General features: G+C 38.5%; 18 protein-coding genes, 1 non-coding gene and 1 pseudogene across 22 annotated transcripts; 11 read left to right on the top strand and 9 right to left on the bottom strand.

Moving 5' to 3' along the window:
* Positions 1–1,356: 1,356 nt before the first annotated feature.
* LOC137944937 (repetitive proline-rich cell wall protein 2-like) lies at positions 1,357–2,963 on the top strand. The gene is made up of 2 exons (XM_068790753.1): positions 1,357–1,581; positions 1,693–2,963. Exons 1-2 carry the CDS (start codon positions 1,407–1,409, stop codon positions 2,709–2,711), a joined length of 1,194 nt encoding a protein of 397 aa, XP_068646854.1. The 5' UTR covers positions 1,357–1,406; the 3' UTR covers positions 2,712–2,963.
* A 3,783-nt stretch (positions 2,964–6,746) lies between these two features.
* LOC137944936 (tubulin beta-6 chain) lies at positions 6,747–10,270 on the top strand. Its single transcript, XM_068790751.1, has 3 exons — positions 6,747–7,253; positions 8,971–9,240; positions 9,446–10,270. The coding sequence occupies exons 1-3, from the start codon at positions 6,854–6,856 to the stop codon at positions 10,126–10,128; spliced, it is 1,353 nt and encodes a 450-aa protein (XP_068646852.1). The 5' UTR covers positions 6,747–6,853; the 3' UTR covers positions 10,129–10,270.
* A 98-nt stretch (positions 10,271–10,368) lies between these two features.
* LOC137944935 (coniferyl alcohol acyltransferase) lies at positions 10,369–12,097 on the bottom strand. Its single transcript, XM_068790750.1, has one exon. It carries the CDS (start codon positions 11,974–11,976, stop codon positions 10,588–10,590), a length of 1,389 nt encoding a protein of 462 aa, XP_068646851.1. The 5' UTR covers positions 11,977–12,097; the 3' UTR covers positions 10,369–10,587.
* A 670-nt stretch (positions 12,098–12,767) lies between these two features.
* LOC137944076 (uncharacterized) lies at positions 12,768–21,331 on the bottom strand. Of its 2 annotated transcripts, XM_068789589.1 has the most exons (13): positions 21,147–21,331; positions 20,153–20,240; positions 19,870–20,059; positions 19,456–19,546; positions 18,963–18,998; positions 18,779–18,877; positions 15,658–15,785; positions 15,509–15,557; positions 14,530–14,619; positions 14,407–14,460; positions 13,960–14,025; positions 13,257–13,354; positions 12,768–13,178 (listed from the first exon to the last, which is right to left on the bottom strand). In XM_068789589.1, exons 1-13 carry the CDS (start codon positions 21,222–21,224, stop codon positions 13,109–13,111), a joined length of 1,137 nt encoding a protein of 378 aa, XP_068645690.1. In that variant the 5' UTR covers positions 21,225–21,331; the 3' UTR covers positions 12,768–13,108. The 2 variants fall into 2 exon arrangements, with proteins under 2 accessions (XP_068645690.1, XP_068645691.1); XM_068789590.1 differs by lacking the exon at positions 12,768–13,178 and having other exon boundaries at positions 13,266–13,354; positions 14,407–14,449.
* Positions 21,332–22,760: 1,429 nt separating this feature from the next.
* LOC137943831 (putative E3 ubiquitin-protein ligase LIN-1) lies at positions 22,761–29,432 on the bottom strand. Its single transcript, XM_068789264.1, has 16 exons — positions 28,403–29,432; positions 28,256–28,307; positions 27,721–28,086; positions 27,520–27,605; positions 26,073–27,359; positions 25,533–25,677; positions 25,177–25,434; positions 24,776–25,085; positions 24,575–24,699; positions 24,378–24,497; positions 24,141–24,272; positions 23,827–23,949; positions 23,626–23,736; positions 23,315–23,458; positions 22,971–23,222; positions 22,761–22,871 (listed from the first exon to the last, which is right to left on the bottom strand). The coding sequence occupies exons 1-16, from the start codon at positions 29,335–29,337 to the stop codon at positions 22,854–22,856; spliced, it is 4,464 nt and encodes a 1,487-aa protein (XP_068645365.1). The 5' UTR covers positions 29,338–29,432; the 3' UTR covers positions 22,761–22,853.
* Positions 29,433–35,352: 5,920 nt separating this feature from the next.
* On the top strand, positions 35,353–42,514 carry LOC137944931 (ARF guanine-nucleotide exchange factor GNOM-like). Of its 3 annotated transcripts, XM_068790747.1 has the most exons (5): positions 35,353–35,458; positions 35,546–35,768; positions 37,741–38,182; positions 38,282–38,589; positions 38,671–42,514. In XM_068790747.1, the coding sequence occupies exons 3-5, from the start codon at positions 37,855–37,857 to the stop codon at positions 42,229–42,231; spliced, it is 4,197 nt and encodes a 1,398-aa protein (XP_068646848.1). In that variant the 5' UTR covers positions 35,353–35,458; positions 35,546–35,768; positions 37,741–37,854; the 3' UTR covers positions 42,232–42,514. The 3 variants fall into 3 exon arrangements, with proteins under 3 accessions (XP_068646848.1, XP_068646847.1, XP_068646846.1); XM_068790746.1 differs by having other exon boundaries at positions 35,546–35,756; positions 37,741–38,589; XM_068790745.1 differs by having other exon boundaries at positions 37,741–38,589.
* Positions 42,515–43,570: 1,056 nt separating this feature from the next.
* Positions 43,571–44,359, top strand: LOC137944934 (peptidyl-prolyl cis-trans isomerase). The gene has a single exon (XM_068790749.1). The coding sequence runs from the start codon at positions 43,629–43,631 to the stop codon at positions 44,145–44,147; it is 519 nt and encodes a 172-aa protein (XP_068646850.1). The 5' UTR covers positions 43,571–43,628; the 3' UTR covers positions 44,148–44,359.
* Positions 44,360–45,228: 869 nt separating this feature from the next.
* LOC137944932 (probable magnesium transporter NIPA6) lies at positions 45,229–51,091 on the top strand. The gene is made up of 9 exons (XM_068790748.1): positions 45,229–45,571; positions 46,293–46,349; positions 46,441–46,531; positions 46,613–46,773; positions 46,979–47,106; positions 47,190–47,327; positions 49,580–49,672; positions 49,786–49,903; positions 50,623–51,091. Exons 1-9 carry the CDS (start codon positions 45,424–45,426, stop codon positions 50,715–50,717), a joined length of 1,029 nt encoding a protein of 342 aa, XP_068646849.1. The 5' UTR covers positions 45,229–45,423; the 3' UTR covers positions 50,718–51,091.
* A 486-nt stretch (positions 51,092–51,577) lies between these two features.
* LOC137944041 (eukaryotic translation initiation factor 4B3-like) lies at positions 51,578–54,391 on the top strand. The gene is made up of 2 exons (XM_068789534.1): positions 51,578–52,720; positions 54,076–54,391. The coding sequence occupies exons 1-2, from the start codon at positions 51,651–51,653 to the stop codon at positions 54,122–54,124; spliced, it is 1,119 nt and encodes a 372-aa protein (XP_068645635.1). The 5' UTR covers positions 51,578–51,650; the 3' UTR covers positions 54,125–54,391.
* A 4,069-nt stretch (positions 54,392–58,460) lies between these two features.
* Positions 58,461–65,272, top strand: LOC137944929 (protein PSK SIMULATOR 1-like). The gene is made up of 12 exons (XM_068790743.1): positions 58,461–59,033; positions 61,433–61,758; positions 61,967–62,059; positions 62,169–62,259; positions 62,680–62,773; positions 63,032–63,129; positions 63,422–63,491; positions 63,652–63,761; positions 63,982–64,098; positions 64,210–64,286; positions 64,505–64,549; positions 64,652–65,272. Exons 1-12 carry the CDS (start codon positions 58,833–58,835, stop codon positions 65,151–65,153), a joined length of 1,824 nt encoding a protein of 607 aa, XP_068646844.1. The 5' UTR covers positions 58,461–58,832; the 3' UTR covers positions 65,154–65,272.
* Positions 65,273–66,469: 1,197 nt separating this feature from the next.
* LOC137944930 (probable amidase At4g34880) lies at positions 66,470–68,622 on the top strand. The gene is made up of 5 exons (XM_068790744.1): positions 66,470–66,970; positions 67,087–67,301; positions 67,430–67,666; positions 67,756–67,954; positions 68,051–68,622. The coding sequence occupies exons 1-5, from the start codon at positions 66,788–66,790 to the stop codon at positions 68,414–68,416; spliced, it is 1,200 nt and encodes a 399-aa protein (XP_068646845.1). The 5' UTR covers positions 66,470–66,787; the 3' UTR covers positions 68,417–68,622.
* A 5,007-nt stretch (positions 68,623–73,629) lies between these two features.
* Positions 73,630–75,797, top strand: LOC137944258 (probable amidase At4g34880). Its single transcript, XM_068789886.1, has 5 exons — positions 73,630–74,136; positions 74,255–74,469; positions 74,598–74,834; positions 74,923–75,121; positions 75,218–75,797. Exons 1-5 carry the CDS (start codon positions 73,630–73,632, stop codon positions 75,581–75,583), a joined length of 1,524 nt encoding a protein of 507 aa, XP_068645987.1. The 3' UTR covers positions 75,584–75,797.
* A 5,649-nt stretch (positions 75,798–81,446) lies between these two features.
* On the top strand, positions 81,447–81,980 carry LOC137943830 (dirigent protein 4-like). Its single transcript, XM_068789263.1, has one exon. The coding sequence runs from the start codon at positions 81,447–81,449 to the stop codon at positions 81,978–81,980; it is 534 nt and encodes a 177-aa protein (XP_068645364.1).
* Positions 81,981–83,540: 1,560 nt separating this feature from the next.
* Positions 83,541–84,261, top strand: LOC137945049 (dirigent protein 23-like). The gene has a single exon (XM_068790924.1). It carries the CDS (start codon positions 83,548–83,550, stop codon positions 84,124–84,126), a length of 579 nt encoding a protein of 192 aa, XP_068647025.1. The 5' UTR covers positions 83,541–83,547; the 3' UTR covers positions 84,127–84,261.
* Positions 84,262–84,768: 507 nt separating this feature from the next.
* LOC137945070 (small nucleolar RNA Z279/snoR105/snoR108) lies at positions 84,769–84,871 on the bottom strand. Its single transcript, XR_011110890.1, has one exon. It is a non-coding gene; the product is annotated as a small nucleolar RNA Z279/snoR105/snoR108 (small nucleolar RNA).
* A 211-nt stretch (positions 84,872–85,082) lies between these two features.
* On the bottom strand, positions 85,083–89,366 carry LOC137944928 (translocase of chloroplast 101, chloroplastic-like). The gene is made up of 2 exons (XM_068790742.1): positions 89,302–89,366; positions 85,083–89,076 (listed from the first exon to the last, which is right to left on the bottom strand). The coding sequence occupies exon 2, from the start codon at positions 89,034–89,036 to the stop codon at positions 85,311–85,313; it is 3,726 nt and encodes a 1,241-aa protein (XP_068646843.1). The 5' UTR covers positions 89,037–89,076; positions 89,302–89,366; the 3' UTR covers positions 85,083–85,310.
* A 1,554-nt stretch (positions 89,367–90,920) lies between these two features.
* LOC137944032 (DNA-(apurinic or apyrimidinic site) endonuclease 2-like) lies at positions 90,921–98,224 on the bottom strand. The gene is made up of 10 exons (XM_068789522.1): positions 97,741–98,224; positions 97,205–97,316; positions 96,397–96,630; positions 95,561–95,646; positions 95,282–95,397; positions 94,574–94,654; positions 92,542–92,739; positions 92,308–92,459; positions 91,530–92,224; positions 90,921–91,232 (listed from the first exon to the last, which is right to left on the bottom strand). The coding sequence occupies exons 1-10, from the start codon at positions 97,846–97,848 to the stop codon at positions 91,158–91,160; spliced, it is 1,857 nt and encodes a 618-aa protein (XP_068645623.1). The 5' UTR covers positions 97,849–98,224; the 3' UTR covers positions 90,921–91,157.
* Positions 98,225–101,341: 3,117 nt separating this feature from the next.
* Positions 101,342–102,639, bottom strand: LOC137944108 (uncharacterized). The gene has a single exon (XM_068789640.1). It carries the CDS (start codon positions 102,498–102,500, stop codon positions 101,544–101,546), a length of 957 nt encoding a protein of 318 aa, XP_068645741.1. The 5' UTR covers positions 102,501–102,639; the 3' UTR covers positions 101,342–101,543.
* An 843-nt stretch (positions 102,640–103,482) lies between these two features.
* LOC137943829 (DNA-(apurinic or apyrimidinic site) endonuclease 2-like) lies at positions 103,483–110,877 on the bottom strand (annotated as a pseudogene).
* A 2,864-nt stretch (positions 110,878–113,741) lies between these two features.
* On the bottom strand, positions 113,742–116,587 carry LOC137944626 (pentatricopeptide repeat-containing protein At2g21090). Its single transcript, XM_068790326.1, has 2 exons — positions 116,499–116,587; positions 113,742–116,421 (listed from the first exon to the last, which is right to left on the bottom strand). The coding sequence occupies exon 2, from the start codon at positions 116,008–116,010 to the stop codon at positions 114,196–114,198; it is 1,815 nt and encodes a 604-aa protein (XP_068646427.1). The 5' UTR covers positions 116,011–116,421; positions 116,499–116,587; the 3' UTR covers positions 113,742–114,195.
* Between the last annotated feature and the right edge of the window lie 807 nt (positions 116,588–117,394).

Here is a 117,394-nt window from a genome sequence, read left to right as displayed (position 1 = left end):
TGATTTTCATTGAACAAGTATCGTAGCTTAATCTACAATCGAGTTTACAATGCTTTAGAGTTACAATTTGAGACGATCTCAAATTCCATGGGTTCTTATTTTTATCTCTATCATTAACTTTTCTATTCATAAATGGATGACACAAATGGTATTAATTGTGTCCTTGCTTTAAAAGTGACGTTTGACCTAGCTCAGCTCTCTTTGTTAAAATCGAATTATTTTAGGCATGAACTGACATATTTATTTTCAAGGCCTCTCTGTTTCAACAAATCTTACAGAAGAATTTAAAGAAGATTGGAACAGTTTGAGAGCTGTGACAACTGGGATAGTAATGGACAGTTAATGGGTGTCTCTTGAAATGGTATTTGAGACACTCACAACTGAACTGCTAGTAAGCGCGAATGAGAAGAGAATATTTTCTGTTTTTGTTCTAAGAACTTCCGATTTCAAGTTAAGCAATCGTTGTTTCAGGATTAATGTGAAAAATTCACCGAGACGATGACGAATTCTTATTCGATCATCTTTTTCTTTTTTAGAGGAGCAAAAGGAAACCCTAGTTCGCAAGCTTGCCACCCTGGTTTCTCAACATACTTTTTTGAGAATTGTATGAAGTGGTGTGCGTCATCTTAAATGAAACCAAATACATAATTGGACGTGAATGAACTCATCCATGGTGGAGACTGGTTCGAATTGACCGGGTCGAGAGGGATTTCTTAGACGACATCGTTATCTTCTTCCGCTATAAATAAGCTTCAACTGTCACAACCTTGACATAACAGCTCTCCTCCTTCATGTGACTTTAGCTCTGCTGTGTAAATTTACAGAACATCATCTTCATTTTAATTCCGAACTCCCGTTCGCACTTGTACTTCAATCCTCTCTCCCATTCATGCTCTGTGAACTGGTAAATGAAGGAAGAGTTGATAAGAATCTTGTGCATACGTATGGTGGTCAGTGCAGAGTCCGGTAACGGAAAGCCCCACAAAATCGGAATTCTACAAATAATTACATGAATGTGGACAAACGTCAAATCCCAAAGGGTCTTGCGTGGCTGTCGATTTAATGGGAGAGGCTTACTGGGCGAAAATCAGGAACCAATCTGTGATGTGAGGAAGCAGCGAGTTAAGAGTTGGGAGAAGAGTGGTTGGGTGAAGAGTGCGGAAAAGGTTCGTTGTGCAGTTGAATGCTGACGAGCATTGAATGAAGAAAATGGCTATTGATCGGAAAAATCGGTGGCGCTGTCCGCCCAGTATTCATTGTCGGGCCCCACTTGCGCTAAAGCCAGTGTCGGCGTCTGGGAGCTGGTAACCCTTTATATGAGGCTTCTTCTTCCCTCAGCAGACAGAAATTGTGAGCTTCTTCTTTCTGGCATTCCTTCTCTGCAGCTTGTTTAATTGCTGCCTGCCATGAGGGCTCTTCCGGTACAGGGAGGGATCCTCTTTGCCGTCTGGCTGCTGCTGTTGCTGGGATGTTGCAGTGCCAACGCTGTCTCCAAGAACGAAAATGTTGCATTTGCAGTGGGCAGTGGAGAGTGCTCGCTGTGTGTTCGCAAGAACATTCAGAAAATCAATGCTGTTAACGGTATGGGACGTTTTCTCTTTCTCGTTTCTTCCAGTTCTGCAATCTGTTTATGTGGAACAATGTCAAACAGTTGAATGCCATGCTTATGTTTCCTTTCTGTGCCATGAACAGGTCTACAGGTTTCGATAGGTTGCAAGGGAGCAGACGGCAAGCTGGAGATCAGAGGCTCCTCTGAACTCGACAAGGACGGGAAATTCAACGTACAGCTTCCAAACGATCTCCTCGACGAAAAGGGAGAACTCAAACATGACTGCTACGCACAACTTCACAGTGCGTCAAAAGATCTCTGTCCCACAAAGAACGGTCCGGAGGCCTCCAAGCTAGTTCTCAAATCGAAGGAGAACGGGAAACACATCTTCAGCACCGCCGGAAAACTCGATTTCTCGCCTGAGTTGTGCGCTTCCGCCTCCTTCTTGCCCAAGTTTAAATTCAACTTCAAGTGCCCCCCATTTAAGAAGCTCCCTTTCCCTCCCATTTTCAAGAAGCCTCTCCCTCCTCCTCTGCCAATCTACGAGCCACCTCCTTTTCAGGTCTACAAGAAGCCACCATTGTATAAGCCCCCGGTATACAAACCGCCGGTGTTCAAGAAGCCACCAGTGTATAAGCCGCCTGTATACGAACCGCCGGTGTTCAAGAAGCCACCTGTTTACAAACCTCCCGTTATCAAGAAGCCACCGGTTTACAAGCCTCCCGTGATCACGAAGCCACCGGTTTACAAGCCTCCCGTGATAACGAAGCCACCGGTTTACAAGCCTCCAGTGATCGAGAAGCCACCAGTTTACAAGCCTCCCGTGATAACGAAGCCACCGGTTTACAAGCCTCCCGTGATCGAGAAGCCACCAGTTTACAAGCCTCCCGTGATCGAGAAGCCACCAGTTTACAAGCCTCCCGTGATCGAGAAGCCACCAGTTTACAAGCCTCCCGTGATCACGAAGCCACCGGTTTACAAGCCTCCCGTGATCAAGAACCCACCGATTTACAAGCCACCAGTGTACAAGCCTCCGGTGTTCAAGTTCCCGCCGAAGAAGCCTTGCCCCCCATTGTTTAAGAAGCATTTCCCAAAGCTGAAGTTTCCACCTTTCTCCCCACTGCCACCGCACCCATGGGTTCCACCGATCAAGGTCCCCTAAACTGTAAGCAAGGATGAGACCGTTGCGGGTGACGGTGTTTTAGTTTTCTGAATTACGTGCAGTTTCCATTACTATTAAGTGAACGTAGGCCGGGCATTGCAGGGAGAGGTAGCAGCAGGGTGTCCCGGCGGTAGAAAAGGTGGTGTTTAATATTTGTGTTAATATTTGTAAGAATATGGGTGGTTAATGAGATGTATTAGGGAGTGATTATTGTAATAAGCGACAAGTAATGCAATTGCTTCCTTTCTCCAACTCATAGTGTTATAAGAGGTTTGTGTTAAGACTCGGAATCGGGTCCCAACTCAGATCAGCTCACCCCATCAGTCTTTTCTCTAAGCCATATTGTTATAAGGGTCTGTCTTAAGAGTCCGAATCGGCCCTGACTCAGGTCAAATTACCTGAGTTGTGAAGAATGAAGAGAAAAACATTGGGACTATGTGAGCTTTCCATCCCTTTCTATAGAGGGCACCCTACCCTATATAGCTCTTGTGATATGGGTTACCCTTTGCCATGATAAGGCAGATTTTTTTTGTTAAATAGGTTCCTTATATAGATCTTTGGCTAAAGATTTTCTATTAAAAAGTAACTATATATTATATTCTCATGAATGCAATTAATAAATAGTTGTCACAGACAAAACTTGTGTAAATGGTTAGTCCATGAAGTGCTAGTTGTAAAAGGATAGTCCCACATACATTAGTGAGTATAAAGATCTTGTATTTATTAGTTGAAAAAAAAGTTTCCTAAGTGGTTAGTCATTTTAGGATAAGGCCTTCGACCCAAATTTAACATGGTATTAAAGCAAGGTTCTCATATGTGGGCATCCATCCAAAATTATCCACGTGCCACCACGTGAGGGGCCTCTACCCAAATTATCTACGTGCCTACACGTGAGGGGGAGTGTTAAAAGGATAGTCCCACATACATTAGTGAGTATAAAGATCTTGTATTTATTAGTTAGAAAAAAAAGGTTTCCTAAATGGCTAGTCATTTTGGGATAGGGCCTTCGACCCAGTTTAACAGTTAGAAATTTGTTCATAGTTAGATGGCTATTAATTTCTCAAAAATTCATGGAAAGACGTACCTCTCTAGAATCTCTAGAAAACGATTTGAATTTTCAGCTATAAATTGCCAGGAAAAAATAGTAAGATTTTTCTAGGCTCACCTTTTTTGGTAACTTGAGCATTTAACATTATTGAGTTGATCCTTTTTGGAGACTTGCTAGGCAAAACTTTGGTTTCCTACCATCTCTTGTCTCTCACCAAGTCCCTCTTCTTCTCCTAGATGTCCATCTTTCCCTAAACCCATAATTTTGCCTCTCCTAACCCATATTCTAGTGGCTAGGTACCATGCACTTATTTTTTCAATTGGAGATGGGGTACACAAGAGGAGAGAGAGAGAGACCACCTCTCTTATGATTCTAGTGGAAACAAACAATTGAAACATAGGAGGATGGGGTAGTGAACCTCTCTTCTCTCTCCTTTTTGTTTTTTTCTCCCCACCCCTCCTGTGTGCCAATATAATTATACTTTGTGCACCCCTCTCCTTACCCCTCCTGTGTGCCAATATAATTAAGTACATAAACAAGTAATGGAACACATCTGGACTATTTTAATTTACTTACTCATTTGTATATGCATTATTTGATTCCATAGAATTGATCTCTTTGAGAGTTAATCATTAGGAGGTGTGTCTCCTTACATAGGACATATGAACACTTAATTGGATAAGTTTCTACCACCTTTTGGATTTACTTCCTTTGATTTTAGGAATTGACCTGACTTTTGTACATGATATATACATTTGGAGGAAAAAATGATCACAAAAATTTCTTATTTGATGCATCTACCAACTCTGGAGAATTTGTATCTACTACAGGTTTGGAAGGCTTTTATTCTAAGAAAAACTCATTCACAAGGGTAAAATAATAATCCTAAAAAGAATCAATATAGAAAAAAAAATCAATAAACCTAAAAAATTATTCATTATACTCAAAATTATGAAAAATTTATAAATAAATATTTTGAAATCGTTTTATAAAAATTATTTTTAAAAAAATATTTTTGAAATCCTATGTGGGTCTATGGATCCCACATGTTGGGTATCATATTTGAGATCAAATTAATTTGTTGAAAGACACCTCACTAAGTTAGAGTTTGCTAGGGAAGATTGTTTAAGACCAATTACTTTCCAAGAAATACTAGAAATTTGTTCTTACTTATAAGATAGCCAAGAAGAAATGGTCCCAATAAAAAGGACAATAAATGTCCTTTTTTTTACCTTAATTTGGGCTTACCAGTTCCATAACTTGAGCATGTAACATTAGTGAGTCGATTATCTTCTCCATTCTTAGCAAGTCAAATTTTTTGCTCTCCCTGTCATGATCGTTTTATTTCCCCTTTTCTCCCACCATGTTCCTTGATCTTTTGAAAAAACAATAAAAATAAAAATATACAAAAAATAAAAATAAAAAACAACATCACCCTTCCCCCTTTCATCGGACACAACGACTAAGGGGAGGGAACCTAGTCCTTTCCTTACTAGCCTAAGCAAAACATCCAAATGTGTTTTGACCACCAAGCTAGAAAATGTGAACATGAGACAGCAACAAGTTCCCTTGACACATTTTTATGGTCAAAGATAGTGACATTGATAAGGGACATGAACATAGTCTTTATTTCAAGAAACATAGGATTTATTTTTTTTATTTTTTTATTTTGTTGTGATTATCACACTAAGTGATTGATAGTGCCCTTTGTCATGAAATGTAGTCTATTTTCATAGATTTATATGGAGTATTAATGTTCCTCATTTTCCTGTAAAGAATTATTAGGGTAATTTGAATGAATGACAAGATAACCCTTCTTATAGCTAGCTATTTTTACAAAAATGTTACAATTTATACTATAAAGAATGGTTATCCAATTATGTTAAGATCTTTGTCTAGGGTTTCAATTTACAAATAAAACCCCCAAAATAAAATTTAAATTCTTCAGCTAAATATTAAAATAATTATTTTTATACCTATATTTGTTAGATATTTTAAGAATAATAAAAAAAAGTATTCATGTTTTAAAATGACAAACAAAAGCTGGAGGTGCATATTTCAAAACCTTAGTTCGAACCTATTCTGGATATTGGGTTTACTCCGTCCTAATTCAATAGGTCAAATGACAAAAGCGTCTTCCTCGCCTTGCCCGCTCATTTAATAATCTTATTCATCCCCTCGTCCTGTCCCATATTATTTTTTTACAAATAAAATTATTTAAAATATAAAAATAAACTTAAAATTATTTATAAAATAATATAATTTATTTTTAAATATATTTTTATAATTAATATTTAGTTATTTATTAATTGAAATGGATATGAAGGCTATGAGTAAATATATTAAAAGTCTGCATAAAAGCCATAGATAAATTCATCCCTAATCGAAATCTGCTCCCCTTGAGGTAATTTTTTGGACTGCTGCCATCACTACTCTCCTGACAATAATAACCACATATACGCGTGCCTTGAAACCGGTTTCCTTCCCATTTTCGAACCTCGACCATAGCTACTGAACCGGCTAGTCCGATATGACGAACCGTGTCGCCTTGATTAGCCGCGGGCCCTTGGCCACCCTGGGAGCCACCCATCCCACGCCGAGCGGTTACAAAACTAATAAAGGATTTAGGATCCCCTGACGCATCAGCCAGTTCACCCTCGCATGTGCTGATCGAATACTTGCTTCCGGGCCCACATCTCACATGGCCTGTAGGTCGTTGATTTCGCCCATCGTACACAGCCAGCTGTTTTCTATCTGTGTTTTTTATCCTCCCATTTTAATCCAGCGGTAACGGGGACCGGGGGCGCGATTGACAAGATCGAGACCGTCGATGCTCATCGTCAGTGGTTTTTAACGATCGTTACGCGAAACCGCCGTTAGAGAGGTAAAAAAGTGGGACCCACGGACGTGGCTGTTTAGAGTTCCCGCTTTTCTCTCCCCCTTTAAAATATCACGCACCTCTCTCTCTATTATTGTCCGATCTCCGTCCACGTCCCCTATAAACGCTCTGTTTCTGCCCTGACAGAGAAGACGAGGCGGAGGGGGAGGAAGGGAAAAGAAACCGAAACCGAAACCCTAGAAATCTAGATCGAAAATGCGAGAGATCCTTCATGTTCAGGGAGGGCAGTGCGGCAACCAGATTGGGGCCAAGTTCTGGGAGGTGATCTGCGACGAGCACGGCATCGAGCCGACCGGGAAGCACAAGGGGGATTCCGCATCGGATCTGCAACTCGAGCGGATTAATGTGTACTACAATGAGGCCTCCGGGGGGAGGTACGTCCCCAGGGCGGTGCTCATGGATCTGGAGCCCGGGACGATGGACAGCATTCGGACTGGACCGTTCGGCCAGATCTTCCGTCCCGATAATTTCGTCTTTGGACAGTCTGGAGCCGGGAATAACTGGGCCAAGGGGCATTATACTGAAGGAGCGGAGTTGATCGACTCGGTTCTTGATGTTGTTAGAAAGGAGGCGGAGAATTGCGATTGCCTGCAAGGTATATGAATATCGCCATCTATATGTTTCTTTCACGCTTCGTTTGGGTCCTTTCATTGAGTCGTTTTTCATTTGGTTTTTGGATCTTAGACTCGATTTGAGGGGGCTTATGTGATCTTTGTGTTGAATTTATTTAGTGTGTTCTTCTGCGGTTGTATTGTATAGATTGATTGATGTGTTTTGCCTAAATATTTGTTTCACTTTATCATCGTTTTGCACTGTATTTGGATCTGTGGATTGAAATGATCTTCTGACATGTCATTTCAACTACGGTGCTGGATCTGTTTCTCATGCGATGATGTATATAACGAGTTCGTTGTATCCAAAGTTTCGGTTTATGAATTTTACTTTGTGATCTGTGTAGGGCTGTCATATGTGCCGTGGTTACAAGTTTTATTGGTCTCTATTCATCTCTTTACTGTTCAAATTATAGAGGTGTTGTTGTCATCATCTGGTAGATGTGCTCTTTTTCTTCATCTTAATTTACTCTTTTTGATGAAGCGTTTTAGATTCGGATCTGCCCGTAGAAACTCTTTTATGATTAGAAACATTACTCGAGCATGTGACCTGCAAGATTTTTGTGCCATACGTCGTTGTAACAATCGACATAGCATCCCATCGCTTATACGATCAATATAACCTGACAAATGACGCGGTGCTTAATTTTTACTTCTCCATATTAGAACTATGCAGTCTTGTAAAGTTTGATGAGCAGTTTTAGATCTATATCTGAGTGTTTCCATGATTCAGTCAAACACTGACAATTCTTGCATGTAGTTGAGTGACGTTCGTTTCATATTTGTTGGACGCTCTAATACAACTTTGTTTTTGTTTTGCTTTTTTAGCATTTTGGATACTGTCAACTGTCCATATTACATCACTATTACCGCATTTACTTCTTTGCCGGGCTATCTTTGTGTGTGATGTGAATAAAGTTTCTGGGCCTTGCCTCCGTAGTTTTGCTATACAGGATGGCTTCTCTAATGTGTATGATATACACTGTTTTTCCCATCACTTATTTAACGAATGTCAAGGTTGTTACATTGTTTTCCTCTACATAGGATCACTGGACGTGGTTCTCTGATTTATCTACTTGTATCTTGCAATGTTACAGTTACCATGGTACTGGCCTTTTACAACGTTTGGCATGTTGGTTTTAGTATCTTTCTATTTTTGTTATTTCTTCACGGAACCATTTTTTATAAATGTTGCAAGCTCCAAAAGCAATTATTGCATTTTTTTCTCTTGTTATAAAATTTATGGCGTGTGATGGAATTAGTTTATGGAATGCTGGATTCTCTGTAATATTATTGGAAGGTGATCCCAAAACTTCAAGGTTATCCGTTAGCTCTTCAACCCGACGGAATGTATTTGATGTCCTATGTGAAGTTCTTATGTCCTCGGTTAATGCCACAAGTAGAACTAAAAAATCCTTAAGCCTCTTGTGGAATATGGTTGTTGCTCAGCTCCAATATTCCATCGTCTCTAAAGTAACCAATTATTCTACAAAAAACGGAGTGTTCATTTGTTTATCACCAAATAATACTTTCCTGTACAGCTTCTTGGCCGAGCGAGATTGATTTTTTTGTTACCAACTTTGGTGTTTTCCGCACAAATTTTGGTACTGTTTAATTTGTCTTGCTGACAAAGGAGGGCAGGGCATTGCAGCCATACTAAACTGTTTATTAATGGTGGCTAATACTGCTCTGTTTCTTCAGGTTTTCAGGTATGCCATTCACTTGGAGGAGGGACAGGATCTGGGATGGGAACTCTTCTGATATCGAAGATCAGGGAGGAGTACCCTGACAGGATGATGCTAACTTTCTCAGTTTTCCCCTCCCCCAAGGTCTCTGACACTGTTGTGGAGCCCTACAACGCCACCCTCTCTGTGCACCAGCTGGTGGAGAATGCTGACGAATGTATGGTTCTCGACAATGAAGCCCTCTATGATATCTGCTTCAGAACCCTGAAGCTCAGCAACCCAAGCTGTAAGTTTTTGTGAAGGAATGAACAAACAAAATGATAGCATAAACTGTTCTGCTTATCTGAGGGTTTTTAGTTTTTTGCCTAATTTGCATATTTTGTCCTTTTCGCCAATATTCATGGGTGAACATGAACATCTTTCTGAACCTTTCTTTAGTGCAGAAAGAACAATCAGAGCTAAAGATTAACTGCACAATTGCCTTTTTGCAGTCGGGGACCTGAACCACCTGATATCAGCAACCATGAGCGGTGTCACGTGCTGCCTTCGCTTCCCAGGCCAGTTGAACTCTGACCTCCGGAAGCTTGCTGTGAACCTCATCCCCTTCCCTCGCCTCCACTTCTTCATGGTGGGCTTCGCCCCTCTCACCTCTCGTGGTTCCCAGAATTACATCTCCCTCACAGTCCCAGAGCTCACCCAACAGATGTGGGATGCCAAGAACATGATGTGCGCTGCTGATCCACGCCATGGGCGATACCTCACCGCCTCCGCCATGTTCCGAGGCAAAATGAGCACCAAAGAGGTGGACGAACAGATGATCAATGTGCAGAACAAGAACTCATCCTACTTTGTGGAGTGGATCCCTAACAATGTGAAATCAAGCGTGTGCGACATTCCTCCCATGGGCCTGAAGATGGCTTCGACCTTCATAGGTAACTCAACTTCGATACAGGAGATGTTCCGCAGGGTAAGCGAGCAGTTCACTGCCATGTTCCGTCGCAAGGCTTTCTTGCATTGGTATACCGGGGAGGGAATGGATGAGATGGAGTTTACCGAGGCGGAGAGCAATATGAACGACTTGGTGTCCGAGTATCAGCAATACCAGGACGCTACTGTAGAGGAAGACGAGGAGGGTGAGTATGAGGAAGGAGTCGAGGACAACTACGACAGCTGAAGTAGTTTCCAGACAAACCATGCTACATGATGGTAATCTTTAGGAAATATGCCGAAATTATTTGATTTCGCCTTTTCGAATGCTTTTACTTTCCTGTATCTGTATACTTTTGCATTTTTATCCCGAAATATGTTTGTCGTTACCTTTTGTTGTCGCTGTTGTTGTTAATTCTCGCGTCATTCCATCAAATAGTGAATAAATTAATTACTCGTTCGTTTGGTCCTGTATAAAAAAAAAAAAACACTTGAAACCTATCTCTACTCGTAGTTCATACTTGGTTCTGCTCGCTTGCTATATTAACCTGGAAGGGAGCTCGCTGTGGCCTCTCGCGGAAAGTGGGAGGGAAAGCCCCTCTGTTTATTTTGGATAGATAGCCATCCCTGTAGATATACCGACGCTACTCATAATCCAACAAGACAGGTAAGTCCAACCACTACAAATAATCTTTCATCAATGGAATCAGACCGATAATCCTAAGTGAGCCGCCGTCACCGGCCGGAAAATCCTCTCCGGATCCGACTCCAAAGCCGCCGCTAGCTCCGGCCACAAGATCGCAAACACCACCCACGACCCGTCGCCTCTCCCGCTCGGCTGCGGATTGACGTACGCGGCGCCGAGCCTGGGTATCAACGAGTAGCACGTCCCCACCACAGGCGTGCCATACCCGAAATCCACCTCCGCCACCGCCGCTCGCTGCCCCGACGACACCATGATCGCCGGCCCGCCACGGCCCAGCAGGATCTTCGCCAGCACCAGCCCGGGCCTCTTGCACTCGATCCAGTCGATCAGGTCGTTGAAGTGGTCCTTGTTGGTCACTTCGTCGATGGCTCTGTGAACCATCTCCCCCACATCGGAGAGAGAAGCTGCCTGCAAGACTTGTATTTCTGCTTCTCCCAGAGCCATGGAGACGACGTTTCCCACGTAGTTGGATAAGTCGTTGGAGTGGGTAGAGAGCCTCGTTCGACCGTCGGTTAACCAACCCATCTTGCACTGACCGTCTGATTTTCCTCCCGCTGCGGCAGCCGTGGCGAGGGCTTTCCAGAGGTAGGCGGAGAAGGATTCCACCTTGGTCCTTCTCCTGCCGCCGGTGCTGCTGCTGCTGCTGCAGAGCTCCTGCAATCGCTGGACGTCGGAGCCTTGGATGTAATAGAGTCGCTTGAGGGTGATGTCGTTGTGTGGCAATTTGATGATCTCCTCCAGGCTGCAGGACGTCAGCATCCTGTCAATCTCCGGGCCGTAACTCGGCGGCGACCGGGGCTTGAACGCCTCTGCCCGCCGGTGGTCCGGCACCACTGACACGTACCCTTTTCTCGCCATCTCCGACCAGGCAACGAGAAAGAGGGTGAACCCGTGGGCGTCCGCAGTTGCGTGGTCGAAGCTGAGGCCGACAGAGAAGCCGCCGCAAGGGTAACCAGTGACTTGGATGCTCAAGGGAGAAGACTCCGGGACGGGAACCAGATTCTTCTGGAGAGATTCACTGAGGTCGTGGAAATTGAGGGCGGATAAGGGGATATTCGCTTGTGCTTCTGTGAACTCGACGCCCTCGTTATTGCAGATAATCTCTGGCTCGTCTGGTCTGGGACCGGGGACGAGCCTGCCGGCGAAAGGGTAGTAATGGCGAAGGACTTTAGCGAGGGAGGTCTGGAGGGTGGCGACTATGGAAGGGAAGTCGCAGGAATCGGGTTTGCTGTAGGCGTAGTAGACACTGACCGGAAAACGACCGGAGAGAAGATCGAAGTTTGAGAGGGTGACGACTTTGGGTTCCGCCGGTGGATCCACGGCTTTGACAATTGTTTTTCCGACGACCTTGACCTGCAAATCCGTGGCCTCTCGGTCCGAGCTCACCATGTCTGCAACGAAAGTGAAGAGGAATACTGCAAAAATTTGATCGAACAGTAGGAGTGGACGAAGATTGGGTTAGCTGTGCTCAGAACGTAGCCAGCTTAAGTAGGAAAGAGCAGATATTTAACTTGCGTAACAAATTTAGTTATTAACGTCTGATCTAGTGGACGTAGGAAACAACAAGTTTTATGATAAATAAATGAAAATGTAAATTTTCATCAAATATGACTAAAACTGCTTTTTTACGACTTTGGGTTCCGTTATTTATTTTAAAATGAACAAGTAGAATGGTAGAACAAAAAATTGGGTTAAGTTCAAACCGATTTACCCCTCAAGAGAGACTCAATGCAAACCTAAATCTAGAAAAAAATCCCAAAAACCCATTGGTCCTGCTACCCAATCTTTTATTTGCTTCAATTAAGAAATTACTTATTTTTTTATATTTTTATATTGTTTCTGTTTTTTAATGCGAATTAGATGTTGAACCAGTAGTTTAAAGAAGATTAAAAGAATACAAGGTTACATGTCAACAATTGTTAAACTCGATTCTGGTTATTTGTTAGGAAGAGTTCTTTCTAGGCTTTGATGGGGACAACAGGACTAAGCTGGCCACCATAGATAACAAATTAAGTAGTGATGAAACAAGAAGATGCCTTTCAAGTAATACATCCGAGTGAGACAAAGAAAGAAAAGATTCGGTGTGCAACCTCATTCGACCGAAAGAACAATTAAGTAATGCCCTTGATAGAGCTCAGATATTCCCACTTTGAGGTACTGACTCCTCTTGAAAAATAATTGATTGATCAGGTAAAAAATAACCCTATAAGGTAAGACTGATTTACTTGTATTATTAATGGGTCAATGAAGGCACCCTACAACGATTCAGCAACCCAGGAACTGCTCCAGATTTCCATTTGCTACTGTGTCCTCAAAGATGTACTGTGGCTCGAAATAATACCAGAAAAAATGGATTCACGAGCCACTAATTATCTAACCGAAACTAACATTCATATACAAAATTCAACAAAAACTTATGAATAACAAATACAAATACAAAAACTACATAGGGGTAGGAGGAGGCGCTCTATGAACCAAAAACAAGTTTACACCTTGAAACAACTTCCACTTTTCCATCACACTACTGTTGCTGAAGTATGGCATCATTGCAATATTTCTTGAAGTTTAAACACTCTTCCACCATGAAATCACTGAAAATATATTTGCAGACGACAACATCAGTTTCATGGAAGGAGGGGAGGGAGGGAAATACTGTAGGGGGAACTCACCGAATACGTTCAACCATCGTCGGTGCATCCCATCTTGGACTCCATGGATATTCAGTCAAAGGGGGTGACATGAGCGGTGTCAACTGAGCATTGAAATGCTACCAAAAGGAGGAAAAGAAACTGGAGATGAAAAGCCCATACCGAACACTTTATATAGCAGGTTGGTTGAGAATATTAGCATTCCTCAGCATGAGGGCTGATCCAATACGAAAAACCATTTGGTACAAAACAGTTATCTCATGATCGGACGGCTGAGATAGCCGTTTCACCAAATGACTTTTCGTATTGGATCAGCCGTGTCCTCAGCATTATTCAAATAACCAAACTGATAATCAACAAGACAAAGAAATTTCATTCCACCCATATAAATTAAGGGAAATTCAATTCATACATGTACACAACATCGACATAATTAAAAGGCCTGGTTCAGGATCACCAATTGCAAAGGCCTGATGCAAGAAAAACTATAAATTAAATATAAACAATTGCATGCCTTCATCAAAGCCATCCATTCAATGGCCTAATCTAAGACTCCCCTACTGCAAATGTTTTAAATCTATATTAGGGTCCTACAGTAAGGGAGATCCAGATCATCTACTACATTCACAACAACCATACCCCTAACCCTGCAATATCAATGGTACTACTGTGTATATAAACATGAACATAAAACTAGACGTGAAGGTCAAACAGTTTTTATTACCTGCGAACTCTGCAGCATCAAAACTGGTTGTTGTTTAGGAAACTGAGCAGGCAGAAAAAAATGCACCTAAAAAGAAAAAATCATAGTTTGGCTCAACTCTATCTGAAATACAAAAAATATAAATCACCACGAACAAGAAGTACTATACTAAATAACATGTTATTATCGTTATGAACATCATCACTATCAATGTCCCAAAAGAAATTATCTTTTTAAATTGAAAATAATAATATACCATAATTGCCATCACAATTATTATCATCTTTTGTGTGATGAGCCATCATATGTTCCATGCAAAATGGTATATCGAAGCATAAAATAACAAGGAGAAAAAAGCTACAACCAAACAGAGAAAAATTCCATGTAGAGAGTAAATTTTGCTAAACAACGTGTCCAAAATATGAAGAATTGTGATAATGTTCAAACTGAAGGATATTTTTATCATACCAGGAATGTAAAGACTCCAGAAATAGCAAGAACCGTGGCTGTCCTGCAGAAAATCTAAGGGATAACGAGTTAGGAAACAAACAGTTTCACAGAGAGAGTGATAGTGAGAGAGAGAGAGTATACAGGATCAGCCTCTATTGGTCTCCCAAAATGTGGGGCTAAAGCCTCAATAAAGCGTCGTCTGGCACCAAGTGATGCAACAGCTTCCAGTATCTTCAAAAAAGACATCCATGTGTAAATTAAAGTAATGACTCCAAAGCTCTTTTGGTTATTAAGTGGCTGAGTTTGAATTCATAATCTTCCAATAGTCAACATTTGGCATATCAACAAGAGGGAGGAACAGAAGTTACTAGAAAAAAGTCTACTACTAGGCAATGGCCATCACTATTCCCAATTTTAATCTGGACATGTGCATCTACTGAAGACATAATATTTCTTTTCTTTAAATAAGAAAATAAGCCTAGAAAAGGGGCACCATGATTTGACTGTGACCTTGCAAAGTGTATGTTCCTAATCTTTAAGATTTTTAAGATTTATGTCAATTAAGCATATGATTTCCAGCTTTACCGCTAACTCCACCGAATCCACCTAAATGCTAGAACTAAAAAAATAAATAACATTTAGAAGTAACACAATGAGCAAGAATCTAAAAGAGAGAACTTTAAGATGTACAGTTGTGCACCAATGAGAAGGAGACTGGTTCCATTGATCAAAAGACTGATGGGACATAGAGGAAGACCGAAACGTTAAGTGATGAAGAAAGACTTGAAGAAGGACAATCTTACAATCAACCTTGCAAATGATAGAGCAGAATAGGGGAAGATATACGTGGCCAATCTCAAAACTGTGAAGATAAGACTTTGATGATTATGAGTTTGGCCTTTAGCTCGATGGCACATTTAGGGGTTTCTAGTATGAGGTCTTGGGTTCAAGTCTCACCAGGGTTTTAAGGGGTGTGGGTGCGTATGTATTCAACATTAAAAAGAGAAAGAGAGAGAGAGAGAGAGACTATGATGATTGTAACAATAATAACCAATTTCAAAGGGGAAGCCAGGAGAATCATTGGAAGAAATATAAAGCTTATCCGGAACATAAAACTAACCTTTGCCCCAAGATGATCTTCTAGAGTAGGAAGATATTCGGCCAAGCACCTTGAGAGAGCAAGAAGAATAGTAAAATGCTTATCTACAATATCATATAATTTCTGTATTTACATATAAAACTATCATGGAAAGATTAAGAGAAGCTTACATGCCATCCATCCATGGAGGAAGTTTGACATCATCAACTGAAAATAATGCCTTCAATTCAGATGATGCAACTAATTTCACACGTGGAGCAGCAGGAGTCGAATATTTTCTACTGACAGGAAATATAATCTGCACGCATATGAGAGTTGAGGGAGTAATAGAGACATCATGTCAAATAGCTATCTCTTTCCCCAAGTTCTACAAATCCAAGTATCAAGATATTAATTTAGGACTTTGTAAAACATTTTCGAAATATTAGTACCTAATCCAAACCCAGAGCAATGCTATAGGTCATTGACTGCTTTAGGAAGGCCAACCTAGCAAACAAGCATAGAAATGATGCGGCAGAAAGGAGGACGATGCATATGATGGATCTCACGTAGTTGAGACAAGGGGCGTGATGTGATAATGGACAAGTTAAAGGAAACTGTGGGGCCAAAAAATAAATAATCAAACCAACTCCACAGGGCCTTGATGTTGTAAGAGTCATTTCTGCTTGGGCCACAGCTAGCTGTGCCACAAATGCAAAAAAGCTCCATCTCCCCAAACTGGAACTGCTGCATAGCAACTGAACTCTACTCATATATTAGCAAGCCCAGACACATAAAGTAGTCAATATCAAGACAGTTAAATATTCAGGTTTGGGGTCTAGCATGTTCAAGTCTACTTTATATATTCAGATTTTGGGTCTAGCATGTTCAAGTCTACATCTAATTACTGACTGAATGTCAATTTGGGGTTTGTCTACACAACTTCAGCAAACAAATGCATAGAAAATCCCATCAACAACCCCACCTTATAGAGAGCCATTCAAGCATCGCAGTAGCAACTACATCCGATAGGGGGCTATCACCTATAAGGTCAGCATTAGGATGATCTCTTACTCTTAGAACGGTTGATATGTCTACATCAGACATTTTAGGCACTAAGAAGGATCAGTTTGAAACAATTCTTTGGATGGATCTCTATTTTGGGCTAATGTTTCAAATAAATCTCAGGCCATCCGAAGCTAATGTTGTTTCAATCATCAAAGATTTGCACTAAAAAAAAAAATGACCACAAAAAGGTAACAAATAGACATTGAGCAAATGATGGGGACATCCCTCAACCGGCACCGATTACATGAGTTTATACTCGAAGACATCGGACTACGACAAGACCCACTATGTTGTGGTTGGATGTGAAGCGTTTAGGACAGATTAATTGTTTCCTTATTTATCTATATTTTGCATTGTCCTTAGAAGTAATTATTTTATTTTTGTAGGGGTATTTTTACTATCAGATGTATTTTGGTCATTTTGAAATGTTCTAGGGTTTTCGGTAGCTATTTAAACCTGTTATGCATGTAATTGAGCATTATTGATTGAATTAAAACTTTTCCTTCTCTCGCTGGTTTCTCTGCTTTTTTCTTTCTTCCTTTCTTCTTCTTCTCCTTCTTCTATTTCCTCTAATTCCCCTTCGCTGTAACTGCCCGATGGTCATCTCACGACAGCAACCATAACCAATAAATCTGATCCCCCCCTCCAAACAAAAAAAACTAAATTTGAAACCTTGATTTCAAGGTTGACTCCACTTTCACCTAATCCAGTTACCTCAGCAAGACTTGCCTTCTCATGCACTGGATTTACTGATAGGTATTGAAGTGTTCTAAACTTTGATAAGGAGATGAACATGCATAAAAACTTAATTCACTCTCAGAAGCTTTTTTTTCCCCATGGTAAAGAGGTTTATGGAAAGCCGTTATGGCAGAAATTTTCCTGGTAACGGACTGAACAGAGACAAATTAAAAGTTCAGGAAAGGGTTCAGAAAAAAAAGTTACAGGAAAACAGAGGAAAATGAGAAAAGAATGAATCAAGGAAAAAGAAGGGATAATTTTCATATTTAAAAGCTGGGCTAAAAATTTGAATTTAAAAGCCAAATTATATGCAAACCTACCCATAATTTGCAACTTACCTCTAACTGGAGAAAGCTGTGGAAAGTGGTCACTGCCACAGTACCTTGGTTTCTTTGGAAGGAAAATAACAACAGGATATTTAACAGAAGACCCAGCTCAACCAGTAGCTCCAATGAAAGAACTTTACAGAACTCAGCTATAGGCAAACACATACAGAGGCCTGCCTCCCCTGCCCCTATCAATTATGAGAAAATACAGAAGCTGGTAGCAACTTTTTCAATTCAGTCTCAACCTCAATTCACTGCTTAAATCCCTCCTCTCCCTGGATTTCTTAAACTCAACTTAGATGGTAGCTCGATGAGGAACCCTGAGCCTGTTAGCTGGGGGTGTGATTAGTAGAAGCCAAGAAGGTGTGATATTGCTAAGATTCTCAGGCTCTATTGGCAAATGTGACTCTGCTGAATCCGGAATAAGGGCTTCATTGCAAGCTGTTAAATTGTATGGAAAAAAAATTCAGCTCCAGTAATAATAAAAGGAGATTCAACAATTGTCATCAGCTGGATGAGAGGGAGCTTCCCCCACACCCCAGAGATTTCTTTATATTTTAAAGGGAATTAAGGCTCTTTGTACTACCCTTAAGAGTAAATTGGCGGCGCACTAAGCACTAAGGACTGCTAATTATGTAACAGATATTCTGGCTAAGGGTGTTGTTTATCACCATTCTTTGGTGGTTGAAAACTCCTTCCCTATTGTCCCATGAGGGTTGAATATTTTCTTCCCCTCCCTATATAATTGCTTTTTCAACCAATAAAAGCGAAACAGCATTTCAAAAAAACATTATATGCAAAGCAAGAAGGATGAGAGAGAGAGAGAGGAAAGAAAAACTTTTCTGGGGCCATAATATTAAATTTCACAGATCACTAGCCCTACAACTGTTCTGTGTTTGCAATGCCCTTTAAAGTTGAAAGTAACAAACGGATGACCAAAATGTCCTAAATATATTACTCCTAAATGTCCATAATATGAAACCAGGAGTATAGCAATGTAAAATAAGAAGGAAGAGAAAAGGACCACCCTGCCCATGCAAGATCGACAGGTGAAGCAATCATCATATCTAACCCACTAATCTTGAAAATCCTTATAAAGTTCTTGAATATTTGATTCTCAAACACCCAAATAGTGCTAGGCTCACATTCTCTGAAAATCAAGGAGAAACAAGAAAGAAACCTGTAAGTTGATCTTCTGCTGTCTTCTCCAGGGGCAAGCATGTACCAGCTTATTCAAGTTCATGTCAAGTACAGGTACAGAAAATTTCACCTCCTCTTGCTATATGAGTGAAAACAAGCATTAGTTGTAATGACGAGAAGACAGAGGAAGCCATGGATAACTCTTGAATGCAGCAAGCACTAACCTTTTCAGGCCCTGAAAGTAAGCAGACTTCAAGACCCTGGCCAATACCATCAGGAGTTAATGCAAATATCATTACACAAATTGTTGAGCCATTAAAACTAATATCATGTAAATAAATCTGAACCATTTTAGACCAGTGACATGTGAAACTTAACTAAGAAATTCGGTATCAAACAATCATTCCACTTATCAAGTGTGCTTTTCAAATGTGACACAAACATAATAGGGATGGCAATTGTTGTGCCAAGATTAGCAACAACAAAATGTCATGACAGCATAAGACCGTAGAACAAGCAAAAGAAAATAAAAAGATGACCTTAGAAATTTTAATTTCTTTCCATAAGCATGCTTATAAATGGTATTAATTTCAAATTAGTGAACAGTATACCTCCCTAGAGAGAACAGTGTTAAATGGTATTAATTTCCATTACTGAACTATACCTCCCTAGAGAGAACAGTATTAAATGGTATTAATTTCCATTACTGAACTATACCTCCCTAGAGAGAACAGTATTAATTTCAAATTTCAATCTTGCATCATCAAATTCTTCTACACGCTTCCGCTGGTAAGCCATGTACAAGTCCCTGAGAAAGTGAAAACAAACATAACATAATTAAATCTCCTATAAAGCATAACTTTAACAAACGGTCACAGGTAAGCCACTTGTAATGCTTTGCAACTAGGTAGGTGATAAATATCCTTTTTACTATGTACTAGAATTTCCAAGACAGGCGACTTAGAGATAGAAAACTTAATCCTTGTAGGATCTAGTTATTCCTAGCAAACAAACTGCTCTGGCCACTCTACATTTCATGTTCTCCTCAACAACCATAAATAGCTTTTTGTCAAATGTAGATGTGATGTAAACATTACTATAAAATCATTCTAAGCTAATATCCAAATCAACCTTAGTTCATGGATCAGAGACATGAGCTTTGTAGGGTCCTTGCAATTCCAAGCAAACAAACTACTTTTGCTTGTTTTGTTTCCACCTTCTCCATGATCAATCATGAAAATTGGGTGAAAGTCATCATCCTCAGGTGCAAATATGATGTCCGGAGCTGCCAGAGGGTATTGTGCGTTGTATATTACATCCCCTGTGAAGAAAGAAACAGCCACCAAAAAATAAATATAAAGTTGGAAAAAATACAAAGCTGGACAATCTGAATATGTTAAAGATGCTCACTAACATTTGACATAATCCAAGCAGAATGGAATAAGCAAAGTAAAACGATCTGAATAAAGAGAATTCTGGCAGCCAGACCATATCTGATCAACCTGCACATTTACAAAAAGGGAACATGGTTACAATGAGCAGAAAAATCATCGAGATGCATGAGCAATTCATGCCAACAAGGATGCATGAGCAACACATAGCAACAAAATTTGTTGGACGCAGTATTTAAGAAAGTGAAAAAAGATGAAAGACACTAAAACCCTAAAGGATAGAACTGCCAAATGACCTGGTTCCTGGGCATGCTGATTTCATTTCTGAGGGGTAATGATCTGGTGATAGAGTCCAAAGTGGGCAATGGAGGTAAGAGTTACTTGACTGGCTGAAACTTTAAACCTCATAGTGGCTTGAAATTCTTAGTGGTTATTGACTTTCTTAAAAAATTTAACAGCAAAAATTATCTGATGGGGATAAGGGTGGTGTGGATGAATCGGCAGACAGTTCAACAGAGCATGCCTCCATTAATATCACTTTTTTTTACGGAGCACCAAACGTTAACATTATTTTTCATATTGTCAGACTTCACTTACAAGCTCGATACCGTACGAAAACCTCCACAGAGTATCACATGAAACCAATGCTTTACACTCCCGTTCACTCAACATTATCAAAATTGTTTTTTCCTCTTCCCACACAGCCCCTGGAGTACCCCAAAGGTTGCCAATTGTGCCTTAAGGGCGAATTAAAGCCGAATAGAAACGGTTACAATCACCTCAAACCAATCAATTTTGCTGCAGACAGTGACTATGAGACCATAAACTAGCACAACGAAGCATGAAATCATCAAAATTGCGAACCAAGTGAAACAAATCCTACTTCCACTATTTCTCATTTTCATTTTCTTCGACATGCAAGCAGAGATCGCCATCGCTTATCGACCGAGATCGCGATCCCAGAGATACGACAGCCGAGATGAAAGCAAAAAATAAAAATAAAATAACTAAACGTACTTTTATGGAAAGAGGCGAATGCGCGATGAGGTATTCGAGCTGAGCGGCTATTAGAGGTGGCAAGTTGTCGATAGACATTGCCGACGGGAGAGAAGCCGCTCCCCCCTTATCTCTCAGCGTTGCTTTACCCTGCTATTGCCTCGAATGAACTCCTGATTACTCAAGACGCCGTGTCGTGTCGGCGACTCGCCTCCCGGCTGCAGGCCAGCTTTTCTTTCCATCAAAACATCAACTTGCAAAGGACGCTCACTGAAATTTTTTCACTTGTGGGGACTTTGATACAAATTGAATTAACAAAGTGATCCTTTTAGAAATACTTCATTTGCCATACCCTTTTCATCATATAAAAATTATATGGGGATCAAATTTTTCCCCCACATTGTTAGTGACTTCTTGTTTGAGCCACAAACCTTAATCCCAGGACACTAGGTTAGAAATTATATTCAGGGGTATTTTGGTTATTTTATTATTTTAATGGTTAATTATCTTTATGTAATTTCGTTTTGTATGTTAAATTATATCAGTGGCTAAATTTTTATGTATAAGGGTATTTTTATAATTTGTAACTCAAAACACCTATTTAGTTGGGAATTCGTGCAAAAGTTCCGGACAAAGACTTTCAGGCTCTTCAAAAGTTTCTTATTCTCCTTTCTCCATTTTCTCTCAATTTTCTCTTCTTCTTTTACCCAAATCTGAATTTTTACAGTTTTGTATCGTCGGGTTCTTTTTGTTGTTCTCTAGATTGTGGCTTTGCTCTTTTGTTGCTGTTTTTAGGTTTTGTTGGTTTTAGTTGGCTTTGCATTTGTACTTCTAAGAACATCTCTCTTGATGTATTTTCACATAACTTGAAAAATATGAAGTCAAGTTGATTTTTTCTTTTAATTCTTCGAGTCTTTTCCAAATTATTCATGCTTGGGATTATTTTTATGTAATAACTATATTGAATTTAGTGGCTTGGATGTTTATTGAATGTTAGTTATTTGACTTGTTATGTTCTCATCATAATCCATTAATGAATTTGATTTTTCACTTTCATTCTTACTAAAGTAGATTTAACTGACATTTCATCACCCATTTTTCTCTTAAATTTGTATATATACATATATATATATATATTTGTGTGTGTGTGTGTGTGCGTGTGTGTGTTTGTGTTATTTATTTTGTTATTAAAAATCAATAATAAATAAAAATATATGAAATTAATTTTTAAATAATTTGATTTAATTTAATGATTAAGTAAAAAATTAGAAAGAGGGATTTATGCTAATGCAAATTTTTTTTCTTTTCAGATGGTCCTACAAATGTTTGCTACAGCTTAACTCCCTTAATTTTCAAATCCTACCAAACAACCTGGCTGGCTTTTGCGCTTATCATGGACATTGCTGGGTTATTTTCAGGGTTGCCCTGTGAATCTGTTTATTACTGAAGGTGCAGAAAAACCAAGAGCTAGAACCCCTTTTGTGTCAATTTATGTGCAGCAGCTAGATTTAGCAGAATGCCAAAGAAATATGAACTTCGAATAAACAGCCACATTAGCTTCGGAAAATTGACTGCCAAGGGGCTGACGCAAAACTGACTAGATAATGGATCCTTTTCAGTTACTTTTAACTCATTTACAATTAAAAATACAGCAAGATGACAGATGTTCAAGATTCTACAATGTAGGAAGAAGCATGATACAACATCTTCTCTATTATACAAGTTTCGTCAATCAAGTGCCCAACCCTGCAACCAATTTTTCATAATGCTCAGTTAAGATCATAGTCCTAGGGGCTCTTCAACGTTAACTACAAGGAAATTATTGAAATTGTTTAGGTCGTGTACCTGGATTTTGCCATCAGTCGTGCCTGCAAAAAGCATTTCACTGTCTGAATCAGAAACCAAGGATGTAATCTTACTATGCCCTCCTCCATTAACTTTAATTGAGGCAACTCTGGTGAGTCTTTCTCTTAACCAGACCTCAATGATTCCGCACTTGGTTCCAGTAAAGACAAAATCATTGTTCACTGCCAAACTGTAGATGTCAAACCCGGTGGAAAATGAGCCCTTTGTGGCTTTTGTTGACAGCGAGAAGACCTGCAATGGAAATATTTTTAGACTATTTCAGAAGGCCGTTTCAAGAGGCAAACTAGAAGTTTAAACTAAGAAATCAGAGCCAAATGTTATACCTTTCCAGCTACCCCATCAACAGAGGAACCCCCTGCAAAAAGAAGGCCATCATGAATACTAAGGGCATGTATTGACTGTTTCACCAACAACTTCCTTGTGCCAGAGTAGAATGTACTAGTGCAACATTTATTCAAATCCACTTCCTGCACACGTATCCAGTCAGTGTTAACAACAGAATGGCCAGATCCATTTCATGAGTATCAGATTCCTTGATCATCAAATACAATGTAGCCAAATCGTTTTGTTGGCTTTCATAGATAGTAGGGTAAATCATGTAAATGCATGGGATATTTAATCTTGACTACATTACCTGGATGCTGTAACCAGTGGATCCACAGTACAGCATTTTTTCTGTCATAGCAACAGCTTTAACAGTTTTGCTAAAGTTTATATGCAGCGGAGCTCCATCCCAGTTTAATAACTGAACCATAATAACAGTTGGGTAAGATGATTTTGGGGTTTTCAAAATAATCTTTCTTCCTCTTGTCAAACAGGTAGCAGGAAAACTTACTTTAGCGCCAGTTCCTTGAGAAGCAAAACATGCTGTGGTAGCATTAGCTGCTACGGTATGTATTGCCTCTTTCATGTCATGAACCTGGAGAAGACGGATTTCTTCTGGTTCGATGGACCAAACCTAGACAAATAAGGACAGTGTATTACTGCATCACTTTGAACAAAAGGGAACCCATGTAATTATTCATATAGCTGAACGTATGTTGAACTTGTGGAAAACTCAAGAGTGAATCAAGAGTATTGCAATTTCTTTGAGGGAGAGAAATTAGAACATTAATAAACAAAATATAGAGAAGGATGTAAATAAATTACCCGAATTGTTTTGTCGAGTGATCCACTATACAGCTTGTCACCTGAAGATGAAATAGTCAAGCAAGTAACTGCCTTTGTGTGCCCACGAACTTCTTGAATCAACCTTAAAGCCCTCCTTCCAGTGTCCCACATCTAAATATTAAACACAAACTGTTTTAGCCATAATACATTGATCAGGTCTGAGCTTCTCTAGTGAACTGGTTCAAATGATTTAGAGAGAGAGAGAGAGAGAGAGACCTTGATATGCCCATCAGAATGACTACTGAAGATCCGGCCTTTGAGATGAATCAAGGACAGGACCTCTCCATTCTCACTTGAATCTATCTCAACTTCTTCTGTACAGGACCAGAGCTCTGCCTGAAACACAGAGGGACTTTAGAATAGGTCAAACATCTAATTAAATGTTACTGATAATTCAGTACGCTTCAACTCACTGCATTGACTGATGGCAGGTTCACTAGAGCTCTCATAATGTCTTGAGCCACTGTTGAACACCTTTTAAGCTTTCTCAAGGACTTGCAGATGATTTTTGCATAGATTCCTAGCTCCTTTAGTGCCTCTGAAATTTTGTAAAGTAATGAACTCTTCATGTAGGTAATATAATAACTATGGGAAGCATAATGGAACTCAGTTACCTGAGTCATTAATAAAGCTTTTAATGGCAAGGGTTGCTAGAACCTTCTCCTCCAAGTTATGGGATGACTGGAGAACATTCAAAAACTGGTCAAGTAAGCACTGGCGAGCAATATCAATTACACCAGTATCAGGGAGCTCAGTAAGAGTGTGTGTGAGCCATGTAGCAACCACAAGACAGGATTTTGCCATCTCCAAGGAATTCCCCTTTAGGCATTCTTCTAATGCTTTGAAGATGGATCCATTTTCATGGTTTCCAAGGACAAATGCTACTCGTTTCTCCCAAGCGCTTGCAGCTTTCTCTTCTTCTCCCTAAGAAGAAATTTTGAAAATAAAACAATAATAATCTCAGACAATAACGATGCTAGTAACCACAAAACTTGAAGCATTGGGAAGTACAAACCATTGACTGTAAGGAATCATCATCCATTTTCCGTATCCTATCTGCTTTCATCAAACTATTATAGTTTTGATCAAGGCCAGCTGCTTTGAGTAACCAGGCTTCAGTAAGAGACTTTCCTGAGGCAGTCAGTCTTCCAGGGAGAGATAGAAGTGCATCCACAGCTATTGTCTGGGCAATGGGAAACTCTTTCCTGCAAAGGACTTCAATTAGGGCTTCTACAGCTTCCTCTCGGTAAATGCTCATTTTCCGTGGTTCAACCTGTGAATTATAAAATGAAATCTGCCATTAGTTTGGAGTAGAAGTAGCCAAAAACACATCCAGCTCTGTTAGAATGTTTTCAAATAACAAGAACAGACCAGAAGATCGAGCTGGAGAAGAAGATTGGCCACAACAGGTTGCTGCTCTATCGGGGCCATGTGCAGATAGACCAGAAAGCTATGCATGGTACTAAATGCTCCTTCATCTCTAATTATCTGCAAAACTTTATTGCGGAATGTCCTCCTATAGAAATAATAAGACACGGTTAGAGAGAGGGAGAGACGAGTGAGAGAAGAGTGCCGAGGTAAAGTCTAGTTTCACAATTAAATTTCTCTTCATTAAAGTTTACAAAAGGCCAGGGAAGGCGGGAAATGTAAAGACCTAGGGATTGATGACAGTGACTCAGCAAAACAATTGGCGGATCTATAGGATTTTGATTATTTGCCATTTTCTCTTATCCAAGAAATGAATTAAATTATCCAATTAGTTTCTACACCAACATTGGGTTTCTTTGGGGTCAAAACCTCTCTAAGCTCTATCTCATAGTATTGAATGACGATGTCTCCATTTTGGAAAGAACTTGCAACATTTGATATTTGAAAAACAAGATATGCTAAACAAATGCATAAATAGCGTACCTGTTCAAGAGAACAAGCTCAGTGATGAAGTCAATACACAGACGCTTAGCACTGTCATCTCCAGCATGAAACAATTCAAGAACTGGAGACAGATCAGCTCTGCTTGCAATCAAAGTTCTGCAATTCCTTTCTGCGCGCATGCAGTTCACAAGGGCAGACACAGCAGATAGCGTCCCCTGAGTCCGATCCAGGCATTTGATTAATGGGGGGATGCCATTTGCAGAGACAACGGCCAGAGCATTTATCAGTTTACTACTTTCATCACCTCCAGATAGAATCTGTTCAAGAATGGTCACTGCAGCATCTTTTGCATCGATCACCATCTGGAATTCATCTAATTCTTCATTTTTGTTTGCAATAACTTGAAGAAGGGAGGGAATAAGTTCCAGGGAGCAGAGCTGAGAGAAATCTGGCCTTAGCTGGTAAATGAGAACAGAAGCCTCATCCAGACCATTTTTCAAGAGAGCAGCAAGGCAATCAAAATCAGAATCTACAGTTGTAAGAGTTTCACCGACAGCCCCATCTTGGTATATAAGCTCAGATAGAATGTAGATTGATACTCTGAGAACCTCTCTGTTAACTGAAGCTGATAGTATTTCTACAAAACCATTCACTACAGTAGGTTTGGCCAGATAAGCATGAACTCCTGGATCAGCCTTTGCTTCTCTCCATATTCTAGCTATTGTTAGAACAGCTGCTTCACATTCCTGTAAATCCTCAGAAGTGCAGAGGCATGAAGTGTAAGGTTTTAACTCATTTATAACAGATTCCAGAGCAGCTTGAGATATCACACTAGTTGGAGATGTCGAGAGTGCTGCTCTCATAAATCTTTTGCTACTTCTGCTTTTAGCAGTATCCAATTTAGTTTGTACGCGACAAACATCAAGAGCCTTTGAAGGGGTTAGCTCAAAAAGTAATTCTCTTGAAGAGACTGGACTTAGGGAAGCTTTAGGTGTTTCTGAGTAAGAGAACTCCTGGACAAGATCAGGATACTGCTCTTTCCATGCGGTAACCAGTCGCTTCAAGACATAGTTTGTTTTTGGTAGAGTAGTTGCAGAGAGATCTTGACGTGTAATGGGACATGTTGTGTTTCCTCTTTTCAACCATTCTTGAATTGCTTTTCTCTCATAAGTTTGACCGGTTTCCAGTGTAACTGGATCACAAAAGAGCTGACTGGTAATTGGACAGACAAAGTCTTTGGGTGGTCTTGTTCGTGGAGTAACCTTTTCAGATGAAGGGAGAGAAATGTTGCTATTGCTTGCTTCATCATCACTTTCACTAAGAAAGCTGCATCCAGAGAAACAGCATTTCAATGTCAAAGACATGAACCCTGAAATTCTCTAACCAGGAAAAAAAAAAAAAGGCCTGACATCATCTAAGGACAGGCAGGCTAGCAGTCATATGAAATTAATAAGAATTTTAAAAATTGAAACTCATTGAGTATCACCTATTCTCAGGCACTTTGGTCTTTATCTTTTCTAAACTCATGCTTTTCATGTACCTGGCACTTCGTCCATAACTTCGGTTGACTTCCTGAGTTGAGGAAGAAAATGAAAATGATAAATCAATGAAATCCCATATTGAAAATTGAGAAGATATTATAATCAAAACAATTTTTTTTAGTTTGAAGACAAGAAAATGGACTCACTAATACTTCACCGTCTGAATTGGCAAGGGCAATGCTTGCATCGGTACAGAAACGTGGTGATGCAGGCAAAGATGTAGGAAGTGAATAATCTGTCATGCGACTAGACAAGAGGCGCAAGATCTTTTCTGGCTTCTTTGTAGGGCCTGCAACTTTTGGAGATGAAACCTTTGGAGAAGGTGTTCTAGGGGAATCCACAGGAGAGAAGACAGCCGGAGAGTAACATCTGTCATTATTTTGGGAAGGAACCATCCTTAACCCACGTCCACTATCTTCCTGTGATCTCATGTTACTTTGAGTAATTTGTTGGCAATTTTTAACCTCAGACTCAGAATCAGGATCATCTTCATTTTGTTCATCCATGATCCCCTGAAAAAAAAAACCATAAAAATAAACACTGCACTTTGACTCTAAGAGCCCAATTATATGGAGAACAGTATAACAGAAACTTCAAGAGTAACAAAAACAATTTCAGATATTCCCGGTTGCTTAAAAAAACTTTTTTTTTTTTTTGGAAATTTGGCTTTACATTTGATACCTGATCTGCAAGTGCTTCAAGTTTTGATGGAGAGTCTGAGGTAGCAATCAATCTGATTATCAAGAGATCAAAAGTTCATATTGCATCCAGTTTCATTAAGTTGGGTAATTAGGTTTTCAAAACAAATGCAAGATTTAATGAACAAACCTGCAGTTTCTTGTTTCACTTTCTACTTCTCTCACAACCAAAGAAAACCCAGCACTCTTAGGCAAGATGGGACCAAACTTGACATAATTTGGAATAGACCGGCTGACTTCATGCAAAGGTGTCATAGGTGGCTCTGCGATGGGCAACATTGGCATCCCTTTTTTGCTAACTGTTGAATCGAAGTTCATGCAATCTTTGTAATACTTTGCATAGAGCCTTGTATTCTCCTCTAATGATTCCCCATAAAGAGTCTCCAGTTTTTGAAGCTTTGCTGCTTGATCAGGCCTCATGGAAAATATCAAAGACTCATTAAAACACTGATCAAAATCGGTTGTAAAAGATAAATCGGAAGAATCAGGAATGACTTCCATTACAATCTTCTGCCTTTCCTGTGTGTACCACCCAACTATAGAGCTCATGTGAGGGAGGAATAGATCTTGCCACAGCTCAGGTGCGAAGTCTATACGTGAGAACATAGGATCAACTATGTACATTTCAAGAATGTGCAAAACAGAATTCTTCACATTGTTCCGAAGCTTCCAAAGGTATGCAAGATTGAGGTGGGCCCAAGCGGAGAGGTAGAAATTTGGTACTCCAGCTGTTTTATGGCGGGAATTCAACATGGCGCAGACCTGCAACATCTTCTCTGCATAATCCAGTCTCGCAAGCTTAGTCTCCATGTTAGATGTGCTGATTGCTTCTTCGAGAGCATCGATTCCCCAATCCAGATTCGCCAAAACTGCCTGATCTGCATATTGAACTACTGAATTTCTATCTGTCCCCTCTTCAGCTGCCAACCTCTCGGCACATTGTTCTTTGTGTTGGATCCTGACGTCCTTGTTGATTAGACGATCTTGAATGAAACTTCCTATTGTTGAAATGAGGAATTTATCCATGTCCTTTCCATCCATTGCCATCCTGTATTTCCTAGCCATCTAGCAGGAACTACGGAACCTGGACTTTTTGTCAATTGGGTTTCACCGATATGGCATTCGCATGAGAGAGATCATCTTGCCATCGAAGTTTTCCAGCTGCCTCTTCGCTTAAGCAAACATAATACTTCGACGATAAATACTTCAACTATGAACTGCAAGCACATCAACTAAACTTATCAAAGATCAAGTAGCAGTAATCCAAACTCTTGAGTACAGAGCTCTGAATTAAATAGTTGCGAAGTAATATATAAAAGATGTTGACCGAATTCGATATTTGAACAGCTAAAGCAAAACCATAAGTCAGCAGAGAAGAACGATAATAAAAACAACTTGACGACAACGAGCAGCTGAAATTTTCATACCGAAAACTCTGGCATCTCCCTCGTTAAAAAACGCAAAGCGCACTGTCTGAAGTCGCCCATAAAATCTACGGAAAACCTCACATTAACTTCAACAAAACTACACTGAAAATTGTAAAATTGCCTCTCGCGCTACAACAGAAAAACTCATCAAATAACAGTCACAAAAAACAAGAAAATCCAGGCAAAGATCTCCTAAGCAAACAGTTGAAGCTAAAAAGTCAAGAGCAATCGTGCAAAAGCACAAGTCACCAGAAGAAACCAGACAATAGAAGACTCATCAATCATCAACTTCACAAACCATACTCTCCAACATCAGAAAAACGAAACATATCAAAACATCTCCAATTTTTAATTAAAAAAAAAAAAAAGCATCAGAACTAAACCAAAGGAAAAAATTCAGCTCACATTAAACAGGCTGAAATCTCCGCAACACGACAATCAAAAACTCCACGGCAGCGGATCGACGAAGAAAACTCGTCGAAAAAGCTTCCGCAGCAGCTCAAGACCACTCTGAAGCGACGTAACAAACTTTTCCTCTGCAAGAAATTAGAAGACCAAATCTTCCTCGATCTTCGTAAACCGTGACGTGATTCAAGTAAAATCGAGTTAGCTTCTTCTTTTCTTTTTTTATATTTCGTTTCGTACGCTTTCGCGGGTGAAGAGAAATGTGCCGCCGGCGTTTGAAGGGAGATAGCCGGCCGGCTTGGGCACGCGTTTACTAAACAATTGAATTAAAATAAATTAATCAACTGATGATTAATTAAATAATTTAGATTACACAAAAAATAATGATTAATTAACTAAGTTCATAGCTGACATTTTGGTTTAGCTTGGACTTGACCTTAACGATGGGGGAGAAGATAAACAAGGTGAGACCAGTTCATGTCTTATTGTCCTGTACCCTAGTAAGAGGTCCGGTCCCCTTGGACCCATATGGTCCTATAATACTCTTTTATGTGATTCAATAAGACCAGTTCTATAACATTGTGTATTGGATTTTGACGTATTAGGAATTTATAGTGGCCGGGTTTTAACAAATAGGTCAAAAATCCGATACATATTCGTGATACACTTACCCATAATTCGAAAAACTTGTGTACTCTATTAATGGTACACTCGAAGTCTCTCACTTAATATAGTTTTTATTCCAAAATACGTTGCTTAGTTGATCAAATCGCAATTATTAGCCCTCCCACCCTGCAAATTCCCCTCTGTCGTAAATAGTTGACCAGAAATTGAATAATGAACAACTGAGTGATTGGTATGAAATATTTTAGGCTGAAAAGGACGGAGTTGATAACAAAGCTTAATGTCTCATCTTTGTTGCTTATTTGTTTGGAGTGGTTGAAGCATCTAGGAGCATTATGTTTTAGACTCTTTCTATCTAGATTGAAGAAATCTTCTAATTTTGAGAGGATTGATGTAAAAGCTTTAGAAAACTAATTCACAGGAATCTCCATGAGTATCTCCCAAACACCTTAAGTTTGTTTTTTTCTCTGTCGTTTAAATTATATTAATATGGGGCCGACCTCTCAAAGGGCAATAAGGCAGGGTGGGGTTTGTTTCATATAATGAAAGTGTCAAACACTTTGTTATTAAATATTAACTCTTACTCGATATTGAGAAAAGTACAAGACAACACCACTGTGTACAACAATAAAACCATCTACATTTTTTTACATTAACTCTACAAAGCCTTAAACATGAAGTCAAACATTAAAAATGAATTACAAACTGTCCAAATTTTACCAAACATCAAGATGTCTTTTAGCCTTCAAAACACTAACACCCTTCTACACCATGGTTGTTTATAATCTATATAAACTCACTTTGGCACAAAATTCTCGACAGGCCAAAACAAGGTTATTAAGAATCGAACTAAAACCCTTAAACACGAAGTCAAACATTAGAAATTAATTATAAATTGTCCAAATTTTACCAAGCATCAAGATGTCTTTTAGCCTTCAAAACACTAACACCCTTCTACACTGTGGTTGTTGTAATTTATAAAAGCTCAGTTTGACACAAAATTCTCGACAGGCCAAAACAAGGTTATTAAGAATCGGTCTAAACGCCTTAAGCACGAAGTCAAACATTAGAAATGAATTACAAATTGTCCAAATTTTACCAAGCATCAAGATGTCTTTTAGCCTTCAAAACACTAACACCCTTCTACACTATGGTTGTTGTAATTTAGAAAAGCTCACTTTGACACAAAATTCTCGACATGCCAAAACAAGGTTATTAAGAATCGGTCTAAAAGTCTTAAACACGAAGTCAAACATTAAAAATGAATTACAAACTGTCCAAATTTTACCAAGCATCAAGATGTCTTTTAGCCTTCAAAACACTGACACCCTTCTACACCATGGTTGTTGTAATTTATATAAGCTCACTTTGACACAAAATTCTCGACATGCCAAAACAAGGTTATTAAGAATCGGTCTAAAACCCTTAAACACGAAGTCAAACATTAGAAATGAATTACAAACTATCTAAATTTTACCAAGCATCACCATGTCTTTTAGCCTTCAAAACATTGACACCCTTCAACACCATGGTTGTTGTAATTTATATAAGTGTAATTTATATAAGCTCACTTTGACACAAAATTCTCGACATGCCAAAACAAGGTTAATAAGAATCGATCTAAAGGATTCGTGAGATTTAGATACATTTATTTTATTAAGGAACAAGATACCAATGCCTATGCAAATTCAAATAGTCGCAAACCAAATTTCAAGACACTCTATCATGGTATAAAAGAAAAAGAAATTATACCATTGTAATACATGCCTCTTCATGTAGTTTGTCTCTTCCTCACCTGCTTCAACCTCTCCATTGTGTCAAAGTGTTCACCTCATACTAGATTTAGTTGGTCCAAATAAGGAGAAGAAGAATAAAAAATGAAAGAGGAAATATAAGAGGAAAGAGGAGGTAATAGTAACAAAAAAGAAGAGGGAAGAGGAAAATGAAGGAGAAATACAAAAAAAATACATGTAGAAGAGAAAAAATAAAGTAAAGTAATTTTTTTTTAAAAAAAATCGAGGATAATTAGAAGACAAAAGGGTGGCCAAATGACCTCACTTGATCCTATTAATGTGAATAAACCGCTTGAGAAGTCTTTTTTTTAGCCTTTAAAAAATCGGTTGAGATCCTATCAAAATTTAAAAACAAAGAGCTTGGACAAAGTAGAAAATTTAATGGACTCAAGAAATTAAAATACTAAGTTTCAATAAGATCCATAAATTAGTAGTTAACATTAGTTGAGTTTTAAAAAAATTGTCAGTAACTTCCAATTTTTAAGTGTTTTGATTTATATTAATAGATACTATGCGAGACATACACAAGTTCAATGTTCTCGAACTAAAGAAAAATTGCAAATAGAAATTTTTTTTTGCTTGAATATAATTTTATGGTGTTTGCATAGGTTCAGGAGATGGATAAATATCGCGCCAATTTCTCTTGTCTTATAAACAATGTAGGTCAGGTTAGTACCCTTGGCTAATAATGTGCACCCCTTGAAAAACTATAAATATTTATCCTAATTATAGGTTTTAAGAAATTTTTAATTTGAGATCGTATCAGTTCCCTACTAGGAATTTGTTTATAAAATTTATTTATTTTTATAATAGTTATCACTTATAATTATAGTTTTCAAATAAATGATAGACCAAAAAGGTCTTCAATATCATATAGACGATCTCAATTTGGATGTGGGATAGTATATGGGTTGTGAGACGATCTCCATTAGACCTCTTACTATGCAAAGACTAGGTTTGAATCAATCTTTCACAAACAACTCAAGCAGCCCTAGTTTCCCTAGGCCAAACCATGTCTTGATTTGGGCAATCGGTTACTTGGTCAAGTGAAACCGTGTTAGCCAAATAAAAATTCAAATTTTGAGAATCCTTATATGGGGCAAAAATACAAATGCATGTAGACCTAAAAAATACTTATTAAGAATTAGATCAATTGACTTACAAATATATAAATTATAAACTTTATATTAAATCAATGTTATGAATCCAACTCAATTATTAACTCAGAAAGGTGATTGATTTTGTTAGAGAAAGAGAGAGAGAAAAATAACATGTGGGTACAAATTGTGTCAGGATTGGGTTTTTGAAAACCCAAAATCAATCCCAAAACTCAAACTCGAAAAAAACTATCCATGTAACCCCAATTTTAATCCGATTAGTGACATGACAACCCCATCCTTATACCTTTGATACCATTATCTCCTTATACCTTTGATACCATTATCGCTCTAGCCCATGCTACAATCAACCATTCATTTTATTTTATAATTTAAAAAAATCATATTATACAAATAAATAATAATACAAATATTCTAAAAATTAAAGAAGTTATCTCTTCTATTATATATATATAGTTATTTATAAAAGGATACGTAACTGAATTTGATTGGGTTATGGTTATAGTCGGGTCGGGTCAGATCGAGACAAGTTGGCTCGGGTTGAGTAAAACCCCTCCCTTCCCCTAACCGGAACTGCATGGTTTTTTTTTACTCAACCTCCTTTTAAACCCATGGGGTAAAACTTAAAATTTGTCATTGGGTTTTCAAGTTAGGTTAGGTTGATTTTCCCACGAAATCCAACCCAATGCCCAATCCTACCTCCAAATTTTTTTTCCCTCTAGGTGGGAAGGGGGGGCTCTGCCTTGTTCTGCCCCTATAGTTAGGTGGAGTGGCCCCCACATGCAAAGCAAAAAGTTCCATTTGTTGGATCCATTTCTCTCAAGAAAAACAAGCAAATAGAATATTTATTATTAAAATTCTAATTTTTTATGATAAATAAAAGGGTCAATTTAATGTGTCTAATTTGTATAGACAATCAACAAGTGTCATCTCAAATGTTATTACCTGGTTTGTTTAGCATTGTAAAATGAGTAATTTAAAAGCATGTACATAGATTGTGCTCTTTGTCCCTCATACCCACTTTATTAGTTAATCATATATTTATAATTCATTAACATAATTTTTCATGGGTACGCTTCTTAGTAAATAGACAAAAGGATTCAAGAATTTGAAGTCTTATGTTATGTAACTCAACTAACACCCTTTATGGTGAAAAATCGGAAATAAAAGATGGAGGTGGGGGTCTCTCCTTATAAGGGGGAGGGGATGGCCTAATACTTCCTTCTTTCTCCTCTCCTCCCCCCAATTCCCGTTACTAAAAGATGGCAACCAAAGAGAAACTTCTCCTTTGACCGTTCTATTTGTTTGTGGAGCACTTAGGAAGGACGGTTTGTGTTGTTTTTCTTTGTTGTGGGGTGGGGGAGAGAATTTTTAATTTATTTTTTAAATATTAATTAATTACCATTAACACTAATCTACATCATTTATTTATTAGATTTATCATAAATTATATTTAAAAATAGACATCTAGATTATCGTAATTACAAGTACAATATCTAATAAAACGTATTTAAAATTATTTAAAATAATAAATTCGTATAAAATAATGTAGGCTTAAATGGCAAGAGGACCTTTTCATCAAATCTTAATAAGAGGTAGTTTCGATGAATTGTTGAATGTATAAGCTTCTTTTTAGAATTTGTGCCATTTGTGAGGTCTCATTTGACAATTTTCCCAATGGAAAGACCCTCCCCCTGTCTCTCCCTCCTTTTTCGAGCAGCAGCCCTCACCCCCGTCTCCTCCTCCTTCACTGAATTCCTGCAAAATCAACTCCCAGCCTGAATTGACTCCATCTGCTGCTGCGTCCTGCATTGTGAAGGTGAAATCCATAGAAATTATGAAGTTTAGTTGTTCCTGTTGGTTCTTTCTTGGTAACACTTCTTCTCATAGTTTGTTTGTTCTGCAGATCGGATCTGAATCCAAGTCCACAACGGTCTCGGATCCCTTGTATTTGCTTTTATTTCCAACATAGGGTTATTTTATGGCTAAATGTTCTCTCCAATCTCACAATACTCAACCACTTGTAAACTCTCGGAGCCGGTCAATATCTACTGCTTAATGAGGGGTTTCATGTTTTCGAATTATGTTTGACCATGTTGGATGCACTTCAGACGAAGGTACTATTAGAGGTATTGAGCTTACTTTTTGTTTTTTGTGTTCTGTACTTTTTGTCCCTTTTTCAGTGTGGCAGAATGTGGCACATTTTGCTTGGATCACTTGCTCCTTTTGCGTCACAAATGTTTATTCCACAGAGAGAAACATCAAGCTCTTCTTTTTTGCATTTTCAACATCAAGGAACAAGCTTATGTAGGCCGGGGCGAATGCTCTGGGTCGCAAAATTTAGTTAAGATGAGAGCAATTAGTTGTTTAGTGTTTGATCTTCAAATGCGAATGAGTGCATTGGATTTACTATGAGTCTGTTTTCATTGTTGACGATTTTATGTCATTATTTCTGGGAGGTATTGTTATTCCTTTTCTTCGTCATAAGTATATCGGAAACAGTTTTTTTAGATGCCATTTTAGATGGTATTTGTCACCTCAGTGAGTAAATTACTTATACTTCATTAGAATGACTATTGTGGGAGGACCAAATTTCATTACATAATAATGGGTTCATCTTTAGACTCCGGATTGTTACTGTGATTCGGCCCGACAAATGATTCTTATGGAGTTTGTCCTATTTGCCGTTAGTTAGTATGCTAGTGGTCAAACTTGCAGGTTGCGGACAGTGGTCGTACCACACTCTTAAGTTTATTTGCCACATTTTTTTTGGACGACTTAAAGATACAGTAGGTCTGTAAGTGAAAGTTAGATCTCCATTCAGAAGTTTGTGTATGGAAGAAAGTTTGCCCTCAGATACTGGGTTTTTATCAAATTGTTGTGGTTTAGTTAGAATTCCTGTTTGTATTGAACCCTGTGTCGGTAGCCGTGATCTTTGTATAATGAAGATCAATTGTGGAAGGTCTCCAACACACTGATTGAAATGTTAACTGTAAATTGATTTTTTTCATTTTCAAAAAAAATCTGTAAATTATTTTTTAAACTCCCTTACCTTTTGCTGCAATGGCAATCACCTTTTTTTTGTTTATTATGGACAAACAGTTCTCAACATTGACTTATAAGAAGTTGTGCTTAATGAATGTTTGAATTGCATTTTTTTATGACTATGCGAAGAGAGGATTGAATACATAAGATGGAGAAAATAACACAGATATCATTGTGCTCATGTGTTCCAAAATCTTTATACTGCTTGCTAGATGTTTTACTGAAGGAAGTTCTGTTGAAAAAGTTAAGGTGGGGCAAACCGAAGCAGTGAACACCATGAAGTGAGTCTTGGTGTAAATTGTGTCATATCTTTGTGCTGGTTGGGATAACTGGGAGTACTGTGCATATTCTGAGAGTTAACTGGAGGAAATGACTTTTTCATTTTGGACAATTACACACAAATAACATTTCGAAGATCAGGTTGCTCGGATGACCACAATCATCTATTTTTATGTTTCAAATTATTTTAATTTTTTTTTTTGTAACACAGAGAATGTGAAGCCATTATTTCACCTGACCCGTTGAAGAAAAGAAAAACAGTTTTACCAAGTTATTGTTGTTTACATAGAACAAAACTACTTCATTCTAGTAAAAAATGTACCCTTTGTACGGGAGTATGCAGTTAAGTACTTGTCTTGCATTTCTTGTCCTTTATCTGTTATTTCACTTTGTCTGCCCATGTCAGCTTGGTACATTGGCCATTTTGTAGAAAGCTCTGCATTTAATCATTTAGCTACCAGTTTCCATTATTGGTGGAGTAGTACCATTCTAGTATAAAAGTAATGAATTTGGGCTTCTTTTTTATGGATAAATTCTCATATTATTGGTTTGCTCTTCACTTATGATGAAACTCCTAGCTTCTAATCTTTGTCTTGTTGCATTGTCCATGAAAATTCTGAATTAATTTTAGTTGTTTATATAGAAATCTATTCATTTTGAACAATTTAATTTGAATTCTAGTGGCAGTTTTATTCTAAATAATTTCTCTAGTGTGGTTTCCACTTTGATGAGTTTAAGTGCCATTTCATTGATTGTGACATGTGGTTTCTTCTACAGGCTGGTGGTGTAGCTTGACTTTCCTTTCTCTCTTTGCAAGTCCTGCAAATAAGATTTGGATTTTACTGATTTGAACTGCTCTGAAGGACTTGGTACCAAGGGAAGGATAAAAGTATGGGGCGGTTAAAACTACAGTCTGGAATTAAGGCAATTGAGGAAGAGCCTTCGGACTCTGAGTCTGTTTCTAACAGTGCTGCTCTATCATGTATGATAAACTCTGAAATTGGTGCAGTCTTGGCAGTCATGAGGAGAAATGTGAGATGGGGAGGTCGTTATATGGCTGGTGATGACCAACTAGAGCATTCTCTGATCCAAAATTTGAAGTCTCTTCGACGGCAAGTCTTCTCATGGCAACACCAATGGCATACGATCAGTCCAATTATATATCTCCAGCCATTTTTGGATGTGATACGATCCGATGAAACTGGAGCCCCTATCACTGGTGTTGCATTATCGTCTCTCCATAAGATTTTAAGTATTGACATCCTTGATCTGAATACTGTAAATGTCGTTGATGCAATGCATTTGGTGGTTGACGCAGTGACTAGTTGCCGTTTTGAGGTGACAGACCCTGCTTCAGAGGAGGTGGTACTGATGAAGATATTGCAAGTTCTTCAGGCATGCATGAAAAGTAAGGCATCAATTGTGTTGAATAATCAGCATGTATGCACTATTGTAAATACATGCTTCCGCATAGTTCATCAGGCAGGCACTAAGGGTGAGCTGTTGCAGAGGATAGCTCGCCATACAATGCATGAGCTTGTTAGGTGTATATTTTCACATTTAACAGACATTGATGAAACGAAACATGCAGCAACCAATGGTAGCACACCTCCTTTGAAACAAGAGGTAAATTCTTATTGCAACTTTTTTTTTTTTGGGCTTTCTCTCTATCTGATATATGATGAAACCCCCAAATTTCATGTGCAGGGGGGTTTGCAAGTAGAGAATGGCAATGTCATCTCTGACTACAATGGCCCATCCATTGGTGTGTTTGGCTCAAATAATTCAGCATCAAATGTGGGAGATGAAGCTGCATCAGGGCTAGCTAGCAGCAAGGAGTTATCAAACGACCACCTTGCAACTGAACCATATGGTATCCCTTGCATGGTGGAGATATTTCATTTTTTGTGTTCTCTCTTAAACATTGTTGAGCAGATTGAGATGGGACCGAGGTCCAACCCTATTGCATTTGATGAAGACGTTCCACTTTTTGCCTTGGGCTTGATTAATTCAGCTATTGAGTTGGGGGGCCCATCTATACGTCGACACCCAAAGCTACTGTCTTTGATACAGGATGAATTATTCCGGAATCTGATGCAATTTGGTCTCTCAATGAGCCCACTTATCCTTTCAATGGTTTGCAGCATTGTTCTCAACTTGTACCACCATCTGCGTACAGAGCTGAAAATGCAGCTTGAGGCTTTCTTTTCTTGTGTGATTCTGAGGCTTGCACAAAGCAGATATGGGGCTTCTTACCAGCAGCAAGAGGTTGTTATGGAGGCTCTTGTAGATTTTTGCAGGCAGATGCAGTTCATGCCAGAGATGTATGCTAATTTGGACTGTGACATAACATGTAGTAATGTTTTTGAAGATCTGGCAAATTTGCTTTCCAGGAGTGCTTTTCCTGTCAACAGTCCACTTTCTGCAATGCATGTCCTTGCCTTGGATGGTTTGATTGCAGTTATTCAAGGAATGGCTGAAAGAATTGGCAGCGGGTCTCCTGCTCAAGAGCATAACCGTATGGATCTTGAAGAGTATTCTCCTTTCTGGACTGTTAAGTGTGATAACTACTCTGATTCAAATCATTGGGTTGGATTTGTGCGTCGAAGGAAGTACATCAAAGGTAGGTTGGCAATAGGTGCTGACCACTTTAACAGAGATCCAAAGAAGGGGTTGGAGTTTCTTCAAGGGAACCATCTTTTGCCTGATAAACTTGATCCTCAAAGTGTGGCTTGCTTTTTCAGATATACTGCTGGGTTAGATAAAAATTTAGTGGGTGATTTCTTGGGGAACCACGATGAGTTTTGTGTACAAGTGCTTCATGAATTTGCTGGAACTTTTGATTTTCAGGACATGAATTTAGATACTGCACTGAGGCTTTTTTTAGAAACATTTAGGCTCCCTGGGGAGTCTCAAAAAATTCAAAGGGTACTTGAGGCATTCTCTGAGAGATATTATGAGCAGTCCCCGCAGATTTTGGCTAACAAAGATGCTGCGCTCCTGTTGTCATACTCACTTATAATGCTTAACACAGATCAACACAATGTACAGGTTAAGAAGAAGATGACTGAAGAAGATTTCATCCGTAACAATCGGCGTATCAATGGTGGAAGTGACCTTCCGCGTGAATTTCTCTCTGAGCTCTACCATTCAATATGCAAGAATGAGATACGAACAATCCCTGAACAGGGTGCTGGATTTGCTGAAATGACCCCAAGCCGCTGGATTGATCTTATGCGCAAATCCAAGAACACTTCACCATTCATTCTATGTGATGGCGGTGCACACCTTGACCACGACATGTTTGCTATTATGTCTGGCCCCACTATTGCTGCTATATCTGTTGTGTTTGATCATGCAGAGCAACAAGATGTCTTAAACACTTGTGTCGAGGGTTTCTTGGCCATGGCTAAGATCTCGGCATGTCACCATCTCGAAGGAGTCTTGGATGATTTGGTCGTGTCTCTCTGTAAGTTCACAACCTTATTGAATCCTTCTTCTGTTGAGGAGCCTGTTCTTGCATTCGGAGATGATGCGAAAGCTAGGATGGCTACAGTAACTGTCTTCACCATAGCGAACAGGTATGGAGACTATATTCGAACAGCATGGAGAAACATCCTGGATTGCATCTTGAGACTCCACAAGCTTGGGCTTCTTCCAGCGCGTGTTGCTAGTGATGCAGCTGATGATTCAGACCTCTCATCAGACCCTGCCCATGGGAAACCAGTCATGGGTACCTCTTTATCTGCCTCTCATATTCCAACCATGGGTACTCCTCGAAGATCATCTGGGTTAATGGGAAGATTCAGTCAGCTATTATCTCTAGACACAGAGGAACCGAGATCACAACCAACTGAACAGCAATTAGCAGCCCACCAACGAACTCTTCAGACAATACAGAAATGCCACATTGATAGTATATTTACTGAGAGCAAATTTCTTCAGGAAGATTCATTATTGCATCTTGCAAAAGCTCTAATATGGGTAGCTGGTCGACCTCAAAAGGGAAACAATTCTCCGGAGGATGAAGATACTGCTGTTTTCTGCTTGGAATTGCTTATTGCTATCACATTGAACAACCGAGACAGGATTGTTCTTCTTTGGCAAGGGGTATATGAACATATAGCCAGTATAGTCCAGTCGACTGTGATGCCTTGTGCCTTAGTGGAGAAAGCTGTTTTTGGACTCCTCCGCATCTGTCAGAGGTTGCTGCCATATAAGGAGAATCTAGCTGATGAGCTCTTAAGGTCACTTCAACTAATACTGAAGCTTGATGCTAGGGTTGCTGATGCTTACTGTGAGCACATTACCCAAGAAGTCTTGAGACTTGTTAAAGCAAATGCTACACATATTAGGTCTCAGATGGGGTGGCGGACCATAACATCCCTGCTCTCCATCACAGCGCGCCACCCGGAAGCTTCTGAAGCAGGATTTGAGGCTCTGCTATTTATTATGTCTGATGGGGCTCACCTCACTCCATCCAATTATGTACTCTGTGTGGATGCTTCAAGGCAGTTTGCCGAATCCAGGGTCGGGTTGGCTGATAGATCCATGCGTTCTTTAGACATAATGGCAGAGTCTGCTGCAAGCCTTGTGAAATGGAGTCGTGAAATTAAGGAGGCTGGAGAGGATGGCTCAAAGTTCTCTCAAGAAATAGGTGAGATGTGGCTTAGGTTGGTCCAAGGGCTCAGAAAAGTGTGCTTGGATCAGAGAGAGGAAGTCAGGAATCATGCAGTTTCTTCTTTGCAGAGGTGCTTAACAGGAGTGGATGGTATCTGCATAACACAAGGGTTGTGGTTGCAGTGCTTTGACCAAGTTATGTTTACAATGCTTGATGACTTGCTCGAGATTGCACAGGGCCATTCCCCCAAGGACTATAGGAACATGGAGGGCACTCTTGTGCTTGCCATGAAGTTACAGTCCAAAGTGTTCTTACAGTTACTGAATGATCTCTTTCAGGCAACTAGCTTCTGCAAATTGTGGCTTGGGGTTCTTGCCCGCATGGAGAAATATTTGAAGGCCAAGGTGAGAGGGAAAAAGAGTGAGAAGCTTCAGGAGCTAGTGCCGGAACTCCTCAAGAATACTGTGCTTGTGATGAAAACTAGTGGAATTCTTGTACAGAGAAGTGCCCTTGGAGGGGATAGTTTGTGGGAACTAACATGGTACCATGTAAAAAACATAGCACCGTCTTTGCAATCTGAGGTCTTTCCGGAAGAAGAACATAGTGAAGTAGGGAATGGTGGAGAGGTGGCACAGGGTGGGTCCTGAAGATGCGTCAGATAATTAGGGTTGTGAATTCTGTTTCGTGAGTTTTCTGCCTGTATACGGGTATATCGTTTTCAAGTCTATGTTCGTTTATGTGGTATCCTCCATTTTGAGGTCATGTGACCCAACATCACATATGCACAATTTGTAGGTTTACATGTAGAACTGGAAGGTTAGAATGGGGTCACATACTTCAACGAACACAGGCTAGAGCTCTCCAGAGGTATTTTATGTGGAAATGGCCATTTATCCTAAAGGTAATAGGCCTGCCCTCTACTTTGTGTTTTTTCTGGTGTTTTCCTTCTTTTTAATTAGGTGTATAAAGAAATAGGCTGGTGATTTGCTGTTAAAAAAAAAAAAAAAAAAAAAAAAGGCTGGTAATTAATACTGTCCTGATGATCTTTGGTCTCCACAAATGGCTCACTGACCTGTGAGGTCATATCTGATTCAAATTTTCTTTGAGGAAAACCTCATATCTGGAGATCCATCAATCCCCCCCTTCCCCACTCTGTCATTTCTGTTTCATTTCCTCCTTAAACCTTGATTTTTCAGGAAGAGCCTATTTTGATTGAAGTTAATCCACTGCTCCAATAGGTTATTTGACGTTTTAACAAGAACTACATTGAGGTTCTAGATCTGCACCTGAAGTATCTCTTTTCATTCTGGGAAATAGTGGCACACAATCAACTGCAACTGCTGGCTTGATATTCCCCATCCATTTCGTACCAGTCAATGCAGGAACTGGAAGGGCACGAATGGCCCCATCAGACTCGTTTTGATTCACACAAAGCGCCGCAAGCAATGAATCAAACATGTTATGGCACTGGCCAAGTCGTCGAAAGCGTTGATATTTCCATCACGGTCGCACCTTTTGTGTTCACTGGAAATATCAGCAGGAAAACTAGAAAAATAAATCCGATTTTTCTCACAAAAAGGAGCAAAATAAAAAATATTTTAATATTTTTATTGAATTTTATTTTTGAGAATTCTGACAATCAGAATAAAGAAAATATAAAACAAGTATTAAAAAATAATCACAATAAAGATTCTTCGTGCATAGGACACCTCGCATGCGAGATGTCCCTTTCGTTTACTCACTCGCGCTTGATAGGCGTGGCTCCGTGGTACTCCCTCACGCATGCGTCAAATCAAATCCCTTTTAACCCGCTTTACCGCTCTCAGATCTAACCGCAGTTAACTCTTCTCAGTTTTTGTCCTCATCTACGCGCATCCCGACAAACTTCGGATTCCGCCACGTTTTTCTCCACGAACGGTCCAGATGGTCCCGTCCAATATATTCCTCAGCGGCGACATTATAAATATTGTCGACGGACGAAAGCAAACCCTATCGTTTACACAGTAGGGGGTTCACTGTCTGATAATAGCATTCGCCGTCAACAATGCCGAACCCTAGGGTTTTCTTCGACATGTCGGTCGGCGGTGCTCCGGCCGGCCGGATCGTGATGGAGCTGTTCGCCGACACGACCCCCCGCACGGCGGAGAACTTCCGAGCCCTCTGTACCGGCGAGAAAGGCGTCGGTCAGAGCGGGAAGCCGCTGCACTACAAGGGATCCAAGTTCCACCGCGTGATTCCGGAATTCATGTGCCAGGGCGGAGATTTTACCGCCGGAAACGGTACCGGCGGGGAGTCTATCTACGGTGCCAAGTTCGCCGACGAAAACTTCATCAAGACGCATACCGGACCGGGCATCCTCTCCATGGCCAACTCCGGGCGAAACACCAACGGGTCGCAGTTCTTCATCTGCACTGCCGAGACGCCGTGGCTGGACGGGATGCACGTCGTGTTCGGGCAGGTCGTTGAGGGAATGGACGTTGTGAAGGCGATCGAGAAGGTCGGATCGTCGTCTGGAAGGACCGCGAAGGAGGTGGCTATCGCTGATTGCGGTCAAATCTCTTAAGCGAGTGACGCTTCTTGTTAGGATTTTACTGTTCCCCCCCTTCCTGTTGCTAGTTTCTGTGTGGGTGTGAGGTTGTCTGGTGATTATGGGCTTATGATCCCATCAACTTGGGTTACGATCTTGATGGAAACGTACCTTTTGTTATGGCTGTGGCATCTTTCCCGGTATATAAAAAACTTTTTATAGCCAAGCGTTTTATCTGGGCTTAGTAACTCCTCTTCTCTGATCTCCCTACACATAAATCTCCTGCTCCAAGATCGAAGTTTGATCTGCAATTTTGAATTTGTCAATTTCAATGATTTGATAATTGCAACTCCTTTAGAAATCTTTTTGATCTTTAATATTATTAAATAAAAATAAAAATAAATTCTACTTTAAGTTGGAAAAATAAAATCGTAAAGAAAAATAAATAAAATAAGATACAATCTGGCCTTACTAAATTCCGACACATGGCCGTATCGGATTCGGCTCCTTTAGCCTCCAGAATCCAACACGTTCACGACACGACTGTCACGCCACTTCATTGGCCCCTCGGCGTTTCTGTCGCCTGCGGCATGCCTCGTCATTCCAGCAGTTACTTTTTCGCTAAAAGGGCCCACGTTTTCCGAAAGTTTCTTTACTGCCATTGCCCCCGTCTTCTCCCCCCATCTTGAGTTTACCCGGCCCGGTCGGGTCCGGGGGAACCAAAACCCTGGATATAGTAAATCGGTGGTCTATGTTGGAGTATGAGTTGATCAATATTTTAGGTGGTATCTTTACTTAGAAAAAAATTATTGGGAATCCTATTCTAACTTTATTCCTCTAAATTTAAATTGCTCACACCGAAGTGAAATCTTATGATCGGGTCGGGTCAAGGACGGGTTTCAATTCGAATCGGTTCACGGCCCCTTCATATCTACGAGCGAGGCATTTCCGTAATCTGAAATGTAATTGGAAGGGTATCCCTGGGAAGTTAGCCGTGGCGTGGCTGCATGGGACAACGGATTTTCCGGCGGCTCATCTTAATCCAGTGTTTTCAGACGAGCAATTTTGGCGATACGCGTTTTCGCGGCAGTAGTTAAGGGGTATTGTTGTCGTTGAAATTCTTAAAAGGCAATCAAAGGGATCTCTTCTGGTTCCGCAAAGCGACGCGATCGGTCTCTCTGTGTCGGTCGTGTCGTTCGAATTCCTTGGCGGGAACTCCATCGGCGGCAGTTTCAGATTGCAATTTTCGGGGAGTTCTGGTCGGGTCTAAGCTTTCTCCTTCCGTGGAAGGAGGGAGAGAGATTTTGATTTCATGGGGTTGGGCATGATGGGGAAAGCGGCTCTTTCGGATAATACGAGGGGTCTTATTCTTGCCATCCTTTCTAGTGCCTTTGTCGGGGCCAGCTTCATTCTGAAGAAGAAGGGGCTCAAACGTGCTGCCGCTTCGGGTTTGCGCGCTGGTAAGAAAATTTTCGTCGTCATCTCTTAGGGTTTTCCTTTAATTTTTGATCCACGTATGGATATGGGTTGTCGTTCGTTTGAGCGGACTGCTCTTGTTGAATTTACATGATGTTTTTTTTTTCGTCAACAACTCTCCTTTGAGCACGTCTCGTCCGTTCTGACGGTGTATAGAGATTAATTCTTTGAGTGGCCTTTACAAAGTATGCTGCCTGGAGAGCATTTGGTTGAGGAACGGAGTTCAGAATGTTCATGAGCGTAAATGCTTTGAAGAGCTTCTTCTTCTGGTTTAAAGCTAAAACAAAAACCCTCTCCAAGATCCGGATATTTTGGAAATTGCTACATTGACTGGCATACGTAAAGAAATCACTTCTCCATAAAGCTTTAGATATTTGGCATCTAAACGTGGACCTTATTGGTCAAATAACAAGACGATAATGCTTGGTGCCTAATTATTGTCCTATCTACTGTTTTCTTATTTCGTTCCCACTTTGAACTTAACATTGGTTTATGTTCTTTTATGTTTAAGGCATTCCTTTGTGTTGAAACTACTGGGAGCTTGTCTTTATTCTTAAATGATATATGGACCTCATTAGTTGTCCGTTCTAAACTTACCATTCCTTTTCTTCACTTTATTCTCTCCCTGTTTGCCATTCATTTCTTTGCGTATGAAAGTTGAAGGTCCCTCACTAACCGCTTTCTTTTGATTTTCTGTTACCATAGGAGTTGGTGGGCACACATACCTTTTAGAGCCACTATGGTGGGCAGGAATGGTGACAAGTAAGCAAATATTCTGGGTATCTTTTAAAGTTTTATGTAAGTGGTAATCAGATCTTTCATTGATTTTGCTTATGGAGTTCCTTGACAACAGTGATTCTTGGAGAGGTTGCAAACTTTGTTGCCTACGTATTTGCTCCAGCCATCCTGGTAACTCCGCTTGGTGCCTTGAGTATTATTGTCAGGTTAAGACTGTCACTTTCTTGCTCATTAAAATATAGATGGGTTGGTGACTTCTAGACTAACTTTGGTGATGAATCTAGCAGCGCTGTTTTGGCACATTTTATGCTGAAAGAGAGACTGCAAATGATGGGTGTTTTGGGATGTATCTCCTGCATAGTGGGTTCAGTGGTGATTGTCATCCATGCACCTGAGGAGCACACACCAAATTCTGTGGAAGAAATTTGGATCTTAGCGATTCAACCTGGTAATTAGTAGAATCGAGTGGGTTCGCTTTTGGCAGTTGCTCCTTTGGTTCAACTCTTATGGGTGTCTTTTATGGCTTTGGTTTTTAATGCAACTGTACTCAATTCGTCATGCTATGCTTGTGATATATTATCTATGCATATTATTCATGTGTATTTTAATCTGACATGACGATTTTTCTCAATTACATATTCTTCTCTTGGCAGCATTTTTAATTTATGCGGCAGCAGCCCTATCAATTGTGCTAGCTCTTGTTCTCCACTTTGAGCCCCGTTATGGGCAGACAAATGTATTGGTGTACTTGGGAATCTGTTCCTTAGTGGGCTCCCTTACGGTAAGTTGTGTGCAAGTATTTAATGAGGTTTATCACTTATCATTTGATCTTTATGTTTAGAATTCTGTGGTGCTTTTGTGTAGGTGATTAGTATAAAAGCAATTGGAATTGCTATCAAGCTTACAATAGAAGGAATAAATCAGATAGCTTATCCTCAGACATGGTTTTTTGCCACAATTGCTGTTTGCTGTGTCATCACACAATTGAATTACTTGAACAAGGTCAGTAGTGATGTATCTATTTCATAAGAGCTGATATATAGTGGTTTAAATTCTAAAGAAACTCTAATTTTCTATTGGCAACTATCTTCTCTATTAGTTGAGCTAGAAATTTTGTGCTCTCCTGGAGTAGCTTCACAAGTTCATAAGAGTGGATTAATTATGATTCGTGAGGGATTCATAATGTATGCTGTTTACCACAATATTCACAGAATGACTCATTTTGGAAGTGCAGGGTCTGTGATCATCTAGAATTATTTATAGTGGTCCTAGTGCTGTCTGAGTATCTTGCCATAAAAGTACGTTTCAGATATTTCTTCTAAATGTAAATCTGTCCAAGATAATTTTTTTAGGACTAAAGATGATTTGGGTTTGTTGGAGGATAAACAAATTTACTAATCTATAATGTACACTTGCTCCATGCCTCAGGTTTCTTGTCTAAGAGTGAGAGTTGTTGTGTGACAGAATTTTCTTGTACGGGGTTGGGCTTGAAAAGATCCTATGTTATTAGTTGGATAGAGGCTTCTTAACTTTGGCCAGTTGTTTTACGAGGAATCAGCCGAACTTCTATAACATAATTTTTTCCTCAGAAAGTCAAAAGAAAAGGTTCCACTTCAAAGGCCACTAGCAAGCAAAAGCTTTGAGAAATGCTTGTTGCGATTTAGAGGGACCATGTTACAGATTTAGGTCTTTGCCATGCAAGAAACTTGTGTTGTTTTGTTTTCTAATATCCATGTGCAGAGCATTCTAGGGGAATCAATTAATGGATCCTTGTCTATTTATGTATTAAAATAAAGGTGCCGCACAAATATGAACTTTTCTTTCTTCACTCTCCTTCAAAATTAGTATTTTGGAGACAATAATGTATTGTTCAAACTCTTGAAAGGACTTCATAATTAGTCCATAATTCCATTTATATGAAGACAAATGTCACAGAGTGATGCACATCCTACTCCAAACTGTTGTCGTCCTTGGCAAGGATTGTCACCAGCTGGCACTTGATTTGCAGAAGCCAGTATAACACTTGAGAATTCCATCCCAAACCACTGAAGTGGAAGAAAAAGGAATGAGAGGAGCATAATGTGCTCTAAGACTACTCTCTCTACAACTTGAACCTAATGAGTGGCTTGCAATGTTCTCAGGCTTATACTCAAATGAATCCCCTCTGAATGACTTCTCTACGGACTCCTTTTGACTTTATATATCTACAAAGACACATTGCACAATGGACATGGCCCATTTTCAAAGGTGACACCCCTATATGAACATGCCACTTAGTTGAGAGAGCTTCCTTATCTCGAGAGACACTCCTTCCATAGGTTGGTTCTTGGGGTGCTTTTGAGGTTGCATGCCAGCTACCAGGCCTCCACGCCCGGGCCTCCATATTTGGAGGTCAAAACTTTATCATTCTCCAGTCTCAATTTTACAAGTTATTTATATATATATTTTCTTTCTAAATGTTGATTACACACGCACTGACCTCCCTCATGCCTCTGTGAGACTTAAACTCAGGAGCTCACACTAGAAATCCCCCATGTAACCATTGAGAAAAAGGCCCAAGTGACTTTATGGTCTATTCTATGTAAAAAATATTGAAATAGCTGAATCACTTGGGAACCTTTTACCTTGCCGTGACAATTAATTTTCTGAGACTATCAAAATACTTATAAATACCAAGATTAAGTAGCAAACAAGTGGTTTCGTTCATGTCTACTTTGAATTTTGTTGTGCAGAAATTTGTACTCTAAAGCATTCCAGGGCATTAGATTTGGTTGATAATGTGGACCGTTTGATCTCGTTCTCTATCTTCTGTTATGGTATTCTTAAGGAAAAGCAAGTAATCAGATGTTCTTAATCTCTTAATATGTGCTTCCAGTCATTATATGAACTTCTGCTCATCATCTTTTTTTGACAACTATTTGTAGACAATGTGATTAGTTATTATATTTGTCAGTTCATTTATAGTTTGATGTTGAATTTCATGAATTTGAAGTCTGATGAGATTAGCAATCTCGATCACCATTTGTATGTATCAATGAAGATGAGCTAGGATTGTTTTTTTCTTCAAATATGAGGATGAACTGACACGGCAGTGTTCTTGCATCTATCACTTAGCAAATTTCAGGATGATGTACCTGTTGATGGAAATGACAACCCACAAAGAAACATGTGCTGTTTGACATTCTATCATCTATATTTTGAAGTTGTTCCAAAACTTACGTAGTTTCAGCTGCTTGTGATATTTTGTGCTTCAGGCATTGGATACGTTCAACACCGCAATTGTTTCTCCAATTTACTATGTAATGTTTACTACTCTAACAATAGTTGCCAGTGCGATAATGTTTAAGGTAAGGTTTTCTTTATTCTGTCAACATGGAGTGTTCTTTTGAGTAGAGTGCTGATTTTTTAGATTCTTTTTCTTTGGAGCTGTGGGCTTGATTTGCTTTCTATGCTGGGTCAGGATTGGTCTGGTCAAAATGTGAGTAGTATAGCTTCGGAGCTGTGTGGATTTATTACTGTTCTTTCTGGAACTATCATATTACATTCCACCAGAGATCAGGAAACAACTCCTGCACCAGGTAAACTCCAACCATACTGGTAGAGGTTACTTTTCCTTATCATAGACATGTCATGCAATGTAGACGGATATGAATTCTACTCGTGTGGAACTTATTTTTACTGAGAGACTCTTAAATCTTTAGAATCAGTTAATGCTAGGCACCTTCCTATTGCCTTTTTCATTGTCATTTATTGGATTCATTGTCATTTATTGGAGGATTATGATGTGTTGGATTTGAATCACCATCCGGGTATTATTGCTTGAATGGTTTGCATATATAGATGACCTAAACTTTTCTGATGGTAAGTATGAACCCATGCCATTGAATGGGCATCCTGTGTTTGATCCTCAGGTGCAAAGGGAACTTCATCTTGATGTTCCCAGCCTAAGCGACCAGCTACATTGAAGATAGCAAATTTAAACTTTGAACTGACATATTATGAATAGTCCAACATTGATTTAAGATCAAATGGATTTTGTGCTTATTACTTGAAAGATGTCTCCTAATTGAGTTAACAATTTAACTGGTTACACTTGTTCATAGAATCTGTATTCTCTTACCTGCTTTTAGTCTGTATTGGAATCTTCCTTTGCTTCACTAATGCAGAGCCTGTGAAGTTATCATCATATTTTATAACATGTTTGTCATTTTCAGTCCCTTGGAGACTTTAGCAATTTCTATTTATACCATTAAGTGCACTTATTGAAACTAATGATTTGTCTAATTTACTGTTGCAGCATCCTTGTCCTGGTACTTGTGCAGTGGAGAATCATTGAAGAATTTCGAGGACGATCACTTTATGGCCCTGCAGAGTTCAGATTATTTTGAATAGCATTTCCTTCTGTTAAGAGATGCACGAATGATGTTCAGTGGTTCTCTGTGGCTTCAAGAAGGGAAGCACCTCTAAAACTGTTACGTCCCCAACTGGATTCCCATCTGAAGCCATGATCTTACTGAACTATAGCCCTGGAACTGGAAAACAACAATGAAGATTCTGGAATGGTGCTTGTCCTGTACATTCATCTCTGTACATTCTTGATTCCTATTAGTTAAGACATGCATCCAGTGTTCTTGCGGTTTTTCAATTTATTTATATACAGAGGAGAGGAGGTTTCTTTATTCTTTAAACGTCTATGACTATGTAAATTGCCATTGACAATTTATATACAGAGGAGAGGAGGTTTCTGAGAAAATATCAATCACTGTAATTGCCATTGACAATTTTAACACATTATAAGTTTCTTAATGGTTAGACTTTGTTGATGGCTTTTGACCTTCCATGGGATTGATTCAATTGTTCCATGTACCAAACTTGACCCTGAGATTGGTTCACTTGATGTATTTTAAAAATTATATATAATTTTAAAATGGAATTTTTTTTTTATCCCCAATTTTCTAATTCTAAATTTCCCTTCAAGGGGGGAGGGGGGGGGGGGGTTCTCGTAATTTTGGAAGCACGTCGGCATTTTTAAATCTGACTTTGAGTCGTCGCTCTTTGACGGGCAATCTGACGTGGCAAGCACCCCGCCTTGCCTTTTTCCTCGAACAAACTTCACTCTGACGGACTTTCCTTGATTCGACTCTCTAATCTTATTCTGTTTCGGGAATCCCTCTTTCAGTAATTAACGTGTCATGCGAGGGCAATTGTTGATTCGTTGCTGTTTTCGACTATAAATTCGCTGGCGCGAGTTTTTCTCCTATCTCTCGTTCTCGAGTCGGAGGCAGTTTCGATTCCAGGAGACAGAGAGAAGAGCGAGGGAGAAGAATGGCGACTGGTTCGGCGTGGGCAAAACCCGGGGCGTGGGCTCTGGATTCGGAGCAGCAGGAAGATGAGGAGGTGAGGAACGACGGAGTTGATGAGACCCCCCAGGAGCCGCTCGCGGATTTTCCGTCGCTTGCCGTCGCCGCCACCACCAAGACCTCGAAGAAGAAGAAGGCGCAACCGGTGTCACTGGCGGAGTTCACCACCGGCAAGCAGGTTACCCACGGCGCCTACAAATCGCAGGCGCAGTCCCGTTCCGTGGGGCTCACCCCGGACGAGATCCTCAGCTTGCCGACGGGCCCTCGCGAGCGGTCTGCGGAGGAGCTGGACCGGTCTCGGCTCGGGGGAGGGTTTAGGTCGTATGGCAGTGGGCCGAGGGATTCCGATCGGAGGGGGGGTTATAGCGGGAGCGATGAGTCCGGTACCACGAAATGGGGGTCGGCTAGGGTTTCTGACGAGCCAAGGCGGAGGGAAGGGTATGTGAGGGAGTCTGGCCCGTCCCGCGCGGACGATGCGGAAGATTGGGGCGCTGGGAAGAAATTTGCGCCGTCGCCGTCGTTCGAAAGGAAGGAGCGAGGGGGGTTTTTTGATTCGCATTCTAGGGCGGACGAGGTTGACAGCTGGAAATCCAATAAGAGCTCCACGCCATCGGAACCTCGCAGAGACAGGCGCGGGGGGTTTGAGATGTTCCAGAAAGAGACATCTAACGGTAGCGAATCCTCAGATGCGTGGGGCCGAAAGAGGGAAGAATCCAGCGGCCGGCCTCGTCTGGTTCTGCAGCCTAGGTCTGCCCCTTTGAGCGACGGGGAGACGAATCCTGGGTCAGCAAAAAGTAAGGGTTCCAATCCGTTTGGGGAGGCAAGGCCCAGAGAGGAGGTTTTAGCTGAGAAAGGACAAGATTGGAAGAAAATCGACGAGCAGCTAGAGTCCATGAAGATTAAAGAGGTGGCGTCTGGTGATTGGAACTCCTCTGGGAAAAAAAGCTTTGGAATGGGGAACGGGGAGATCAATGAGTCTGTCGATCGAATCGAGGGGAGCTGGAGGAAGCCTACTTCAGCGGATGTTTCTCCAAGGTCTGCTCTCTGATTTTTCTTCTCATTTTTTTTTTTAAATTTATATTAAATGCTGTCATATGGGTCCATATTTCTGGTTTAGTCGAGATGGTTGTCAATACTGTTTTTGGGGTTTAATTGTGTAACGGTCTCCTTTCAACTGTTGTATTCTTCTTTATGAGAGTTCTAATTACTGTACCTACATATGCGCCTTAGATAGTGGTTTCCTGAAGGAAGTATGAGACGTTAATGGAAGATTTGATATTGTGTGCATGCATTGTTCTTAGGGTGACAGCCACGTCTCGGAGCACAACGTTTTTAACTTCTTGTCTGTTTCTGTGTAAAAATTTAGTTGGTTTGCGGGTAGTGATAGGGTATATTTATTAGAGGAATGGTGAAATATTTATTTTGATGATGGGATTTAGGTTATGTAGCCTGTGATCATAGGGGCATGCTTTCAATCTCATGGGAGCATATACCTTGTTTATATTGCCTGATTTGTTAGCGAGAGAGGGTGTTCTCCTTTAATGTCTTTTGATGGACTATACTATGCCTTTTTAGACTCTTTCTTTATGCTCTTCCTTTTGGGCCTTCTTATTTTTGTCTCTCTAAAAAAATGCTGGCTGTTCAATAACACGTTTTGATGATGTCTAAGATTTGTCAAAAAGCAACTGTAGTGACTCAGTGAGTGGACGTGTTGGAGGTCATAATCAATTTGTTGTGGGTGGGCAGGTGGTCTAATACTTTCTGGAATGTGGCTCCGATTCACTATGTTAAATTAAGCAATGGGTTGCATGTCTTAGGTGTGGATGAGAGTCGTTAGGAAAGTTGTTTAAAGGTGTCTGCTACCAAGTGGCTAGCCATGGTGTTGCCTTCAATTGTTCCAGATCTTCTACAAATGATCATGGTACAACGAGAATCATAACATGGCAATGTGAAGAAAGGGGCGTTGAATCATATTGTATGTTTTACTTTGGCCGGTTTTAATATATTTAATTACATCATTAAGGAAAAGAAAAGAAAAGAAAAGGGTATCTGTGTTTGACCAGTCAAGCAAGTTATGGTAGACTAATTGGATTGTTGACTTGGGGAGCTACTTGCTGATTTCCTGCTTGATAGAAGAACTCTTTTACTTGTATGCTTCTTCCGTTTAGTTTGAGCTTTTGCTGCTTGTGATGAAGACAACACTCCTATATGATCATACTTCAAGAATTAGTTCTCTTCTCATTTGCTCTGCTATTTTATTTCAGTGTGTAAGTTGGAAGAAATCATTGAGCAATTCTGTTGGTTGTCCTTCTTGGGATATTATGTGCCTCTCAATTGTGTGACATTTTGGATTTCTGAGTTTTTTTTTTTATGTTTCTTGATGAATGTAGGGCTGCGGCTGAGACAGAGACAATTTCCCAGGAAGTTGCTGCAAATTGAAGACGTAGGAAGTAAATCTTGAAACTATACGGAGGTGTCTGGTATTTATGGAGGACAGTAGCAAATAACTATAAAAGTTTTTTTTCTTCTCTTGTCTGTTTAGGGCCACTGTGGATGCAGAACTGTGTCAGTTTTGGTAGTGTTACAGTTTGATTTTGGAGCCGGAAGGCTGTGTTGTACCGGTGAAATTGCACCTAGTTTTCTATCTCATAATTGTTATTCTTGTTTTGTTAACTGAGATTATTTTAATAGAGGCATGTTATGTTTTGGGAGTTGGTTTTCTATTCCAGTCTGAGACTTTGGTGTTGGACAAGATAGTCCTTTTTTTGCATTTGGCTCCCTGGAGACGCCTTGAATAAAACATTATACGAACTTACCAAACAATTTGATTATGTTAAAAATTAATTAAAATCAAAGACATATGAGAAACAGTTGAACTTGGTGTAGCCCAGTTGAATCAAAATCACTCTCCTTACCGGTTTGATTGCTGTGAAGAAAATATTTTATTTTTATTTTTATACAATACATATTTTAGGCTATTTTTTTTATAATCATAATATAAAATGAGTAAAATCCATTCTTAGTTTGTGTCTAAAAGCAATAAGATTTAGTTCCCAAACATCCGCCGGCTTTTCATGTTCTTAGTCCTTCACAGAGGATGAAGATGTCATTCACAACCACCAGTCCACCTCTGGGGTGATATGAGCAGCATCCCAGCAGCTTTAATGGCTGCACAAGTTTGTCATTTGTGGTCGTCTTTAATGGGGGGAGGCTGTACATGCATCAGAGGGAAGGAGTAAGTGGTAGGCTTTTTGATCGGTAAGCATTAGAACAGGAAGACAGTCAACCAGTCAGTACTTGGATGATTTTCGATAAAAAATAATAATTGGATTTCTTTCTTCACTGCGGCGTACAGGGGCAAAGGTGGCTGTGGCAAGTCCAGGCAGCGATGGGCAGATGACGGTGTGGAAGGAAGTGACAACAAACTGGTTTGGAAACTATGCTGCCAGGTTTCCCGGCAGCCCAGATATGAGAAACTGCTCGCTCAGGTGGTTCCAGGCATGTCGTCCGGCAGTGGAGCAGTGCCCGGACATGTTTTTTTTAACATGGACATGATGTACAGAGCCGACTCCTTGATCATTCACCCTGCACAGCCTATGGGTTTCTGCCAAAACTCAGGCTCCCATGGGAGTTCCGGCAGTCGTTCAGTTCCTGGTTTGATAGTTGTTTCATTTATATGCTTCATTTTTCTCCATTACAGCGAAATTTGACCCAAAAAAAAGGAAGAAAAACTGATACATTTTCTGCAATTCGAACGTTTTAGTGAGGACTCATTGATGGAGACCAGTTTAATTGTAAATAATGTCTTTTCTGCGTCTCAATGTAACTCAGCTTACATATTTGATTTTTTTTCTCCAGACCAGTTTATTTACTTTTCTTTTCTTCAGAATAATATTTTCAATTCTCAAAATTTTCCCCAAGAAGGAATGGGATATCTTCATTTACAGTTTTGGTACTTGAAAGCTATGAAACTTATTTTCTTGTATTATAATGACAAAAAAAAAATCCAATATTATTTGATATTTTTCAAATTGAACTCTGAGCTGATGCCTCAAAAATTGCTCAAGGAAGAGGTTGAAATAACACTACAACAACTCATGTATTTGGCTCAAAATACCTCTATAAGTATGTTATTTCTTCACTTTGGTAGTTCATTTTTTCGCCTTAATAAGATTGCATAGTTGTGTTTAATTTCTAATTTGTTCTTGTAGCACTTAATTTGATGTTTTGTTGCTTCGCTTGTTCCACGTGATCAAAAGTATTCTCTCTGTCTTCCCCCCTCCTGCGTAATGGCTCATTATCTGATAATTGACCAACCAAAGTTTTATTTTTTGGATTAATTAATAAAATCAGTTACCTTCTATACATGCATTATGTTTTTGTCTTTTTCAATCCAATTGTGAGCACGCGGTTTATATTGAATTTTTAAGAAAGAAAAATAATTCATTGATTTTATTATAACTGAGTATAACGATCCTCTATTTATAATAGAATAAACAAGTAGAATCATATTATAAGTACACTATATATGTCCTAATTACACCCAAAGTCTAACTCTTAAAGATAAATTGTAGAACAATCGAACAACTGAATATAAATAGAATATTAACATACCTAAAATACTTTTTAACTGAGTTTTTTTTCTTCTGAGACTTCATTCCATAAAACTCTTGTAAGATTCACCATATGACTTCTTACTGTGAGTGTCATGTAAGACTTTTCCACACTTGTTCTTCAACACTTCCTTTCAAGTTGAAGTTTATTACATTAACTTGCAAGAAAAGAGATTCTTGGTATTTAATCTTCTTTTGCCATTTTTTTTTTTTTCATTCTCCTTGACTACAACATGTGCAGTTCTTTAGTAGTTCTTATTCCTTCTATTCTCCCTCTCAAGCTAAAAAATAAATATAACAATCATCTCTTCTATTAAGATGTCTCAAGGATTAGTACTCAATCGGACACAAACATTCAAAAATAGAAAAATATGGGTGAAAAAAAGGAGTCGAAACTAACTTCAAAGGATTTTAAACAAAATCATGATAATAATCACTAAAAATGTAATGTGAAGGGCACTAGAAAAAATGTTTCAATGGACTTAAAACACCCATATATAGTTTGTATCATTGATTTGGCTTTCTTGTGATTATTTCCTTTATAAAAAAAAATGAGATAAAACGTCTTGGACATGTATTTATGGATATTATAAGGAGTTGTTAAACAAGTAAGATTTAGTTCCAAGTCTAACCGAATTGATGATGTGACAAGCTGAATTTTCCATGATTCGAGTGAAGAACTTTCAAGGCAAGAACTGATCAAAACCAATCTGTCTCGATCACTTCTCTGTCACTCCCACTGATTACGATCTGAAACCATGAAATGATACCGATCAAAGACCAAAAACCAGTGGGTCGTCGCCTGCAATTTCTTAAAAGAAACAAGAGAAAGCGAAGGTCATAGTCATGGTTCAAAATCCAAATTCTACATCCGCGTTTTCTTCCTTCTTTGTATTATCATGGATTAGTCCAAACCCAAGATTGTTCTTCCCCATTGACCTTCTTCGATTCCACTTGTCACCTCTGTGGGAACTGGGAAGTACTGGTTGTAATTTTGCTTCCTATTCAATTGAAGTCATTAACCAAGGCTATGGGTGTTTGTCTTCTTTGATTAAGATTTTGAAGTCATTAACCAAGGCTAAGGGTGTTTGTCTTCTTTGATTAAGATTTTGAAGTGGACAACATTATATCAATATGGTTATATATCGGGTTTTGAATATTCGATTTTGTTAGATTCAACCTAATATTTAAACGTATTCGTCGTCTATCGTATAAGATTTTGAAGATTTTCCGTTCGTATCTGATCAAACCTATATATATATATATATATACAACATTATATCAATATGGTTATATATCGGGTTTTGAATATTCAATTTTGTTAGATTCAACCTAATAATTAAACCTATTCGTCGTCTATCGTATAAGATTTTGAAGATTTTCCATTCGTATCTGATCAAACCCCTCTATATATATATACAACATTATATCAATATGGTTATATATCGGGTTTTGAATATTCGATTTTGTTAGATTCAACCTAATATTTAAACGTATTTGTCGTCTACGGTATAAGATTTTGAAGATTTTTCGTTCGTTTCTGATCAAACCCCTATATATATATATATATATATATATATGCTATTACCTATGTAGAATTTAATAAATATATGTATAAACTTTGATAAATATAAGATTAAAAAAAAAAAACTTGGTAGCCCCTTATGAAATGGTCTATTAACTTGTGTACACTTCATGTGACCATGGCCCCCACCCCACTTGAAATAGTGGGATAATATATGTATATTGTCATTATCATTTCTTAGACTTTTAAGCATTGATAGAGCAAAGAATCAACCACTATTTCCAACTTTCCCACATTTGACTTGGACTACTTAAATTCTCCCCATTGCTGATTTCACACACAGCGTATGTTAGAGACAAAAGAAATGAAAAAGATAATGACTAAGATTGTATCGGACGGGTGGGATTGTTTCTTGGGAGGTGGGGTTGTTTAAAGTAGGGGTAGTTTGGTAAAAAGGCACAAAATACGATGGCATTGACGAGACGTTACCAAACCCAGCGGGCCCACGGCGGGCGGGCGGGCGCGGTTTCGTATGAGAAGGAAACAAACGGGAAATGGAAAAGTCTTCCGTTTATTCTCTCTCTCTCTCTCTGCATTCATTTCATGCACGAGAAATTTTCTTGTTACGGGAGTTTGGTTTGTCTGCAGATTCATCAATCTTGACCTCCTGGATTTTTTGGATGCCTTCTTTATTTCTTTTCTTGTCTGTGTTTTTCGTGGGGAGATAAGATTCGGAAGTCTTTCCATTGGTGAAAGACGGTGGCGATACGGAGTTTCAAGCTCCTATTAGCCGCGCTACAATTCGTTATTTGGATTGTTTGTAGTTGTTTGTTTTGGGTTTTTTGGGTTTCTCTCTCGGTCGATCGTAGTTGTGTTTTTCTGTGAAGAGAATTGCTGTTCTTGCTTTATTCAGTCACGTTGCTCATCCTCTGTTCTGCTGTGACGAACTTTTTTTCTGTTACTTGAGGAATTGGACTATAGGGCTGTACTCTGCGGTATCTGGAGTAAAATGGGTGGGATTTGCTCGAAAGGGTCTGCGGATTATGACATGGCGTTTTCGGGGAAGCTGAAGAGGCCGAGGAGTTTCGGAAATAAGATAGAAGAGCCGGAGGTCTTCCCGGTGTCGGAGAGATATGATTCCGGTGAACTGATGTTAACAGACTCGCGTAAAATAAAAGTGGGAACTCCTGCTCGCTCCACATCTAGTAAGGTCGGTAACTTTTGCTTTATAGCAGTTCCTCGTACAGTGCGTATTTCTCCGCTGTTTCCATGGTTGAATGAGTGTCTTTGGATTTTCTGTTTATTGACATAATAAAATCTAGATGTGAAGAACATATACTAAAGTAGGAGCAGTTACTGTTTTTCTAGCACACCTAAACGAGACGGAGAAAGGAAAACGGTCAGCCATGAAAATTTCTGGAAGACAAAACCATCCTATTGAACATCGGTTGCGTCCTATATCATGTCGTTTTTTGAATTAATCATTGCTGGGAAAGACACCACATGTTTGAAAAACCAAAATTTTATCTCGACATCAAAAGCCAAAAGCCATCGATACAGGGTTCCGAATTAGAATCGAATAGTAAAATTCCCGCTTACATATACATGCGGTCTATTATGCAGTACATTGCTTGGTTAATCCACGTTTTCAAAGTCATTGCTTCCAAGTCTCCATGAACAAGGGTTGAGTCAGGGTGACCATTGGGTGGGTGGGGGCTCTCTGAAATTAGTGATCTCCCTCCTGACTTGGTTTCTTGCCTCCCGACCTGACAAACCATTGTGGCAATTTATAGTTGATACAGTGGACTGACTGGATTGCTGCCAAAAACAGCAAAATAAATAGTGCTTCAAGGTATAAATTTCATAATTGTTATCCTCTGTTTCCTTCTCTTAGATTCTAAAGTTGATTTTGTGACCGGAGGAACAGCTTGCTTGAGAAGTTCTGATGCTTTTGGTGGAAAGATTTACAGTGAATGTATTTTTCCTGGTCATAGACGCTTTTTCTGTTCTTTTGAACTTCCAACACATTTTTCAAGATGCTTTCCTTATTTGGGTTGATCCAGATGTGGATAGAGCTCTGGCACAATGGTCACATCGAGATGTCTGCTGTAGGGTGTCTTGGATTCAAGATTTAAGCCTAATGTAGAGAAACAAAAGTGCTGTTTGAACAACCCCTCTGACATTGTTTTCAAATTATAATTGGCTCAGTTGGAATTGTTCAGTTTTATTACTGTGATGTTATTACCTTTGCTGGTACCAGATGTTTCAAGCTTGTATTTTGATTTTTGTTGTGTAAGAGTCCAATTGTTAGTACACATAAGCCTGAGGATAGAAAAGCAGAATCTCTTAATAGAAAATGTCCTTTGAATATTCAGCTGCTAGAAATAGAGATCAGTTGCATCATTAAACTACCTATGGGTGGAGAAGTCTCAGGAAATATGTGTGAACAAAGTGAATGACCGATGGTAGATTTGAGAAGTAGAAATAGAACATGTTCTTGAGCTGTTTTTATAAATAAGTAACAAACTTGTGCTGAACATTCTCTGTTTGTGAAATGCCCTGGGTAGTTCTGATGTAACGAACCTTTGGGTGCTTTTTCACATTTGTCCTCAAAAGAGAAGTCACATAATAACTTTATCCAAGTTATGCAGCTCAAAAAGAGCTATTTTGTAGCTTTTGATTTCTGTTTATGAGTTCTGATGTCAATTCTCTTTTAGATGACACACATCCTTTTAAAAAAATAGATTGTTAGTCTTTATTCTAATTCATGAAAATCATCTATCGAATAAAATTTTGATTTTTGAGTAGCCTCTTGATTCTACTCTGATGCGGAATTTATACATGTTTCTGTAGCAAAATCATATTTTTTAGTGAGGAATTTGGCTATTAATAGATACAGTGGTGTCCTAGACTGAAGAGTTTACTTGTTTCTGTGACATCGCAGTTTGATTTTGATGGTCCAAAGCAATTGGATTTGTAGATGAAGAGTCTACAAATTGCTCTGGCCAATTTAGTTTGTAACCCCAAAAAGGTTATATATCTAGAGGAAAGCCCTAGTTAGTTCAAGGAATTGTTCAGGTTATGAGCTGTTGCAGCAGACCTTGCAAGTATTACTGCTTGTAATCAATTTCTTACTTGTAGTAAAAATTTAATTTGAAATGCAAGTGACATTACTGTTTCAATTTCATCAAGTTTGCTATTTGACAATTGTAAGAATTTCTTCTACAAATCACATCACATTTTTTTATGAAGTAAACAATACTCCATTGGACCTGTCTTGTCTATGGTCTGGAATGAGGACCAAGATCACCGTTTCTGCTTTGTGCTGGTCTAGAATTATTCTATTGACAAGGCTCTGTAATTGGAGTCATGATCTAGTTATCCTTTTCCATAATGAGAACCTGCCTTTTTTTTGTCTGAAAACCTTACGAATTTGTAATGGGCCCTGCATCTATTCATGCAGCACATATTTTGTACAGAAGAAACAAATAACTCCACAATAAACTAAGTTTTGAGATTACCCTTGATCTTCCTGTACCATATCTTCACTGTGCTAATAATAGTGAGTAACATCTAAACAAATTCTGCTTTTGTATTTTCTGCCTGCAGGTGCCAGAGATAGGCTCCCTGATTGGAAGAGCTAGTGTTGTTGGCTTTGAGGTGGCTGTAGATGTCTTAGATGTGCTTGGCAGTAGCATGTCAAATTTAAATCTTAGCACTGGATTTGTTTCTGGAGTAGCATCTCGTGGAAATAAGATATCTATCCTGTCATTTGAAGTGGCTAATACCATTGTTAAAGGTTCAAATCTTTTGAAATCACTCTCTGAAGAAAATATCCAGTTCTTGAAAAAAGAGATTCTATATTCGGATGGAGTACAAAAACTAGTTTGTACGGATATTGAGGAGCTTCTCACCATTGCTGCTGCTGACAAAAGGTGAGGTTTTGGTCTGTGTGAGCTTGGAGGTTTGGATTGTATTTCTTCAATGTTTCAACCCAGTTAGTGTCAATGTAACTCAGTTAAATATTTGATTTTTTTTCTCCAGTCCAATTGAGTTGCTTGTAATTCAGTATAGTTATTTGCTTTGCATTTCTTCTGAAGAATATTTTACATGCTCAATAATTTTTAACAATGTTTTCTCCAGGGAGGAATTGGATATCTTTGCCAAAGAAGTAATAAGGTTTGGAGACCTATGTAAAGATCCTCAGTGGCACCAGTTGGGTCGTTATTTTCAAAAGTAAGGTAGATGGTTTACAGTTTTGGTGCTTGAAAGATATGAAACTTTGTTTCTTACATTGTACTGACAGAAGAATCCTTATTTTGAAACATTATTTGATATTACATAGATTAGACTCAGAGTTGATGCCTCACAAAGTGCTCAAGGAAGAGGTTGAAGTAACAATGCAACAACTAATGTCTTTGGCTCAAAATACCTCTGTAAGTATATTATTGCTTTCTTTTTTTAAAAAAAAGTATATTATTTGTTGACTCTGGTGGTCAACTTTCTTTCCTTATTGCCTACTGTTCTGTCTGTTGCATGAAGTGTTTGGTGCCTAGCAATTGAATGACTGGTACACTCTTATGGCTTTAATTAAATTGTATATTTTTAAGTTATTTGTAATTTGTCATTTTAGCACTTAATTTTATATTTTGTCATTATACTAGTCACTTGTTCCATATTATCAAATGTTTCCTTCTCTGTTTCTCCCTTGCTGGTGATGGCTCATTGGTTTCTCTGATAATTCAATCTGAAAATTGACAAACTTAATACTGTCACTTAGACATGTTTAGCTCACATTCTAGATTTTTTTAAGCAGATGGCTCTAACCAAGCTAAGCTGACATTCTTTTGGTATAGGAACTTTACCATGAGTTACATGCAGTGGATAGATATGCGCAAGATTATCGTCGCAAGGTACAAGAAGAAGAGGCATTGCGTGTCACTCGGAGAGGTGAAATAATATTTTTAAAGACTTTACCTACTTTCTTCTGCATAGAGCTATAAATACTGATCTCCACAAGATGTCTATATCGCTAACCAAAATTTTTACTCCTAGTTTATGACAGGGTTAATTAATGAAATCACTTGATACCTTCATGTTTTTGTCTTTTCTCTTTTGCTTTGTTATCCTTTTACCATTTTTTTCCCCAACACATACTACTTGTGTGACAGTATAGTTTTGAATATGTGGTGTATTTGTGTGTTGCAGGGGAGGATCTTGTCTATCTGCAGACTGAGTTAAAACGTCAGAGAAAGCTTGTGAGGAGCTTGAAAAAGAAATCACTTTGGTCAAAGAATTTGGAGGAGGTACCATTATGATCCTCAGCTATTACTATTAACTGTCTATGTCTGTTCAGAATTCCTGTGGAAGCTTTTGATGAAACAAATCCTCACTCAGTTACCTTCTCTTTGTGTGAAGTATTCCAACTTTACTAATGTGCATTTTCAAGATATTGTACCATTGCGGAGCTCATTTTTATTCTTATTTTATTTTAGTCCTCTCAAAACTTTTATTATTGACATGCTTGGGGAACTGGAAGTTCCCGGCTGTTACCATTGGCTGCAACATAATTCAACACAATGTGGAATTTTATTGTAGATCATGGAGAAACTTGTTGATGTAGTTATCTTTTTACACCAAAGAATCTCAGACGCCTTTGGCCTTAGAGGTAAGTAGCTATTGGTTACTCATAGGATTTCTGTTGTAGCATTATGAGCTTTACCCGATTGGAAAGTTTTTAAAAGGGTGGACAGAGAATCTATATTATTTTGTTCATTCCCTTCATCAGTTTCCATAGATCCCCTAATTATCTTCCGTCTTTTTTCAAGATATGACTCCTAAAACGTTGGGCAATGTTCCTGATCAGAATCCTCAAAGACTTGGTGCTTCTGGTCTTGCATTGCACTATGCTAATGTCATCATTCAGATAGATAGCATTGTGAGTATTGTAGACTTAAATTGGTTTTCAAATGTGAACTGATTGTTATGAAACATTCTCTGCTGATCCACCTGTTTTTTTTCTCCGTTTCCAATGATTTTTGACTTTTTTTGACTAATAGGCATATCAAGAAATTGTGGAGGTCTTTGTGGTTTTGCTTTGTTTATAAAGATAAGCATTGATTGTTGGTCTCATGATTTACTTTTTCTCTCCTGAATAGGTGTGTCGTCCAACTTCTGTTCCTCCTAATGTGAGGGATGCATTATATCAGGCACTTCCAACTAGTGTTAAGTCAGCTATTCGTTCCAAGTTACAAACTTTCCAAGTGAAGGAAGAGGTACGCTGATTTCTGTTTATTTATGGTGCCTCCTTGTGAAACAGGAAACTGTTAGGTATCAAGTCATTTAGATGGCAAAAGCTTACCTATTTCCTGTTTGCCTGTCCAAAGCTCAATGCATCCAAGATCAAAGCTGAAATGGAGAAAACTCTACAGTGGATTGTCCCCATAGCCCAAAATACAACCAAGTAGGGTGACTGACCATTGCAATCTACTTCCGTTTCAGTTTTCTTCTTTTCTTGACATGAAAGTTATGCAACTGAGTGGCTGCACAAGGATGTGGGATCAGCTATGCAGTGACTCCTACAGTTGCTTGACTTGCTGGTATATGGTTTATGTAATGGATACCTTATCTAGTTATATTATTTACTTTCTTTCTTTCTTGATCTATGGAAATATTGAACAGAGCGCATCAAGGCTTTGGTTGGGTTGGAGAATGGGCAAACATAGGGTGGGTTCAGGAATCTTGCGATTTTCTTCTCCCATTTTTGGCAGTTTTTTTTTTTTTCTTCTGAATGAACATCTCCTTATACTATCTACTTCTGTATTTCAGTACTGAAATGAGTAGAAAAGCTAATGGTCAGACTAGTATAATCCGCATCCAGACGCTCCATCATGCACGGAGGGATCTAACAGATGAATACATACTTGAATTAGTGACATGGCTTCACCATTTGGTCAGCCAGGTGAAGCAGAGGGATCATGGCTTCAAGACCACTCTACCAAACAGATCTCCGACACAAAAGGGCCCTTTGTTCTCACTGTCACTGCAGGGAGGACGACATTCATCGGTGGGTGATAAAAGAATTGAGAAGGTCCTTGATCTCTCCCAAGAAGAAAAAGAGATGCTGGAAGGAGTTTTCTACAGGAAGTTGGTTCCAGGAATCAGCAAAAGCCAGGAACTTGCTGTCAGAAAGAATAGGAGCCGAAGGGGATTGACTAGAAGTAGTGGTAGTTCTCCACTAAAGAAGTTCGGTGCAGTTAAACCTCGGAAGAGTAAGCTTTTAGATGTGATGGATGGCTTGGACACACTTGATGATGTCTTTCCTGTGTAGAGTCCCTGTTACAATTTTTTGGGTCTATATTGATTTGATGTCTTTATTAAATAACTCTCTACATAATCATTTTGAAAAATATGTTATTAGATTTTGGAAAAAGAAGTTTATGGAGGAAGCTTGTAGATGTGATTGACTGACGATACTCTACTCGTATTTGCACCCCATTGATCAGGGTACACAATGGACTAATTTTTCAGAAAGAAATTTCCGCCAAAAGAGGCCAGAAATCACTCCTGAAAAATCACCGGGAAAGGATATTCTCTCCCTCCCTCGTTGTTTATCTCTTCTTCCCTTCTTTCTTATGGATCCATTCCTAGCAAATGGGGAAGTAGAGCACCATCCGCAACAACCTTGCTTGGCGGCTTCTTCGTCCCTGCCAAAGCAAAAACTCTAGTTCCCTCTTCCTTGTTCTCTGTGGAAACAAAGAGCGCAGATGGGGGGAGGGGGCGCCGATTCCTTTCCCCCTTTTTGTTCAATAATGGAGAGGCCTCTGCCAGCTCGTCGCCTGTGCTTTTCTGCACAACGACGATGGGGGTTGGGAGGCCTTCCCTACCTGCCCACTAAATAACAAGAAGAAGTCCCCTTTCACTTTTTTATTTTTTCTTTTATTTTAAATAAATAATTTTTTTAAACTCTAAAATTACAAACAATTTACATAGATTTTAAAATGAAAAATATCATTATAAAAATTCCTAAATTTTATATTATTTTATATTTATATTTTTTATATATTGTTAAAATTATATGATTTTATATATTAGATAAGATATAGATATATTATTTTTTAAAAATTAAAAATACATCATACCATATTAATATTTTAAAAGTATTGATATTTTTAAATATAAAATATCATATATATATATATATATTTATATTTTATATTAAATCATATTTTAAAGTGAGATGACAATCAATAAAATTATGAGAAGTTTGATATAAAAAATGATTATTATACATAAATAGAAACAATAGATTGATGATCAACTCCAATAATGGAACCCAATTGGGCCTAAGTAGATTTCCCTTCCAGAAAGCCCCCAACCAAAAATAGATCTCCATGATTGCTGTTACACGTTTGTCCTAATTGTAGTGCTCGTGTTGCACGAGATGTCTGGATAGCTCCATTACTATGCTGAAGAAGATGGAATCAAGCTGAGAAAGAGACATTCACACTGACGGAGATGTCAGATAAAGCAGCTTACCATCCTGCCTTCACATGGCCTTATCGAGTATTAGTTGGACCAGTACCTTATTTTCTCCTAATAAATGAAGCCATTGGCTAAGACTTTGAGCATCCATGGCGATGACATTCATCCAGCTCTTCCGGCTTCTACCTTTGCTTCTTCTCATCCATCACGGAACCAGCATTTTCATTGAAGAAGCTACCATCGACGAAATCCATGTGGCCTTCAAGCAAAACAAGCTCACCTCCAGGGCACTCGTTGAGTTCTATCTGAACAGGATTCGCACACTGAACCCTCAGCTTCGTGCCGTGATCGAGCTGAACCCTGATGCTCTCTGGCAGGCTGAGGAGGTAGAGCCGGAAGAGGTGGGCAAGGCGTGGGAGCTCATCTGGACTCGAGGGGATTCCCATTCTTCTCAAGGATAATATAGCGACAGCCGACGGGATGAACACAACAGCCGGGTCTCTGGCACTGTTGGGCTCTGTTGTCCCACGAGACGCAGGCGTTGTGAAGGGGTTGAGAAGAGCTGGCGCCATTATCCTCGGCAAGGCGAGTCTCTCCGAATGGGCTCATTTTCGTTCCAATGCTGCTCCTAGTGGATGGTGTGCCAGAAGTGGACAGGGGAGGGTGAGTTGAAGCTGGAACTTGGTTTTGTTTTTAATGCATCCAGTTTTCTGGGTAGTAGTAGATACTACGATTATGTTTTCTGATCTTTCCTGAGAATCGGGTTCTTGTGTTTGCAGAATCCATATGTTCTATCAGCTGATCCCTGTGGATCGAGCAGTGGTTCTGGAATCGCTGTGGCTGCAAATCTGGCGATGGTGTCACTGGGAACGGAAACCGATGGTTCCATCCTCTGCCCTTCCAGTTCGAATTCTGTGGTAGGGATAAAACCAACACTCGGCCTTACCAGTCGATCCGGGGTGATCCCAATCTCTCCACGTCAAGACTCAGTTGGGTAAGCCGAGCAACAGATTTACTGGCCCTTTATCCAATCACAGCAAGCAGCTATTCATTTAGTATTTATACAGCTTCTGTTGACACGGAAATTTCATTAATGGAGGTATCTTTGAACTGCTGTTACAGACCCATGTGCCGGACAGTGTCGGATGCGGTTTATGTGCTCGACGCCATTGTTGGTTTTGATCCCAGGGATGCAGAGGCAACTGGAAAGGCTGCAAAATTCATTCCTCAAGGAGGCTACAAGCAGTTTCTGAAAGTAGATGGACTGAAAGGGAAGAGACTCGGTATTCTAAAAAATTTCTTCCAATCCAATGATCCAGTTCGTAAACGTTCATTTGATAATCATTTCAGAACACTCAGGCGAATATCTCTATCTAATCACTATCATCTTTTAATTCCATAACTGATCATGAAACAAACAATGAACAATCTTTACATTTTTCCTTTAGGAAACTAGGAGCTATTTTGGTGAACAATGTAGAAATAAGAAATGTGAGAACAATTCAGAATTGGGCTATCAGTGGGGAGCTGACTGCACTTCAGGCAGAGTTCAAGCTATCTTTGAATTCGTATCTGTCGGAGTTGCTTCAGTCTCCTGTAAGATCTTTGGCAGACATAATAGCCTTCAACAACAAGCACGCTGATCAGGTAAATATCTCCATCTAAAACCAAACCTGATCTCCACATTTGCCGGAACTTACTGAAACTGGTCCAAGCACTAAACTCTGATCGGCAACCTCACAGGAGAATATCCGCCAATTCGGCCAAGATCTCTTGATAGCTTCACAGCGCACAAGCGGGATCGGAAATGCGGAAAAACGCGCATTGGTCAATCTGGCGAGGTTATCGAAAGAAGGGATTGAGAAATTAATGGCGGAAAGACAATTGGACGCAATCGTAACTCCGGATTCCACATCTTCTAGTATTTTAGCCATTGGAGGCTACCCTGGAATTACTGTTCCAGCCGGATACGGAGGGAACGGGGTACCGTTTGGGATCTGTTGCGGAGGCTTAAAGGGTTCGGAACCCGAGCTGATTGAGATAGCTTATGCTTTTGAGCAAGCAACCAGAATCAGGAAGCCCCCAGCTTTCAGACGTGTTATGTCTTAGCACTAATTTGTTGTGCCACGGCGAGGTGGTCTGATAGGGTCTACTTAGGTCGAGGTTTGTGTTAAAAAAATGAATGGTAGGTCAAGGGCAGGTAGACATTATCGAGTCCAATAGGTAATTGGGTTTTCTATAATGTGTTATGTTTGTTATGTTATATGTTTCAATCTATGAGAAAGACCCCTTTCTTCTTTAGGGGATTATTAGTATGTTTAGAATTGCTATACTTGAGTCAATAAAATTGGTTGGGTTTATAAAATATTTGACAAAAGTTTTGTAATCAAATTAAATAATAATTATTGTAACTATATATTAATATTTTTTTACCATATAAGTAAATATTTTGTAGCAATAAAAATATCGTTATTATTTAAAGAAGTTATTATTTTTAATAAATGTAAATTTAATTAAAGATAATAGTTAATTGTTATGTGAGATAATTAAATAAGTCATATTAAATTCAAGTTAAATATTTTAACTATTATAATATATTAATTTATATAAAGTGACTTCATTTGATAATTTTAATGATAATTTAAATTTTTAAATAATTTAAAAATATTATATCTATGAAAATAGGAATGCATTTTATTATTCTTCTTCTTATGAATTATTATATATTAGTTACTATTTTAACATAAATGAATAGTTTATAATAATAAAAATAATTATTATATGAATTTTATATGTTAAAATAAAAAATTTCTAACTATATTAAACGGTAGAGTTTATGTAGGTAACTTTAACGACATTATTATACATGCATTATTTCAAAACCTAGATATATTTCAAGGCTACGAAGAAGTCATTAATAAACAAACCCTTCATAAAATAAAAAGATTAAAAGAAGTCAAACATATGGTGAAAAAGTAGCAAAATGAAAGTAATTGAACCCTTTGTCATAACAAGTTCTAAATGTGAAAAATGAGTTAAAACCTATCAAAGGAGTCACCCCTTGTTATAGGAGTTGACACCTTTATCATCATGGAGGAGAAAAAGGAGTTCACCCATTTGTCAAGATGGAGTAAAAAGAGGAGACCACAATAAATAAAAGGTTTTGATAGAGAAAAAGAAGTCGACCAACAAATAAAAGGAGTTGATTCGATATGAGTGTAAAATAACAAAAAAAAGATTCAACCCAACCTAATAGTAAGTGTTTTTGAAACAAGAGGAGTATGCGAAAAAGAGTCTTTATAAATCAACCCATAAACTTGTCAGAGCTAGGTGGTTCTAGTCTACTTGGGTTAGGTTTCGTCTGCCCCTAGTCCATTGATGGGTTAGGTACTTGGCTTTCCGCACCTTAAACGACTAGTCTTTTCGGGTTGTATTGGCTAGGTATCTGACTCAAAACTCCGAAATTAAGCGAGCTTGGGCGAGAGTACTCCTGGGAAGTTGATAGGCGTTTGACAAAACTAAGCCTCCGTGACCTAGATTTATCACTCCCAAGCCAGGTCAAGTCACTTAACTCCTCTTAGACAGAAAAGTAGTATCATAAAACCTTAAAGGCACGTCCTTGTACCTTGAGAAATTACAGGCATGAAACATTTCCCTTCCATGCAAACCTGACAACTACCGAGGGAGATAAGTCCATGTTTCTACAACAAGGAGTTGGAAGTTTCTTGATGAGTCTTGGTTACTCTTCCAAGAGAACTCAATTTTGAGTGAAAAAGGATCTGAAGATCATAACTTAACAACATAAATCAATTTCAAAGACTTCTTCTGGAAAAACGAAAGAGAACATGCAAACAAGACTTTAGTTCTCATGTAAACTTACCGGAATTTAAATAAAAAACCAATCTTGAACTCAAAAGTAGCTCATAATTCGCGTTCCTAGTCTATTACCATGTCAATTGATGAATTATTTATTATCCATACTAGGCTAAGTGCGAAGAGAATAAAAATTAAGAAGAAAGAAGAAGAGTTGAAACAAATATTCATGACTAGAAAAGGAGAAAAATTACCTCCTTTGTCCATGAGCCTTTCATTTATTTCATTGGTTCACACCGTATTTTTTGAAATACCACAACTACCCTTACATAGAGTCAGGCTATGGGGAGGATTTGAATACCAAAATCAAGCCATTTAAAACAAAAAGGGGTCAACTCCATGCAAAGAAGTCTACCCCATGCTGAAGAAATTCAAATCTTTTCGATGTCAAACCTAGATCTAGAAGTTGCATGTCTCCAAAAATTTTAGTATACTTATTTTTATCATTTCTTTTAAATATAAAAAATAACCTAAGCCATCCATAACGACAATTTTCTTTAACATTGAAAATCATCCTATTTTATCTCAAACTTTTTCCAACTAAGCTCTCTCTTGCACATACAAACCAAGCCTCCATGCCTGGCACACGATTTGAGAAGTTTTTGCCTCCTCCAAAGCTTGAAAAAAGCCAAAATATGTACTTTTCTTTATTGAACTAAGTATTTCAATGGTTGTTATTTTAAATCTTGATGAATACTTAGATCTTTGTTGGTACAATGTGTGCCATGTGGTTTTAAGATCATATTTGAATCAGTCATTGCATTTTGAGTAGTTGTGTGATTGATTTCCACTTGAAATCAATATTAGTAGCCTCTTTTATTCTAAAATCATATCTTACATGCTAGTATGTTGATTTATTGGAATATTTGAAGAAGGCTTTTATTAAGTATTAAAATTCGGGGATAGAATTTCCAATCCAACTATTTATATGCATATATTTTGAGACTTATCAATGATGCTCGGTTAAGCACAAGGAATTACACTTTGACATCATTTACTAAAGTTCATATTACTACTTGTGGACTATATTTTGAAAATAATTATTGCATTGAGTTGCTTCGTGCTTTGTGATCAAGTCATGATTATTTTAAGCTGCCTATATTTTAAAATCAAGTCAATTAGCAACTGAGTATATTGTGCAGGTACTTCAGATTGGTGTGCATGTTTGTTTTTACTTGGATTGTTAAATTTGACTATTAAGTGGTAATTTACATTGTGAGTAGATACATGAGTAACCTAGGAAAACAACATTGGGAAACTGTAAAGTGGATTCTGAGGTACTTATAAGGCTCCTTAGAGACGTCTTAGCACTAATTTGTTGTGCCACGACGAGGTGGTCTGATAGGGTCTACTTAGGTCGAGGTTTGTATTAAAAAAAATAATGGTTGGTCAAGGGCAGGTAGACATTATGAAGTCCAATAAGTAATTGGGTTTTCTATAATGTTTTATGTTTGTTATGTTAAGTGTTTCAATCTTTGAGAAAGAGTACTGAAAATAAGTCCCATTTTCCCCTTTCTTCTTGTACAGGATTATTAGTATGTTTAGAATTGCTATACTTGAATCAATAAAATTGACTGGGTTTATCGAATATTTGACAAAAAATTTTTAATCAAATTAAATAATAATTATTGTTACTATATATTAATATTTTTTTTGGCATATAAGTAAATATTTTGTAGTAATAAAAATATCGTTATTATTTAAAGAAGTTATTATTTTTAAGAAATGTAAATTTAATAAAAGATAATAGTTAATTGTTATGTGAGATAATTAAATAAATCATATTAAATTTAAGTTAAATGTTTGAACTATTACAATATATCAATTTAAATAAATACATAAATTTATATAAATTGACTTCATTTGATAATTTTAATGATTATTTTATTTTTAAGTAATTTTAAAATATTATATCTATGAAAATAGGAATGAATGTTTTGTTATTAATAATTATTATATTACTATCAAAATAGTAATGCAATTATTCTTCTTCTTCTTATCAAAATGAATAATTTATAATAATAAAAATAATTATTATATGAATTTTATATGTTAAAATAAAAAATTTCTAACTGTATTAAACGATAGATTTTATGTAGGTAACTTTAATGACATTATTATACATGCATTATTTCAAAACCTAGATATATTTCGTCCCTGCCAAAGCAAAAACTCCAGTTCCCTCTTCCTTCCTTGTTCTCTGTGGAAACAAAGAGTCAAGATGGGGGGGGGGGGGGGGGGGGGGCGGGTTAGTCCACAATAAATTTGAATTAAAGTGAAAAATTGAATTGAACTTAAATGAATTGATTCAACTTTAACTCATCCTTGGGTGTTAATGTAGACGAGTTCAAGTGCACTGGAAAACAGATTCTAGTGTTAGTGCCCCCAAATGAAAAGTATGATATAAACAAGAGAATGAGTAGCATTTTATAATATACTTAAATAAAACATATACCTAAATAGATAATTAACTAAAATAAACATGGTTACTACACTTATAAGTGATTTAACCTGTAGTATTAAAATATGTTAATATCCTAATTAACGAAAAATTATATTATATTACTTAATGATTATAGTTTATTATAAATTAATACAATAATTACGTGTGACTAGAATAAATGATTAAAAATTAATAAAAAAAGAAAAAAAACTGAAGCGCATATTATAAATAAATAAATTATTTTTTAATAACATAAGAAATATTTTAACATTAAAACTCACTAATTTAATATAATAATAAAATTTAATATAATAAATAAATAAATATATTTATCAATAACATAATATATATTTTTATGTATTAATAATTAATAATATATTGTCACAAAATTTAAAACCATTAGTTTATTAATTATAGAAATGGGATAATCAAACCAAAATAATTTATCAAATATTTATTTTAAAAATTTTTAATTAGATAAGATATACATATATATTTTTTTAAAATTAAAAATAATTATATAAATACATACATCATACCATATTAATATTTTAAAAGTATTGATATTTTAAAATATAAAAAATCATATATATTTATATTTTTTATTAAATCATATTTTAAAGTGAGATGACAATCAATAATATTATGAGAAATTTGATATGAAAAAAATGATTATTATACATAATAGAAACAATAGATTGATGAAGCCAGGAGATTTCCCTTCCAGAAAGCTCCCAACCAAAAATACTTCTCAATGATTGATGTTACACGCTTTTGTTCTAATTATAGTGCTCGTGTTGCACGAGTTCTCTGGATAAAAAATACTCCATTACTATGCTGAAGAAGATGCAATCTAGCCGAGAAAGAGACTTTCACTAACGGAGATGTCAGATAAAGCAGCTTACCACTCTGGTTTCACATGGCCTTATCGAGTATTAGTTGGACCAGTAGCTTATTTTCTCCTTATAAATGAAGCCATTGGCTAAGACTTTGAGCATCCATGGCGATGACATTCATCCAGCTCTTCCGGCTTCTACCTTTGCTTCTTCTCATCCATCACGGAACCAGCAATTTCATTGAAGAAGCTAGCATCGACGAAATTCATGTGGCCTTCAAGCAAAACAAGCTCACCTCCAGGGCACTCGTTGAGTTCTATCTGAACAGGATTCGCACACTGAACCCCCAGCTTCGTGCCGTGATCGAGCTGAACCCTGATGCTCTCTGGCAAGCTGAGGAGGCTGACCGGAAGAGGTGGGCAAGGCGTGGGAGCTCATCTGGACTCGAGGGGATTCCCATTCTTCTCAAGGATAATATAGCGACAGCCGACGGGATGAACACAACAGCCGGGTCTCTGGCACTGTTGGGCTCTGTTGTCCCACGAGACGCAGGCGTTGTGAAGGGGTTGAGAAGAGCTGGCGCCATTATCCTCGGCAAGGCGAGTCTCTCCGAATGGGCTCATTTTCGTTCCAATGCTGCTCCTAGTGGATGGTGTGCCAGAAGTGGACAGGGGAGGGTGAGTTGCAGCTTGAACTTGGTTTTGTTTTTTTAATGCTTCCAGTTTTCTGGTTAGTAGTAGATACTACGATTATGTTTTCTGATCTTTCCTGAGAATCGGGTTCTTGTGTTTGCAGAATCCATATGTTCTATCAGCTGATCCCTGTGGATCGAGCAGTGGTTCTGGAATCGCCGTGGCTGCAAATCTGGCGATGGTGTCACTGGGAACCGAAACCGATGGTTCCATCCTCTGCCCTTCCAGTTCGAATTCTGTGGTAGGGATAAAACCAACACTCGGCCTTACCAGTCGATCCGGGGTGATCCCAATCTCTCCACGTCAAGACTCAGTTGGGTAAGCCGAGCAACAGATTTACAGGCCCTTTATCCAATCACAGCAAGCAGTTATTCATTTAGTATTTATACAGCTTCTGTTGACACGGAAATTCCATTAATGGAGGTATCTTTGAACTGCTGTTACAGACCCATGTGCCGGACAGTGTCGGATGCGGTTTATGTGCTCGACGCCATTGTCGGTTTTGATCCCAGGGATGCAGAGGCAACCGGAAAGGCTGCAAAATTCATTCCTCAAGGAGGCTACAAGCAGTTTCTGAAAGTGGATGGACTGAAAGGGAAGAGACTTGGTATTCTAAAAAATTTCTTCCAATCCAATGATCCAGTTCGTAAACGTTCATTTGATAATCATTTCAGAACACTCAGGTGAATATCTCTATCTAATCACTATCATCTTTTAATTCCATTACTGATCATGAAACAAACAATGAACAATCTTTACATTTTCCTTCAGGAAACTAGGAGCTATTTTGGTGAACAATGTAGAAATAAGAAATGTGAGAACGATTCAGAATTGGGCTATCAGTGGGGAGCTGACTGCACTTCAGGCAGAGTTCAAGCTATCTTTGAATTCGTATCTGTCGGAGTTGCTTCAGTCTCCTGTAAGATCTTTGGCAGACATAATAGCCTTCAACAACAACCACGCTGCTCAGGTAAATGTCTCCATCTAAAACCAAACCTAATCTCCACATTTACCGGAACTTACTGAAACTTGTCCAAGCACCAAACTCTGATCGGCAACCTCACAGGAGAATATCCGCCAATTCGGCCAAGATCTCTTGATAGCTTCACAGCGCACAAGCGGGATCGGAAATGCGGAAAAACGCGCATTGGACAATCTGGCGAGGTTATCGAAAGAAGGGATTGAGAAATTAATGGCGGAAAGAAAATTGGACGCAATCGTTACTCCGGATTCCACATCTTCTAATATTTTAGCCATTGGAGGCTACCCTGGAATTACTGTTCCAGCCGGATATGGAGGGAACGGGGTACCGTTTGGGATTTGTTTTGGAGGCTTACAGGGTTCGGAACCCGAGCTGATTGAGATAGCTTATGCTTTTGAGCAAGCAACCAGAATCAGGAAGCCCCCAACTTTCAGACGTGTTGTGTCTTAGCACTAATTTGTTGTGCCACGGCGAAGTGGTCTGATAGGGTCTACTTAGGTCGAGGTTTGTGTTAAAAAAAATAATGGTAGGTCAAGGGCAGTAAACATTATAGAGTCCAATAAGTAATTGGGTTTTCTATAATGTTTTATGTTTGTTATGTTATGTGTTTCAATCTTCTTTAGTGGATTATTAGTATGTTTAGAATTGCTATAACCATATAAACTGAAACCATATCTAAGGTGGAGAAACAAAGTACAAAAGATGGTTTCTTTTGTATAATCCACCGGTCTCATTGTGCTCTTTCTTCTTTGTCTCATTTGCCTCAATGATTTCTCATCCAATACATGAAACCTTCTTCCAATGTCTAACCCAAAAATAGCCAAAGGGAATAATTGATGTAATCTAAACTCCAAACGCCATTGACTACACCCAAATCCTTCTGTCTTCCATGAATAGTAATTGAATGAAGTTAATTAATGCACACTTTGTGCACTAAACATCAATTAACTACTGGAACAAGTGCCTCCAAAAGAAGCCGGTTGTAGCATTTCCTCTTTGGACTATTTAGCCTCCTTTTACTCTCCTAAGCATCCTTTTCATGTACAAGTCCATCATAACTAAATTATCTAGCAAAACCAAGAACTAGCAAAACAATAAGAAGCATTCATAAAAAAAATATTCAACAATAGATGAAAGGAGAAAAATATAGAATCACCAGCCAAACAAAAAATAATTAAAATAATAAGTTATCCGAGAGATGGAGTTCAATAACAACTTCAAAAATATTTGAGAGTGTACAATAGAAACATGAAGCTCACTAACATTTCAAAATGTAAAACATTCGAAGCTTTTAGGATCTCGATATTTCCCATCCAGAATTTGGAATTAACAAAAGGCAGTACAATGGTACGATTTTGAGGAGGATAGTAAGCAAACATAAGAACCGTAAAAAAACCATGATATTCAGTGAAGAAAAATAAATAAAGAGAATGTATGGTTGAAAGGTTTAGGGTTTAGGGTTGAAAGGTTGGAAAAACAAAAGAGGGAGAGAAGATAAAGATATGATTGCATGATCAAAGGCTCTTCTTGTTAGAGATAACGAAAAGGATGAGAAAATTTGTGATTATCTCAACTTATAACTCTAAACCCATGTAAACTCTCATAGTGATAATACTTATCATGTGAAACCTTATTCCATTGTAACTATAAATACTTCTATTAATAAATATAAAGCATCGGGAAATATTTCATTATTCATATTGTATATGGTATCAGAGCTTAGATCTCTTTGATTTCTCCTCCCTCGTGTCGCTGCAAAACCATAGCCATGCATCTCTCTGTTCCTTCCTCTCTACCGTCGTTGGTATTTCTTTGATCTCCTTGGTCGCACATGCATGACCAATGCAAAGACTATAGTTACGCTGCTTGCCACATCATTTACACTCACACTTCAGTTTGGCACGTCACTCTTTGATGCATCTGAATATTAGACTATTGTTGGGAGTCTGTAATATTTGTCTCTTACTCTTCCTAACATTGCTTATATGGTAAATAAGTTATCACAATTTATGTATTACCCTACTACTAATCACTGGGATGCTGTCAATCGATTGTTACACTATCTTTGTGGGACTCTAGATCATGGTATCATCCTACATCGACAATCTTCTTTGTCTCTTCATGCGTTCTCTGATGCTGACTAGGCAGGTAATGAGGATTGTTTCACTTCAATTGGCGCATATATTGTTTACTTAAGTAGCAATCTTATCTCTTGGAGTTCTAAGAAGCAACAGACTGTGGCTCGATCCTCTATCAAGACGGAATATCGATCTGTTACAACCACTATAGTTGAGATCTGCTGGATTTTCTCTCTTCTCATTGACCTTGGTGTTTTTCTTTCGTGACAATCGGTCCTTTATTGTGACAATATCGGTGATATAAGTCTATGCTCCAATCCAGTTTTTCACTTGGGCATGAAACATGTAGTTTTGGATTACCACTTCATTCGAGAACACGTTCAAAGTGGTGCTCTTCGGGTGACTCATGTCTCCTCTTTTGATCAATTAGCATATGTTCTCACCATACAGCTTCCCCGAACATGGTTCCTCTTCTTGAAGACCAAGATTGGACTCTCATCTTGATACTCCATCTTGCGGGGGCATGATAGAGATAAGGATAAAGATGAGAGAAGTTGAGATTATCTCAACTTGTAACTCTAAACCCATGTAAACTTTCTTAGTGATAATGTTTATCATATAAAACCTTATCCCTTTATAACCTATAAATACTTATATTGATGAATGTAAAGTATCGAGAAATATTTCATTATTCATATTCTATACTTCTTTCACAAGAACGATGACAGCTAGTTCTAGAAAAAAAACAAAAAAGAATAAACAGAAGATTTCTTAATATTCGTAAATCTCTTCGGGAGAGCGAAAAGGAAACAAAACAATAGAATAGGAGGCTAGGAAATGGCTCCAAGGAGACAATAGAAGAAGTGAAGGAGAAAATTGAGATAGGGTTTAATGAATAAGGCGGTGTGATTGAGTTTTTCACCTTGCATAATTGGATGTGGCAACGATGGATGGTACATCACTGATGGATGAGATGCCTGGCAGAGGTGGAGTAGGGCACGATGACGACAATAGTGACGATGAATGTGGATTTTCGGCTCACATATGAGAGAGGCAATGAAGATGTAGTAGTGCGCAGTGATGACAACAACGATGATGAATGGGGATTTTCGGCTCACTAAGGAGAGATGTCGTGAAGATGGAGTAATGCATGGTGACAATAATGGAGGGGATTTCCTACTCGCAGAGAAGAGAGACCATGAAATGATTTCCTGCTCGCACAGAAGAGAGGCCATGAAATGAAGACGATGAAGGGGGATTTCTAGCTCACAAAGGCGAGAGGCCACCAACGCTGCTCTTGGTTAGGCAGGAAGAAAGGCTTGAAGTAAACAAAATTAAAGCTGATATCGATCAAACAAAAGCGTTGATTGAACGATCAACATTCAAATTTCATATTTTTTTGCACGATAGGGGCTTTCGTATTAGATCAAACCCATATGTGTGTGTGTGTGTGTGTCAGTGTGGATATATATATATATATATATATATATATATATATATGTTAGCATTGTCTTAATCATGTATATTGTATTTCTTGTCACCATTGGTGAATAGGTGTGGCCCATAGCTCGAATAGGTAGATTATTGAGCTCGAGAGTGCACTGTGTAAGCGAGGAAAAGTGACTCCAAAAGTGTTAGTGCATTGTGTAAGAAGAGAGTGAAAGTGAATTACACAGGTAGTTCACTTTCACTCGTTTAAGTGAAAAAACGAGGGAAAGAAATTTCACTCCATGAGAGTAGTGAATTCACTTTCATGGGTTGTTTCACTCGACGCTTGATGCTGAGACTAAACTAATTCAGTTGGATTTTAATGGAAGTAATCATATTATTTTATTAATAAAATATCTTATTTATTTATTATATTCGTGATTTTTAATATTATATTAAATTACTAGTTTAAGAGTGATAATTAATATATCATAAAAGTAAGAATTTGATCAAGTATCTAGAGTAAACATTTTTGTTTAAGTATTATATTTTTATAATTAATTAAATTAATATTTTTATTTTTATAATTAATTAAATTAATATTTTTATTTTACTATAATTATTGTATTTATTTAGACTAAACAAAGATCTATCATATTTTATTAATAAAATACCCTATTTATTTATTTGTTATATTCATGACTTTTAAGTGTATATTAAATTAATAATTTAAGAGTGATAATTTAGATATTGTCTAGACATTATAAAAGTAACCTTGTTTGTTTAGGTATATTATTTTAAATTTAATTAATTTAATATTTAATTCATAAATTTAAATTATTTATGTTATTTTTAATTGAAATTCTGAATAAAATTTCTTAATAAAGTTAAATATGACAGAGTATTTTATTAAGAAACTCATTCTCCGCTTTCCACTAATTTTTTTTATTGTGCACACTAACAAAAGAAAGTACTTTACACTGCACTTTTTATTGGGCACACAGAAACAACAAAATAATTCACTTTCACTTTTACTTTAATTAGGTAATTCACTTTCAGTTTTCATTTCACTTTCAAAGAGATTTTGGAGTTATGCAGAAGAAGCGAACTTTCTAAATATAAATAGAACAACTAACCTTCTGGCCTACTACCCTCTTCCATGTTTTACCCTCCTAAGTCGACTAAAGGCGGAGGGACAGTCCTTGCCTTCCTACTCTTGGCGAAGACAGTCGGAGCAACCACCCCATCCCAATCCTCTTTTTGGCACTCACCATTCAAGTATTGGTTTTAAGCAAATGAACTAGTTTACATATAGGGACATTTAGGTTTTTACCAATTTTTTAAACATAATTAGATAAATGACAAACTTTTGAACTTATTTAGAAAAATGCTCAACTTTGATCGGTCAACTGCACATGTGTACAATCAAAAGTAACATGTAGACTTTGACCGAATACCTATCACCATGTCATCATGACACATCAGCACTTAGTGAGGCTAACAGCACGTCAACTGACACATCATCACCCATGTAGGATGCCACATCATTAAATACTTTAGCACAACATCATGTCATGTCATCACGCACCACATAAGCCTTCACCGACCTTCTTATTTTTTTCGTTTTATCTCTCGCCCTCTCACCGTGCCAACTGTCGCCACTTGGCCTCACCTCGACGCCCCCCTCTCAACTCTTCCTCTCTTCCTCTCAACCCAAACTTCAAATTACGTAGTCAAATTGACCAAGAAAAAACACTCTACCACTCCCTCGAGAGCTCGTTCAACTACACAGCTTGGAGTTACCATTAAACTATAAACTTCTATTATAGATTCCGATCTTATGATTAGAGTAGAAAGTCTCACTTCACGAGTTGTTGCTTGGCATCTATTATTCACACCTGCCCTTTTGACTTGTTTCATGTTTTTCTTTTGTGTATTTTTTGCTCTCGTAATGAATGGTAGAAGACATAGAATGATAGCGAATTCACTTCAGATTTGGACACCCTTTGTTCTACAATAGAAGACCAAACCGATATAATATGAATTGAAATTCTTTTCAATTTTATTTTTGGCAAGAGGAGAGGAGAGAAGAGAGATCGAGTGGCAAGAACGAAAAAAATAAGAAGGTGGTGAGAGCTTACAGGCGCATGATGACATGACATGATGATGTGTTAAAGCATTTAATGACATGGCATCCTACATGGGTGATGATGTGTCGTTCAACTCACCGAGTGCTGATGTGTCATGATGATGTGGTGACAAGTAATGGATCAAAGCCTATATGGCACTTTTGACTGTACACATGCAGTTGACTGTTTAAAAAATCGTCATTTCTCTAATTATGTTTCAAAAGTTAAAAGTCCTTTATATATACAAGTGATTATGCGGCCGCTCATAGGAATTTGAAGTAATTAACCCAAAGATTTCATTCAAGGTGATCTAATGGATTGAGATTGCACTGACCAACAGAGGCCTCGCATGGCGCAGTCATTATGGGAGAGAAATCTGGCAATGTCAAGCCTTCAAGAAGATTTCTCGCTCTAAATAAATCAAAGAGGTCTTCTGAGACAGAGAATTAAAGACCGGTGAATATCGCAAAGAATTAAAGTTTGTAAAACGTACGTTAGGAAGATTTGATTTTACTACCATAAATAAGCAGCGATCTTTCCTGGTTTAAATTCATAAAAATGGTCTTCAATTCGATGCCTTTTTCGGGATACAGAATTCTCTTCCTCTCTGTATTTAATGGCGTCTCTTGGTACCTGAAAGAGAAACAAAGTAGAAAGAGAGCGACAGACAGAAGAACAATGGCTGGGAAACTATCTTTCGTTGTAGCTTTGCTCCTCTGCACATCGCTCATGCTCTCACCTGTCTTCTCCTCTCCCTTCGGCCAAGAGAAAGTCACTCATCTCCACTTCTATCTCAACGACATCATCAGCGGGAAGGAACCCACGGCGGTCCTGGTGGCCAAAGCCGATTCCCCCACCGGACCCTCCACCACCCCTTTCGGCAACGTCTACGCCACCGACGACCTCCTCACTGACGAGCCGGGCGGGAATGTGATCGGCAACGCGCAGGGTCTCTGGGTCTCAAGCGGTAAGGAAGAGCTTTCTCTTGTGCTCCTCATGGACTTCGGCTTCACCAGCGGCCCTTACAACGGAAGCTCCATCAGCATCTTCTCCAGGAACCAGGTGCTGCAGGAAACGAGAGCACTGGCGGTGGTCGGAGGACGAGGGCAATTTCGGTTGGCAAGGGGCTTTGCTGAGCTTAGGACGTATTACCTGAACAACACTAACGGCGACGCGATAATAGAGTATAAAGTGACTGTTTTGCATTACTGAGAACCGATTGATCTGAGTTCGTATCTAGAAGAAGATAAGAAGGATTGATGGAGACGAGTTATAGGTTTCCTTGTTCTTTTCAAGTTCTTACTATGGGTTTCTCCTGATATTTTTCTTTTGATCAGTGTGGGCTGTATAAAGAAAATAATGAACATTCATGAGGATTTGGTAATAAACAACATAGAAGGGCATCTCTTGAAGAAGCACTCATAAACAAGAATACAATGAGAAGACTAAAGTTTTAGGTATCATTGATGTAACTCACTTGTTTTGTAGCACAATTTGGAGTAATGGGGTTTGTCTAATATGAAATGCAAGGAAAGGAATAAGAAATAGAAGGAAGATTTGCAAGGGTACTACTCTCTTTCACTCAAAACCACTTTAAAGAATATTTGCAAGACTTTTGGAATAATGGCTTATAGATTTATCAGCATTAACTTCTTTATGTGAGGTTTGGTGGGGTATTTATAATTTCCCTAGCCATTTGTTACCCATTTACAAAAGTCAGTAATTTGATTGATCGATCGATCACTATAAAGTAAATGATCGATCAATCGATCATAACGGCTATTTTTATGTCAAGATGTGACTTATTGATTGATGGACTGATCGATGAACAAGTTATCGTTGATCTTGAAAAGTTAAGTTGATCGATCATTACCAGGGAATGATCAATCTATCAAAATTTCATTTGGTTATGCAATACAAGTATGATCAATCAATAATCTTCCTATGATCGATTATGCTTCATGTCCCTGACTATCAAGATTTTGACTGATCAATCAATTTAGTGTGATGATCGATCATTCATTGTAAATTCTGATTGCAATGACAATTTTGCTTTAACAGAAAATCAAAATATTTTTCCTTTTCTATATGAAGAGAGATTAGGCCAACCATTCCTCTTTTTAACTATGCAAAAAAAGATTAATGGAGTCATCACACCATCATCCTAGACTTTTCGTAAGAGAATTAGATAAGGAGTAAACAATTATCTCGTCTAAGGTCTGGAATTTCCCCTTCAAACCAGAGATTCCCTCACACCAACTGCTGCACGAGAGATTCTTTAATGGCAGTGGAGAGGCCACCACTCAGCATTTGTTTATAAGCGATTATTGGAAAAAAATTAGACGAAGATTATGATTTGAAATAGTCGCCTCTCAGAGTTTCCATTGCCAAGTTATGGTTGAGAAACTTATTTAATCTTCACGTTTCAGAGAAGGTGAATTTATTTTGAAGAGAATCGCAGCAGTGCATCGACTGGTTATGATTTTCTGGATTTCTCATCAGTTGTTTTTCTCTCAGTGATAAGATTGTTTGAATTGAAAATACCCGGTCGATGTTACTTTCTTTTCCTGCGCCTCGTCGTCCCCATAAATCAGTAACTCCCTCCACCAAAACCATGTTTGTTTGAGCGTACCCAATTACTATGAATACGTAACAGAGATCTTTGACCGGAAAAAGAAAAAAAAAACAGTGTGTAAGTCAAAGCAGGCCGCCTATAAAGCTGACCCTCCGAACCCCATCTGCCATTCCTGAACTGAAACTGGTTGGAGAGAATCGAGAGATGGGGAAGGTAGCGCAGGGACTCTTGCTTGTTCTCGCCTTGCTAGCTCTGTCCTCTGCGGGAAGCCAAGGCTTCGGGGAGGAATTAACCCATATGGGAAACTGGCGCCACAGGCTGGGACTTGGGAAGGAGAAGATAACCCAGTTGCACTTCTTCTTCCACGACACTCTGAGCGGGAGAAGCCCCAGCGCGGTGCCGATCGCTGAGGCGGAGATGACCGACAAGTCGCCGACGGTGTTCGGAAAGGTGATGATGGCCGACGACCCTCTGACTGAAGGACCGGAGCTGAAGTCGAAGGAGGTGGGAAGGGCGCAGGGGATATACGGGTCGGCTGGTCAGGAGGGGCTGAGTCTGATCATGGCCATGAGTTTCTCCTTCACAGAGGAAAAGTACAACGGAAGCTCCTTCAGCCTGATGAGCCGGAACCCAGCTATGAACCCCGTCAGGGAATTGGCTATTGTCGGCGGCACCGGCTTGTTTCGTTTGGCTAAAGGGTACGTCGTGGCGAAGACGTACTGGGTGAACGTAACCTCCGGCGACGCCATTGTAGAGTATAATGCCACTCTTGTGCATTACTGAGCTTGGAATTTATGTAATAGGAAGAAAAATAAGGTTGCAGACTGCCCACTATTGTTGCTTTAGATCCATTTCATGAGGAATCTCTTCGCCGTTGTATATCCAGAAGGATCGCTTTTCTCTTCACGGTTGTTATTCCCCGCTGAGAAGAGTGCTGTTAGAAACGATTGTACCCATGATTTAAGGTTTCGTTTTATGCTCCCAGACGCCATGAACTCTCACAAGTAGAATTGACTTCGATCGGTCTGTAACATGAATTAGACTTTCAGAACCAGATGGATCAATACAAAAAAAAGCAATCTTAATCGAATCAGAGAGGAAAAACCCTTTTAATCTTGCATTCTTGATTCTTCCCAGTTTGTTTTCACTTAGCAATGACCCAGAGGAACTGCGGTCTTGAATGATACAGCAGGTCAGAGAGGCAGAGGAGTGGTTATGGGTGGTTGTCCTTCCAACGTTTCTTGTTAGTGTTAGATTATTATTTTCAGGAGGTAGTTAGGTCAATAGTTAATTTTTTATATCATTTTATTCATAATTTTTAAATTAAGATAATTTTATTTTATAATCATATTTTTAACCATGTTAGATTACTGAAGATTAGTGACTCGCAGAACTAAAACAACGGACGTGATTCCAACAAAGCTAGGGATCAGAGGTGATAAATCGGGAGTGCCCTATTGTCGTAACAGGCGAGGGGCGGACACCCATCTCGCAATAACTAGCGAGTTTTGATCACTCATCATATCCCATTTGCTGCCTGAAGGATCATATCTCCGCTTAGCGTCTCTTCCTCTTTTTATAAGAGAATAGTCTCTTCGTTCTCTCCCCTCTTAACTATGTGGGACTAAAACGAATTCATAGTAACAGCCATACCCTCTCTAACTTCCAGCGCAAATTTGAGAAAGCTTTCTTCAGTGTCATACATATGAGAGAAATGTTGGAAAAGGGTCAAAAGAAGCTCGGCAAAAAAGCTGCCTATATTCAATCAATCAAATATATTTTACAATGCACCTAAAAGCAAAAACACTGCACTGAAGTCATTAACAGAACATGAACTATTCTTCAATCCCAAACTAAGCTAGACGAAGCATATCCCTGAATGACGAATGCCATTTGATGACCAAGCCTTCTTCCAAAGCAGGGTAAGTTTCACTCAAGAGGCATATAATCCCCATATAACTTACTCACTACATCTCTTGTGAAGAATAACCATACAACCTCGTGATATTCCTGATAAGAGGAATAAGGGCAAAAAGTGCAATCTGAAGTTGTTCTGAACTACTCAACCGGAGACTGACTTGTCCAGCCCCCTTATTGTTCAAATTTGCACGGGCAACCATATTTGTAGTGCGGCCCACAGGGAACTGTGACTGTACATTGCACCCAATTGCAAGATCACCGTGCCAATCCATAATGGAAAGACCAAGTGTTGATAGGGTCCGACCTAAAGGATAGTCCTTGTCTCTCAATGTGGCTTCCAAACTCCCACCATAAGCCACATCCCCGCGACAAGTCATGGCTCCTCCAGTCATAACAAGTCGAAACCTCTTGTGAAGCATTAGTACATCTTCAAGCTTCATTCCTGCAGTTAAAGCCTCGCCCAGCATAGTAACGGAAAGACCAGCTGCCATTTTATTGCGCCTGAAATTACTAAACTTTGTCTCACTTCTGAAAGTGTAAGCCAAATCCTTCCCTACAGTTTGCATGTCCAACCCTACTGAAGTAGCTTTTCCTTCTCCATGTTTCACAGAACTAGCCACTTCCATCTGGAGATTGCACTCCTTCTTATCTTTCACTACTTGACCTGAACAGGACACAGGTATCTGGTCCTTGACCACAAATAGCCTTTCAACATTTATACCCTCATAACCCACATCATGATCCCAACCGTGATTTTCCAGCACAGGTCTCACAAGCCACTGGTTTGAAGAATCAAGGTAGCGATAACGATGGGTGGGGTTATCGGAGTCAAAAGAAGTGGGCAGGGCCAAATCCGGCATGGGAACTGGTACAGATGCTGCCCCACCACTTTCTTCTTCTTCATTCTCATTGTGATCACTTGGCAATTCCGATGCTGTTTCAAACATTTTCTTCAAAAGCTTCCTCCGTTTTTTCTCCTCCTTCAACTGCTTCTTCATGAAAAGTTTTTCACGGTACTCTAGCTCATCATAATAAGCTTTCTTTTGTGCCTTGCTCAATTTTGCCAGCTGAGACTTTGTCAAACGCTTGAAGGGTGGCAGCTCGTCATACTCCGACTCGGCTTCTGAATCAGAAGTCTCATCCAAGTCCTCATTTATGTTATCATCATCCCCAAACTGCTCTTCTGGAAGTTTGAGTTGTGGTCTTGACTGGAGAAGGGATGACAAGAGGAAAGGTAGAGGTGGTATCCTTGAGCGAGTACCAAAAGGCTTTCCAGGTGGACTATCCTGCAGCTTTAGAAGTGTGTTTGCCTCAGCCAAAATTTTCGAGGCAAAAGAAAGTAGTAACAACTGTGGCTTCCAAACCTGCCCATTTGGCAAAACCCTCTGCCCAGCACGGTTCGTCCTACAGGCTAAATGGTTCTCAACCAATGAAACAGGGTTCATAAGTCTCACATCCCCTGCCACTTGCCTAATTGCTTGTTGAACTACATGAGACCTCTGAGTCACAAACATCTCGTAGCTTAGTGGAGTTCCATTTGGACCATCAGGAGGGGCTGATGAAGCGTGAGTAAGAACAACTATGGCATTGAACCATATGGAAAGCCCAAATATATCCGTAATAGTACGCAAAAGTGGAACATCACCAAAATCCCTGCTTTGCATATCTAACCTATCTAGATACAAAACAATGTCCGGTGGAGTCTTTTTGATAAACCGCTTAACCGAGAGGAGGATCTTCTCATTCTGGCGCTGGTCTGTCGAAGATGATAAGAGGCCAGGAGTATCAATGATCCTAACCTTGATGCCTTGAACTGTCCCAGTTATATCTTGAACTTTCTTAGTAGTGGGCTGAAAAGCATCAGTAGTGAACCTATTCTCATCAAAAATGGAGTTAATGGTGGCACTTTTACCTACACCAGTCTTCCCAAGAACCATTATTGTGCAAGAAAAGTCAAGGGCTTCCTGACCTGCTGCTTCGAGTTGCACAGCCATGGCACTCGCTCGGTCAAAGCTGAATGCCCCTGCACGGGTGGTGGTCCTACTTCCACGAAGCTGTTCAGCTAGACCTAGGCGGTAGAGAACCTGAGCCACAACAACATTATGAGGGGTCTGACCAAGTCGATGAGCAAGGCGCAAAAATTTTACTCGAATCATCTGAAGCTTCTCACGAGTCTCATCATACTCCTCTGTTTCACCATTTGCTGACTCTTCTAGGGTCTGGGCATGCTGATGTTGCACGGTTCCATTTGCCCGGGGCTGTTGCGAAACACGGGAAGGAGGTCCACGGAGGGGAGCTGAAGATCCCAGGCCTGCAGGAATAGGAGCAGGAGCAGGAGCAGGAGCAGGAGCAGCATCTTCGGGTTTTCCAGAAGATTTACCTACAACTGAATCAGAGTTTTCTTCATCAGTAGAGCTTGACTCATCATACTCTTCTATGGAGACAAAGTCTCCTTCAGATAACCTATTAACATCTGAATTTTCCAAGAAACTGGCCTGCGGTGTATCTTTTTCTTCTAGGTTGCACAACACCTCAACAGGCACAGAATCATCAGTGACATCACCCATCTCAGGGCGCTCTGAATCACCTCCCTGATTTACAGCTACCAACTCAGTGTGTGTATTAATTCCATGACTAAGCCCTCTATCATTTTCAGTGGTCTCATTTTTCTTATCAACTTTGATACATACTTCCTGAGACGATGAAGTTTCCTCTTGTGTAATCTCTATTTCCTCAGCATTATTATTCTCTGCTGCAACTGATGTTTCTTCCACTATCTCAGCCTGACCATGATGTGGAATTTGTTTGTCAATCTCAACTTCCACCAAAGAACAAACCCGCTCCTTATTTTCAACTTCTGATGGTTGCTCATTCTTCTCCACCTTCACCTCAGAATCCTCATTTTCAGAGTTTTTCCTGACCGTGACACATGCGATAGATGAACCAGTAACATCAATACAACCATTTTCAGACTCAAACCCCTCCTCAGGCTGCTTCACACCCAAATCTACTCTCATTTCCTCATCCACATGAAACAAAGGAACCTCTACAGTACGTTCATCATTTCTGGGCCCACTATCAGTTCTCATGCCGTCAGAAGCCACATTTTCTGACTTTTCAAGGACCACTACATCTGGAGCACTTGATTTTATGCTGTCAAATTTTCCATTTTCAGATAGGAGCATCTCCTCTGGCAAGTTCTTATCAAGACAAGTGTTTTCTCCGCCATTAACATGAACTACGGGAGCTTCTTCTACAATATGATCATCCCCTTTTGCAGTATCACTATCATCAGTTCCCGAGCCATTTGTTTCTATTGGGGCTTGAGTTTCCTTGGAGGTTTCAGCTCCAACACTGAGAAGAGCAGCATCTGAATGATCAACATTATCTACTTTTTCTTCTACAGCCACTGGTATATCTACATGATGCACATCATCGGTGGGCACTTCCATAGGCTCGATCTCATGCCCGCTCGGAGTGTCCCCATTTACCATCCTCTCACCCAAATTTTCCTCAATCACATCTCCTACAGTAACGAAAGCCTTGACCTCTGATTCTTTCTGCTCCTGCTCCTCCAACTGCCTCGCAGGAGTATTAACCTCCTCCTGCATCGCCTCCTCGAAAACCTCATCTGCCTCTTTGTCCTTCATTTCATTATCATCCGAAACACGGCTCACTCCGTTTCCTACTCTTGGCTTCAAACTCTCGTCTTCCAGGTCATTTCCCTCCCCTAAATGAACTCTGTCCGCAAAACTTCCACCCCTGTTTTCCATCACGCTACTTTTATCTTACAAAATTGCCAGTGAACAATTCCTAGTTGCACAACAATCACCAACATCAAAAAACAAAACAAAAAACCAGAAACAAAATAACCACCCAAAGAGAGCATTAATTTGCCGAATTCACTTAACGTAAACCAGAAACCGAACATTCAGATCTAAAAAAGAAGAATTTACGGGTTCAGATAAGATGTACCGATTTCAATAATCCAACAACGGATAAAATCAGTACAAAAAAAAATCGAACTAACGAGCTAACCTGGAGAGCAGGCGGAGGCGATAATAAGCCCTATCTTCTTCCTCTGTCCCGCACCCGAACCTGGAATCTCCCATCTCTCTTCTCTATTATTGTCTTATTAAAAGTGATTTGGCGAACCCGGGCTCAGAAACATCGACGGTCGAGGACGCGAAAAGGCCCGATCGGATGGCTAGTCTTCGTGGTAGGCCTTCATCGTGGAACACGCCAGCGTCAGATCGTGCTCGGTTTAATTCACATGTGCGCGTCTAAGACACAAAAGGTCGTTGAGTAGTCGCTACTTAAAGTATCCGATTTCCCAAATGGGCACCGGCCCCCGCCGTTCGGTGTCCTACCCGCTCCGGTGACGGCATTAAGTAACAAAATAAAACATTAAATACCTTTGTTAAAATTGGTGTAAAAGCATATTAAAGGGTATTTTTGTCATATTATATAGTTTCCTGTTTTACTTTTACAATGAGAAATCATTGTCTTCGTCATCATTGCAATCACCATCATCTTCTCCATAATCTCAGGCTGTGATGGATGAGATACTGGAAAAACAGATAAACTTTAGAGAACCAAATTGACTGATAAGGAGATTGCAGGAGTTGCCAGTCGGCCTCCTTCTGAAGAACTAAACGCCTGTTCCCGACGTGCCCGACGATAGTGAACCAGAACTGCGTTCTTCGCTCCTCGACCTCAAGTATCGATTCTTCGTCCACTTCGTCTTCCAGAACAACACATCTGTGTCCAGACATGGCACCTTGATGGTTGTTTTTGTTGTAGGGTAGACATGCTGTCCTTCTGAAACTGATTTTTGATACCAACTTTACTTAATTCTTGCCATTCTTCTCGCTTCTGATCACACCTTTCCATAGACAAATTCATCAGTTCTTCGTGTTTTTAATCGACAGAATGGGTGAGGGAAGAATCAGTTCTTAATCTTTGTTAATCATTTTCGAATAAACCTTTAACACGACTTAACACTCTTAAAAAATTGAAATGTGATGAATCCCACTGGATTTGTGTACTCTAAATGTAGCAAAGAAAGAAACATTATACGATTGTTTGTGAGAATTAATATCTCATATTCACAAAATGATTCCCGTTCATGGACTGCAGTGATGATAACCCCCAGTTCAGGCTCGCCCATTCTATGCTAAGGCCCAAGAGCTAATGATAACCCCACTGGAGTTGTTTCATATGTCATTTATTTATACGTCACTCTAGGAATTCATGAAAAAAAAAGAAAATAAGAATTTGATTATTATTATTTTTAAAAATAATTATTAAAAATAAGAGAATAATTAAATTCTCCTTTTCATTAACTATTTTTAAAAATAATAATGATCAAATTCTTATTTTCTTTTCTGTTCTAGGGTTCCAAACAGATGCTCAAGAGAAAGATCACACTCGACAAAGAAACGAAACATTAAGCACAAAAAGTGTCTTTTCTGAAAGTTGAAAACAGGGAAAAGACATTAAAATAGTGTTCAGGCATTCTCATACGACAAACCCAAGTAACCATGTGTTAAACATGTAATATTTAACTAATGATGAAGAACATGATAAGATGAGGATTCAACAATGACTGGGTTTTTTATTTCACAAAGAGGGAACTGCACAGAACACAAGCTAAAGAAAGGAAAAAGTTAATAGCTTCATAAGATTCACAAGGACAATCCAAGGCCTGTCCATGGGTGTGTTTGCTACATGTATGGTGTACACATACAAGCTCATTCTCAAAGAAGCAAAAGAAATAGACCACAACGATACAATGTCAGTAAGAAGTTTCTCATGGGTTACCAATGCTTTCCGGGTAGAAGACTGATCAGTCTCATTTTACTTCGTGTGACAGCCAGGTGCTACAAAAAGAGTCATTTTTTATTTCTCCCAGTTTTTGACGCCCACTGAAAGTGATTACATCTTGCTTCTGGATTTGAAGGGGGTCCCTGACAGACAGAAGTTGGTAGTTCATTACCACCATTTTACAGAACAGAAATGAGCTAGACTTTACTAAGATATAACCAGAAGAAACACAAGAACTATTCAAACCATAGATAGTTGCTTGAAGCTCACAATTAGAAAATATAATGGCTTAAAAGCTAATCAACACGTTCCGCCTGAGGTGAACATATGTTAACAACAATGAACATCAAAAGATGTATGCACTCGGCACTTCAAAGTAAATAGCTGCAACAGTCTATTGGGAAGTATGTGAGAAAAAGCATGACAAGAAAAAAGAATACCTCAGCACGAGTACAGACGTAAAACCCACGACCCAAATTTGGACCAGGTTTTTTCACCGACCTTTTAACGCAAGGCTCACCATGGCCTACACATAAGGGTATGCTCTTCTGCATAAATTGTTGGATTCTTTGCCACTCAAGTGATGCAGAGGTACTTCGATCCTTTTCAGAAGAACAATATGTCTCTACCCTTTCTCGGTCTTGACAACAAGCATTTGTCTCAAACTCATCTTGTTGGAGACTAAATTCGTTAACTAAATCAATCTCTGCTTTTGTTTTATCCACTTGACTAACTGAAACGTCAACACTAACATTCGTCCCAACTTCTTTTTGTTGGAGACTACTCTCATTTATGGCACTAATCTCCTCAGTCACACACAAAGAATCCAGTTCGGCATTTGCTTTACCCACTTGACTGTCTGAAATATTAATACTGATATCTGTACTAGGTTTTCTCTTCTGAAAAAATGATTTTAGAGTTGGTTGAGAACATCCATGTCTACCTCTTTTCCTTTTCACATCACCAGAAACCTGTAGTCTATATTTCTCCGGATCGTGCTCAGTAAGTGATCCAAAGGTGTTCGATGATATCTCCGAGCTACTGTTCTCCACTTCAGAACTTTCACTACCAATTAATTGGGAGCCACATTGATTGTTGTCTCCATGATGTTCTTGTCTTTTTAGTAGCAATGATACTACAAAAGAATAAAAGTTTCAGTGACCATGCAAACTGGATGAGGAAACTAAACGTCAAGCACGTTGAAGAGACAATGCTGACCAATAGTCTGTTGCCGTCCTCGCACCTCAGGAATATAGCGTGCAGCCAAAGATGGAAGATTATGCACTGGTAAGTCTGGTATTTCCTGTAGAAATATGTAAACAGGTACATGATCTGAACCTTCTAATCTGACAGTTCTCCCTCCATTCCATCTGTGAGGTTTGAAGTACAGAAATCTGTTACACAAAATGAAGAAAAGAAACATATATGAATAAAGAAACTATTCCTGCCTACCTAGAAATGGAATTAGTTTTCCATCGCTTAAACTCAGTAAGTATCTCACATTCTTTCACATGACATCTTAAAATGTCATGTTCTTCTAAGCCAGTCTTTTGATGTAAACATGGTCCACCAATGAGAATGTGATCAATTCTTGATCCATGATTCAGTTCTTCCGCACCAGAACACTGTGACCAGCAGGTGTATGCTTCACTGTAAACAATTTTTGCAAAACATATTAGCTAATTATATGATTTTCATTTTAAGTAAATGAATTAAAAGTGATCAACTTGCAAAGGCAATGACACAGAATTGCTGAGGCAATCTTGCCAAGCTATGAGCTACAATACAGACGAGAAGGGCTAGGACACAAATCTTGTCCTCAGTATGTAGGAGAACTAACATAACAATGCAAACAGTGTTTTAATGCACTTGTACACGGGACATGATTAGGTATTCCTTAACTGGTCTTTGTACTTGAAGGCAGCTAAAAAGATCAATGCACTTTATATAAAAATACAAATAGGAGACGAGTAGTATCTCATAAACTCATTGAGAAGTACACATAAAATAAATAACACCACATAAAGCAACTATGCACATGTATAAAACTACTAACTTTGCAAGGGAAGGATCAGTAACCCTACACTAAGGACAATCTTCTGCACTAGTGGTGCTATCATTTGCAACTGTAGTGATGCAGCATACATAATTTGCTTCTCAGGAGAACATGAGTAACGGCAGAATAATATGACCCTAAGAGCCTTAAGCTGTTAAAATATCAAGGGTTATGATCTCTAAGAGGTTTTATTTTCCTATTCATGTTAATGGTTTTAAATCCTATATAAGGTCAATGGCAGCTAAAGGTATGTAGTGAGATTGCTCTGAGATATCATATATATACATGAGAAGACAAGCACTTAAATTTCTGGACATCAGAAATAGCATGCTTACAGTTAGAAACCATCTTATTCAAATGTTTTGTTTATGCTCTTCATTTCAAGAAGCTTAAAATTGATTTTTGATGGCAACTCAAAAGGCAAATCAGGCCTAGTATGCAGTGGTGGACTGATCCCTCCTGATGCCAGATAATTTAAATTGGATTTTTGTGGTAGCTCAATAGGTGAGTTAATCCTGGTGTGTTGTGGTGGTGGAGAGATCCATGACAGCATGAGCAAGATCATTATTGCATTCTCAAACATCCTACCCCACCCTCCCTCCTCCACACAACTCCGTCAATACTTCAATGAGATAGTAGACATTGCCTCTCAGGTTGGCATCACTAGAACACACTCCCTGTGGGAAGCCAACTATCTGTCTACTGCACTCATTTGGAACAGATTCCAGTAACACCTTATTGGTTGTTGTTGGTGAAGACACAATCGCCTTCGTTCATACATAATATTTTCTTCTTATATTTTAATTTTTTTTACTTATATTTGTCCATTTGTTGTTTTTACCTTTCATCATGACTAATTTTTCTTCTTTACCAAGTAATCTCTGTCATAGAGGCCCTACGTACATTTTCCAATTCAGTAACACCCTTCATGCTACCGTAAGAAAAAGGAATAAGTAAATAAAGACTTAACATCTCTTCGTTTTCTGGTTTAATTGCTTGTCACCATGCATTTTTGTATGGCTTGCTACACCTGTATTTTTGTATTTTAAAGATGTAAAACTTGGGGCTTATGCTTCAGAACCAACAATTTACTTTTCGCCAGGGACTACTGTTGCATGAAAAGGAAAAAGAGAGCAGGAAAAAAGAAGCAAATAAGATTAGGAGGAAGACAATGTTTATAACTATTGGACATTTGATTTATAGATGTATGTTTGCAAAATGATAACGACAGAGATTAACCAAAGTGGAGCCGATTTGGGTCATAATATTCTTCTAGCTGTGCTGTGGCGCTCAAGGTAATGCAAATTTTTAAGGCCATTTCAACCCGTTCTTCTATTAATTGTTACTGAAGAATATATAAGATATCACTAAATAAATTCAATCTTAAGCAAAAACAATAGACACATGATGTGTACCAGGAGCCAATACCATAAGGGATGCTTTGCTCTAAAAGCATCAACAAAAGCACCTCCATGTTCCACCAATAAAGACCGCATCCATTTCCTGAACCTAAATATAGTAAATAATAATCATGTCAAGAGAAATTTCAAAGTATTCTGAAAATTTAACTGGTTTTAACCCCTTTGATTAAGATAGGTACTCGTCTCTCTTGGCTTTAAATACGCATCCACAAGATTTCCATAGTATTCATACAATTTTTTTAGTGAAAAAAAAAACCCCACATTAAAAAGTGTTAAGAAAAATGATTAGGTTATAAAGTTAAGCAATAGGCCTCCTAAGTGGTTAGTCATTTTGAGATAGAACAAGGCTCAACAAGATAGTGGTATCAAAGCAGGTAGTACAGGTGAACCAAGGCCTAGTGTGTGTTCCCCAGGTTATTTGTGTAATGTAGGCTCCATGAAGTAAAAGGCAGGTTATCTGTTTGTTGTGGACATGTTGCAAACCCATTATATGTAAACTTGAATGTGAGGGGTAGTATTAAATGGAAAAAGTCCTACATTGAAAAGGGTTCAGAAAAATGATTAGGTTATTAGGTTGAGCAATGGGCCTCCTAAGTGGCTGGTCATTTTGGGAAGAAACCAGGCTCAACCCAATATGATTAATCTAAACAACTAAGCTCTAAAATGTTTTCTGTGTATTTAGAAAAGAGTTTGATTTTCTTAAAGGATTACTTACAAGTTCTCCTCAAAATCAGGCCCTGCACCAGATCTGTCTATAGCAGCAGGTGCAATATTGAAATCACCTACCACAATAACCCTCTTTCCTTTGCTTAAAAGAGATTCCCACTTTTTCTGTAAACAAAGCAAAGGAGAAGCCACATAAACAAAGGAAATGGTAGTTAAGTACAGCATAAAACTGGTAGATGGAATGCGGAGTGGAATTAGATTAAATTATGAAATAACACTAATAAAATCATTTTCTGGTGATGGAGACAAGGTTAATAGAACCAAGTACCTGTAAAACTTTGTAAAATATGAATTTAAAGCGAGTCCTCTCCTTATCATCAGGCTCTGCTCGAGGTCCATATATATTGAAAAGAACTGCACAGTTCAAAGTAATCTTTTCCTGGTTAACTGAAAAGGTGATTTCCTGCCCAAACAGGGACTACAGAACTAGGAGTTTTATTTTTTATTATTTTCCTTCCCCTTTTTGCTAAAAACTAGAGTCAGAAAAACATTATAACACATCATAAACTACAAATTGTAAGTCATCATTTTTTGTCTTTAGTAGCAGAACTTTTAGCCCTCTGGTAAGGTATTTTACTCTAAACTGAAAGATTTTCGACTCCCATAATTACAGAAGGGAATTCAGCAGTGGTGATCTCTTGGTTTGCAAAGAAAGTGCCCCCTCCGTGGAACTTGAGACAGACCTATGATGGAAAATTTCTCTCTTTGTTCTGGCAGGGAGATTATTTGGCAACACAAATTAAGATCAACAGCACTCATATGCTGACCATTTGATGAAAGACAGTGTTTCTCACCACCATTTAGTGACCAGAAGCTCTCCCCAGCTTTAAGCTTTGGGCTATGGCCCATGTTTTTATTTTTACTTTTAAGCCTTAAGTTTTAAGTTTGTATTGTAAGATTTTTCTTTTCGCTAAGTAGTAAAGCTATTCACCATTCTTTAAAAAAAATAAAAATCACCATTTTTTCTGTAGTCTCAGACTTTCTTGAACTTATTATGAGTACAATTCTTATGACATAGTAAAGGTTTTTAATGTGCACAAACTGTATGACTTGAAAGAAGATGCTTTTACTGAGTGAATCCCTCTTGATAAGATGGACACTTACCAAAATGTCCATGATCTGTGATAATACAACGTCCCTCACTGTCAATCTTGATAAGATCCTGCCTTGTCACATTTTTTATGTCATCGGCTTCTAAATTTAACTCAACTGGAAAATTTATGAAAACGCCTCTTTTTGAAGATTCTAAGAGACCTGTGAAGCCCTCTTCTGCTGCAACTGGTAATGCCACTTCATTACTGGAGAAAGCCGAGTTTACACGGCAAAAGGTTGCAACACCTACACAAGACACAAATTTCATTAAGGTTTGTAAACCACAGAAAAGAAAAGAAAAGAAAAGAAGAAAAGGGGAGAGTCTTTTTCCAGTATTTGGCAGCACTGATTTTTTAAGAGAAAAAAACATGAGAGCAACTTACTTTCTCTCTTAGCTAATGGACTTTTTTATAAAAGAGTATGGAATTTGGAGAGAAAAGAAAAGAAAGAGAAATAGGAGAGAAAATTTTAAATATTCTAATTTTTCTTTTCCCCTCCATTTTCCATGTGCATCCAAACAAGAGAAACTATATTTCTTTTCCATTTTCTCTCTTATTTTCCATGGGCATCCAAAGAAGAGAAAAGAAACCACTTTCATTTTCTTTTATTTTCTTTTTCTCTTCCTCTTCTCTTTCTTTTCTTTTCTCTCCACTTTCTGTATTCCAAACACCACCTAAAAGAAGGGATAAATGGACTAACACAACCAAAATGAGATATCCAGTAGGTCACTAACATTTCCCCATGAAATATTAAGTAACAAAGCATTATTTCAAGAGTAATTTAGCAATTAAATTACAATTTTTTCGGCATAGTGGCTTACCAGAGTATCCTACACGTCCTTTTTCAGAAGAGCGAGTGCAGGAGAAAAAAGCTTCATACCCTTCAGCCGTAGTCAAATCTGCTGTTAGGTCTTGTCTTGATAACTTAGTCTCCTGCCGTTAGTTACGTTAAAAATGAAAGAGCAAATACCACCACGAATGAAGGAACTGAATTAGAAAGAAAGAGCCCGGAATTGTTTCTACAACAATCAGTCAGACATATACAGCGCAAAGATAAATTCAACTTTCCATAGCATTAACCACGTACATTGAAATGAAAAACAAAAAAAGCAGCAATCCCCATACAGAATTATTATATTCGTGAGAAATGCGCTATACCATTCATCACTCCAGTCCTGAACGAGCAATTTCATCTCTAGCTTCATACAATACCATAAAAAGAGGGGGACCTCACCCAAATCATTTTGACAATCGGACTAAAAAAAAACAAAGCATTAAATATAATTTCTCAGTCGAGAACCACCCAGAGGAAACGAATATCTGAAAATAAGAAATAAAATTAAAGAGAGCATGAGACCTGAATGCAAATGACATCAGCTTCGAGGGAGTTAAGGAGTTTGAGGAGAGAACCAAATTGAGTGACGCGTTGTCTCAGGCTGTTCACATTGTATGTGACGATCTTCATTTTTCCATTTGAACTGCTTCAAAACCAGATACACAAAGACACCCTCCCATCCATATTAAATATCCTTCTTCCAGAGAAAAAGCGTAGTTCCTCTTCCTTCTTCTCGAAAGCAGAATTCAGAGTGGCGAATCGGCAAGGGCTTGCAGCCAGCGCAAGCCGCAGGGACTATTTCGGAGTTACAGGGACTATTGGGTTGGGTGAGTGTGACCCAACCCAATGAGTTGTAAGAATTCATGCAAGGGTGTGTGAGTCTGACCCAACCCACTGTGTGTGCCTGTTCACCATCCAAAAGAGCACAAGCTAGAACCACTAAAAAGGCTTTGAGAGGCAAAGGCACAGCAGAAAAAAGATGAACAAGAAAACATGCAAGGAAGAATTTGTGAAAAATGGAGGCATAGAGAATTGGGGGAGAAAGGCGGCTCTGTTTGCTTTGTCATCTCTATTTTAGTCTTATGAGAGACACCCTTCATTTGATAAACAAGTCCAAACTATTAACAGGTATACAAAAACTCATACGAATTGCAAACTCTTTTTGTCCTTGAAAGCAAGAAAAATGACTTTTGACTGAAGGTTGTGGAGAAGTTCTCAATGGTGATGCTTTTTTACTTGGTGCAATACCAATAGGATTGATTTCTCCAAATTCAAGATCCATGCTATCAGCTGCAAGATGCACTCCCTCATGTATAAGAGAAATAAGAAATTGATCAAGGTTTCTTTTCATTCTTTGAATCAGTTCGGGTTCGTTCGAACCCCTAGAAAAGAAAATAAAATAAAATAAAATAAATAAAAATTTTAATTATTTTTATTCTTAAAAATAGCTAGTGAAAATGACGTAATGATCAAATTCTCATTTTCTTTTATTTTCTGTGGATTCCAAACAGATCCTCTTCCTGATCTGACAACTTGACCTTAACTGTTTTTACTAAAATTCCCTAAAACATACAGAGGTCTCAAGATGAACTTGAGTGCTACCGAAAAAGAAGAAGAGTCAAACCGAACTTCAGTCCATCTATGCACTTCAACATAAATGCCTTCATTCCACTAGCTTAGAGAAAAAGTAACTGAATATAAATATCAAACATAGAAATTTATTGGCTTTTTTCCAGAATACATAGAAATTTTGTTGTCCCTTCTAAAATATCAGTTTACTCATCAGACAACTAATAGAGATCATTGCAACTACATTCATGGTGTTAAATTAGAACCGGACCTTTTACTAGTTCTTAGAGGGAGGATTCAAAGTGGAAACCAAACACTTGCATGAAAAATTTATCAACTTACAAAACTAATTGGGTTGTCTTAAAAGTTAATGAAATTAAAATATATGGGAAGTCTAATGGTAACATCCTACTTTGGTCAAATCTATGCTTGAACTCGGTTTAACCCGGTTAAATAAAAACTAGCCATCCTACCCGGTTGATAGCCAATTCGGTTTTAATAAAAATTTTATATGCTTAAAATACATGAAGGGTGTTTTGTCCTTTTATATATATATAACATGTTTGTCATATGTTTAATTTGAATTTTCTTAATTTTATTTTATATTAAAAGTTTAAACCATTTTGAAGGGAATTTTCATCATTTTAACCAAATTACATGAGTCCATTCTCTTTTCTTTTTTATGTTAGGTCCTTATCGAGAGTTTCCTTTTTTACTTTCACAATGAGAAATCATTGTCTCTGTCATCATCTTCTCCATAATCTCAGGCTGTGATGGATGATATGCTGGAAAAATAGATAACTTTAGTCCTACCTATTATTTCTATCTCTAAATTCATAGAAAAGAACATGTTGTTTTATTAGGGTGTGTTTAGAACATAAAAGTGATAGAAAAGAAAAAAAAGAAAAAAAGAAAAAGGAGTTTTTGTTCTCTTATTTAAAAGCCAATGAAAAATAAGAGAGAAAAAGGAAGAGAAACATAGATTCTTTTGGACGCAAAAGAAAAGTAATAATTTTTAAAAAATTAATGGACTAAAATTATATACAAGAACTAAAATATCTATAAGTATTAAAATATTATCGATAAAATTTTAATTATCAATTAAAATCAAAATATTTTTAAATTACTTTTAAAGATTGATAATATTATTGATTAAGGTGTTTGATCTTTCTTTTAGGTCAATTAAGTTATGCTGATTTTCATGACTCGATGAATTTAGCTCATAGAGAAAAAGGGAAGAAAACCCATTGGGAGAAAACTGGAGGAAGAAGGATTATGGAATTGATATACTTTACCCTCCCCCTGAAGCTCTATTTATAGATTTATGAAACTACTATATTACAATAATACCCCTAAACTTAGAATTAGGGTTTTAACCCTGAAACTTTAACTTAATTACATCAATGCCATCTTTATGTGATGACCCTTTATTTGTCATCCTGCCATCAATGTATGTGGGTCTATGATCCTTCTCTTAGATATGTGGGCCTTGAGCCCATCTTCTACATCTCTTGGTTACATGGGTCTTCCGTGGTCTTATGGGGTTGAGTCCATCTTCTAATATACTTGGATATGTGGGCCTTCCTTGGTCGTGTGGGCTTGGACTCTATCTTCGAACAAGATAATTATTATACATCAGTATGTTCCATTGCAAAGTCCTGGACTCTTATATGATAGTTTGTAGTTGAATAGTACTAAGTTCATCACAATACTCTCTTTATTTATTTTTATAATATTTATTTTTTTAGTTTTAAATGTAGGTTGGAGATCGAACCCGGCTAGAGCTTGAGCTCAAACTCAGTTAAAATTTTTGGGTTCTTGCTTGAGTTCAAGTTCAAAGTATCCAGATCAAGCCAAACTCGGACATACGAAGGTTCGAGTTTGGCTTAACTCGATGCCACCCCCTATACCTGCAGTATACTAAATTAGTAACCCAAGTCTTCTCTAGATGTTTAAATTTTTTAAAAATAATGGTAAATGAAGAATAGGGTTTCCTTAAAACTGTAAATCTAGATGAGGTGGAATCAAAGTTATCTGTTTATGAGGGTCTTGTTCATACGAATAGATGACCCTAATTCCATCTCAAATTATTGTCACTTTTGATGTTTCAACCACCAAAAGAGGCAATGGGGAAAAAAACAGGAGAAACCAATGATAGACATTGATGAATTTGTGGCTGTTCCACCACCTCACCATGTGCAAGTCTTCATCATTATGTCTTATCCTAAAGGAGAAGGGCCCCAAGCTGCACCAAAACAAACGTTGACACTTAATTGGAGTTTGATACTCACATTCTAAAACTATATACGAAATGAATGTAATTTTTTTATATCAGACAGATGAGAGAGGCATCTAAGTATAATAGGGCAGACAGGATATGCATAGTTTGTTAATCAATTTGGTCTTTGTTTCTGCTTTGATCACTCTGGTGATTTGTCACCGTTTGGAAGCTTCACCAGGCTGTTTTTGTCATATTTGTCAGTTTTTTCTTCAATTCTTGGAAGATTTTATTTTCTGAAACTAAAAAGATGGTAGTTAAGTATGGAAATCCATCTGTAGCCATCCTGTAATTCTCTTTGCAGATCATTTTGGCAATTACAAAGTGTTAGACTCAATTAATGATCTCAATCTCCATATATTTACAAAAAAATTAAAACCTAAAAAACAGAAAAAAATGAAGATGGGGGGTGCAAGAATCACCGCCACCACCATTACAGTATCTACAGAAAGAAGACGTGCTGTGAACCAAATCATCTTCAAGCTTTTCCTTCAATTCTGGCGTGTGTAAGACCCGCACAAGCATCAACAAAATCATTATCGATGAAATCCGAGGAGAAAACCTGCAATCGGTCGGCGCAGCCCTGAGCAAAAGCCTGAGCAATGAACAACCTTGCCCACCCATGAATCCTATCCGTCACCGGCTTCACGCAGACAACAGGATTGTCAGCCTGGGGCGTCACCGTGTTCTCCACCCTGTAGAAGAACTTCCGCGAAGACACTGGTTGCTGCTGGGACAGATGTTTCAGATTACTCTCGAACTTGGTCGACGGCAAATCGGTATCGATCCAGTTATCTTTCAGGTACCCAGAACTCCAGAGCAGACTCCCGGGCTTGGGCTGAGGAGAGTTCCTCGGCTTCCAGACGCAGATCACCCGTCCAGGGAGCAGCTCAGCGACTGTTTTGTGGAAAACCCGGTCATCCTGACGGATCAGAAGCTCACCCAGCTGCTCCTCCAAGAACGCGCCAAAGTTGGAGGGGTCCTGGTGACCGAACTCCGTTCGGATCTCCAGAATGACGATTTCCGACTGGGTCTCCGACAGGAACTTCTTCAAGTCCCCTATGACGACGTCGACGTTGTACGATTTGAGAATCCCATGACAGACCCGTCGATCTTCCTGCACTCGGATATCCAACAGGCGGGTACCCTTGACGAGCTGCCGGTAAATGGTGAGAGACTGGCATTGAGCGAAGGGACGGGAGACGAACCGGATACCGATCTTGTTCGTGGCCGAGTCGTGGGTCCCCGGCCAGACGATCTTGTAAATCTGAAGCTTCTCGGGGTCGAGAAGCGACATCCAGTTCTTGCGATCTTCTGGGTGGTAATCAGAGCCCGGGAATTCCGTGCCGGAATTGTTTCTGAGGTCGACGAGCGTCTTCTTCTCGGTGGAGATGGCCTGTCGTCGTTGTAGCTGCTTGGATACCTGAGCACCCATGGCGATGACGGAGTCTGCCTGCTGCGTGTGAGATTAAGAGGTTGCAGAGCGAGGGGAGGAGAATGCTGGGGTTCTGAATTTAATAAGTGATATGGGTGAATTTGGAGGAGAATAATACAGTAAGGAAGTCTGTAGCTGTAAATTGGAAAACAAAAACAAAAAATTCTTCTGCTTTGATTTCATTAATGCGTTGGGTTTGGTGGAATCGGGTGGAGTTGTATTATTATTGGTGGTGAAAATTTGGTCGTTTTCGGTGGTTGGAGATGAGAATGACGTGTCCGGTTAATCCCAGAATTGGATTGGCTGATACTGAAAATCCGTGAACCACTTGAATCCGGGTTGAGAATTGATCGAGAACCACGATGATATGACCCAACAAGTGGACCTTGACTCGTATTCAGTGGGGGCTGGTGGGCTATGCTAGGCCCAAGTGCTGATGGTAACCCCCACTGGAGTTGTTTTAATGTATGAGTTTAAACCGTGTATATATGGAAGGAAATAAATTATTCTGTATATATGAACTCCAAAAAGAAAATTAACCATTATCATTTCTAAAAATAGTTAGTGAAAAAAAAAATTTGACCATTATCATATTTTAATTAACTATTTTTAAAAATAATAATAATAAAATTCTCATTTTCTTTTCTTTTCGCCCTTAGAGAACGATCACACTCTATAAGCACAAAAAGTGTCTTTGTCTGAAAGTTGAAAACAGGGAAAAGACATTAAAATAGTGTTCAGGCATTCCCATACGACAAACCCAAGTAACCATGTGTTAAACATGTAATATTTAACTAAAGAAAGGAAAAAGTTAATAGCTTCATCAGATTCACAAGGACAATCCAAGGCCTGTCCATGGGTGTGTTTGCTACATGTATGGTGTACAAATACAAGCTCATTCTCAAAGAAGCAAAAGAATTAGTCCAAAACGATACAATGTCAGTAAGAAGTTTCTCATGGGTTACCACTGATCTCCCACTGATTTCCAGGGAGAAGACTGATCAGTCCAGAGATTCTCATTTTACTTCGACTCATTTTTTCTTTCTCCCAGTTTTTGACGCCCACAGAAAGTGATTACATCTTGCTTCTGGATTAGAAGGGGGTCCCTGATAGACAGAAGTTGGTAGTTCATTACCACCATTTTACAGAACAGAAATGAGCTAGACTTGACTAAGATATAACCAGAAGAAACACAAGAACTATTCAAACCATAGTTAGTTGCTTGAAGCTCACAATTAGAAAATATAATGACTTAAAAGCTAATCAACACGATCCGCCTGAGGTGAACATATGTTAACAACAATGAACATCAAAAGATGTATGCACTCAGCACTTCAAAGTAAATAGCTGGAACAGTCTATTGGGAAGTATGTGTGAAAAAGCATGACAAGAAAAAAGAATACCTCAGCACGAGCACAGACGTAAAACCCACGACCCAAATTTGGACCTGGTTTTTTCACCGACCTTTTAACACAAGGCTCACCATGACCTACACATAAGGTTATGCTCTTCTGCATAAATTGTTGGATTCTTTGCCACTCAAGTGATGCAGAGGTACTTCGATCCTTTTCAGAAGAACAATCTGTCTCTACCCTTTCTTGGTCTTGACAACAAGCATTTGTCTCAAGCTCATCTTGTTGGAGACTAAATTCGCTAACAGAATCAATCTCTGCTTTTGTTTTATCCACTTGACTAACTGAAACATCAACACTAACATTCGTCCCATCTTCTTTTTGTTGGAGACTACTCTCATTTATGGCACTAATCTCCTCAGTCACACACAAAGAATCCAGTTCGGCATTTGCTTTACCCACTTGACTGTCTGAAATATTAATACTGATATCTGTACTAGGTTTTCTCTTCTGAAAAAATGATTTTAGAGTTGGTTGAGAACATCCATGTCTACCTCTTTTCCTTTTACATCACCAGAAACCTGTAGTCTATATTTCTCCCAATCGTGCTCAGTAAGTGATCCAAAGGTGTTCGATGATATCTCCGAGCTACTGTTCTCCACTTCAGAACTTTCACTACCAATTAATTGGGAACCACTTTGATTGTTGTCTCCATGATGTTCTTGTCTTTTTAGTAGCAATGATACTACAAAAGAACAAAAGTTTCAGTGACCATGCAAACTGGATGAGGAAAGTAAACGTCAAGCATGTTGAAGAGACAATGCTGACCAATAGTCTGTTGCCGTCCTCGTACCTCAGCGTGCAGCCAAAGATGGAAGATTATGCACTGATAAGTCTGGTATTTCCTGTAGAAATATATAAACAGGTACATGATCTGAACCTTCTAATCTGACAGTTCTCCCTCCATTCCATCTGTGAGGTTTGCAGTACAGAAATCTGTTACACAAAATGAAGAAAAGAAACATATATGAATAAAGAAACTAATTCTGCCTACCTAGAAATGGAAATAGGTTTCCACCGCTTAAACTCAGTAAGTATCTCACACTCTTTCACATGACATCTTAAAATGTCATGATCTTCTAAGTCAGTCTTTTGATGTAAACATGGTCCACCAATGAGAATGTGATCAATTCTTGATCCATGATTCAGTTCTTCAGCGCCAGAACACTGTGACCAGCAGGTGTATGCTTCACTGTAAACAATTTTTGCAAAACATATTAGCTAATAATATGATTTTCATTTTAAGTAAATGAATTAAAAGTGGTCAACTTGCAAAGGCAATGACACAGAATTGCTGAGGCAATCTTGCCAAGCTATGAGCTACAATATAGACGAGAAGGGCTAGGACACAAATCTTGTCCTCAGTATGTAGGAGAACTAACATAACAATGCAAGCAGTGTTTTAATGCACTTGTACACAGGGACATGATTAGGTATTCCTTTACTGGTCGTTGTACTTGAAGGCAGCTAAAAAGATCAATGCACTTTCTATAAAAAATACATATAGGAGACAAGTAGCATCTCATAAACTCATTGAGAAGTGCACATAAAATAAATAACACCACATAAAGCAACTATGCACATGTGTAAAACCACTAACTTTGCAAGAGAAGAATCAGTAAGCCTACACTAAGGACAATCTTCTGCACTACTGGTGCTATCATTTGCAACTGTAGTGATGCAGCATACTGATTTTGCTTCTCAGGAGAACATGGGTAACGGCAGAATAATGACCTTTTTTTTTTTTGGAAAAGGATGTATATATTAACAAAAAGAATTACAAAGAAACAGGGAGCAAATCCCTAACAACAAGAGATTGAAAGGTGGCTCCTAACTTGGCAAGCACATCTGCCACCGAGTTAGCAGAATTGAGAAGCAATTTTAAGAATTTTCCAAAGAGAATCCCAATGCCGCCACAGCATGAGGGGGGGGGGGGAAGGACGCGTTTTCGCACCAACCAATTACCACATTTGAGTCCCCCTCAATGTGAAGAGGACCACTATAATTGTCTCAGAAAACACAAAGCCCATTGAGAAGACCTTGGAGTTCAGCTGTCGTTGAGTCAACAATGCCTAACGGACCAGCATACGACAGACACTGATTGCCTGAGGAATCCGAGATAATACCCCCAAAACCAGCCATTTCGGGATTACCTAGAGAAGAATCATCAAAATTTAACTTTAGGAAACCAGGCTCTGGGGGGGTCCATTCTTGCATGACTGGGATCTTGGTTCCACATCGCATCTTTGCAATGATGCTCCAATTATCACGGATAGATGAACCAGCAAAGGAGGAGAAAGGCTTCTTTGTAAGGAGCCATGCAGGGATCTGACCCTAAGAGCCTAAAGTTGTTAAAATGTCAAGGGTTATGGTCTGTAAGAGGTTTTATTATCCTATTTATGATAACGGTTTTAAATCCTTTATAAGGTCAATGGCAGCTAAAGGTATGTAGTGAGATTGCTCCGAGATATCATATAAATACATGAAGAGAAGAAAAGCACTTAAATTTCTGGACGTCAGAAATATAGCATGCTTACAGCTAGAAACCATTTTATTCAAATGTTCCGTTTATGCTCTTCATTTCAAGAAGCTTAAAATTGATTTTGATGGCAACTCAAAAGGCAAATCAGGCCTAGTAGGCAGTGGTGGACTGATCCCTCCTGATGCCAGATGATTTAAATTAAATTTTTGTGGTAGCTCAATAGGTGAGTTAATCCTGGTGTATGGTGGTGGAGAGATCCATGACAGCATGAGCAAGATCATTATTGCTTTCTCAAACATCCTACCCCACCCTCCCTCTTCCACACAACTCCGTCAATACTTCAATGAGATAGTAGACATTGCCTCTCAGGCTGGCATCACTAGAACACACTCCCTGTGGGAAGCAAACTATCCGTCGACTGCACTCATTTGGAACAGATTCCAGCAACAACTTATTGGTTGTTGTTGGTGAAGACACGATCTCTTTCATTCATACATAGTATTTTCTTCTTATATTTTTTTTTTTTTACTTATATTTCTCCATTTGTTGTTTTTACCTTTCATCATGACTAGTTTTTGTTCTTTACCAAGTAATCTCTGTCATGGGGCCCTATGTACTTTTTCCAATTCAGTAACACCCTTCATGCTACCGTAAGAAAAAGGAATAAGTAAATAAAGACTTAACATCTCTTAGTTTTCTGGTTTAATTGCTTGTCACCATGCATTGTTGCACTGTCTCATAGTATGGCTTGCTACACCTGTATTTTTGTATTTCAAAGATGTAAAACTTGGGGCTTATGTTTCAGAACCCAAGATTTACTTTTTGCCAGGGACTACTGTTGCGTGAAGAGGAAAAAGAGAACGGGAAAAAAGAAAACAATAAGATTAGTTGGAGGACAATGTTTATAACTATTAGACATTTGAATTATAGATGTATGTTTGCAAAATGATAACTACAGAGATTAACCAAAGTGGAGCAGCTTTAGGTCATAATCTTCTTCTAGCTGTGCTGTGGCATAATATGAAATATGGCTCAAAGTCAGGCAAATTTTTAAGGCCATTTCAACCCATTCTTCTATTAATCTTTTATTGATTAAATAAATTCAATCTAAAGAAAAAACAATAGACACATGAGTGTACCAGGAGCCAATACCATAAGGGATGCTTTGCTCTAAAAGCATCAACAAAAGGACCTCCATGTTCCACCAATAAAGACCGCATCCATTTCCTGAACCTAAATATAGTAAATAATAATCGTGTCAAGAGAAATTTCAAAGTATTCTGAAAATTTAACTGGTTTTGACCCCTTTGATTAAGATAGGTACTCATCTCTCTTGACTTTAAATCTGCATCCACAAGATTTTCATAGTATTCATACAATTTTTTGAGTGAAAAAAAATCCCATATTAAAAAGTGTTAAGAAAAATGATTAGGTACTAAAGTTAAGCAATAGGTCTCCTAAGTGGCTAGGCATTTTGGGATAGAACGAGGTTCAACCCAATAGTAGTATCAGAGCGGGTAGTACATGTGGCCCGAGGTCTAGTATGTGTTCCTCAAGTTATTTGTATAGTGTGGGCTCCATGAAGTAAGAGCCAGGTTATTTGTTTGTTGTGGACACGTTGCAGGCCCATTATATGTAAACCTGAACGTGAGGAGTAGTGTTGAATGGAAGAAGTCCTCCATTGAAAAGGGTTAAGAAAAATGACCGGGTTATTAGGTTGAGCAACAGGCCTCCTAAGTGGCTGGTCATTTTGGGATGAAACCGGGCTCAACCCAATACAATTAATCTAAACGACTAAGCTCTAAAATGTTTTCTGTGTATTTAGAAAAGAGTTTGATTTTCTTAAAGAATTACTTACAAGTTCTCCTCAAAATTGGGCCCTGCACCAGATCTGTCTATAGCAGCAGGTGCAATATTGAAATCACCTACCACAATAACCCTCTTTCCTTTGCTTAAAAAGATTCCCACTTTTTCTGTAAACAAAGTAAAGAAGCCACATAAACAAAGGAAATGGTAGTTAAGTACAGCATAAAACTTGTAGATGGAATGCGGAGTGGAATTAGATTAAATTATAAAATAACACTAATAAAACCATTTTCTGGAGATGGAAGCCAGGTTAATAGAACCAAGTACCTGTAAAACTTTGTAAAATATGAATTTAAAGCGAGTCCTCTCCTTATCATCAGGCTCTGCTCGAGGTCCATATATATTGAAAAGAACTGCACATTTCAAAGTAATATTTTTCTGGTTAACTGAAAAGGTGATTTCCTGCCCAATCAGGGACTACAGAACTAGGAGTTTTATTTTTTATTATTTTCTTTCTATCCCTTTTTGCTAAAAACTGGAGTCAGTCAAACATTATAACACATCATCAACTACAAATTGTAAGTCATCATTTTTTGTCTTTAGAAGCAGAACTTCTAGCCCTCTGGTAAGGTATTTTCCTCTCAACTCAAAAGATTTTCGACTCCCATAATTACAGAAGGGAATTCAGCAGTGGTGATCTCTTGGTTTGCAAAGAAAGCGCCTTCTCCGTGGAAGGTGAGACAGACCTAAGATGGAAAATTTCTCTCTTTGTTCTGGCAGGGAGATTATTTGGCAACACAAATTAAGATCAACAGATTCATATGCTGACCATTTGATGAAAGACGGAGTCTCTCACCACCATTTAGTGACCAGAAACTCTCCCCAGCTATAAGCTTTGGCCTATGGCCCATGTTTTTATTTTTACTTTTAAGCCTTAAGTTTTAAGTTTGTATTGTATGTTTTTTCACTAAGTAGTAGAGCTATTCGCCATTCTAAAAAAAAAAAAAAATCATCATTTTTTCTGTAGTCTCAGACTTCCTTGAAATTATTATGAATACAATTCTTATGACATAGTAAAGGTTTTTAATGTGCACAAACTGTATGACTTGAAAGAAGATGTTTTTACCGAGTGAATCCCCCTTGATAAGATGGACACTTACCAAAATGTCCATGATCTGTGATAATACAATGTCCCTCACTGTCAATCTTGATAAGATGTTGCCTTGTCACATTCTTTATGTCCTCGGCTTCTAAATTTAACTCAACTGAAAAATCTCTAGTAATGAAAACACTTCTTTTTGAAGATTCTAAGAGACCTGTGAAGCCCACTTCTGCTGCAACTGGTAATGCCACTTCATTACTGGAGAAAGCTGAGTTTACACGGCAAAAGGTTGCAACACCTACACAAGACACAAATTTCATTAAGGGCATGTTTGGAAACCACAAAAAAGAAAAGAAAATAAAAGAAGAAAAGGGGAGAGAAAGTCCTTTTCCAGTGTTTGGCAGCACTGATTTTTTAAGAGAAAAAAAATATATGAGAGCAACTTACTTTCTCTCTTAGTGAATGGAATTTCTTTGAAAAGAGCATGAAATTTGGAGAGAAAAGAAAAAAAAGAGAAATAAGAGAGAAAAATTTAAAATATTACTAATTTTTCTTTTCCCTTCCATTTTCCACGTGCATCCAAACAAAAGAAACTATATTTCTCTTCCTTTTTTTCTCTCATTTATCATGGACATCCAAACAAGAGAAAATAAACCTCTTTCATTTTTTATTTTTTTTTCCCTTCCTCTTCTCTTTCTTTTCTTTTCTCTCCACTTTCTGTATTCCAAACACCGCCTAAAAGAAGGGATGAATGGACTAACACAACTAAAATGAGACATCCAGTAGGTCACTAACATTTCCCCACGAAATATTAACTAACAAGGCATTATTTCAAGAGTAATTTAGCAATTAAATTACAATTTCTTCGGCATAGTGGCTTACCAGAGTATCCTACACATCCTTTTTCAGAAGAGCGAGTGCAGGAGAAAAAAGCTTCATACCCTCCAGCCGTAGTCAAATCTGCTGTTAGATCTTGTCTTGATAACTTAGTCTCCTGCCGTTAGTTACGTTAAAAATGAAAGAGCAAATACCACCACGAATGAAGGAACGGAAATTAGAAAGAAAGAGCCCGGAATTGTTTTTACAACAATCAGTCAGACATATACAGCGCAAAGATAAATTCAACTTTCCATAGCATTAACCACGTACATTGAAATGAAAAAAAAAAAACAAAAAAAGCAGCAAGCCCCATACAGAATTATTATATTCATGAGAAATGCGCTATACCATTCATCACTCCAGTCCTGGACGAGCAATTTCATCTCTAGCTTCATACAATACCATAAAAAGAGTAGGGCCTCACCCAAATCATTTTGACAATCGGACTATAAAAAAACAAAGCATTAAATATAATTTCTCAGTCGAGAACCACCCAGAGGAAACGAATCTCTGAGACTAAGAAATAAAATTAAAGAGAACGTGAGACCTGAATGCAAATGACATCAGCTTCGAGGGAGTTAAGGAGTTTGAGGAGAGAACCAAATTGAGTGACGCGTTGTCTCAGGCTGTTCACATTGTATGTGACGATCTTCATTTTTCCATTTGAACTGCTTCAAAACCAGATACACAAAGACACCCTCCCGTCCATATTAAATATCCTTCTTCCAGAGAAAAAGCATAGTTCCTCTTCCTTCTTCTCGAAAGCAGAATTCAGAGTGGCGAATCGGCAAGGGCTTGCAGCCAGCGCAAGCCGCAAGGACTATTTCATAGTTACAGTAACACCCTACAAGACCGTTCACTAAATTTTGAAAAATAAAAACAAAATTATAATTAGCCGATTACCTTACTCTCCATTCACGGCAAAAGAAAGAAATTCTCCTCTATTTCTGGTCAATCATATAATGTCAAATTGATGTAAACATATCAATTGAAATACATGGTTACACAGCTCGACTCTAGTGAAATCTAGGTTGAGTTAATTGCAAGGGTCTGACCCAACCCAATGAGTTATAAGAATTCATGCAAGGGTGTGTGAGTCTGACCCAACCCACTGTGTGTGCCTGTTCACCATCCAAAAGCGCACAAGCTAGAACCACTAAAAAGGCCTTGAGAGGCAAAGGCACAGCAGAAAAAAGATGAACAAGAAAACATGCAAGGAAGAATTTGTGAAAAATGGAGGCATAGAGAATTGGGGGAGCAAGGCGGCTCTGTTTGCTTTGTCATCTCTATTTTAGTCTTATGAGAGACACCCTTCATTTGATGAACCAGTCCAAACTATTAATAGGTATACAAAAACTCACAGGCTCCAGAAACTGTAGGAATTGCAAGCTCTTTTTGTCCTTCAAAGCAAGAAAGTAACTTTTGACTGACGAGTGTGGAGAAGTTCTCAATGGTGATGCTTTTTTACCTGGTGCAATACCAATAGGATTGATTTTTCCAAATTCAAGATCCATGCTATCAGCTGCATGATGCACTCCCTCATGTATATGAGAAATAAGAAATTGATCAAGGTTTCTTCTCATTCTTTGAATCAGTTCGGGTTTGTTTGGAACCCCTAGAAAACAAAATGAGAATTTGATTATTTTTATTCTCAAAAATAGATAGTGAAAATGACATAATGATCAAATTCTCCTTTCATTAACTATTTTTGGGAATAATAATGGTCAAATTCTCATTTTCTTTTCTTTTCCATGGGGTTTCAAACAGACCCTCTTCCTGATCTGACAACTTGACCTTAATTGTTTTTACAAAAATTCCCTAAAACATACAGAGGTCCAAAGATGAACTTGAGTGCTACAGAAAAAGAAGAAGAGTCAAACCAAACTTTAGTTGGTCCTCAGTTCATCTGTCCACTTCAACATAAACGCCTTCATTATAATGCATAAAAGCAATACAAAAAAATGCCTCGATTCCACCAGCTCATCAAATAACGATCAGAGAAAAAGTAACTGAATATAAATATCAAACATGTTATTGGTTTTTCCAGTGGATCTTTTCTCATGGCAACAAATGAAACAAATGCAATACACTGATAAATATTAAACTTACGGAATACATAGAAATTTTGCTTTCCCTTCTAAAATATCAGTTTACTCATCAGACAAATAATAGACCAGTGCAACTACATTCATGGTGTTATGATTGACTAAGATTTTATGGTGGTTGTCAAAGCCACCACAAGGCAGCTCCCTCAACAGACTAGGGAACAGCTACAAATCTGCTACACAATGTAAGAAATCAGAAAGACTGGATCCAAGCAGAACAATAAAATGGAACAAAAATAAAATCCTTGCTAAAATCTATCAAACACAAAGGCTAGCAGTAATCAGCAAACCAAAACGAAGGAAATTTCTGATCATTTCACAGTTCAGAAACGACAAAAAAAGAAAAGAAAAGAAAAGAAAAGAAAAAAGAGGTAAAATCTGAAGCATAAAAAATATGAAGGCCTCAAATTTCTTATGTGAATTAACATAGTTTTCTAGCTGAAACTGGTCTAGAAATGATTTAAAAAAACACTGTAGTTACAACAAATAGGTTAAAGATATGTTTGAATTGTGATTAATTTATTAAACAATAGGAAAACCCAACAAAGGAAGAGGAAGAAGACAAAGCTCAAGCCTCACAGAAAGGGGGAAGGGAGCTGCCCACAACAAAATGTTGATAGGTAACTCCTGTTCTAGGCTAAAGAATCACTAACACAATTAGCGTCTCTTAAATAGTGGGTCCAAGAGACCCCCAAGAGATACAATAATTCACAATTTCTTCAAATAAATGCCCCAACCACAAAGGCCAAAGAGAATTTTCTTTCATCAAGCAGATCACAATAACATAAAATAATGCCAAACAGAATAAAATTAGGTTAAAAAAATTTAGCATGAGAAAAAAAAAGTAATATCATTCAGCTCTATATGCATATAGATGTAGATGGTGATAACCCTAATTGAAGCAACTTCTTTAAGGATAAGAACAATTTATATTGCACTTTCCAAAAAAGAAAAAAGAAAAAAAGAAATAAAAAGAAAAGAAAAGAGTGAAGGTTGAAATACAAATCAGAGTGTATGATAGGGAGATTGAGAAGAGGAATTGTTGACACAAAATTTAAATCCCAAAACTCTTAAATAACTGCCAACAAAAAAAAATCTCAAGTCAAAGAGTACATGTTTTTTAATAGACTGAAACACATTATCCAACATCAAAATTTTGAAGGGAAAATACTTGCCTTCAGCCACAGTGGAGGATTTGCTGTAAATATGAAGCTCAGCCGCAGTTAAAGAGGCAAAATGGCTGGATTAGAGGCAAAAAGCAGCAAAAGCAGTAACTAGCTTTGATTGAGAGCATAATGACTTATCTCTAGCATCACTGAATACAACCATCATTTTCTAATATTTGATGCAAAAAGACATGCTTTGCATTCACAGTAAATTTGATATAACAATCTCCGAAGCCTTTTTTTTTTTTAAGAAAAGTGGTAACCAAATTACCTTGTTACTGTCAAAAACTGAATTTCCATCTTCCTGATTACCATCACTGTTTATGTGAAAATTCCCAAGGATTATAAATTATACATTTTTTGGATCAGTTACAAGGAATAACTCCCATCCCCTCAAAAGAGAAAATCAATTTGAAAACTTGGTTTCGGCTTGTCAAGTGAACAATTTCCGGCTAACAGTAATAAAATGAAAAGAATGACTGGATACTTCTATCAAATTCTTTTATATCCTGCTGGTCTAACAATGAATGCTTTTGAGCTTTGGCCTTGCACTAAACATCTGCTCAGTCAATTATGTGATACATGCAGATCAACTTCTTGCATCCGCATGATGTGAATCCCATAAGCGAGCTCCAATTGGAAGCTTTTCTGGCAAGTCATGGAGATCAACCTGTGAAGGAGAATTCTCCACATTGAGATAATAAGATACTGTTGGGTTCACCATCCAGTGGAACCCTGTCTATTCATTCATCACGTATATGAGCGTCAAGCTCTATTTGATCAGCTAACAGTTCCAAGATTTCATATATCTCTTCTTTTAAAGGATGAAATCTATCTTCCATACTAAATGAATACACTTTATCCTCCACTTCTATCCAACTTACTCCCGGTACTTTTTTCACTAGCCTCTCATTCATCAACTTCCTCACCCTCTCTACATTACTCCACTGACCTAGCTTTGCATATATGTTTGACAGTGCCATGTATGCTATGGGAGATTGAGGTTTAATTTCAAGAAGCTTTTCTGCCGCTTTCTTTCCCAATTCAATGTTACCTTGAATTTTACAAGCTCCAAGTAAAGCATTCCAAACTTGCCAATCTGGTTCTTGTGGCATTCTGTGAAGCCAATCCATCACTTCATTGAACTGACCAGCACGGCCCAAAAGATCAATCAAACATGAATAATGTTCTAGGTTAGGAATAAAACCATGTGTTTTTATGGATTCAAAAATTTGAATTCCTTCATCTACTAGACCCGAATGACTACATGCAGTTAAAACTACAACAAAAGTTATTTCATTAGGCTTCAATCCCACTCTTAGCATTTCCTCGAATAACTGAATAGCCTCTTCTCCTAGCCCATGGTGTGATAATGCAGATATCATGGTATTCCACAACACAATATCCTGTTTTCTAGTAGTTACATGGAAAACCAGTTTAGAACTTCCCAAGTCCCCACACTTCGAGTACATGTCCAGGAGGGTACTAAGAACTACAACATTAGGAGTAAATAATGTCCTGATCATATGAGCATGGATTTGTTTCCCAAGCTTCACAGAAGTTACAGAACCACATGCACAAAGGCTACTGCTATAGGTAAATTGATCAGGTTTGTAACCCTTTTTCATCATAACAGCAAACAGCTCGAGTGCCTTAGATCCCATTCCATGCTCTGCATAACCTGCTATCAAAGCAGTCCAAGAAATTGCATTCTTCTCTGGCATCAGATCAAACAATCTATGTGCAGAGCTCAAGTCACCAAGCTTGGCGTAGCCAGAAACTAGTGTAGTCCAAGACATAACATCTCTAAACTGCATCTCATCAAATAATGCATGTGCGTGACCAATCCACCCGCATTTGGCATATCCATCAACTATTGAGCTCCCAAGTACCAAATTTGAGAGGAAACCAGAAACTAATACCTGGCCATGGCCCTGACTTATGAGGACAACGTCCTCCATCTTCACACATGCAATCAACATTCCCGCAAAAGTAAATTGATTATACCCAACAGACGATTGACGCAAATGAGTATAAAACTTAATAGCCTGCACCAACATAGCATTTTGTGCAAAACCAATAAGCATTGTGTTCCACGAAACAATGTCCCTCTCGGGCATTTTGTCGAACAATGAATTCGCTTCTTTCACCATACCTACTTTTGCATAGCCTGAGAGCATAGCATTCCAAGTGAAGACGTTTTTCACGTGCATTCTATCGAACAACCTTCTGGCTTCATTAAAGCTGCCGCAATGGAAATAAGCGTACAGCAGATGATTATATAAGAAGCTTTTTTGATGTTTGAGACCAGTGAGTTTCAAGAAAAGATGAACCCATTTGGTATGCTGGAGAGATTCAAGGACCCCACAACTACGCAACAGAGAAGACAAAGATCGAGAGTCTAATCGAATTCCTTTACGCGCGAGGAGTTGCAGAGAGTTGACAGCTTGTGAGAGATGACCCTGAGAACAGAAGTCGAAGAAGGCTTGGACGAGACAGATACGGTGGTATTTCTTTGATTCACTCCGAATACGATTTGGGGAAAGAATAGATGGCATCGCGGGATGAAATGGTTACATGTTCTCATCGTCTAAACTTTACTGCTCGGTCATTATTCCCTTCAAGCCGCCGCTGGCTCGACCGGCCGACTTCCCGCAAGAACACAGAAGATGGTACCCACGGCAACTGACGTCAGTTGATCTCCATTTTCAACTGATGTATCATACGAATGGCATTGACGATTGAGAGAAGCTGGGGGACCAAATATGTCAGCTCATACATTTTTAGTGCAATTCTCCTTCCAGAATTCCGTCCCCTGCTTCACCTTTAATGACTAACAGCAAACTTGAGCATGGTTATAGCCAGTGATCACCAGTAAAGATTCTTCAATGTTTCAAGTTTTAACTTCAGCGCAAAGATTCAGATTGCAATCGCAAGAAATTTGAGGTGTTCCATTCAGCTAACTCCAACTGAAATAGAAAAAGGGTCTGAATCTCAGTCAAAATCAGACATTTGAAGCATAGAGGACAAGTGAAGATTAACGAACCTCAATATGAAGGAAATTAGGAACTCAAGCAATCACTCAGTACCCAGTCGAGAGCAATATCACATCACCATGTCCCTGCGACTCAAATTTAAAAAAATCACAAAAAAGGGATGAACCACGCTTCATTTTTACTTGTAATGATTTAACGAATGAAATTGAAAAGTCTGAGCAACCTTGGACAATCACCCCTTTCTTTGTCTATAGAGAAGGGAAAAGAGGTGAGCAGTCAATTTTAATAAATTAAATAAATTTTTATTTCATGTATAATGCACTCAATCATTTTTTACAAAAATATGGTTTATACATAAAAGAAGAAGTCGATATCGACATAATTAAAGACAATTACAACACGAAAGTAATTTAGATGTATTAAACAAACAAAGGAGAAAATTATTGAAGACCGTATATGCGATTATAAGACCATGAGACAACAAAATTATGACGTAGTTTTGATAAATTATGACTTCAAAATTATTGAGACCGTCCTAAATCGATGCAATTATTATTATTGTCTACGTATCCTACTTTCTTGCCTTTGTCATCTCTATGTATGATTTTGATTTCGTTAATTTGATATGAAATATTCAGTAGTAAGGTGATGTTTTTTATTTTTGACTTTGTACATTAGTTTAATAAATAATTATTACAATAAAATTGTTTGGCTGAAAAAAAGTCATAGATGCCATTTCTTCATCTTTTGTTATCTTATTTACTTAAATATCTTGATCACATAAAATTTGATTACTACAACATGTGGAATTCTTCATTATAAGTTACCTCTTACTTGTGCTTATTCTTCTACTTCTCTCCTTCAAGTTGGGGACCACTTTTTTTTTTCAGTCAAGAGACCCATCTTCCACAAAATAAATTTTGAGAGAAGAAAAATCACTCTAGTC

This window comes from Aristolochia californica, unplaced genomic scaffold (genome assembly GCF_029961685.1).
Source record: "Aristolochia californica isolate CCGP_79_NKW_82.1479 unplaced genomic scaffold, dmAriCali1.0.hap1 SCAF_11, whole genome shotgun sequence".
NCBI classification, from domain to species: domain Eukaryota; kingdom Viridiplantae; phylum Streptophyta; class Magnoliopsida; order Piperales; family Aristolochiaceae; genus Aristolochia; species Aristolochia californica.
Note: the sequence above shows the minus strand (reverse complement) of the source record. Positions and strands in the feature narration are given on the sequence as shown.

What these genes read in the sequence shown, in the direction of transcription:
- LOC137943831 (XM_068789264.1), bottom strand. Translation starts at nt 29,337, where the DNA reads ATGGCTAGGAAATACAGGATGGCAATGGATGGAAAGGACATGGATAAA. An exon ending in AAGCTTTATTAATGACTCAG is followed by an intron (nt 24,700 to 24,775) that starts GTAACTGAGTTC and finishes ACAAAATTTCAG; the next exon opens with AGGCACTAAAGGAGCTAGGA. An exon ending in TTGATGGGGTAGCTGGAAAG is followed by an intron (nt 23,223 to 23,314) that starts GTATAACATTTG and finishes TTTCCATTGCAG; the next exon opens with GTCTTCTCGCTGTCAACAAA.
- LOC137944929 (XM_068790743.1), top strand. Translation starts at nt 58,833, where the DNA reads ATGGGTGGGATTTGCTCGAAAGGGTCTGCGGATTATGACATGGCGTTT. An exon ending in GGTCAAAGAATTTGGAGGAG is followed by an intron (nt 63,130 to 63,421) that starts GTACCATTATGA and finishes ATTTTATTGTAG; the next exon opens with ATCATGGAGAAACTTGTTGA. An exon ending in ATAGCCCAAAATACAACCAA is followed by an intron (nt 64,287 to 64,504) that starts GTAGGGTGACTG and finishes AATATTGAACAG; the next exon opens with AGCGCATCAAGGCTTTGGTT.
- LOC137944935 (XM_068790750.1), bottom strand. Translation starts at nt 11,976, where the DNA reads ATGGTGAGCTCGGACCGAGAGGCCACGGATTTGCAGGTCAAGGTCGTC.
- LOC137944076 (XM_068789589.1), bottom strand. Translation starts at nt 21,224, where the DNA reads ATGTCTATCGACAACTTGCCACCTCTAATAGCCGCTCAGCTCGAATAC. An exon ending in CTGCTTGGATTATGTCAAAT is followed by an intron (nt 20,060 to 20,152) that starts GTTAGTGAGCAT and finishes CTTTCTTCACAG; the next exon opens with GGGATGTAATATACAACGCA. An exon ending in AGCAGAAGATCAACTTACAG is followed by an intron (nt 15,786 to 18,778) that starts GTTTCTTTCTTG and finishes ATATGCGTGCAG; the next exon opens with ATTATATTTCCTGTCAGTAG.
- LOC137944928 (XM_068790742.1), bottom strand. Translation starts at nt 89,036, where the DNA reads ATGGAAAACAGGGGTGGAAGTTTTGCGGACAGAGTTCATTTAGGGGAG.
- LOC137944041 (XM_068789534.1), top strand. Translation starts at nt 51,651, where the DNA reads ATGGCGACTGGTTCGGCGTGGGCAAAACCCGGGGCGTGGGCTCTGGAT. An exon ending in TCAGCGGATGTTTCTCCAAG is followed by an intron (nt 52,721 to 54,075) that starts GTCTGCTCTCTG and finishes TGATGAATGTAG; the next exon opens with GGCTGCGGCTGAGACAGAGA.
- LOC137944108 (XM_068789640.1), bottom strand. Translation starts at nt 102,500, where the DNA reads ATGGGTGCTCAGGTATCCAAGCAGCTACAACGACGACAGGCCATCTCC.
- LOC137944931 (XM_068790746.1), top strand. Translation starts at nt 37,855, where the DNA reads ATGGGGCGGTTAAAACTACAGTCTGGAATTAAGGCAATTGAGGAAGAG. An exon ending in CACCTCCTTTGAAACAAGAG is followed by an intron (nt 38,590 to 38,670) that starts GTAAATTCTTAT and finishes TTTCATGTGCAG; the next exon opens with GGGGGTTTGCAAGTAGAGAA.
- LOC137945049 (XM_068790924.1), top strand. Translation starts at nt 83,548, where the DNA reads ATGGGGAAGGTAGCGCAGGGACTCTTGCTTGTTCTCGCCTTGCTAGCT.
- LOC137943830 (XM_068789263.1), top strand. Translation starts at nt 81,447, where the DNA reads ATGGCTGGGAAACTATCTTTCGTTGTAGCTTTGCTCCTCTGCACATCG.
- LOC137944258 (XM_068789886.1), top strand. Translation starts at nt 73,630, where the DNA reads ATGACATTCATCCAGCTCTTCCGGCTTCTACCTTTGCTTCTTCTCATC. An exon ending in CCACGTCAAGACTCAGTTGG is followed by an intron (nt 74,470 to 74,597) that starts GTAAGCCGAGCA and finishes CTGCTGTTACAG; the next exon opens with ACCCATGTGCCGGACAGTGT. An exon ending in ACAACAACCACGCTGCTCAG is followed by an intron (nt 75,122 to 75,217) that starts GTAAATGTCTCC and finishes GCAACCTCACAG; the next exon opens with GAGAATATCCGCCAATTCGG.
- LOC137944032 (XM_068789522.1), bottom strand. Translation starts at nt 97,848, where the DNA reads ATGAAGATCGTCACATACAATGTGAACAGCCTGAGACAACGCGTCACT. An exon ending in CACAGATCATGGACATTTTG is followed by an intron (nt 95,647 to 96,396) that starts GTAAGTGTCCAT and finishes TGAACTGTGCAG; the next exon opens with TTCTTTTCAATATATATGGA. An exon ending in CCTGATTTTGAGGAGAACTT is followed by an intron (nt 94,655 to 95,281) that starts GTAAGTAATCCT and finishes TACTATATTTAG; the next exon opens with GTTCAGGAAATGGATGCGGT.
- LOC137944936 (XM_068790751.1), top strand. Translation starts at nt 6,854, where the DNA reads ATGCGAGAGATCCTTCATGTTCAGGGAGGGCAGTGCGGCAACCAGATT. An exon ending in GAATTGCGATTGCCTGCAAG is followed by an intron (nt 7,254 to 8,970) that starts GTATATGAATAT and finishes CTGTTTCTTCAG; the next exon opens with GTTTTCAGGTATGCCATTCA. An exon ending in GAAGCTCAGCAACCCAAGCT is followed by an intron (nt 9,241 to 9,445) that starts GTAAGTTTTTGT and finishes GCCTTTTTGCAG; the next exon opens with TCGGGGACCTGAACCACCTG.
- LOC137944937 (XM_068790753.1), top strand. Translation starts at nt 1,407, where the DNA reads ATGAGGGCTCTTCCGGTACAGGGAGGGATCCTCTTTGCCGTCTGGCTG. An exon ending in GAAAATCAATGCTGTTAACG is followed by an intron (nt 1,582 to 1,692) that starts GTATGGGACGTT and finishes TGCCATGAACAG; the next exon opens with GTCTACAGGTTTCGATAGGT.
- LOC137944930 (XM_068790744.1), top strand. Translation starts at nt 66,788, where the DNA reads ATGAACACAACAGCCGGGTCTCTGGCACTGTTGGGCTCTGTTGTCCCA. An exon ending in CCAGAAGTGGACAGGGGAGG is followed by an intron (nt 66,971 to 67,086) that starts GTGAGTTGAAGC and finishes TTGTGTTTGCAG; the next exon opens with AATCCATATGTTCTATCAGC. An exon ending in CCACGTCAAGACTCAGTTGG is followed by an intron (nt 67,302 to 67,429) that starts GTAAGCCGAGCA and finishes CTGCTGTTACAG; the next exon opens with ACCCATGTGCCGGACAGTGT.
- LOC137944932 (XM_068790748.1), top strand. Translation starts at nt 45,424, where the DNA reads ATGGGGTTGGGCATGATGGGGAAAGCGGCTCTTTCGGATAATACGAGG. An exon ending in CGCTTCGGGTTTGCGCGCTG is followed by an intron (nt 45,572 to 46,292) that starts GTAAGAAAATTT and finishes CTGTTACCATAG; the next exon opens with GAGTTGGTGGGCACACATAC. An exon ending in GATCTTAGCGATTCAACCTG is followed by an intron (nt 46,774 to 46,978) that starts GTAATTAGTAGA and finishes TTCTCTTGGCAG; the next exon opens with CATTTTTAATTTATGCGGCA.
- LOC137944626 (XM_068790326.1), bottom strand. Translation starts at nt 116,010, where the DNA reads ATGCCATCTATTCTTTCCCCAAATCGTATTCGGAGTGAATCAAAGAAA.
- LOC137944934 (XM_068790749.1), top strand. Translation starts at nt 43,629, where the DNA reads ATGCCGAACCCTAGGGTTTTCTTCGACATGTCGGTCGGCGGTGCTCCG.